At 46.7% G+C, this 144,179-nt stretch overlaps 1 protein-coding gene across 6 annotated transcripts; it reads left to right on the top strand.

Moving 5' to 3' along the window:
* The first annotated feature begins 24,188 nt into the window (after positions 1-24,188).
* NABP2 (nucleic acid binding protein 2) lies at positions 24,189-124,098 on the top strand. 6 transcript variants are annotated; one of them, XR_013610399.1, is made up of 8 exons: positions 62,035-62,144; positions 63,989-64,114; positions 92,016-92,124; positions 95,079-95,217; positions 95,647-95,718; positions 119,073-119,154; positions 119,572-119,752; positions 122,485-124,098. XR_013610399.1 is itself a non-coding variant. In XM_078686215.1 (8 exons), exons 2-8 carry the CDS (start codon positions 64,106-64,108, stop codon positions 122,664-122,666), a joined length of 663 nt encoding a protein of 220 aa, XP_078542341.1. In that variant the 5' UTR covers positions 62,035-62,144; positions 63,989-64,105; the 3' UTR covers positions 122,667-124,098. The 6 variants fall into 6 exon arrangements, 4 of the variants coding, with proteins under 4 accessions (XP_078542344.1, XP_078542341.1, XP_078542340.1 ...); XR_013610398.1 differs by having other exon boundaries at positions 63,989-64,126; positions 122,485-122,613; XM_078686215.1 differs by having other exon boundaries at positions 119,572-119,641.
* Positions 124,099-144,179: the final 20,081 nt, after the last annotated feature.

The following is a 144,179-nucleotide window of genomic DNA, read 5'->3' as shown; positions in this document are numbered from 1 at the left end:
GCTACTCCTCACTTACTTCTTCCCTTGTACTAGACTTAGGTTAGGTACACCGGGGTAGGCGTATTTTAGAAGCACCAGTTGAGTACTGTTAGTCATTATTTTATCACTGTATGTATTTTATATGTTTTAGGCAACTTATGGCTTAGAAACCATATCATGCTTTTACAGTACTACTTTAGAATACTTTTTGTATTATATGCCCTGTACTTTATACCCAGTATTACGATTGTAGCAGTACATTTCTTATGCTTGAGAAAGAAGACTGTTCAATAAATACTTTTTATTGAAAACGCCTGTCTCTCTGTTTTCTCAGCTCCTCTGGTGAAACGAAGCATGCACGATTGACTTAGTAAAATAGCTATCTATTGTTTCCACGGCTCTAGAGATTGATTTCTTATTCTTGGGAAACAAAGTTGTCATGTTTATGCGGTTGTCAGAAACTAATCCCTTCTTGTGAATTCGAGAAAGTTTCTAGTGACCTCTGAGCTAGCTGGCACTCACAATTAAGTTTAATATATTAGGTAGAGACCTTGTCGACCTCAGTCCTACATCTAAACTACAGGATATATTATTCCAATGCGCAGAGCCTATTGGGAATATAGGAACTACACTACAAAATCGGCACATCGCTCTCAGAACCAATGCATCACCTCCAGAGCCCTGCGCTTTGGAATCGTGCATCATCACCGCAGCAGCAGTGTAGACAGATCGACGCATCCCCTTGCCTGCGTGGAGAAATATGGTGCATCGTACTTTGGAACTGGTGCATCACCAACACTGCGTGGAGAAAATCAACGCATCACCTTGACTGCAGGTCTCGACATCAACGCATCGCTCGTTTGCACCCCGCATTTCGCTGGTGTGACCAGGATCAAGATAGTCTGTTTACCGGGCTAGCGTGGCTCATGTCCCCGGCCTGTGCTCCAATGTAGCCAACCTGAACTATTGACTTTGCCCCGGGGCAGCGCAACCAGATAACCTCCGTAGGCGCTTATTGTTTCTAAGCGATAGACACACTTCTATTCTTTGACAATTCATAATTTGATTATGGTCTTGATTTATTTATAAAATTGTCTATTTTTCTAAATCAGTGTGGAGTTTTTTTGTGGTGTTTTCACTGTGTTACAGTTTGATGTGTTGCACACATACTTTACACATTGCCTCTCAAGTTAAGCCTGACTGCTCAGTGCCAAACTATCAGAGGGTAAGCCCAGGTTAATTTCTGCTGTGTTTCTGACTTACACAGACTAGGATTGTTGTTCCTGCTTGGACAGGGTGTCTATTCTGCCAACCAGAATTCCAATTTCTAACATACAGTATATAGTTTTATAAGTAAAACTCAGTACTTAAGTTGCAAAAAAATAAGTGCCAGGGCTTACATAAGGATGTCGTTGCAGCTTGCAGTACACATTGCCCCTGCCATCATGCTAATGAATGATAGTAAAAACATAACTACTAACCATCACACTCCTACAAGTGTGACAATTCGGAGTATTTCAGGTCCCCAAAGCTATAAGACTGCCTTGGGCAGAAGTTAATAGTCATTTTTTTTATGTATATTGAATTAATAATTAACTGTTTCTGTGGTCATCCCTAAATTAGCCGGACAGCGCCACCATGTGGCAGATTGTCGCAATGGCTGGTGCCGAGCACCGGAAACCACTGGTTCAAATTAAGCATTGATAAAACTGCATGTTAGTGGAAACGTTTTAACATTTCAATAGAAAATGTGCTGGCCGTAAATGACAGTGAACTACCACCTCATGCTTTAGTAAACTATTTTTTAAAACTGAGTTTTTAAAGATGAACTGAGAAACATTCCTGCCCCAGCTCTGATGGCCACTAGTAGGCAAGTCTGGGGTCATGTGTACCCTATATGTGAGCTAGATTCTTATGATGCATGAAACAAACGATTACCCTATTAAATCAAACAGGTTTTTTTGTACAGCAGGTATGCTGAACTCACATATTGGAAGGTGAACTCATGTGTGATAATGAAGAAAAAGTTGGCTCTGCAAAATAAAATATTTGCCTAGGACGACATAATGAGACCAGCTTATGGGTCAAGTACATTACAGTTAAGTTGAGTAGCTTATTCAAGTTACTAGACCTGCATTTTTATGATTTCCAAGGCCTGGTATGCTGTTGCATACTGCCCCAAGTGCTTTTTCCTGCCCATCACACATTCTAATGTTGTCTGAACCTTTCCCAATCTCCCTCGCCCCTTCTACCCTGTGTCCACTGCAGACGGATGCTAGTGGAATACTTTATAGGCTATCTTTCTTTGGGGGATTTATCACAGAAGGTGGTTCTGTGATCAAAGAACTCTGATCTCATTAGACCAAATTCTGTAACTTGTATATAGCACTACTGCCACAAGTGTGGTCTCGTAGTGCCTGTTTTAGCTGGAGCAGGGGCATGTATTGATGGGTCATGTTGATAAATTTGACTTAACTCAAAAGATATGGGTGATGTGTGTGAGGACCAAAATGTGCTGGCAGCAGACTTGTTGCAAAATAAAACCAATGGTGTTGAAAGGAGTGCTTCAGAGGAATTCAGGAAGAGTCGACAAAGTGTGTTCCTATTGTCTACAAAAACAAATTCTGTACACTTTAGCTGCTATTTAGAATCTCCTAGACCCACAAAACAACAGCTCTCCCTTCATCAAGCAAAAGTGAATCCCAGTGGACCGCATACTGTCGCAGGGATTCCGTTCTCATACAGAACTGTGCATAGAGACTTGGACCCTCAGTGAATTAGGGTGTGCCAAAACTCACCTTAGTACCCAAAATCCCCTACCAGACTAGCTACAGTGTCTCATTGGTTCTTACAAACTCCCAATGTTTAGACAAACCAGAACATGGACTTAGAACACCTCAGGTAACGTGGAACACTTGAACACTCTTTCGTTATACAATCATTTCAATCCAGAACAAGGAGTAAATGAGGACGTGTGCACATTTGAAATGTTTATTTTCTAATGCAGTGTTCTCAAGCGCAGTATCTTAGCTAATACAAGCAAACATATTATAAGAAACAAAGTAATCAGCATAGTTACTAGTCCATTGAAAACAAAGGGTGAATGCATGTTAAAATGCTAGAGGGAAAAAGGCTAAAAGTCACCTAATTCTCACCCTCCCTTGCTAGTATATTATATTATATCTAAGAAGGTCTCTTTGGGTTTAGCAGGGCGGCCCCATACCTCAGATCCTAGTGGTAAGGGATCACATCATCTTCCACCAGCTCTCTGCATGCGAAGCACCATCAAGTGTGTGTATTCTCTGTGCAGTGCAATATTAAAATGCGCCTAAAGCCAGAACTTGGCCGCAGCTGCATGTATGTTATGTCTAGGAACGTGCGAAGATCAGACCTCACAACAACCACTGTGTCGAGATATCCTTGAAGGCTTCAGCACTCACTGTACAGACACAGCTCACCAAGCAAAGCTGATATCAGAGCAACAACATATTATTCTCGTGTGAAGCAAAACATTCTACTAGGCTCAAAGCTAAAGTAACAAATATGTGTCATGTGCAAAAGCAACAGAAAGGTAAATGGCGTTTAAACTCCTAATAAGCTCATGCTAACTTAACACAGTGTGTAGGCAAAGCATATCTATATGACACCCTCCCTTGATCCGAGCACGGATAAGATAAGATAAGGGGCACATTTCGAAATGCAGAGTTCAATAACAATAGTCAGTTTAAATTTGAGCAAGTAAAACAAAATGAACAATTTTCACCCAAAAAACCAAAATCTTATAATCATGACAGGTCAGTGTTCGCTTTAACCAAAGTCAATAGGTCTGGGGCTCACATTTGTTTTTCATAGCTCGCAATTAAGGTATCGACAGACCTTAGGCTAGCACTCACTGAATATGCAAAATAAGCAGCAACAGCTTCCAAAAGGAAATCACTGTTCTCATTCAAAAATAATTCAGCCATCCAATTCAATAGCGGGAAAGAACATACATGCTCTTCAATTACCAGAGCCTCTAGCACCATCAGAGGACAACTCGGTGGGTTCTCGATGAAGCTGTGTGCCAAGAATTCTTGCGCCGCTGCGAATATATTCCAACGACCCAGTATTCCATGCGTAGCTGCAAAGGCCATAATCCCTCCGTCAGAACAAAGCAACTCATGAGCAACTAAGGGACTCATGAGCTGTTTATAATCCACATCAGGAGACACCGTATTGCAGAGACACAAATCCAGGGCCCAGTCGAAATCGCAACTCAGGCAATGAAAGACAGGCTGGACACATGTAAAATAGGAAAATGGAAACGATAATCCATAAGCTGCACTTAAGGTGGCGAGCGGCAGAGCTCCATAGTATTCAAGCATCCTGTTGCGAAACAGTGCCAGCCGCGACAGCTCGTCTTGGAACACAGGATGTGCATCCATTTTGAAAAAAACAAAATAGCACAAGAACGCCTGCAGCCAACGCCAGTAAAACAGGAATTCCACCAAACAGGCTGGAAAAGATCAAATGGAAGAAAGCAGGAATGACCCCAAATATATTTTGAAATGAAGTCACAAGACCGCTGCTAACTACTTTTAAAAAGTGCGCCAGCCCCGATGTGGAGGATGCATTAAAGATTATGTGAATCAGTTCACCGAAATGCTACGTGAAGGACAAATGTTTCACGAGCAGATGTGAGGGTAACTTCTTTTTGGGACAATAGAGCTCTTATGCGACTCATCTTATTGAACTGCTTTCAAGGTCGGAATCCTCGGCCAGATGGAAACATCCAGCTTCCCATGCGTGGGTGGATACATCACATTTTTACAGCAAACCACACGCTCACTGACGGTAACGACATAAGCGATGCCTTTTATTAACCCACAGCAATCCTCATTGTTTCAAAGTAAATAACTTCCATTTGCCAGTAATGTGAATGTGGGAACGATAGCGGGAACGGGGGTTCCTTTCAAAACACAAGCTAAATTAGGCTCTTCTTGATTACAAGAGCCGTGTAATTGAATGTGTCTACACATTAATGAGTGATCTGGTGTTTCAGTGCATTCTTCACCTTTCAGATGAACTTCCTTGCCCTCTCTAAGACATCTATATGTAAAAGGAAGCGACCAGGCTTCATGGAGATAGGAGCTACCAAGAGGCTCGTATCTACCAATGGCAAAATATTTCATACCATTTTTAAATTCGAAAAGAGCAAACGGTAGAGTTATTAATCCATGGATAAGCCACGTTGCAGTAGTGGCCTCTGCCACAGAAAATGGTAAGGACTCTAATCGTTCAATGTGTAATATGGAAAAAGAAGCATCCTTCTTTGAAAGTAAACGGTGCTTATCAGTCAAATTAAACGGGGCAAATAGAGAAGAAGTATTCATGTAATGCCATGGAACTTTCCCGGCCTTGAGTGTCTGCAGGGTCCAAGCAAACTGCATAACAGAACGCAATTGATTTTGGCCATGGTATAATACAGACACTTCATCTTGTACAATATCAACAACCGATGACACAATATTGTCCAACGTGTAAATGCGGGAAGAAAGTGTGTTAATGCTATTATCTACAACTGCTAACAGTTTTTCTAAATTAGCCTGATCTATAGCCCTAAGGCCGGTAGCCGCCTCAATCTGTGATGTTTTCCAGAGTTCGTTATAAACTGCATATATCCATCTTTTATATCTACCTTTAGCCGGGCCTTTTATGAAATCATTCAAATCAACATCGTCAGTCAGCTTAGATAAATGTAGTTTAACTGACGCCAAGGTAGAATGTTTGAGCCAATTCTGACATAATTTTCCTACTGAATAGGTAGTAACAGAATGGTCACTCTCAAACCGGGGATCAACCCTGACCTGTGTAAAGCCTTCAGCTAAACCCAGAAAACGATGTTGGCACAAGTCAGCACTTCTGTGCCAGAGCAACCAACCATTGGGATCCAAACTGGATATGTTAAAGGACGAATTAAGCAACAGAGTTTGCAATTCTCTGATCGAAAATTTTGTAGTATTACCCCAACCTGAATATTCTTCCAAATCAGGGAAGGAAGGAGCATTTAATTCTTTAGAAGTAGCCAATCCAAAGCATGTTGTCTGCGAAATTGTAGAATTCAAAAACAACATATGATTCGGGATGAGACACGCACGGTGCAAAGCCTCAGTGCCTTGTACCTGCCAACTTTTAGAACCCCAAACTGATTTAAGGTCAACTGTTTCCTTCCACAACTCGTAGCCTCCAACAGCTAGCTGGTCTAGAAAGGACTTCGAGTACAGTAATTTAGTATCGGTAAGTCTAACCTTGGACGTGGACTTTTCTGTCATTTTAAAATAAAATGATGTGGGATTGGACTGATTAAAATCAGTAAAATAAGTGTACTTTTTCAAAAAGGTACTCAAACTGCCTTGTATAGGAGCCGGACAATGTTCCCATTGTGTATAATTTACTGTGCTCCTCCTGGAATTAGTTTTATGTAGGTAGTGGTTACCAAAATGTTGGTAACAAAATAGCTCACCATAATTAGCAGATTCTAAATACAAATCTTCAGCATCAAAGGCAGCATAATATTTCAAATCAGAAAACAATGCTTCAACGGCCTGAACATCCCAATCATCAGAACGTATGTTTTGTTTAACTACATCCCCCATGTTAACTCTAAGCACATTAAGGACATTGATAACCTCAGTGGGGCCATGGATTTGAAATTTAACAGCACCCCATACAATCCCATCCAGGACAGGCCAAGCAGTGATGTTAACAAAAGCCAAGCCTCTCTTCAATCTGTGTACAGTATGCGAGGAGGAATGGGGTGCCAATGTTCCATTGAGATGTCGAATGCAGTTCTCTCTTCGACATAGTGTCCATTGACGATTCGGAAAAAATAAAACACAAAACCAATTGACATAAAAAGGTAAAACGAAAAAAGCACCAGCCAAATATATGTCCAAGAGGGAAACAAAAAATGTTTTTAAACAATCTTGCATAGACTGTAATCCGTGAAGGCTTTCGTGAAGTGTGCGAAACAGTGTCAAATGAAAATCTGGATTCTGTGGCCAAACGAGTTTGTAAATCAGGCCTCGATAAGTCAGTTGGGTAAGTGTAATCAGTTTCATCAAGTTGAGTACCAGGCAATGTACTCAATAAAGGACTAGAAATTGCAGGCATCTCGAGGGCCAAATCAGGCTCAGGATTCGAAGCAGTGGCCATTACAGAATTTCTCACAATCGAAGGACATGAGACTGCCGGTGTCATACTAAGAAGAATCGGCCACTCTGTGTATCTTGACATTGTCAATGGAGATATACCTGTTTTCTTTACGACCTGGGAGTGGTGGTAATATGACTGTTCTTGTGCCCTTCACACCAAGCACTGGAACTGGAGCTCGATAAGAGGGACCAAATTCTTTCTTGTTTTCGATTTTCTCCCAAACCAATTCTCCAACTTGGGGTAGCCAGCCACCTACCGGGATCTGCAACGCATCATCCGAAGTGGAGGGCAAATGTTCCTTTGCAAGACTGTCTCTAGTCTCTTGTAGAGTCTGTAAAACATTGCAATGTTCATCTACGTCAAAGGAGGCAGCAACAGCCACCGAGTCTAGACCGTCAAGGTCCGGTACATACATCTTGATACCAAAGAGCATTTCGTATGGGGTCCGCCCACCCAGAGACCTTCTAGGGAGATTATTAAGAGCACGCTGTACGCCATTGAGGTGGGCCAGCCAGTTCCTGCCAGTGCCTATAACTCGAGCTGTCAATGATTGCTTTAAGTCACGGTTCATTCGTTCCACAACACTATTACCCTCAGGTCTGTATGGAGACGAAAACTTGACTTGGACCCCCAACGAAGCTATGGCATTGTTATACGCCTTAGAGGTGAAAGCAGGACCCTGATCCGAATGGAAGGTACCACAGGCAAAAATCCCTACAAAGACACACAAATCCCTTATGACAGTCCGTGAATCAGCGCTGTGGTGAGGCCAGACCCATACAAAGCGTGTACATGAATCAACTGCTACTAAGATGTACTTATATGCAGTATCAGAAGAAAAAGGACCGCAGTGATCTAAATCAACACAACCTAGTGGTTTATTAGAAATGAACAACTGTGTTTAGGGTGGACGCGCAGCAGTTGAAGGCTTAATCTGCTGGCAAATGTCTCATTGAAGGACATAATCGCGCGTCTGTTTGTACAGTCCCCGCCACCAAAAACGCTGTTGCAACTGAGCCACAGTGGCTGAAGCGCCTGCATGCGCAGATGCAACTCCTTCATGGGCCGCTGTGATCAATGTATTTCTGCGATCCGAGTTGGGAATCAACCTCTCACCAACGTCAGGTATTTTCACATAAGGAACCTTATCAGGACTTAAGTGGTATGAATATTTCGAAGGGAACCCCTTAGGATATTGACCTCCCTTCTCAGTCGCAGCAACAGCTGCCAAGATATCATCATCAATCTTACTTTTGGACCGTGTAACTGCTGCAACTAAATATGTCGATTCTGCTGATTTTGCTGCCTCATCGGCAAGCAAATTGCCAACAGCATGGACTCCAACGCGCTGATGACCAAGAGTATGAATTACAAACACGAGTGGCAACTGCTCTTTAAGCTCAGCTACTCGGACCCAGATCATTTTATTTTTTATTGTGCTACCCTCGGAATCACGAAAAGCATTCTGAATCCAAAAGAACAAGTTCTCATTGTAAGACTGGACACAGTAGTAAGAATCACTTAAATAAGAGTCGTCACACTAGGATCAGCGTACTCTAATGCAAGCATCAGAGCACGAAGCTCTGCCAATTGTGCGGTGCAGTCCCCTAGAGTCTGCGTGTGCACTACTCTGGACTTGAACTCATGGCACCCACCACAATGGCGCATGCGGAAACGTATGCGTGTTTAGACCCATGCACAACCTGCGCCGAACCATCAGTGTATATGATGCAATGGAAATCCTCCAAAGGCCGCAAAGCCAAAGGTGCAGGATGAACAAATTCGTACTGCAAAAACTCCTGCGACTGTAAGGAGGCATCAAAAATAAAGGTGACATCCGGAGATGTCAATGATGCTGCCCATTGTACCCACCGAGGGAGAAAAGCTTTAGAATTAGGTACACTGGCTTTCGTAATTGCTTCTAATGCAGGAAACGGGGTAACAACCAACATGCGTTTTCCCTGTGACAGAGCACGTTCTTTAAGAATCGCCATCTGCACTGCCGTCAAAACTTTCTCCACAGAGGAAAATCGCATTTCAGCCGAAGTGTACAAGTGTGACTTGTAGGCAATAGGTACTGTGTCTCCTTCGTTAAAAGTAAGGTAAGTGAAACCCACCGCCCCAGGGATGATTCTTATCACCAGGTTGGTGTGGTTATCACGAGTCAGTAAATATTTAGCTCCGAGCAGATCAGCCTGCAAAGATTGCAGAATAGCTGAGTGTTCTGGCAACCAGCACGATTTGGTGAAAGTAGGTTGTATCAAAGCATACAAAGGCTTGATACGCTGGGCATATTCAGGAATGTATGTCCTCCCGAAATTCAAAAATCCCAGCAAAGACTGTAATTTTTTCAGAGTGGTCGGAGCGCGCAGTTGTGCGCATTTCTCCAAGAAATGAGGAGCCAATCCTCGGCCTTCATTGTTGAGCTCGTAGCCCAAGACCAACACTGTGTACTCTGCAATGTGCGAGTTTGCAAAGTTGAATTTGTAGCCGAAGTCCGCAAAGCTACAAATTATGCGGTCAACACAACACAGATGCTCCCAAAGTTCGTCGTCTGTGAGATAAATGTCATCCACATACGAGCATGCATCTGGGTCGACTCTCTCTAAGGGAGATACTATGCGGGCAGCAAATACCCCAGGACTATTCTTATAGCCCATTGGTAAAAGTCTGAACTGCTTTTGTTCGCCGCCACATGTAAAACTGGTCCATTGGGAACTTAGACCATCCAAATGATGGGCATAAAAACCGTTGGAAATGTCAAGCGTGGTTTTAAACCGCGCCGTGAGTATTCTGTACTGCACAGGTACGGCAATGCGAGTTCAAATGCTGGTAATCCAATACCAAACAATATGATCCGTCAGGCTTGGTTACAGTAAAAAGAGGGTTATTCATAGGTGACACACATGTTTCAATCACTCCTTGATATTCCAATTGCTCAAGGATTTCCGCAACCAAAGCCTTAGCTTCGCACCTAATGAGATATTGTGGTTGAGGCTGTGGCATAGACCGCAAAGGAATCTCGTGGTGTGGGGAACATTTATCCCAACCACAGTGTGTACGGTACAGAGCCGGCGCAGGAGCTCTAGCCCACTCTTCTGCAAAATTCAGCGCATGCTCCTTCGATACTGTGCAGGCGAAACTAGGGAGAATTACCTCCTCCCCTCTTGGAGCTGCGAGAACAAAAGGTGAGGGCCAGTCAGCCTCCGCTAACAAAATGTCATAGGTAGTTGTAAGAATTTCCCAAAATACCCCTTTTATGGTATGCTGTATGTCACCCTCAATAAACCGGACTATTTCATAAAGTCTATCAGGGGGAGCTACTCTAGTGTCAGCTGTCTCCACAACAACATAACGGTCAGTCGCTGTCACCTTCAGTAGTGGACGCAGGGCCTCCCGCACTATGGTAATCTCCGCTGCGCTGTCCAGCAAGGTCAGAGCCCATGTCTGATTCCGAAGCTGCGTTCTCACTATCTGTGGCATATCTCGCTGTTAAAGCGGCGACTTTCTTTTTCTGAAACTGGGGTCTTTTCGGTGTAGAATCGTCCTGCTTGCCTTTACCGTCTTTCGGGCGGAGCTGGTCGTGTCCTTGCTGGCCACCCCGACCCCTGCCGCCACCTCCACCACCGGTCGATGAGGCCGATGAGTCCTGAAAAGAACGAGGAGAGCGTTGATCAGAAACCTGAAAACGATCAGGTGATTTTATCGTCGCGCGATCGCGCAAGTCATAAATACGTTCTGTGGGCGCAGGCAATGGAGACGCAAGACGAGACTCCTGTCTCTGTTGTTGTTGTTTACCCTGTTTTAGTTTTTTCGGCCAATTTTGTTTTTTGGTCTTGGGCTGTTCGTCAGTTTCTGACTTCTGCCCTTGGGGTTGTTTTTTCTCTTTAGTAGAAAAAGGCTTGAGACCCACACTATTGCGGCCCACGGTTTTATAAGCCGCCACAATAATCCTTGCTAACTGTCGGGGTTTCTCGACATCAGGAATCGCCTGCAAAGCATTGGACACCTGAAAGTTAACCGCATCTCCCTTGACATTCGCAAGTATGAGATCGGAAAGTACATCAAAGGAGCCACATAGGCGCATACCCAATTCAACAGCCGCCTCAGGTCCATCTTCATCCTGAACACGTTTAAGGACCGTCGGGAGGACAGTCATAGACGGAGTGCCATAACACCTTGCATAGACTGCCGCAAATGTTTTTCCCCATGTCTCACAGTCACCAATTTCTGGGGTCAAGTCTTTTGGCATGCTAATTGTCAGAATCCTGTGTTTTTCACCAGGAGTCGTGTTAGGAAATACCGCTTCCAGCTGGTCAAACTTTTCGGCAAGCCAGAAAGGAAAAGCATCCTTATCCTGGGGGCGCTTGCCCATCACAGCGTTGACCATTACAGGACTAAGCTTCATTCCGCCCTGTCCGGCAGGAAGCGCCGCACCACCTGGGGCCCCGCCCGGGAGATTACGGGTTATGTATTGCACTAACGATCTCATCACGCTGATCGCGACTACATGCAGTCGTCTTAACTCAACTACGGAACATGCCCCGTGTTGTGGATGAGGTGTAAATCCAGCCAAAACAGGCCATGTCGCGCCTGGAATGGACAAAGGACCTAACCTCGAAGCTGTCAAAGAGTGGGGTAGGGTGCCATCAAACCAAACGCGGTGCTGCCAAGCATCAATAGGCACTTCCTGAGCCCTATACGGAGCATATTCCTGTGGCACAGCAGTGGGAGTGTAAGTGTTGAACACAGTAGTAATCGCGTTCACAGCTGGGAAGGTCACCTACGAGTAAAAAAATTTGTATGGGTAAGCCACCTCTGCACTCACCACCATTATTACGGCCATGCCATCCACGGGGACATTATAAGTCTGCAAATGATTGCGCACCGCAATGCGACTATGTTGCGGAATGTTCACCGCGGCCATAGTGATACAGAAAAAAAAATAGGTACAAAGTAAACTCTGTAGCACAACTGGGTAGTAATCCAAGGAAACCGTTTTGAAAGATTCAAGCTTGAAAAGACCTATGTAAATATAGGTAGGTTTGTCCGACACCACCGTTAACTGGAAACAATAGCGAAGGGGTTAAGGACCGAATGTTGCACTACTCAAGTGTCATGTAATAAGACCACCAACGGTTGGGCGCCATGTCGCAGGTATTCCGTTCTCATACAGAACTGTGCATAGAGACTTGGAACCTCAGTGAGTTAGGGTGTGCCAAAACTCACCTTAGTACCCAAAATCCCCTACCAGACTAGCTACAGTGTCTCATTGGTTCTTACAAACTCCCAATCTTTAAACAAACCAGAAAATGGACTTAGAACACCTCAGGTAACGTGGAACACTTGAACACTGTTTCGTTATACAATCATTTCAATCCAGAACAAGGAGTAAATGAGGACGCGTGCACATTTGAAATGTTTATTTTCTAATGCAGTGTTCTCAAGCGCAGTATCTTAGCTAAAACAAGCAAACATATTATAAGAAACAAAGTAATCAGCATAGTTACTAGTCCATAGAATACAAAGGGTGAAAGCATGTTAAAATGCTAGAGGGAAAAAGGCTAAAAGTCATCTAATTCTCACCCTCCCTTGCTAGTATATTATATTATATCTAAGAAGGTCTCTTTGGGTTTTAGCAGGGCGGCCCCATACCTCAGATCCTAGTGGTAAGGGATCACATCATCTTCCACCAGCTCTGTGCATGCGAAGCACCATCAAGTGTGTGTATTCTCTGTGCAGTGCAATATTAAAACGCGCCTAAAGCCAGAACTTGGCCGCAGCTGCATGTATGTTATGTCTAGGAACTTGCGAAGATAAGACCTCACAACAACCACTGTGTCGAGATATCCTTGAAGGCTTCAGCACTCACTGTACAGACACAGCTCACCAAGCAAAGCTGATATCAGAGCAACAACATAATATTCTCGTGTGAAGCAAAACATTCTACTAGGCTCAAAGCTAAAGTAACAAATATGTGTCGTGTGCAGAAGCAGCAGAAAGGTAAAATGGCGTTTAAACTCCTAATAAGCTCATGCTAACTTAACACAGTGTGTAGGCAAAGCATATCTATATGACAATACATTGCTAAATATACTCTATCACCTTAAGGCCATGCATAGTCTCTAGCTGTATCTCACCGCTGATTCTGAGCAGGCAAACTTAGATCTAAATGAGCAAACTCTGTGAGTCGGCTGAGCCAGGGCAGTGATGGCCTATAACCAGGGCCATGTGAATTATGGGATTCTACGTCGTTTTCCTCATTATTATAGATATGCTTCATAATTCTTCATCTGCTGCATAAGTTGCAGTTTTTAACAAAATAAATAGTTTCTAGCTCAAATGGATCAAAAGTTACTAAAAACACAGCACCATGTGTGTGGTGCAATGCAGTGGAAGGGTTTTCTCACAGGTTAACTGATCACCTCTCAGTTGCTTCTTATTGTATTTGGGTCTTAAAGTGTACTTATGAGGGGAAACCTTTGCACAGACAGTGTTGACGTGTAAAAATGGTAAAATATTGAAGTAATATGACAAAATGTGCTGCATATTTTGCCTTTTCTTGACACATAATTTAGTCAACCCTGCCTCATAATTTGGTCCACCCTTGTCACATAAATCCAGTGGCCATGTCTATAACCCACCAGCACCCATTGCTGCTGACTGCGCTTTCAGCCTTGAGCGAGCACATAAAGGTAAACACAGCTGGTTCGTGATTGCCTCTGCCCAAACGGGAAGATGTCCATACTCTTGATGCTGTATGTATAGTAAACTTTCATAGTGTTGCTCTCTGCTTCGAAGAATACTGTCCAAGTGACACATGCAGCATTCCGACAGAACAGTAGGTTCCCACCTAGCAAGAGTATTAGTACGTCCAATGCATCATTTCACCAGGGCTTTAAGTTGCCCAGGTCCCAGACCCAGTAGTAATTAAAAACAGACATTGAAACAGGACCCTATCAGGCCCTACATTCATGTCCTTAACTTTACTGGCAAAACACAGTGATCGATGTTTGAGCAATGAATATAAAATACAATAAGATAATCCATGTCAGTGATTTACTGTCTGTTAATATTTCACTTGTTTTTTTCTTAAACCGTCAGCACACTCATGCCATTATTGCTTCACTCCAGAGGGGATATTACATTCCCATTTTTGTCTTACATGCAGAGTTCCCCTTCGCTTCCCCGCTCCCGCTACTATAAGACCCTATTGGCGCCTTGGAAAACGTCTTACCATCCCTCCCAGAACGGGTTTCTTAATAAATGCGCGCTCGCTCATTAAAAATAATGTTGCCTTCCACGAGTTCGTTGAAGAGAGACAGCCAGACTGGGTCTTTGTGACGGAAACCTGGGCCTCGGACTCCTCCGGTCATGACTTACTTCTGGCCATTCCTGATGGCTATTCTCTCCACAGGCAGGACAGATTGCTCCGTAGAGGTGGAGGACTTGCCATCCTCTATAAATCCTCCCTTTCTTGCACCATCAAACCCCTATTGATGCCCCAAGACCGTTTTGAAGCATTATACTTCTGCATTCTGTGTGCCCCATCTGTCTCATTCACCGGGATACTTATATACAGACCGCCTGGTCCTAGAGCTAGTTTTTGTGTAGATCTACTTAGAATCCTTGAACCCTATTTTGGAAAATCTCGTCTCTCTATTTTGGGCGATTTCAATTTCCACCTTGATGAAGTTGGTTCGAAGGACACCTCTACACTAACTGAGTCACTTGAAGCTTGTGACCTCGTTCAGATGGTGAACAGCCCAACACACAAGGCTGGCCATATTCTGGACGGGGTATTTTCCAGTGACTCAAGATTATCTACTGGCCCCCCTTTGCCGCTGGTCTAGTCAGACCATCTTGCAGTGCCGCTAGAACTTGCTCTCCCTGCCTCGGCCACGGCTAACCAGGTCGCCACCACATATGCTCTCAGGAGAAATTATAGAAACATCACCGACGAAGCTCTTGCCCCTTACGTTCGGGCCATAGAGCCCTCCACCTCAAGAGAGGCTGGTGAGGCAGCTCAAGAACTCGCGGACTCCATCATTACTGCAGTTGTGAAGCTTGCCCCCGCCTCTCTCCGCTATGTGGCGAGACAGAAGCCCACTGCTCCCTGGTTCTCTGAACATCTGAGACTTCTGAGGCAGAGCTGTAGGAGTAAGGAGAGAAGCTGGAGGAAATCTTGGGATATGAAGGACCGGGAGGAACACAAGTCCGCTTTGCGGGAATACAAACAGAGAGTGATCAAGGAAAAGCAGGAGTATTTCTCCAATCTTACAAGTTCTCTAACCTCATCTAGAGAACTCTTCAAAATTGCTGATTCGCTGTGCTCTCTCCAACTTCCAGATCCAGTGGTGAGCTCACAAGATCTTTGCAATAACATCTCGGATTTCTTTTATAGTAAAATCGCAGATATCTATACTTCTTTAGAAGCTCAACGCCACTCCCTGGACGATGATGTTCCTCTCACTATAGCCAACCTTGATACTTTGGTTGAAGGCCCCTCCGAATCCTTCACCCAATTTCCAGCACTATCACTGGAAGGACTTAATCTCCTGCTACACAGGACCAAATCCTCTTCCCCAATGGATCCTGTACCGCTAAAAAAGTTAAAGGAGTGTAGAAACAGCATCCTTCCGCCTCTGCTTGAAATCATGAACGGGGCTATGGTCCAGGGTGTATTTCCGCCGGTGTGGAAGAAGGCTATAGTGAAGCCTCTCCTTAAAAAACCGTCCCTGGACACGGGCCTCCTTAAAAAATTTAGGCCGATCTCTTTACTCCCAGCCTCGGCAAAGATGTTAGAAGCGCACCTCAATACACATCTTTCCACCTTCCTTGAGTCTAGTGAGTATCTTGATAGCTCGCAGCACGGATTCAGAAAACATCACAGCACCGAATCCGGTCTCACTGTTGTGGTGGATAATATTCGCCGCAAAGTTGACCTTGGCCAAACCACAGTGCTGGTCCTATTAGACCTCACGGCTGCGTTCGATACCCTGTCTCCCGCCATTTTAACATCTCGGCTTAGGGAGGCAGGGGTCACTGGACCGGCCCTGAGTCTTCTTAGTTCCTTTCTCCATGACAGAGAACAGAGAGTCATGCTTGGAGATTTCCTCTCCCCTGCCAAGTCATTGCAATGTGGGGTGCCACAGGGGTCGGCCCTGAGCCCGACCCTATTTAACATCTACGTGGCCCCCCTTGCTAGACTAGTAAGATCGCAGGGGATGGAGGTGGTGTCTTACGCCGACGACACCCAGATCATGGTGTCGCTGGCCCACTCTGTCAGTACATCCGCATTCAGCTTTAGGTCATGCTTGCAGCGTGTGGCGGAGTGGATGATCCTTAACTCCCTAAAGCTGAATGGCGACAAGACAGAGGTCTTGGTCTTCGGTAAAGACCAACACGTGTGGTCGAGCGAGTGGTGGCCTTCATCTCTCGGCACCTGCCCCACTCCCTCCCAATCGGCCAGAAATCTCGGCGTCATCTTTGACACTTCACTCTCCATGACGCTCCAAGTGAATAGGACAGTGGCCACTTGCTGGGGTGTCATCAAGATCTTAAAAAGAATTCTCCACTATCTCTCCCTCCAGGCGCGCAAACAGTCTGCGATTGCTCTTGTTGGCTCCAGGCTTGATTATTGTAACTCTCTCTATGTGGAGTCCAACAAGGGCCTTATCCATCGACTGCAAACTGTACAGAACGCCGCAGCGCGCTTCGTCCTGGCCCTTCCCATAGCATCATCTGCCACCACTGCTAGGAGAAATCTTCACTGGCTCCCCGTCCAGTTTAGAATCTCCTTTAAGCTCCTATGTCTTACATATAGAGCACTTGTGGCTGGCCCTGCGGACGCACTTGGTACCCTGCTTACCCGCTATGTACCCACGAGATGCCTACGATCGGCCGGGCTACACCAATTGGTAGTGCCCCGCGCTAGGCTGACCAGATGGGGAGCGAGAGCTTTTTCTGTTGCCGCTCCCCAGCTTTGGAACTCCCTTACGGTGGAGATCAAAACCCTTCCCTCCATCGACCTGTTTAAAAAGGCCCTTAAAACTTGGTACTTCATCAGAGCCTACCAATGAGATACTGCTGTCTGACCTGGCTTTTTCCTTTATTTGATGTAGGCGCCTTGACGCCCATTGGGCTAAGTTAGCGCGGTATAAGACGCAATTCATTCAATCTTGCTTTCCTTAAGAGTGTTGGCTTTTTCAAGGATGTTAGTTAGGTTTATGTAATTTTTTAGTGTAGTATATTATTCTTGCATAGTGCATACTTTGAACTGACCCACCTCCAGGTGTAATTGAGAGCTCTGTTAGGGGGCCAAAAAGGTTTTCAGGATATATAGCCATTCATTCAATCGTCGGCCTCTCTGAAGAGCATTCAGAGCCTTGGCCATGTATTCCAGTTGCAGTTGTGATTGTGTGCATATGTGTGTGAACGAGTTGCACAGGTGTCAAAATATTGGCAAGGCAAAAGTATAAGAAAATGCTGTGCTTACAGGTGTGTGGGTGCTTTTTGTTTTTTGGGGGATGGTGAAGTGAAGGAGATACAAGGACGTGCATTCAGAATAGAGTAAAAAGAGGGTGTTGAAGTGGAGCGAGATGCTGTGTAAGATATGCAAATGACTAGATGGGGGGGGAATGGCATGCAAGTCTGCAAAGGTGGGAATCACATTTGAAATGCACAGGTTCTTGTTGTAGCAGAAGAAAAGTTTATTCAGTAGTAAGTACGGACATCACTGGAGTGCATCTCTCCTGTACAAAGTACAGAGCGCCAATGACTGGTATTGGCATTCGTACTTCGTTAGGGAGAACACCATGCATGAGCAGTACCTTTTCAAACATATACATGTTTATCCTAGCGCATGCTGCACTTGAACTAGCGCACGTTCATGCTCTAATGCAACAGAGCATGAACACGTGGCAAGCATAACACTACAGGCATCATAAACATCTTCCCCCTCCGATTAAAGAACATACAAACCACATTGGAACTGTAAACCTGGAAAAGGAAGGCAAATAAAAAGTAACAAAAGAAATGTGGCCGTTCAAACATATAAATGTTAATACATATAAAAATCTCTGAACCTGGAAGGCAAAGAACAATTACGAGAAGATCTGGGAGCAACAGAGTAACCATCCCTGTTGCATTCACCTTGGAAGTATCACATCTGGTTCTGACAGAAACGAACCCTCATGAGAAAAGGAAAGATTAGCTTCAGTCCTGTTAAGAACATTCTCAGGTGACGTGTCCAAATGGAACAGAGAAAAATCCAAATTATCTTCAAGATCAATATTCTTACAAAGAAGAATTTTACAGGTCAGATCAGGTAGCAGTTTGACAATCACTCTCTTATTCCACCACCCCTTCTTATCCAAAAAGAGTGACCCTTTTGCAGTTTTGAAAACTTTTTACAGGAAGAGAGAACTTTGAAAACACCTTTTAAAACCTTGTTAGTATTTTTGATCATGACTCAATCACCAACTTGAAAATCATGCATGGTACCTTTAGTCAAGTAGGGGAATACAAAGCAACTTTTAAAAGTTTTATGTCATGACACTTGCATTGCTACAGAAGTGAAATAAGTAGCATTGTCTGTGACAATTTCTTTTGGAAAACCTTCAGAGCTAAAAGCTCTGTACAAGAATTTGAGCACAGACAAGGTATTAGGCGAGTCACAAAACTCAAACTCAACCTATTTAGAAAAATAGTCTATCAATACAATGATGTATCTCTTGTCAGAAGAAAGTAAATCAAAGGGACCAGCACAATCAAGGGCTAGGTTGGTCCAAGCTTCCTCTGGGACTGGAACAAAAGGCAAAGGTTTTTTTTTAATCATTTTCCAATGTTTGTCAGAGACTAAACAGGTTTGACAGTCACCTATCCAAAGCGAGACATTTTTATCAATGGGGGCCACCAGAAATGTTCTTTTAACTTTCTAGATGTGGCACCTATACCTAATTGGCCTTCATGTGCTGCCTTAAATTTCTTTAAATGAAGGGGGACAGTTGGGACTGATTTATCTCCCCACATGAGAAAGTTATCCACAATAGATAGATCTTTAGAGACTTGAGCAAAAGATCTTAAGGGAGCAGGCAAGGAGCGTTTCCTGGGCCAGCCAGAAATCACCATGTTTTTAACAGCCAGAAGAACTTTGTCCTCCTTGCACGCTTTAAGCCAGTCCGTGAGAGTGAAAAAGGAAGAAGAACCAAACAAGTCCCCAATAGAAGCAACAACACATTTACATCATCAAATTTTGAGTCTGAACAGGTGTCTTTTCAAGGTAGCCTTGACAAACAATCAGCTCAGACATTGCGCCCAACAAGAATATACTTCACTACAAAGTTGTACTCATGTAAACGAGATAAAATGCGTACCAGCCTCACAGAGGCTTTGCCTGTACCATTCCCGTTAAGTAAAATAAGTAAAGGTTTATGATCCAAACACAAATCAAAGTGACCCCAAATGAAAGTTTTAAATGTCCCCACAGCCCAGGTACAAGCAAGGGCCTCTCTCTCAATAGTACTATAATTGACTCAGCAAGCGTTAATGACCTAGAGGCAAAATCAATGGTGTGCTCTCTACCACCAATCCATTGACAACAAACTGCTCCTAAACCAAGTTGACTGGCATCCACTGCGATGGAAAAAGTATGACCAGGATCAAAAGAAGACAGGGCAGGAGCCTCAACAATCAATTCTTTTACCAAAACAAATGCAGATTGTGCTTCTTACGTCCAGATAAAACGTGCATTTTTTTAAGAAGACAACGGAAAGGTTGAAGAATAAGACCATAACCTGCAATAAATCTGGAATATTACTCTGTCATTCCTAAAAATGGCTTAAGAGAATCTTTATCTTTGGGAACAGGAACTTGTGAGATGGCCTGTGTGAGAGATAACTTTGGTTTGATACCTGTCAAAGAAACAGTGTGACCTAAATAATTGATTGAATGTGCGAAAAACTTACATTTATCAGAGCCTGAAGTAACTCCAACATCCTTAAATTTGTCAAGAACTTTTCTTACTGTTGGCATGTGTTCAGCTCTGCTTTTTGAAAACATCAACACATCAACCTGATAAGCCTGGACTGAGCTAATACCCATTAAAACGTGGTCCAAAAATTTTTTAAATACACTGGCCGCAGAGGCCAAGCCAAAGGATAATCTTAAACATTTGTAAGCCCCAAAAGGAATTACAAACGTAGTTAGATCAGAGGAGTCAGAGGAAAGGGGAATTTGGTGGTAGGCTGAACGGAGATCTAAAAGAGTAAAACAATATGGAACCCTGAATGCCAGTTAGAAGGTCTTGTATTTTGGGAAGGGGATGACAGTCCACTAAAATGTTCTTATTGAGGGAGCGTAAATCAGCACACAAGCGGATACTTCCATTCTTTCTGTAACCATCACAATGGGACTGACCCATGCAGATGAATCTGTGGACTCAATGATGCCCTCAAGGACCAACTTATCAAGTACATTTTGAGATCATCCCTGACACTCTGCTCTGGGCTTGTAGGAAACGGCAACTACATTGTTTTTTTTTTTTTAAGGTTTTTATTGAAGAAAAACAAGAGAATATACATAAATCGGGTGTCATACTCATAAAACGATTCATCAATAGGTGAGCAAGTATACAATGCGTAGAAAGCAATTTTACCGACGGATGCAATCATGGCAACGAGACATACTTAAAGGGGAAAAACAAACAGCAATCCGACAAAACAGTAGTGCACGAGGTTAGCCCACCCATGATACAGGATATTAAAGACCAAATTAGACACCCGACAAATAAGAAAATCGATACAGGATAATCGACCCATCTCTTGTGAAAGAAGAAAGGAAGAAGAAAAAAAGGCCATAGAACTAAACTAATATAAAATAATAAACCCCTCCCCGTTCCCCCCACCCTACACCTCTGCAATGGCTACGGCCCATCCCCACTAGCAGCGTGCCTGTCGCCCCGGAACTGGTACCTAAAAGAAGGAAAGAAGAAAGTGGAGGAGGGAATATCAGACATGCCCCCGGTCCTCCTTGCCCCCCGCCAGCAGCAACCCACCCCATAAATCTCCAGGATAAGAAAACACAACAAGTAAAATCAAACGGGGGGGAGCGTGTAAACCCCCCCCCCCTCCCGTGCACTCATGAGGTACAATCCCGTGTCAAATGAAGTCGTTTTCCAAACCCATACGGTAAAAGTCAACCCTGGCCGCTACGATTCTTCATGCGAGCCCTATCCATTCGAACCGCCATCACAACAGGAGTATCAAGAAATAGAAAAGTTTCAAAGTCAACACGGAAGGATTGATACCAGGATTGACGTTCACAAAGTCCAAAAGTCAAACAAATTTCACTGCCCACCAGCAATAAGTCGGCAGAGCATTTGTTATCCACCTGAGAGAAGAGGGGCGAGGTATTAATCCGACAGTCACTGGAGAACTCACACTGAAGTATAGGAATAGTCACATCCGTATCGGGCGACATCGACATAGGGCAAAACACACATCCGATAGTTGCGGGCTCGCTCGCTGCCGTCTGGGGGTCGCAAAAAAATTCAAAGTCCAACTTCCGCACAGGGTCCTCGGTAGCAATCGGAGCTCGTTCCGCAGGTAAAGCATCTCGGTTCACAACCAACACAGGGTCGGAGTCCGGTCTCCGGCAGATGTTATCAGCAGTTACAACCATCCTCTGGACGATGCCGGTGACTCGTATGTGGAGCTCCCCAATGGCGGCCATTATAGTATGTAGCGACGGTGGACATTCAGCCCGCTCCATCGCCCCTCACTAAGCGACCGGGCGGGTCTCTGAACCCCGGAGGTTGACTACTCCGGGGCACCAGGCACAGGCAATGCCGAGGACAACTGTGGGCACTTCCAAAGCACGATCTCAACACCGTCGCCGCCCGCGAGGAACCAAGCCCATCGACCCCGGGAGCTCAGCGGGGCCTCCGGGCAGCGGCTCCCCGACCAGAGCAGTCGATACGTCAAGCCGCCGCAGTTGCGGGATAAGGCTGCCACCAGATCACCATCCAAAACGGACAAGAAAGACACCACTTCGGGAGACCGGAAGCCACCCACGTCCCGCAGCCGATGTTGTTCAACTCCAACCCGGCTGGGTTAGAACTCGAGGCCCCGGCTTCAACTCCGGGTTAGGCCGAAAATGGCGCAGGGCGTATCTTCATCATTTGAGTAGCTAGAAATTCCGGGATCGCACCTTTAGAGTCAGGCACACTTCAGCTGCGTGGGAGTCCGGTGGGAAATCAGGATGGTAGTCAGGATTTATGAGCAACCGGCGGAGGTCGACGGAGCCGGGAGCTTATGCGGCCATCTTGGTTGCTAGCGTAGCTCCTCCCCTCAACTACTACATTGGGTTTTAATTTAATTACATGTTCAAATTTAGAAATGTTCCATTGGTGGGACCAAAAACTTCAGGATAATCCTCAATTATTTTCTTGACAGCATCATCCAAACATTCTGAAATCAAAGAGAGAGAGACATAATTGATTTGCACAGGATTGTCTGAACCAGAAACCAATTTGAGGCCCATTCTAGCCAAGTCTTGCAATCCAACAATATTTTTCCTTTTAATGGCCACATACATTTTAGAGTGAATGTTCCTACCTACCAGGTTAGATCATCAAAGAAAAAAACAAGCATGTCAATTTCTTTGTTCCCATACGCTTTCGGAATAATATCAGTGCTTTCTAAAGATATGAGAGGATGACAATGATTTTTAACTAAAACATCCGAAATAATCGTGGCAGGTGCCCCTGAATCAGCCATCATATCAAGAACGAGATCGCCAACTACCACCTGGCAGGTGGGATCCTTAACCTAACTTTGTGAAAGCATATCGGAGACTGTATCGATAGAGAGAATTACTTTTTCCAAATCATTCTGTAAAGAAACATCAGTGTCACAGGCAAAATGATCATCACAATAATATCTTGAACCGGGCTGATATGAACTATGTTTTTCCCTCTACAGACTAACTGAAAATTACCAATCTTGTTGCATTTGGCACATCTTTTCCTAACTCTGCACATATGGGACTATTACCATGGTGCGTTCTGGAACCACATATGAAACAAAAAGCGTCAGTTTTTCACTGCACCGGTTTGGAGAATTTGTGTTTAACAGTAATAGCATTAAGAGAAGGATCAGTTTGAACAATATTAACGGAATACAGGTTATCATTTGAAATGCATTTTGAAGAAATAATAGCCCTGTCAATGCTTTTAGTCATGTCAATAACCTCCGCTAATGACGGGTCTCTGGAGCTCAGTATGCGTTCCTGTATCTTTCTGTAGTAAGAGCTATGCACAAATTGATCCCTGAGGTAAGTGTCTAAAGAGGGACCAAAGTTGCAGTTGGCAGCTAAGTTTCTCAAAGCTGAAATGTAGTCTTCGACAGATTCATTGACGTCTTGTTTTCTTTTCATAATGTTAAATCTTTCTAAAATCACACTAGGCTGATATAAAAATTTCTTTTTGAGCCGTTGTATGGTGTCTGTGTACACATTCCAACCATCACCAGCTGGAGGTAAAGAAAGTGGGAGGTTGTCAAATATTTGCTGGCCAGCTCTACCTAAACAACTGAAGCGAATGGCCAATTTACATCTGGGTGAATATTATTCAGCATCTGTGGCAACTAAATAATTCTCAAACAAGCGAAACCACATTTTCCAAGTTTCTTTTGGTTTCCCGGGCAAAGGAAGAAAATGAGACAATTGAGCAATGTGTTAGTTGGAAGCCATAGTCTCACACAGAGGAGCAGAACAGTGAGACAACAAATCTCACCAGAGGTATTTTGATGAAGGAAGTGTGAAGGTCTCGATGGGAAGCTCCAGAAGAAAGTGGCAAAAATTATTGTAGCCTCAATGTTAGAGGGTTTGAAGGAAACGAACGGCTGTCCTTGAATAAAGTTGGTTGAAGGTAGTATAGCCTGATCCGATATGGCCGCCGGCGTCAACCACGTGTTGACGTCATCACGTTCATCATGCGACCTGCGCGAGATTGGAATGGGCGGTCTTGAGGCACAGGAGGGTCACGAGGCAGGGAGGCTGATGTCGACAAAGAAGAGGAGAAGGCATGAAATCCTCTTCGGGTAGCAGCGGAGCGCTCCGCATGAGAGTCTTTACGAGGTAAGTCTTGATCCAATCACGAAATGAAGGAAAAGTTCACAAAAATTGTGAAGATCCGGTGTAGCCAATCATCGCCAGATTTAAAGGTGGGAATCACTTTTGAAATGAGGCACAGGTTCTTGTTGTAGCAGAAGAGAAGTTTATTCAGTAGTAAGTACAGACATCACTGGAGTGCGTCTCTCCTCAATGAAGTACAGAGCGCCAATGACTGTTACTGGCATTCGTACTTTGTTAGGGAGAACACCATGCATGGGCAATACCTTTTCAATCATATACATGTTGATCCTAGCACATGCAGTATTGGGACTAGTGCATGTGCCTGCTCTGATGCAACAGAGCATGAACATTCAGCAAGAATGACACAACAAGGATGATTACAATGTCTAACACAGAGTGAACATAACTGGAATGATTGAGACATTCTGAAGACTACTACCCCCTTCACAGGCCTCGGTAATCTTTAATTCACAGTCTCATCATTTCAGACTTGAAACATTTTCATGCTACAACAAAATCATTGTTGTTACCCATTTATCATAAACTTCTGACAAAGCCACTAGTCCTGGCTGGTTTTAGGTGTATATCAGTTGTTAAGTTGTATATCTGGATGTAATAACCAAAAAACACAGAAATGAAGCAAAATACTGGTTAAGTGGCACACTATGAGAATCCCAGAAATTGAATTTAAGCCACGCCATTTATTACATAGACCACTCCCGTTCTAGAGACCCTCCACTTTTATTTTTGCAGATTTATACAGCCTGAACTCGACCCGAAGGTATTGGAACGCTTTACATATGCACCAGTTACATTACACAAGGACACATTCATTTTTTTAGGTCTATGCTTGCATGGCTGCGCACATGCGCAGCTCGCTCGGCGAGATTTTATGTATTTGAGGACTCTCAGTAAAGGGCTTCAAACCCGGTCCCTCTTTCCCATTGGCCGTCATCACCGTTTATGCTAAATGGTGGCCAGCCATCGGAAAATAGCTTTTTGTGACGTGAACTTTCGGCTTTTTCAGACGGCCCACTTGGACAGGCTCGTGCGTCGCAAAAGGTTTCTTATCTTTATGGGGCCATGTATTTCAAACACATGGCCCCATAAAGATAAGAGATCGGCTGCAGCGCGGTCCTCTGGTTTGAAGCATTTGAGACAAGCGCTTACCGAGCTCTGCTGTAAACAGTGCTAAAATCTTTTTCTTATCTCGTCACATCTGAGGTGCGTTCGGAGATCGCAGTCTGGTTTTAGTTCATGCTCTTTAGAAGGATGTTTATTTTGTGATACTGGTGCTGGGAAGATACGCAATTAGGAAGGCATGCGGTGGGAAGCAATAAAGGTTTTTAATGGTAGTAGAAAGAGGCTTGGCGTGGAAGGAACCAATCCAGTTTTGTGCCCAAGGAGTTGATGGAAAGGTCAGCGCCGTCTGTTTGAAGTGGAAACGCTTGAGCTCATAAGGCGAAGGGGGGACTTCACAGTTGTACAAGGCTGGAAGAGAGATGCTGCAGTGGATGGAAATAATGAGACAACACAAGGCTGGGTCTTAACCAGCTAATTCTGCCTGGTGATAGAGAGGGCACCGGGGGTTAAAGGTTATTGACCCGAAGGGTTTACACGCAATTTGGTCAGCTGGAGTTAAGCCTGTGGTTCCTTCCTTATATTGTATTTGTAGAAAATATGTTTAGTTCCTATGTTTGTGCCATCTACACCTTTCTCTATGCGTGTCATGAACACGCGTATCCATCAGAACAGTGTCATCCTTTAAGAAACCGGAGATTAAATTGAATAGTGTTATAACGCCATGTACCCTACCTCTTTGATTTAATTAAAAAAGACATGCTTCTGTACATTACAATTTGAGGTATAAGCAGGTAGCAGGGTTGGTTTAACTCCATCTGCGGAGAATGCAGAAGGTGCGGCTTTGCGTTTGGTCTGGTGACTCTGCACTAATCAGTGATTCCAGTGTGCCCTGGCCCCAGCACTTCACCACAGTCACAAGACTTGTGTGTCAAGGTGCAGGCAGTGGACTAATCAGTGACTCCAGTGTGTCCCGCCCTCAGCGGGTCAATACAGGTACATGCGTGTGTGTCAAGGTGCAGACAGTGCACTGATCAGTGACTCTAGTGCGCCCTACCCCTTGCGGGTAACTACAGGCACACAATATGTGTGTCACGGTGCAGGCAGTGCACTAATCAGTGTTTCCAGTGTGCACGCCTTCCTGCCAGATGCAGTGCGCCCCGCTGCCAGAGGCGCACCACAGGCAGACTGTGTGTGTCAGGGTGCAGGCATTGTAGCGCTGCACAGAAAACTTGAGTCATGTAGCAAAAGCATCTAACGCATGAGAGCTGCAAACATCATTTTTTGGGGGAGGGTGCGAGGCAAAACCGCATGACAAGTTGGAGCAGTTGTCGAATTACATGACTCGTCCAGAATCTTCATTGGTCAGTTGTCGAAGCGTTGGGGAAGAGGAAGTGGCCTTATGGCAAAAGCTGCTGACTTTGAAGCTGGGGTACCGGGTTCGAGCCTCGGTATCGGCTCAGCATTCTGTGATTACCTAGTGTCCCTGCGCCTACCAAGAAATAAATGTGCCCTTGTGTAACATAACAGTTACTCATGTAAAGCGCTCCGAATTCACGCTATATACAACTGCAAAAAAATGAACTGGAATTTGAACCCACGCTTTTAAATTCAAAGGTGCATTGTCTTTATTAAAAAACTTAAACAGGAGACGCAACATCGCTCTTCAATCTGTATGGATACGTTTATTATTTATTTTAATACAGCCTCGATGCAATGACAATAACAAAAATAACAACATGCTAAGGGCTAGTACCTTCACACCGGGAGGCGAGGGGTGTTTACGAGGGCGGTGGATGCAGAAATCTAGAAAGCCGCCCGGCAGAAGAGGTAACTTTGAAACACAAATGTGTGAATGAAAGACTTTGTCAAGACCTGGTGACATTAGTGGGGGTGTGTGAGGTGCAGAGATAAATCATTTACATCCCCCCTTCCACCCAGGCCTCCTTTGGCCCATGAAGTTGTTACCGGAGGAGTCCTCGCACAGGCTGCAGGGGCCAAAGCCCGCCGTGCAATGAGTTTAGCCTGGCGCCGGTGCCACTGGTTCCTCTATAAAGAGGCAGGTGTGTATAGTAAGGCGCAAGGGGACAGACCAGGCAGACACTCGTTGAGGTTTCTGTAATTTCTTTATTGCGAGGAGAGTGCCGATAACTCTACCCTCTGGTAGCGAGGCTCGCTCTCTATCGCGACAACGCGATTGCGCTCCCAGCATTCCCCGTCATCATGTGACGGGGAAACACTAGAGCGCTACTCTACATATCTACCCCCTTTAACAATAATACAATCAAACACAACATAGTGTCCTGGTAATGGAGTTCACAATGATAGATGGTTATACTTTCATGTCGTACTCACGATATCTTTTGGGTAGGACTACAGCTCTCCCAGTGAGGGTGTGTTTCAATGGGGTGCGTGTGCCAACGTCTCTGCTTCCACTCGGTGGGGCATCGTTAGGTGCCTCTGGTGTTTGCCACCACATGTTCGAGCTTCCCGCTTCCTGGTTCTCTCGCTGTACCTGTCATCTTGTGTCTTCTAGATTTTTCTGTGTTCCGGTAGTGATCGTCTCTTCTGCATTGGTGCACATGGTGCATCACTTGGTGCTCCTGTGTGTACCATATGTTCCTCCTCTTCCAGATTCCAGTCGTCTTTCCTTTCTGGTTGTGTTGCTCCCGTCTTGGCCCACTTCAACACTTTGTTGCATCTGGACATTCTGTCTTTGGATCATATCTTTCCGTCACTCAATAGGGCAGATCTACTGTATATTTCTCAAACTTGCAGGGGTGTACTAAACTTGCTGTCACCTTTCCTCCTCAACTGTGCAAGCTTCATTCTAACCCATTCCCCTCTTTCCAGTGACGTTTCTTTGACGTTGTGCCGCCTGTTGTAGTGGTCTGTGTAGATCTTTTGCGCTTTTTCTAGGTTGCTGCGCACTACCGCCGGCGACCATTTGTTCTGCACTGTCTGTTGTTTCCACGCCACATTGTCTCTAGTAAAAGAGTCACGGCCCCTCACTATCTTAAATGGGCTGTATCCTGTCTTGGTGGGAGTGATACGGTAATCCCATACTGTACATTTGAGTTCCATCTCCCAATTCTTCCCTGCGTTGATGGCCACTTGTACTGAGCCCATGATGACTCTGTTAAATCTTTCCACTAGGCCGTTCCCGGCCGGGTGATAAACCGGGGTGTGTTTTGTCCGTATTCCATTCCGTTCCATGATCGCATTCCATTTATCTGACATGAATTGTGGTCCATTGTCACATGTTATGACTCTCAGAATACCTTCTCTCAGAAAAGTGGCGGTGAGGAATGCAAGTATGGTGTCTGTATCCGCTGTTTCACATATCTCGATTTCCGGGCCACTTGGAATACCGGTCTACGAGCATGATGGCATACTTGGGTACACTCTGCGCATCTAGGATAGGTCCCAGGATGTCCACTGCCAATTCGTCCCATGGGTTGACTGGATTGATGAACTTCCCTAAAGGAGGTCGTAGTGTGGTCTGTGTCTTGTCCGCGTTGCTGAATTGCATGCATTCCCTGACATACCTCTCCACCAGGTTGTCTAGTGCGGGCCACCAGTAAGCTTGCTTGACTCTCTGCTTAGTTTTCACTATGCCCAAATGTCCCTCGTGCAGAATCGTGAGTAAGCGCTTTACCAATTGGTCTGGAGGGACTACTTTGTCTCCACGTAGTAGAAATATTTCTTTGTCCCCTACTGATGACTCTTCTCTGACTTCGTAGAATTTCTGATGTTCTGCATCTAGGTGCTTCTTCTCTGGCCACCCTGTGACTATGAACCATTTCACTGCTGTGAGGCAGGCGTCGTCATATGCTGTCCTCCACTCTTTTGCACTTATGACTGCTTCCTGGTCCTCCGCAAACGCTATGGTGTAGTCATCTTCCTCCGTTGGTTTGGGTGCGTCTTCCATGGCAGCTGCTCTGCTGAGGTAGTCAGCAACTTTATTCTTGGCCCCCGGGATGTATTTGACATCATACACGTAGTCCAGCAAATTTAAAGTCATTTTCGCTATGCGAGGTGTGGCACTTGCGTGACCACTAGATGTAAGCACCTTAACTAACGGCTTGTGGTCCCTTCTGAGCAGGAATTTGGAGCTCCAAAGAAATTGGCGGAATCTTTCCATTGCCCAGATAGCCACCAGCATCTCGTTCTCTACCATGCTGAACTTTTCTTTGTTTGGGGCCAGGGCTCGAGACGCAAAGTGAGGTAACGGGTTTTTAGGAACCCGCTGGTGTCAGGGGATAACACCCGAAGACCTCTGAGTTCCCTTGTTCCGGACCACAGAAACAATGAGTCTTCTATCGCAGTCAAAGATCAAGTTTTATTGGTAGCTACCAAGTAACACGTGTCCCAGAAGTACACCACACGGAGAGTAGGTTTTGGGAGACTGTTCGTTTTTACAGAACCAGCCTTCTCCTTATATACAAGATATATGGCTTCAAGCAAGAATTCTTGAGTTTATGGTACGGCAATATACATATTTCTGCAATAATACAAAGAGCGAAGTCATGTAAGCAAGCCCATTTTTTAGATGTCCAGTTCGTTGATAGATTACCCAGTTAGGCCTGGAACTCCCATCAGATATCGATGAAACCTTAATAAAGAAAGGTGTAACCCAGTCATAAACCTGGCCATAAACAAGGAACGTGGACAGGTGCATGTTTGCAGAAAGCATGGTCTGTATGTAGTGAATGGTTCGTGGAATGTTATGCGTAGATGCTATCGCATTCGGCCACTGGGCGAGGAGCTGCCTAAACAGGTTTGGCCGAAGACAGTGGAGTCAGTTGGGACAGGTCAGGGGAAAGTCACGAAAGGTGGACGTGTCTATTTGGATCAAGCTCGACCTTTAATTGACTTATCATGAGGGCAAGATGCAAGATGGATGCCGTTCACAAAATGGAGTTTAAGGGATGGGACGGAAACTGTGATTTAGGGGTGTTGGCAACCCTCGATTGTAACGCAAATACATAGGAATGATGTCCTAATCATTATCGGTTCGTAGACACAAAAATCGTCTCGGTACGTTGAGATTTTGTGACACGGGTATTGGACCTCGATATCGGGAAAACAACGGGGTCCGGATTTTGAGAACCACAGACCCTCCTTTTGCCCTCATATAAGGCAATAACTCATGCTAATCTGAGTCCAAATCGGTATGAAGAAATTCGTGGAGATGTTGCTGTAGCATCATTCTGTTACTCAGCTCGTCCTGCGACACAGGCTTCCGTACACACGAGGTAGCACAGAGGCCACATAGTGCAGGAGCACACTGTATACACAAGCAAAAAATGAACAGAAGTGCCAAGATCATCCCAATGAAGATCAAGGTTTTCCATCCCCAGGCAGTGATCAGTTCCCAGAACCACCCCAGCAGGGACCAATCCCCTCTCTCAATGTGAAGGGAACCAGATATTTCGTGTAATTTGGAGATGGCCTGGTATACTGTCGGTGCGTTATCAGGGATGAAAATGCAACAACTGGATTGGATGACTCTACACACACCACCACGATCGGCGAGTATGATGTCTAAGGCAATTCGGTTCTGAAGGGTAATAAGTCGATCCGACTGAAGCTCTGTTGTCAAATTGCCAAGTGCTCCGGCCGTCGTAGTCACGGCGGATTCAACTATCCTCGCTAACTGACGAATATTCCTGCTGTTCGCCATGGGCCCCCAAAATGGCAGAAAACCTTTTGCGAAGTCAGCGAATTCCTGACCCGCGGTGTCGTCTTTACTCACGACACCTCTAGCTGTCCTTGTCCGATGGTAATCTGCTCGGGCCGTGTAGGTAGGAGGCAGCAGAAATGAAATAAAACATGTACCTGAGAAATCAGGGGGTAACCACGTGTAGGCTTGGTCGTGGCAAACGAAATACGTGCCTTTGGCTGCCAAGAGTATAGGGGAAGTTCGGGAAGCAAATACATATGTTTCCGTGCAAACGCTCTTTCCCAACTGTGCTGTGGGGTTCCTACCAATACCCTGTAAGCATAAGTGACCTCGGTGGGGAACTAGCCAAACTGGGCGAGATTTCTGTGCTGCCTGGCTCTTGACCAGGTAAACCCCATGTTTAGTCACATTCCAACGGGTGTAGGGACTCAGTTCATCTTTGGGCATTGTCAGATATGTGTCGATATCCCTACTCATGTTCCTTATCCCTGCGATTAGTGCCTTGTTACTGGAATCGCTCGCAGCGGAACGGGTCGGGTATGGTTCTAGGGCGAATAAGAACATGGTCTGGAAAGCCCACAGAGAACCATAGTAGCTAAATGGCAAAATGAAGTATGGGATCCCCTTATCGGTTGTGTGTGGCATAAGTCCGCATATCCAACAGTTTGACGTGTTCATTATGGACCGGTGTTGGTGTAGAAGCCGGATGAAAGAGTTGTTTACAAATTCGAGCCTTCGGGCAGACTCGTGTTCAGGTAAAGGGTGAAAGTAGTGTGGAGAAATAGTGGGAGGAGGTGGTGTCTGGGTGTCATTCGAGAAGGTAACTTTAAAAACGAATAGTGTATAACTAGTAAAAAACACAAGTATGCTACATAACATTAAAACACATAGTATCAGGAATCTTCTTCTGGACAGTATCGTGCATAATTGTTTTCTGAAATTCGTGAGCCTGACAGGTCTCTCTACCCTTGGAAACTCCATCCTCTAGTTGCTGCCCGCGGTGGTTGATTGATTCTCCCAGGGAGCGCGCTCTGCTCAGTCCGGGGTAACTCCCGTGGACCAATCAGAACCGTGGACCTAGAACTTCCCAGTTGCACTCCCCAGACTTCAACCGCGACCCTAGCAGCAGAACCGGATGGCGGTTCGAAAAATCAAAAATGAGCTAGTTCCCTTGGGACGAGAGAGCTGAAAATCCAAAAATAGTTCTTAGGGGAAAAAGGAAATTACATTAGATCAAAATTTTATTAGTTCTTTTGTCTAGACCGCAGGTCGTATCGTCGTTTCCCAGGTACGGTGTGATCTTCAAACAGCGTTTCAGGTTCAGTAGTGTCCAATTGCATAGATGGTGACACAAGTCCTTGCAAAATATGATCACTCTCCTTTTCGGTACTAGTTTCTTTCAAACGGGCATCGCTGAAAGGGATGAAGCGAGGTACGGATTCTGTCTCAGAGTCGGCAAGTCCTTTGTTGACCCACCGGTTGTATGGAAGGGGTAGAGGGACTCGGTTGCAGTGGGTCCCATGTACCCAGTTCTTCTTGCCTTCAACCCGAACAGCAGATCTCGTTGAAAGCAACACCAGGTATGGTCCGGTCCACCTCGGCTGTCCGTTGTTGGTGCGCTGGAAATTCCGCACCAAAACCCACGAACCGGGTTCGATGAGGTGACCTGGATCGTCAGAGGCTGGTGGAGAAGAACTGTGAACCTGTTGGTGTAAAACACGCAATTTAGTTGTCAATTCGCACAAATAGTCAAGCAGTACGGGGTGTTCTATCTCGCTTAGTTTCTTGGGTCTTGGCACGCCCCCGACGTTGGCTGGGCGGCCAAACACAATCTCATGGGGGCTAAGTCCTAACCTGGAGTGGACAGTCGTCCTGGTTGACAAAAGTGCTAGAGGCAGGGCGTCAGGCCATTTAAGACCTGTACTGGCTTGGATCTTGGCTAGTTTGAGTTTTAGAGTGCCATTGTAGCACTCTACTAATCCAGCTGATTGGGGGTGATTTGCAGCGTGGAATTTTTGGTGGATGCCTAAACACTCACACACTCTCTTCATCACGCATCCTACGAATTCACTTCCGTTATCACTCCAGACGATTCTAGGCATACCGAACCTAGGGAAGAACTCTCTGACAAGGGCTTTGGCAGTTGATAAGGCGGTATTGTCCTTAAGGGGGTACGCTTCCACCCACCTTGAAAAGGCGCAAACAACAACGAGAACGTATTTCAGATTGTTGCACCTCTCCATGTGGATGAAATCGAGCTGCAAAACCTCGAACGGGTACGTTGGAGGCGCAAAATGACCAGCTGGAGTTGGGGTTCCCCTACCGGGATTGTACTTCAAACATACCATACACTTTTCGACCACATTCTTTGCACATTTTGGGATATTGCTATTCTGCCATACTGGGGCCAATAGTTTACATATTCCTCTCGAACTGATGTGTGCCATTCCGTGAGCCATCGTTACTACTGCAAGTACGTATGCATTAGGTAATAACCATCGCTGGTGTTCCGATAATTCGACCCAACAATCATTCGCATCCAATCTACCTGTGCTTCCTCTCCATTCATTCATCTCGTTCTCAGTGGCCTCGGCTTGTATCGATTTTACGCTTTCAATGGTGTCCTCACACATTCCCACATCAGCAATCCATCTAGCGGGACCCATGACATACATCCGACTCATTGTGTTCCTTGCAGTTCCTTTCGCAACCTCATCTGCAAATGCATTTCCGCGGCCAACATCATCCTGAATCTTTCTGTGTGCACTGCATTTTATAATGGCGACTTGTAGGGGCAAGGTGAGTGACTCAAGGAGTTCATTAACTAGCTGGCCATGTTGTATCTTTGCACCATGGGACGTAAGGAACCCACGTTCACGCCATAATCTCCCAAAACTGTGAGCCACACCAAAGGCATATTGGCTGTCAGTGTACACATTCACTCGCTTTCCTTTCGCCAGCACACATGCTCTAGTAAGCGCTACAAGTTCGGCGGCTTGTGCAGAACCGTGGGAAATGCGTGGAGTCTCTACAATGGTGTGTAATGTCGTTATGGCATATGCTGTAGTCGTATCACCATTCGGCAACTTGAAACATGAACCATCAACCCATAGAGTATCATTGCATTCGGGAAGGGGAGTGTCTTGTAAGTCTACTCTCCCTTTTGTCTCTTCCTCGGTCCTGAAACAGCAGTCATGTTTGTCAATCTTGTCTGTCTCTGTCGGGATGGGTAATAACGTAGCGGGGTTGAGTGTATCACACCTCTTTATATGGATGTGACTTGCTAGCAGGGTAAGTTCGTAACTGGATAGTCGAGCGCTAGTAAGGTGTTGTGTCTTTGTCCTATTTAGCAAAATGTCTACTGCATGTGGAACCATAACGATCAGAGTGTTATTCATGACTAATCCAGCAGACTGTCGAATGCAGACAGCTGCTGCGGCTGTTGCTCTTAGACAACTTGGTAGTGCCTTAGCCACTGGATCCAGAGTTGCCGAAAAATACGCGCATGGGCGCTGTTTGTCCCCAAAGAGTTGCATTAAGACTGATAATGCACAACCTTCTTTTTCGTGGACATACAATGTAAAAGGCTTACTGTAGTTGGGGTTTCCCAACACAGGAGCCGAACACAATGCATTGCGCAACTCACGGAAACTCGTCTGACAATCTTCAGACCAAGGCATAGGATTAGGCGTGTCTTTGCGGAGTAGTGACAGTAAGGGTTTGGCTAGTAGTGAGAAATTCGGTATTCATTGTCTACAGTACGATGTAATGCCCAAAAAAGCTCGAACACCTCTCTGTGTCCTTGGGGCACTTAGTTCTGTGATTGCCTGTATTCTTTCTGGTGTCAGTCTCCTTCCCTCCTTCGACAAGATGTGACCTAGGTAGGTTACTTCTTGTCGGCAAAATTGCAGTTTTGAAAGGGAGACTTTGTGCTTCATGTCACATAGGTGACGTAATAGCGACAACGTAGCTTCCTTGCAAATCTCTTCAGTGTCTGCAGCGATCAGTAGATCGTCTACGTACTGAATCAATGTTGACCCATCTGGCAGTACAATTGTGTCTAGTTGTGTTTTCAGAGCCTGACTGAATATTGATGGGCTTTCGCAGTAGCCTTGAGGAGCGCATTTGAAGCGGAAGCTTCGTCCTCCTAAATTGAAGCCGAAAAGGTCTCTACTCTCTTCGGCGATCGGGACGCTGAAGAAAGCGTTCTTCAGGTCAATCACCAAGAACCAATCTGCTGAAGCTGGAACCATTGTCAATAAAGCAGTAATGTCGGGGACAACTGGAAACTGCGGTATAACTACCTTATTTACTTTTCGGAGGTCAATCACAAACCTATACACAGGGGGCTGTGAAGGATCAGTACGTTTTAAGACCGGTAAAACTGGACTATTACAAATGTTTCCTGTTGTTTCTTCGATAACATCTTTATCGATCAAATCATAAATGATCGTTAATAATGCCTTCTCGCATTCGTTAGATATTTTGTATTGGGGAATACGTGGCAATCTGACGTTGGCTTTCAAAGTTATGACATACGGTGCTATCTCTAAACGACCTACATCGTTGGAACCATTAGCCCACAGTATATCCGGAAGTGATGACAATTCGGTTGGGATACCTTCTTTTGACAAGTACATTGGAGAAATGATTTTTTTCCCTAAAGTCAGCTGTACTCCCGAGGGAGAACAGTACAAAGTCGCGTACAACCTCTTTAGCAAATCCAATCCTAACAAATTTTCACCGCCACCTGTTGTAAGAATGAGGGGTGCTTCTAATTCACAGGGGCCAACAGAAAGGGAAACAGGACTAGAGATCGGGTTTCTAACAGGGGCGCCAGAGAAGCCTACTGAGACATTCATTTCGCCAGACAAAGGTGCGCCAGGAAGTTTTGAGTTCATAATAGAACTTTTTGTAGCACCAGTATCCAGCAGAAATGGCTCTGACACTCCTGAGGTAACTACCTCGACATAAGGTCCATCCTGATCTACTGGAACTGAAACAACTCCCTCTCTTTGTCCATGGCTGTCCTAGCGATCGTTACCCTCATTGTCGTGTTTGGTGTAATAGTCGTCAGCATAGTACTGAGCTGACTTGGACGATGAATTACTCTGTTGATCAAAGCTATTCATGGATTTCTGAGGCGGAAAAGAAGTTATATTCTGAGTGAAATTTCCACGGCCTCTACCTCTAGAGGCATGCTGAACACCTCTTCCCCTTACACCTTGGGCACCGTTTAAACGTCGTGCAAGAGCCTGACAATTACCTTTAAAATGACCCACTTCTTTGCAATACGCACATTGATTCGGGCCATACGTAGGACGCTGATGGGAAAGCTCGTTTCCTTGCGCGTCTCTAGAGTACTGCTGATTCTGTTGATAATTGGGCTGGCTAGCCATACGAGGCGGATAGGCTTGTTGGAGAAGAACTTTACTTTTCAAATCTTTCGTCTTTTTGTCTGCCTTGTCTAACTCGTCTTTACGCCTATTTTCATAGTACTGGGCTGTTGCTAGAATCTGCGCTGACGTAGAGACAGCCCAAGCACTTTCTGAGTCTTTTAGTTTAGCACACAATTCAGGAAGCAAATTGTGTACAAACTTGTCTACAAACAGTCTTTGGCCACCCTCGGTAGCCATATCCTGACCACTATGGTCAGTGAAAGTTTCCTCAAATCTCGTGAAAAAGTCAGACACATTCTCGTCTTTCTTCTGCTTGCACGCGGATAGCTTGTCCCAGTTTACGCGTACTTCAGGCATAATCGTCTTCATGTATGCAATAATTCTACCAGGAAGTTCAGCTATTAACGGCTCAGGCTTGAAACCACCGATTTGTCTAGCATCTGTAGTCGCAATGTTCGCCCATGAGTCACCTAATTCTTGGTCATGATCCGTATGACGTATCTTACTCCATAAAGGATGTGGAACAACGTTCCCAAACAACATGTCTATATCCGCTAAATTCATTAGACATGAGCTTGCAGTTTGGGACAACTCCTTATAATACCCAGTCGGGTTTTTACGGGGATCGGGTAGTGTCTGTTTGAGCGCTAAAACTTCGGATCTTTTCCAGGGGACATGTACCCATACACGCTGGAAATGAGGCAGAACCGGTGGAACTGCGTTTGCATCACCTTCCCTCCAAACCAGAGGAACCTCTCTCATGGGGTACTGTCTCGCTCTTTTCCTACTAGACGTACCACTGTCAGAGGATGACCCAGAATTACCACCCGTACTTCGATGTGATAATAATATCTCAACTGCTTTTTCAACATCGGGACCAACTATCATACCCTCCCCAAATTTAAATCGCACACTACACAACTCTTGCTGGCTGCTCTTCTGACCATTATCTTCCAAATCCTCACACAGGAAAACACACATCTGCTCAAAGACGTATCTTTGCGTTGGTTCATCCCATTGACGGAAGACGTTCATGACAGACTCTACATCATATCTCGCTGTATCCTTAGCCCAATTTCGTGCTAACTTATTCAATGATTCCCTTTCCTGATAATCAGGCATTTGGCTTTGTAATTGTCTTCGTTCCGTGTTAGGGGTCGTTTTAGGCGACCGAAAAAGTGGTGAAGGAAAGTTAGTAACAATGCTGGCCATTTTATGCCAGACGGAAGGTGAAAGTGGAGGAATAACTGGTAGTAGAACAGAGTCACGCAAAGCAGAAACAGAAATGTTCGTAGAACGAGTATCAGAGAGACTAGAAGGTGCGCTAGGCGAAATTTTAGAAGGAACGGTAGGAGAAGTAGACGTGATCGGTGAGCCTTGAGGAGGCTGTGCCAAAGAAACAGGAGCCAGCTGAAGAGTAGCCGGTGGGTGCGGTAAAGGAGCCTGTATTACAGCTACCAAAGGTGCAACTAAAGGTTGCGGAGGTGCTGTGGCATTTGGTGCATAGGGTGGCGGAGAATTTAATAGGTGGGACATTAATGGATCTTTCTCGGATCCTTCCTTTTGACCTTTTCCTCTATTTGGCAGCATCGGGTAACATTTATCTATCGCTAGTTTCTTGCTCCTAAGCATCTGTTCGCTCTCCTGCTCTTCCTCGTTATCTCTGTATGCAACGGCAGCTTGCACGATTGACACACCTCTTTTATTCTTTTTTGCTAATCTTATTTCTTTCTGTTTGGCTTCTTTGCGCCATAGGCGGAAAGAGTTAAACATCGCCGGCCGGGCTTTCTTCTTGAACAATTTGACTTCTAAGTTATCTAATATTTCTTGGTCGAAACTACCATATTGGGGCCATTTTAAAACACCATCCTTGCGGGTGTATTTTATCCATACCTCGTTATATGTTATAGGACCTACGCCGTGCTTTACATAGAGTTCATACGTTGGAGTTCCAATTGGAGGAACCGGACAAGAATCTTCCAATTGGGAGTCCTTACTACAACCAAGACAAAACAAGTTTCCAAGTCTGCTAAAACCAGGCATCTCCGCTCACTAGTCTAGCTTCAAACTTCAAAGGATTATCTATTACGATGTTTCTCGTGAATACACGAGTCCTTCGGCTTTGGGGCTTGCAAGTACCAAATCAAGTCGTATCTCAAGGATACCAAAAACTAAGGACAAACTAAGAACTGGGAGACGCTCCACTTATACTTAACTGAAGTATTTGAAGATCTGTGACGTCGCTAGAAGACTCGTCTATCGTTTCGCTCTACCAAGGATCACTGGGTCCAAAACAAGGCGATAGTCAGGGCAGCAGTCCTTCGTAGCCGTCGGGACGCGGGGAACCTCGCAGCAAAGACCTTCGGAACCACGTCGACATACAGGGGTCGCTGAAGTGGCTGGCCGTCCTCCGGAATTTTCACACGAAGCTCCTCACGAACATCTGGCTTGGACCGTCACCGCTTGATATCGCCCCGAGTTGGGCGCCAACTGAGGTAACGGGTTTTTAGGAACCCGCTGGTGTCAGGGGATAACACCCGAAGACCTCTGAGTTCCCTTGTTCCGGACCACAGAAACAATGAGTCTTCTATCGCAGTCAAAGATCAAGTTTTATTGGTAGCTACCAAGTAACACGTGTCCCAGAAGTACACCACACGGAGAGTAGGTTTTGGGAGACTGTTCGTTTTTACAGAACCAGCCTTCTCCTTATATACAAGATATATGGCTTCAAGCAAGAATTCTTGAGTTTATGGTACGGCAATATACATATTTCTACAATAATACAAAGAGCGAAGTCATGTAAGCAAGCCCATATTTTAGATGTCCAGTTCGTTGATAGATTACCCAGTTAGGCCTGGAACTCCCATCAGATATCGATGAAACCTTAATAAAGAAAGGTGTAACCCAGTCATAAACCTGGCCATAAACAAGGAACGTGGACAGGTGCATGTTTGCAGAAAGCATGGTCTGTATGTAGTGAATGGTTCGTGGAATGTTATGCGTAGATGCTATCGCATTCGGCCACTGGGCGAGGAGCTGCCTAAACAGGTTTGGCCGAAGACAGTGGAGTCAGTGGGGACAGGTCAGGGGAAAGTCCCGAAAGGTGGACGTGTCTATTTGGATCAAGCTCGACCTTTAATTGACTTATCATGAGGGCAAGATGCAAGATGGATGCCGTTCACAAAATGGAGTTTAAGGGATGGGACGGAAACTGTGATTTAGGGGTGTTGGCAACCCTCGATTGTAACGCAAATACATAGGAATGATGTCCTAATCATTATCGGTTCGTAGACACAAAAATCGTCTCGGTACGTTGAGATTTTGTGACACGGGTATTGGACCTCGATATCGGGAAAACAACGGGGTCCGGATTTTGAGAACCACAAAAGCTGACCGTTGTCATTTTGCCTTCCGCAGACTTCTGCATGAGGATTGCCCCCATATCCCTGTCGCTCGCGTCTGTGGTGAGAACTGATTATGCCCTTTGGTCAAATCCGTGTAGAGGCACAGCTTTGCAGATGTCTTCTTTGATTTGTAGAAATTCTTCCTGAGATGCCTCGGACCACGCGAAGGCTGTCTTCTCCTCTAGTAGTTGACGCATATTATGCGTTTTGGTGGCAAAGTGAGGAATGACCTTGCTGTAAAATTCCGCCATTCCTAGGAAGGAACGGACGTCGTCCTTGCTTCTGGGTGTAGGAGCGTCCTTGATTGCCTTTACGTTAGCCTGTTTTGGAGTGACTCCCTTATCACTTATTTCGTGACCCAAGTACGTTACTGAGGTTACCCCAAATTTGCACTCGTCCCATTCTGCGGTGATGCCGTTTTGGGCCAGAGTGCACAGCACTGTGGTGAGCTTGGCATCGTGGACTGCTTTGGTTCTCCCCATGATCAGTATGTCGTCCTTGAAATACTGCACCCCTTCCGTCTCTTTGAAAAGTCTATGCATCAACTTCTGGAACACCGCTGTGGCGGATGCCAGTCCGAATGGCATCCGCTGGAACAGGTAGCACCCAAATGGCGTGCTAAACGAGGTGAGTTTCTTGCACATAGGGTTTAGCGCTATCTGGTGGTATGCTGAGGTCAAGTCTATGGTGGAGAACCTTTTAATGCCTTTCGTTTGGGCCAACATCTCATTTATCCTATGCAACAGGAACTTATCTACTATGATATTTTTGTTGAGTTCCCTCAAGTCTATGCACAGGTGCACCTTTCCGTTGGGCCTCCTGGCTACGACCAGTGGCGCCAGCCATTCTGCGCTTTCAATGGGCTCGATCACCCCATTATCTTACAATTGTTGCAATTCTTGCTGCACTGCGTCTCTACAATTAAAGGGAATGTTCCGCACTTTATGGCTCACCGGTTTGGCTCCCTCCTTGAGGCATATCTTGTGGGTAAACTTTGCCAGTTTGCCGATAGTGCCTCCGAAGACTGCCGGAAAATCTGATTTCCACGTGTTGGCGTCATACGTTCATGCAGGACCTGTCATCAGTACTTGCATCGGGCCTCCAGGGTTTAGTTGGATCCCTAATTCTCCCTGGTCCACCCATCCTAATACCGAGAGTCCCTTCTCTGCCACGTATAGCTTCCCTTCTGCCGTGCAGCCTTTGAATTCAAACCGTAGCGGACGGAATCCCACCATGGGTATAGGTTCTCCTGTGAAGGTGACTGGATGGATGTCCGTTGATAGAAGGTGCGTGCCTATGACTTGTGCGAAGTCTCGGTCCCAAATGCTGCGTTGTATTATAGTGTATGGGGATCCTGAGTCGACGACCATTGATACTTGAATCCCCCCTATGGAAAGTTCGCACAACGGCTTACGTGTTCGAGAGCTGTCTATACCCAAGACTTGGTCATCCATGCACAGCACACTGTCATAATCGTCTTCGCCCCCTCCTTCTTCTGTTTCCGAGTCCTGCGTCACGTACTTTACTAACGTTTTCTGGGGCTTGCATCTGCAGACCTTCTCAAAGTGTCCCATGATCCCACAATAGAGACACTTCGTCCTGAAGGCTGGGCATCATTTGCCACGGGCTGCGGGCGCCCGGCTGCCGCACCTGTAACAACTGTTCTTGTCCTCCCCTTGGGGCCTCGGGTTTGCGGCTGCGTTGGTTGCATATTTCTTGGGTTGCCTCGTGCTCCCTGTGAACTGCGGTTTCCGCTCTTGGGGGATGGCATTTGTCACCTTGCTCACTGTGGCTTTAGTGGCATTATCCTTTTTGTCTGCTTCCGCGCACCGCTTGGAGAGCTCCGCCTTTTTTACCATGGCCCCTATCTCTTTGAGAGGGGTGTCACCGCTGACCCATAGCTTCTCTTGTATGGACGTGTTCACCGAGTGCATGAGGATCTGGTCCCCGTATGAAGTCATCGTGAAGTCCTCCCAATTTGCAGGTGACTGCCAATCTCTTCAGCACTGCGACGTAATCATCTACGGACTCCCCTGCGATCTGTTTCCTTTGAAAGAAATTGAAGCGGTCAATTGCGGTGCACACCACTGGTTGATAGTGGCTGTCCAGGTCTTTTATGGCGTGTTGGAACACATTGTCGTCATCTTGAGGTCTAGTCTTTTTTACCAAGTTCATGTATACTCTGATGCCTTCTGGTCCCAGGTTGTGTAGCAAGATCTTCTTTTTCCTCTTGCTCTGGAAAACGTTGTCTCCTTCGTCCTCCAGCGCAGACAGATAGTTCAAGAAATACTCCTTCCAATCCTCCCATTTCATTGCCGGTTCTGAGGTTCCGTGAATTCTGAACCTGGGTCATAAAGGTCGTGGTTCTGTTACGATTTTGGTAACAGCGAACCGTAAACAGTGAGCTCAGCAAGTATGAGTGTTTTCATCATGTTACACCGATGGATTCACTGTGTATTTGAAGATTTCATTCTGAATCCTTGGGTTCCATTTTGTGCATGGCAGCCATTTTGTAGTTGCCCTCACATAGGCTGATGACTTTAGCTGACTTCTGAATGACCCGAGCGAAGGGACCCTCCTGCCTGAAGCCAAACCTGTTAGGCCAGTTCTTTTCCCAGTAGCTGATCAAGATTAAGCATCAAGGCACAGGACATCATAAACCTTTATTGCACACAACTATGTCTTATCTTACTCACACCTGTCTCTGCTCCTTTCTTTATGACCTGTTTACGATGGGGATGTGCCCGTTTTTATTATGGGTTTGTTCAGCTTGTGTAAGAAGGAATATTGTTTTTTTTTGCATGCTTTCAAAAGCTAGGACTGCCCCTTACTTTTGTGCTGAGTCATGTAACCCTAAAACATATAAGAGGCCTCTGTCCTCTGTATTCCTCAGACTACCTCATTCAGTTGCTACGGCTTCTGTGTGACGTGGCCTCACTTATTAAATTTAATAAAGATGTCTTTTCATATTTCAGCTTCTGTGCCAAGTTCTTTATTGATATTAGTAAGTATTCCCTGAGAATGAAGATTTTGGTTCTTCAAATGGCGCAGCCAACGCGGGGCTCATCAGAGAAGTGGCTTTCTGTGGGAGTGATCTTGTCAGGAGACTGAAATCTACTGAGGAGGACAGAACAGGATTCTACTAAGAAGGTACTCTGTGCACAGGGATTCTGGAGATTCTTTGATTCTGCAGCCCAGTATATTTCTGATCTTCCTGATTTTGATCCTCCACATGATGTCACTCCTGACTGAGAACCTTTTTGGCGTGAGTATTCTTAAAAAGACCGTTAGGTCATGTAGAACTTGACAGTTAGAATTTGGATAACCTTTTGATTAGTAAAAGTAAGAGTTAAGTATAAGTGGGTCGCTCCCAGTCCTTTGTTCCTTAGTTTGGTTCTTAGTTTGTTTTGTCCTTAGTTTTTATTTGAAGATTGCAATTTTCAAAAACCGAGGGTCTTGTATATTTACGAGTGTATCGATAGAGATAGCCCCTTGAAGTTTGAAGCTAGATTAGTGAGCTATAAGATGCCTGATCTTAGCAAATTTGGAGCTTTGTGTTGGCCAACTTTGTATACGTTTGGATTAGCCGGCTTCCCCTTAAGGGAATATCTAAATAGGTTTAGATTTAAAAACATATTTCTTCCTTGGTGATTTTGTATCCCCAGGGAATTAAAATATGACATAATACAAAACAAGGATCCTTTGTTCTGCGCAGTTTTATGAACAAAGATATGCAGAACGATTTTGTGTGGTGTTCTGCTAGCCAAAGCTAGTGAATTGAGTGTATTTTCGCTTCTTGGACATACATCAGTCTGTTGGGCTGTTTTTGCAGTCTTTTGAAACACAATTGAGAAGCGTTTCTTGTAAATATGACTTACAACTAGTATTTGCAAATGGTTTGGTTTAAGTACAGTCTGTGGGCTGTCCTTGGTTTCTGTCCTGAGTATTGATTTGTGGGTTAAATGTGTGTTTAAATGTCTATGTGGTTTTCTCATTAGTGCAACTTTTGTAAGTGAATAGCGATGGCGCTATTCACGAAATGCATGGCGCGCAAAATGTCTAAATGTTTAAAATAATAAAAATAAAAATTCACATACACTAGGAATAAAGAAGCCTCAAAAACGAAAATGGTGTGTTTTGTAGGAAAACAAGCTTATAGTATTTTTTTTTGCTTACAAATATTGCATCAGATATTAACAGGCAAACACTCTTCAGCTGAAGTAAAGTCTTGCTGAACTCAGAAGTATATTATAGAACATTGTGTTTTCGTTTGAAAAAGACTGCCATTTGTGCTCATGTTACAATGCTGAGAGACAAGCTAAATAAACAGGAGTATTTACTTAGCCAGGATTTTGCCCTTAGTTAAACACGGGTGAATACTTGCATTTCAGAATGTTGTTTTCAAAAGGTTCCAAAACTAAGGTTCATTATTTTGTATTACAGGAAGGCATTCCAATTAAGGGTTTTCTCTCTTTAAGCATTTTTGTAAGCATATTCTGGGGTCTGTTGCTACATAAAATTGTCCCTTTTTAAAAAAAAAGATAAAAAGTGGCGCAAACATTTTGTCATGTTTCAAGTTAGGCGTCTGTGCGTAGGCTTGTAAATGAGTGCGTCTAAAATGATAGGCAAGGGATGCAGCTTGATCTTATATGTGGAATTGTCAAAAATAATTGGGTTTATTAATTTTTTTAATTAATTATGAAAAATAATTATTAAAAATAAGTGCTACAAAATTCGTTTTTTACTATTCATGAAGCTTAATGCTCATACTATGACATCCTAGCATTAAAATTTAATTTAGGTTGTGCTATACCGCATAATGAGAACATTAGCATACAAAATTTCACTTAGCGCAGGCGTAAACAACTCATTTTTCTAAGGATTTACGTGAGATATGACTAATGTCTAATCTCTGTAATGTGTAAAGAACATTCTGAGGATGAATAATATGTAAAACAATTATAGGATATTTATTTTTAAGTGCCCCTAATATTAAAGTCGAATTTGGGTAAAATAGACCATTTAAAACAGCATTCTTGCCATTTACAATAGCTTTAAAGCGCTTTCGGCTTCAATAAATGCATACATTTAGGTATAATACAAATTTGCGGGTTGTCCCCATTTGGGTTTACTTTTAAATGGCCCAGTGAGATCCAATTAAAGTTGCTGAAATGAGTACCATTGCAACAAGCATTTGGTCTAAAAACTGGTATGTGTGTTATTAGGTTCTGTGAATCATTCACAGTAAATGTAGTAGGCCTTCTGTCTTTGTCAGCCTCAGAATGAGCAGAAACTGTGGGCTAGGAGAACAGGCTGCTCAAGTTGCGCTAAGATGCTATCTTTAGTTTTCCTGTAAACAATGGAGGAGGCTGTCATGTTGACATTTGTGACCTTTTAAATTCGAGCCTTGTCTCTGTGAAATGCAAAATAACCTTGCTAAACAGGCCTCTGAAAGGTGGAATTTCTGGTTTCTCCATAAGAACATCAATAAAATTAAAGAACTTAATTCCAAAGGGAAATATAAAAAAGGTTTCTTTAAAAGTCCCAACATCATGACATTTGTATTTCTGCTCTAAAAAATAATGTCTGCTAGTCGCTTTTATTTGACAGAAAACGAAGTGTTGCATTAAGTCTTAGACAAAAAAAAAATAAGATGCAGCCTTTTACTAAAATTTTGAGGCCTACATGAATAAGTAAGAACGATTTGCCAATTAAGAATGATTTTTTATCGTGGACACTGTGTCACAAGGCTAACATGGAGTGTCAGTGAAAGGATTTTACTTTTGGAAAGTGAAAAGGGCTTCATGTTGCAAGGTGACTAACAAGATGGTAACAGTCAAGTAATGGAAATTTATTTTTGTGTTTCTTAATGTGTATCATGTTTTGTCTTCAGATTAAAAGTTATAATTGATATTCGTTTGTTATCAGAAATGTCTCTCTTTTGTGTGTTGTGTATGTTTTTTTTTTGCTTCTGCCTACAGACCATTCATGGATTGTTCTGGGTGATTTAAAGCAGACAAGACACGTGAGTTTGGTTGGTTGAAAGGAGATGTGTTTTTGCGTAACTCCTTTGGAAAGAAATATTCATGTGTTTTTTATGTTTGTGTATTTAGTCCTATCATGAATTGTTCTTGCTGGTCCTGTATGTTAGAAAGTTGTATTTGACAGCAGATATCCACTAAATGGTGATCTACTGTCAAAAGGAGGGTGAGGATTTTAAGCCTGACAAATTAAGCAGGCCTAAATATTCTGTTTTGGGCTGCAGGTTCACAGTGCATAAAGTACAGGACGTGCTTGATATACAGCAAGTATATCTGATGGCTTGACATGTGCGTTCTGTACGTTTTTTTGCATGTTTTATGTTTTATGTTGCTGCTTATGATACTATTACAAGTTTACCTGTGTTGTAAAGGGATATACATGACGATGTGTATCCTGCAAACAGTTGGGTAGATTTGCTTTGACACTAAATTTCACAGAAAGACAGACAACACTTCATCAGTGTATGTCAAATTTGGCTTTAATGGTATTTGAAGGAAAATAAAAAGTTATACAGGAAACAAGGTTTCACCTACAGTCACATTACTGCCCCCTTTCCTGTAAGGAACAGGCAGCCCTAAATTTATATATCCTGATTGGACGTAAGGATAAATTATAGATCTGTGACTCTTGTACATGGTGACCTAATTTCTATATTACATTAGTCAGTTTTATTCTGCTTCCTAAGTAGTATATGGCTTTGTACCATAAAAGAAACCAGGTTTCATTTTTCCCTGAAGAAGGAACTGGAACATTAGCTGAGATTACCGTATATGGTGTAGCGGCCAGCGGTAGAGTTAAATTTGTAAACTATTGTGATTTTTTTTGTGTATCACCCATACTTTTGGTATTGTGTCACATGCCTGACTATCACCCAAGCGCATCGTGCCTAGTTATTGGGGATTTTAGCTGTGTCCTAGTCCCATTTCTCTTTTCCGTATTCTTTTCACCAGTCAGCTTTTATTATTATTATTAGTGTATTGTTCAGGTTCACACTTTCAGATTGCAGTTGTGTACCATGGACCCCCATCTTATGTATAATTCCCTTTTGCATAACTAGACTGGTTTCTAAGAATTTTCTTTAGGCCTATTCTGATGTTTTTCCAGTCTGACTGTTAGGGTAGTGATGGACTGATTAACTGACTCAATACTATAGTAAGATAAGCTTTCCACCTCAATAGGAGACACCTTACGTTTTTTTGAATATGACAAATTCAATGCCAATTCTAATTTGGTTTTTAGTTCCTTTTTTCTGCTGCTTTAATTTTTGATGGACCAGATGTATTTTAAATAATGGAAATACCAGGACTCTCTTTTGTATTGCATAGTCCACCTGATGCACAATTATTAAAGGAAGGTATCTACATGTCCCTGATAATATGTATTATGTGATCTCTCTTTTGAGATGTTCTAGATGAGGAATTTAGGAACACCTATATGTAATCATTGAGATAAAATGTGTTTACCCCATTAGACGATGCCACTATGTGTGAGGACATCCATTCAGATAGAATTCCCATGTCACTATCTACCCTTAGATGGTGAAGGATATGCTCTCACACGGAAACCCAATTCAAGAGCCTAGAGGCACTGTTTTGCCTACTGCCTGTGTTTTTGTATTGCCTTTGAGAATGACAGTGTATTTCAATGCAGAATTGTCCCATGGCGTATGGCCACTCCTTTGAAGATTTTCAGGCCACCTGTTTTCAGTCCTTTTGTTATACAATGAACTATTTAAAGCATCGCACTTGCTTCATCAGAAGGCGTTCAACATTAAAAAAAAAGAGGAGCTGGTTTTGCCACAGAACCAGAATTTCAGTGCAAAAGACCGCCTGTCATGTGCTGGTTAACCTCTGACAGTGTGCAGTCCCTTGAGCCCCTTGGCCTGAGTTTTGGCCACACACACACCCCCTTTTTCCTTTGCTCCAACGGAAGTGCAGTGCACCGGAGGATCCAAGATTGGCAAAAGGCACTACATTCTGGTGCCCATGAAAGAGCAGCCTGAGCGTCCTCTGACACTGAATGATGAGTGTTGGAGCCTGAGAATGGTCCCGGGTCTGCACAAGATGATCTGTGCCCATGACCAATGAAGAGCACAATTTCTGTAGTGTCTGCCACAGAGGAGAGATACTGGTGCACTGCCTTGAGACATTGAGACTTTTGAATGAGCTATGAGTGTTTGCCAGGAGGGCACTCCAACGGATCATGAAAGGCCTAAATGAAGAGGCCCATGCAACAACAAAAGAAGATTTGATGAACAATAGAAGCCTGCCAGAGAGGCTTTTTGAACGGACTCTGGGCATAGTTGGTTATACAAATGGTTTCCGTGCGAGTGCATAGAATGGGTGTTAGGAGGCTGATTGTTTTGCTGGCATTGTTTTAAGTACTATTCTGTTTAATAAAAGCAGAATAAAGTCCATTCCCTGTGGAAGAGTATCCCCTTTTCACCTCAGAGCATTAATGAGGGTCACCACTGTTTCACTTGAACATACAATAAATTACTGAAATGCATAGGAAGCCCTAAAAATGTTACTAGATAATTTTAGGATTTGCTTTTTTTTTGCTTAGGGTTGTGAAAAATTATAATTTTGTTTGTAATAGTGGTCACTACTTTCTCCTGTTGTCTATATGTTCTTAATAACGTGTTTTCCAGTGTTTTTTTAAACATGACGTTGTCTTTTATGGGTGGGATTGTTTTTTTTTCTACTCAATTGACATCTGTACCCACCTCCCAACCTATGTCTCTTCCTACTACTACTTCTTTGCATTCTTTCCATATTTTACCTGAACATGGACTAGTTAGGAGGTCAGAGTTTACTGATAATTCCTTTTGTACAGTTTCTGCATCAACACCAGTTAGTAGTGAACATCACTAATTGTTGGGTGTGTGGTCTTATACCACATACTACAGATAGAGGTATTCCCTATTTGGTCCTGCCATATATGGCCTTTGTGCTACTACGTGTGTAAGGAGACCTGTCCCGAGAGAGTTGCTAAGTAATAGGATTATGCTCCAGCAACATCTTGATGATCTGACGAATATAAACCTGGATCCAGATTGATGTGAGTTTAGGTTATTGCCTATGTAAGGGCAAAAGGAGGGCCTGAGGTTCCGTGAATTCTGAACCTGGGTCATAAAGGTCGTGGTTCTGTTACGATTTTGGTAACAGCGAACCGTAAACAGTGAGCTCAGCAAGTATGAGTGTTTTCATCATGTTACACCGATGGATTCACTGTGTATTTGAAGATTTCGTTCTGAATCCTTGGGTTCCATTTTGTGCATGGCAGCCATTTTGTAGTTGCCCTCACATAGGCTGATGACTTTAGCTGACTTCTGAATGACCCGAGCGAAGGGACCCTCCTGCCTGAAGCCAAACCTGTTAGGCCAGTTCTTTTCCCAGTAGCTGATCAAGATTAAGCATCAAGGCACAGGACATCATAAACCTTTATTGCACACAACTATGTCTTATCTTACTCACACCTGTCTCTGCTCCTTTCTTTATGGCCTGTTTACGATGGGGATGTGCCCGTTTTTATTATGGGTTTGTTCAGCTTGTGTAAGAAGGAATATTGTTTTTTTTTGCATGCTTGCAAAAGCTAGGACTGCCCCTTACTTTTGTGCTGAGTCATGTAACCCTAAAACATATAAGAGGCCTCTGTCCTCTGTATTCCTCAGACTACCTCATTCCGTTGCTACAGCTTCTGTGTGACGTGGCCTCACTTATTAAATTTAATAAAGATGTATTTTCATATTTCAGCTTCTGTGCCAAGTTCTTTACTGATATTAGTACGTATTCCCTGAGAATGAAGATTTTGGTTCTTCAGTTCCCCTGGTTTCTGCAGAAAGGGAACTGGGTTTGTGAGGGAGAAAGTTTGGGCACACATGGCGGCTTGCCTCTTTGGTGGTGCATCGTCCGTCCTGGGTGGGGGGGCTCCCTGGTGCGCTTTGTTCGTACTGGCCAGTCGCTCCTGTTTGGGACGTGAGGTCCTCGCCTACGCTGCCTTGTCCTTGGTGCGCCAGGTTCAGGTGTCCTGCGGCTGGGTGTTTATCTTGGAGCGCTGGGGTGTGGGGTGCCTAGTGTGGTTGTAGCTACGCCCACTGCGTCCCTTTGGTGTGCCTCCAGGTGCTTGCGGGGCCCGTGTACTGAGAGCTGAGCTTCACTGCTAGCCACCCTGTGCGGTTGCTCGGCGCGGCGCCTCAAGGTCTATACTGCGCTGGGCGTAGTTGGCTGGAGGGTCTATGCTGCCTTGGGCGTGGCTGGCTGGGCTGCACTCTTCTGGGTTCCTCCTGTATGCCTCACATTAATGGTGGGCTCCCACTCTCCTTTCAGGGTTTGCTTGTCACTGCATGTCAAGCAGTGTGCTGGCTAGGCCCCTCTGCACCCTGTAGGAGTGTGCACTATCTTCCCTCCTCTGTGCCTCCGTGCCTCAGCACCTACTACAATGGGATCACTCTCTAGGTGCAAAGCAGCGCAAGTGGTGATGTGGGCTGGCTGGCCGGCTGCCCTGCGTCTTGCAGGCTCACCTGGTCTCGTGGCGAGGTCGGGCGCACCGCGCCATGTGGCCCTGTAGTTGCAACTCTCTCCCCGCAGGTCCTGGCGTCCCAGCGCGTGTGCACGCCGCGCCTCGGGACGGAATACGAGTGTCCGCCCCCTAGCCTCGTCTCCAATTTATAGTGAGGCTCAAGGGGACAGACCAGGCAGACACTCGTTGAGGTTTCTGTAATTTCTTTATTGCGAGGGGAGTAATGGGAACTCTACCCTCCGGTAGCGCGGCTCGCTCTCTATCGCGACAACGCGATTGCGCTCCAAGCATTCCCCGTCATCATGTGACGGGGAAACATTAGAGCGCTAATGTGAGAAGTTAGCCTGGCATATGATGTCCACTATTCTAGTGGGCACTTTGCACCAGTCTAATCGACCCTTATTGATGGTGGTTGTAAAGTTAACCTTATAGACAAGCTATCCTAGCGGTAGCATGGACCAGCAGTCATAGGCTAAGACTTCAGAGAGCATGTGAAGCAAGCTGTTTTACCAATTATAATCCCTTGAATACCAAATGAAAGGACACAACACAAGGTATTATCAAACATATATGTATTTATTCTAAACACAACCCCTCTGCACTCTTTATGAGGTCAGAGGTCAAAGTACATCACAAGTTACTAAATTAGCATACGATAAGTTGCACAAATACAGTTATGCCCTAGGGGCCTCACAAACCATATACTAAGGAAGTGGTATAAGAACCACGTGAGAGTTAGACAGCAGGCCTAAGGCCTGTAGAATCGCTGGGGCTACACTAAACAACCAAGGGTTAGGAAGAAGGAGGCCCACGGGAGACGTGTGCAGTGTCTAAACACAGTCGCGAGTTACCATTGACTTATAATGGGAAACGAAGAAGTTACAAAGTTACTGTGTAAGGACACTTCCGGATGGACTAGGATGAAACCCTTTTAAACTAGGACACTTCGAGAGTCAAGACCCACGGGAGCACCGGAGTACTCGTGTTACCTCACCCAGGGAAGCCGGGTGCATAGGTGTATTTTCGTGTCGGGGTTTCGTCGTCGTTTTCTATGGAGATCTGCAAAGAAGTGCTGCAGGCGACCAGAGGAAAAGTGTCCCGGTGGATCCAAGGGTGGATTGGTGATGTGAAGAACCTGAAAGCAGAGGGGACAGGGTCTGGGTCACTAGCCAGTGACCAGGAAGGAACCAGGCGATGTCGCGTGCTTGAAGGTGAAGAAGGTGAGCTTGTCTCTTCAGCCAAGAGGTCCAGGAGGCATCGACGATGACCAAGCGCTGGATTCGAGCTGTCCCACGACAGATCTAGTTGACTGCGGTTTCGGTATCCGGATTGGACCCAACAAGCCTTGGTAACCGCAACCCACGCAGGATGTCGAGATTGGCGCTGTTGCAGACCAGCAAGGTCTGTGGCGCTTCTCCTTTGAAGGGAAGCTGGAGCAAGCCTGGAGCAACCAGGAAAGCAGTTTAGTTCAAAAGAAAAGTCTTCAGGGGGCTCACTAGCCAACAGGCAAGGAACCGGGAAGACGCGTTGAGCTGAAATGCAAGAGCAGGCCCCACGCGCCACTCGTGGAGTGTGGAAGACTGAGCTTCGGTGCAAATGGTGCTCGGGTCTAGGGATTCTCGTACCCCAATGCACAACTGCGAGGGTACCTGGGTAGTCGAGCAGTTAGCAAAATGCAGGATGTCCAGGGTGTCTGGTCCCACTTCTCTCGTGTCTGCCACGGGTCTCAGCTTTGCTGTGGATGTGGGTCGGAGTTAGAGAAGTCTGAGAGTCCACTTCCTGTGTCACTGAGTCTTCGGGTTCCGACGGGAGCGTCGACAAAGCAGACTGGCAAATTACTGGTGGTGCCTGTTTGCACAGGGCGGTCACTCCTTGACCACAAGGGAGTTGTCTTCCGTCTTCTAGTCAGAATAGAATGTTGAAGGTCCAAGAGTTCTGTATCAAAGTTTCTTTCCAGGATAATCTAAAGTCCTGGGGACACAGCTCCTATACTTATACTAAGCTAAGGGGCTGGATTACCTGCCTAGGTCCCTCCTATGAATGGACCTGAGAAGGGGGTCGGAACACCCCTTTCCCTTTGTCCAGTTTCGCACCAGAGCTGGGGCTGGAGTGCCCCAGCAACTGGTTTGAACCGGGCTATGCATGGAGCACCTTGTGTGTCCCAGGCAGTGTCTAGATGCATTCACTGAATGCAGCCCTCCCTGCCCCAATACACAAAGCCCCTGTCTGGGGAGGTGCACCTCCCTGGACAGGAAACCTATTGTCCAGGTCGCCCTGGCTGGAGTTTCCCCCAGCACCAGGTGGTCAGACTCATGTCTGTGGCAGCAGCATCCATTTTTAGGTTTCGGCTACCGTCCCACTGCGTAAGCAGTGGGTGGGCGGAGCCGAAATCTTTTGTTAGTAGTATGGGGGCCTGAACACGCCCCTCTTCTCCATTGGCTGGCCTCGTAAATGCTGGCCAGCCATTGGAGGAGAGGAGCGTCACTGAGTCGGGGGCGTTTCCGTGTCTTTTTTTAAGTCACGTCCTCTCCTCTTCCCATTGGCTGGAATTTTACCTTCCAGCCAATGGGAAGGGGAGAGCACGCCCCCGAAACCCTACAGGACGCTGTGCTTTCCGAGCAGCGTCTACCGGAGCCTCTGCCCCCCTGTTTCTTGTTTTTAAACTTACTATTCAACACAAGGAATTGACTTTCCAGTTCCCACAGCCCTTCCTCACCCTCAATCCCCTTATCTTGAATTTCCATTTACAATAACTCATGGGCCAGATAAGACCACCTGAAAGAGTCATCACAATCATGGGCAGAATGTACTGGATGTACCTACGCAGGTAAGAAAATGTAGCATTGCCCCGGTAATGCAGGGCGGAATCGGGCCGTTGCACAAATAGAAAAAGTTAGTTTGTTTGATACTTTTTTTAGAAAAACAAAATGTGCCCGAGTCTGTGACTTGAACTCACGTTAACGCATCGGGGGGGAATGTGTTCACGTTCTCAGCTAAACCATGCAAAGATGCCTTTATGTCGCTTCTATAATCACTAAATGCACCGCTTTCTCAGTGCCCCTCGCATCAAATCACCCAACCAAATACACGCATGTGCTCTGTTTACATATTTAAAGACCAGTCTTGTTGCTTACCTCATCACGTTTTAGATTATTTGTATTACTAACATTAACAGCGCAGCCTCACATGGTCACATGACAGACGTATGCCTAGTTAGTTGCTAAGGACGTCGATCACGTTCATCACGTGGGCACCGTATTAATGACACTTCCTGAGCGACTCTAACTTCACTTCCTCTGGTCACTTCCAGGGCGACGTGGTCATCTTTCCGGGGCGGATATTTATTGTCCTTAACCAATTGTTAGCTTTCGGGCGAGCAAAGCCACCGAACCGCTGCTGGCCCCCCCCCCCCCCCCCGAGCGCTGGCGGAGCTTGGAGCAGGAGGTAGCGCGCGAAACCGCTGGAAAAAGCAAGGCAGCCAATGCCTGCTCTGCGCGGGAGCTCCGACTTAACCCCCAGGCGAACGAACAAAGCGGGAGGCCTGGAGATCCGTTTGGGGGTGGGCCGAGGGGCGGGGACCGGCTTGACAGACGTGTCCTGCGCGTTACCTGCAGGTTGTCCACTCCGACCGGGAGAACAAAACTCAATACAATTCTTCCTGATGTGGTAGGGCTGCGATCAGTCCTCGTTGCACCCCGATCATATCGGTGGTGCATCGAAGACCGCACTGATTGCAGGCCGTGCAGTGCCAGGGAATGTTACTGATCCAGAAGTTCTAGGATCTTGGAGCAGTTGACGAGATCAGTGGAGCTGGATTGGATTGACTGGCTCCCAGGTCAGTACCAGGCCTTATAGGGTGTATTGGCATTAGAAACGATGGGCTCTTTGTCTTCAGGCGGAGCGGTGTATTTTCTCTGCATGTGTGAGGGCCTTTCATGCCGGTTCATTGTTCTGGGCAGGATCGGATCAGAGCCCCGTTTTCAGTGAAATATATTGTTATCATTCGTTTTTGTCTTGAGATTTGGAGAAGGCCAGAAGCTGTTACACTATTCTGTGTTTTTTATTTTTTTTAACGAGGCATTTTTGTGCCCGTTTGTTCAAGTAATCGTTTAGGAATAAATTAGACAACTATAGAATGGAATGCTTTTCGTTTTTGCTGTTTTTAGTTTTTGTGCGGAAGAGAAAATATATGGATTTTGCCAAATTTTTTTGTCATCATTTTAAGGTGTTGTCTACAGGCACTTTTTTGCTGTCAGTGTAAACCCTCTTGGTCTGTTATTCCATGGCTGTCGGTTTCCCTTTAAAAAATATATATGTATTTGTTGGAAGAGTTAAAAGAAAGACATATAACATACATTTATTTCGGCAAGAAGGCCATAGAATCTTAGAAACATTTATAATAGATAGCATAAATACCCCATGGCCAATAAATTAAATACTAAGCCATAATTATTACATTACATATCTTCACACGTTCCAGCGTTTTGCCAAAAGATTGATCTCGCAATCAATACAAGAATGGATATCCTTTTTCTTAGCAAAAGGTTCATTTTTATATCCAACAAATAACCTAAAATTGCAGTCTGAGTGTCTATGGATTGGGGTAATTCTAAAATGCAAAGACAGTTTAAATCTATCTCATTACGAAATGATCGAATACATGGACAGCCCAGATTATATGGGTCCATGTCCTCCCCCTCTTGGTTACATCGGAAACAATTTTCTGAGATCTCTGGGTTTATTTTGTGTAAAATGAAATTATTTTTTACATACATTAAGGGAAATATCAATATTATCTTTAACAAGCCACGTGTTTCACACTTTCTCATGTACTTTCCCCGCTGTCCGTGTGCCCGTGCTTCTTGTTTTATTTGTCTTCAAAAGCTTAACAACGAACCGCTTATTATTGCACCAAATCCGATTTAACACTGCACACATACATTTGGATACATTAGTCGAGTTCACAGACAGCTAGACATTTGTAGTCTCTGGTGAGAAGTTCACACTAAAATTCTCAAGAAAATCCACACTAATGATTCACATGAATAGTAGAACAACACGTTAAATGTTTACTGTTTTGACTCCCACTCTGTACTGCGCTCAACGGACCGGCGGCCATGTTTGAGGAGTTTGCCTTTTGCCCAGATTTTCGTTTATCTTGGGAAATTTAGCCGATCTATTGGAATATGTACGATCACAGGCTGATGGGCTTGTCTGATGGTGTAAGCCTATTCCTACAGGAAATAGGAGTTCAGCCATGGTCTTAAGTGTCATAGTAAGACGTTTTGTTAGAATCCAAGGAAATTGGCCAAAATAGCAACTTCTTATCTGACATCTTTTATCTCCAGTCTCACTTTCAACTTTTGATATATTTGACACCTTATTGTTTACATTTTCTATTGGAAAGCTGCCTGCGTATTTAAGCTCTATTCTGTAATCGGAGAGATCCAAGATTAAAAACCAAGTGTGGAGACCACAAGGTCAGAAGAACACCTCTCTCTATTGGCCGGCTGGCCGATTCTCTGGCTCCATTTCTTACTCTGAATACATAGTATCTTCTACACGTATTTTTAAACCCACCTAGAGGCTCACTGTTCTCAGGGGCACCATTCGTCCTCTGACATCTTTCTCATTTTCCAAGGTTTCAGCGCACTCACCTCATTGCGATCACACCCACATATTACATTTAATAGGTTGAATTAAAACCTGTATTCATGTGAGGGTCAGTTCAACGACATAGCTGGTATGGTATAAATGTGTGGGGCATTTGCGAAATTAGAATCAGCTGTGAAAAAATGTGAGTATGACTCTCTGGAGCCCTAAAGGTGACGCCTGGCTATTTGACCAGATCTACCTGGTTTTCTGCACAGACTGTATAAAACTGTCGGGTCCAATGGGACTTCACATTTTAAAACAAGTGTACTGTTGTACATTACAAATTTAATATTCAAGGCTTTAGAGGCAAACTAAACAGTGACGTACTTGACACTTTCTTTTGCACCTAACCAAATGTGTTGCTTAAAACCTTTTTTACGATTTATCGCTTTTTGTTAAACCCAAAGGAAAGTAAGTTGCGTACTGTTCGAGATAGGACTTTCTAGTAAGGCTCATGCAAATACTCAGTGATTATGTTTTTGTTTGTGTCACACCAAGAAGCCTTGAGGTGGTTGCAGTCAATAAATACATTACATATATATACATATTTAAGAATTCAGGTAGAAGTGTTGTCTGATATTGTTCGGAAAAAACATAAGGAAACAGAGGGGTCAATCAACTGGGGGCCTGAGAACAGATAACATATTATAAGAGTGACTGCAGAGTGCTAGGGAGTGCAGAGTGCTAGGGAGTGCAGAGTGCTAGGGAGTGCAGAGTGCTAGGGAGTGCAGAGTGCTAGGGAGTGCAGAGTGACTGCAGAGTGCTAGGGAGTGCAGAGTGACTGCAGAGTGCTAGGGAGTGCAGAGTGACTGCAGAGTGCTAGGGAGTGCAGAGTGGCTGCAGAGTGCTAGGGAGTGCAGAGTGGCTGCAGAGTGCTAGGGAGTGCAGAGTGGCTGCAGAGTGCTAGGGAGTGCAGAGTGGCTGCAGAGTGCTAGGGAGTGCAGAGTGCTAGGGAGTGCAGAGTGCTAGGGAGTGCAGAGTGCTAGGGAGTGCAGAGTGACTAGGGAGTGCAGAGTGACTAGGCAGTGCAGAGTGACTAGGCAGTGCAGAGTGACTAGGCAGTGCAGAGTGACTAGGCAGTGCAGAGTGCTAGGGAGTGCAGTGACTAGGGGGTGCTAGGGAGTGCAGAGTGACTAGGGACTGCTAGGGAGTGCGAGGGACTGCTAGGGAGTGCGAGGGAGTGCAGAGTGCTAGGGAGTGCAGAGTGCTAGGGAGTGCAGAGTGCTAGGGAGTGCAGAGTGACTGCAGAGTGCTAGGGAGTGCAGAGTGACTGCAGAGTGCTAGGGAGTGCAGAGTGACTGCAGAGTGCTAGGGAGTGCAGAGTGACTGCAGAGTGCTAGGGAGTGCAGAGTGACTGCAGAGTGCTAGGGAGTGCAGAGTGGCTGCAGAGTGCTAGGGAGTGCAGAGTGGCTGCAGAGTGCTAGGGAGTGCAGAGTGGCTGCAGAGTGCTAGGGAGTGCAGAGTGGCTGCAGAGTGCTAGGGAGTGCAGAGTGCTAGGGAGTGCAGAGTGCTAGGGAGGGCAGAGTGCTAGGGAGTGCAGAGTGACTAGGGAGTGCAGAGTGACTAGGCAGTGCAGAGTGACTAGGCAGTGCAGAGTGACTAGGCAGTGCAGAGTGACTAGGCAGTGCAGAGTGACTAGGCAGTGCAGAGTGACTAGGGAGTGCTAGGGAGTGCAGTGACTAGGGGGTGCTAGGGAGTGCAGAGTGACTAGGGACTGCTAGGGAGTGCGAGGGACTGCTAGGGAGTGCGAGGGAGTGCAGAGTGCTAGGGAGTGCAGAGTGCTAGGGAGTGCAGAGTGCTAGGGAGTGCAGAGTGACTGCAGAGTGCTAGGGAGTGCAGAGTGACTGCAGAGTGCTAGGGAGTGCAGAGTGACTGCAGAGTGCTAGGGAGTGCAGAGTGACTGCAGAGTGCTAGGGAGTGCAGAGTGGCTGCAGAGTGCTAGGGAGTGCAGAGTGGCTGCAGAGTGCTAGGGAGTGCAGAGTGGCTGCAGAGTGCTAGGGAGTGCAGAGTGGCTGCAGAGTGCTAGGGAGTGCAGAGTGCTAGGGAGTGCAGAGTGACTAGGGAGTGCAGAGTGACTAGGCAGTGCAGAGTGACTAGGCAGTGCAGAGTGACTAGGCAGTGCAGAGTGACTAGGCAGTGCAGAGTGACTAGGGAGTACTAGGGGGTGCTAGGGAGTGCAGAGTGACTAGGGACTGCTAGGGAGTGCGAGGGACTGCTAGGGAGTGCGAGGGAGTGCAGAGTGCGAGGGAGTGCAGAGTGCGAGGGAGGGCTAGGGAGTGCAAGGGAGTGCAAGGGAGTGCAGAGTGACTAGGGAGTGCAGAGTGACTAGGGAGGGCTAGGGAGTGCAGAGTGACTAGGGAGGGCTAGGGAGTGCACAGTGACTGCAGAGATTAAGCTAATGGCAATGTAAATGACAATGCCATGTATTTATCTGCTTTCAAAACCAACACATAAATACAAATTTTGTCATTTACAATGCCAATAGCTCTAACTTTTCCAAAAGCGAAACCATTGCATTTTAAATGCTTGTTTGATACTGAGGCTCTGTTTAACTTTAACCGGGTAAAGCAGTAACATACATGTCTTTTCCCTCTAGAAGGGTGGAATGCTACCCCTGCCGCCAGAATTGGCAGGGGGGGTAGTATTCCAAAGTGTTTGACACCTTACACGACATGTTTTGATAAAGCCAAACCAAAGTTAGCATTAACCGTGAGGATTATAATGCACTTAAGAATATATGGTATGGCTATATCATAGAACAGCTATAAGGAGATGGTTCCGAAAGCTGCAGAGGGGCTCAGCTCATGCTAGGGCACCCTCTCACATAAAACCAAGCACTCTGCCTTCAGGATTGTCGAGGCCTACCATAGAAATGACTTATAGGTGCATATGAGTCTATATATATGGTAGATATAGGTATACTATATCTAAGTAAGGGGTGATTACACCACCTTACCCAAGCTGAGTGATCAGCCTGTGGTGCCAGTTTGGAGGGCCAGCCAGGGGTGGCATAATACATGCTGCAGCCCCTGGTAGGCCTTGGATGCACTTATGCCCTGGGTACCTATGGTACACTATACAGGGGCTCACAAGGGTGACCCAATACCCAATCAGGTATGTACCTAAAGTAGATGGTATCAATTTAGAGAGAGAACAGCTGGGCTGTGGGTCTAATTAGCAGGCCCACAGCCACATTAAAGTTGAAAAACCAGAGAATCACAGCAAAAAGTGGGGGTGACCATAGGAAGTAGACCCTACTCTCCTACAGCTACTCTACAATGTGTGTCTGGAACAAAGATTCAATTTACGATTGTTTCAAACCCCGCCCCTGCCCCTCCACACACACACACACGCAGATTTCAGCTCTTTGGATTTTTTAGGACTGCGCTGCCTTCAGGTTTTTTGATTCAGGGTGCTGTTAACAGCCTAGTTTCCCACCGCCCCTTCCACAAGAAAAATATATGTGCCCGAAGACAGGGAGTGAGAATAGACAGCCCCCTGGCGTTTGTCTGTGCTATATAATACAGCACTTTATTTATTTATATTGTGCCCCCCACCACCATAAAAGCCTCTTGGCCCTTGAAGAAGAATGTTACTATAAGACCTTGATAGATCTACAAGACTTGACAATCATTATTAATATTTGTATCCTGTACTGTTTCTAAGCGCTACAAATAGCACGTCAGGGTAAACTAAGGCTTTGATTGCCATCTGTGGAGTCCACCATGTATACGCCATCCAGGAGTTTGGGGTCACTTGCCCAAGGGCTCTTACAGATCTTCAAACCAATTAAAAACCGGGAGGAGTTCGAAGGTTCCATGAGTTCCTGGCTCTCACTTCTGTTGAGGCTCACAGGACATCATGTCTAATGCTCCAGCCTTAGAAGCCACTTGGCGCTTCATGGAGGACGGTTGGCTTCTCTTCCTCCCAGTAAAAGCCTCTGACAATGTCCTTTAGATTATCGTCTCCTATGTGATACTGTGCCTTGGCGCCAACCAGATGACTTAGTTTGCTGTGTGATCGTTGTATGATACTAACCAGGAGTGCAACACCCATTGGGCTCACCGTGTCTATCAAAAGCCAGGACACACAGCAAAATTCTAAGCAAAAACACCTTATAATTTAGCAATTTATAATCACTGTCACTTTCACATAATTTGTCAGTCAAACACAGACCCCTCTCAAATAAATGCCACAATCACAAATGCATATAATACAGTTTTTTTTATCAGTATTCTATGGATAACATGTCCTATGTGCTGCACAACACTTCACCCTTCATGAATTGCACTTGACACAAGCACACATATGCCCAGCGCATGCTTTCATTGCGCAAGCACTACACAGCACAACATCTATCTGTCGTGTATTCCACGCAGGCATACATAGCCTCAGCACATTTACTAATCCCACATGTACTACTCAGCACTGCTCTATGACTTAACTGCACCCTCCCCAGACACACATAAATCCAGTGCAGAGTCACTACTCCAGGTTTGCACAGCACTTCACATCTACCTGATGTAGGCCACGTGTGAGTTAAGCACACAATCGCAGAACCTTTAAACAAGCATTTGCAATGCAATAGGTCTCGCATTCACACGAGTTTGAGCTATTGGCATTGTAAATGACAATGCCTTTTATTTATGTGTTTACTTTAAAAAACATTAATAAAAGGCATTGTCATTTGCAATGCCAATAGCTTAAACTCCCGTTTTAGGTCTTGGCTGGCGAACTCTAAATGCCATCTTGGGCTTTATTGCTCAGCCCTTATGCAGAATGAGAGCAGAGCCTTTACGTTTTTAGATTTTATGGATGACAAGCTCAAGTTTTTTCTTTACACTGTCATTTGTACTCCTGTTTCCCAATTGTTAATTAATGACTACATGTATCAGAATGTACAAGACAGACCTGGGCTGAATTAGCTAGACACATATGGCACAGGACATTTAGGAGCTCCGAATGGGCCCTATTTAACCCAGCGAGAGAATGTAATTTGAAGTAATTTATTTCCTAATAGAAAGCTGCACCCAACGTTTTGTTCCAGACATGGTTCACAATTTATTTAGTACTGAAAATTAATGTATCGATTTTATTGAATACCACAAAGGAGCATGCACTGATTTCACCACATAATACAACAAGCACTGAAAATGCAATAGGTCTCGCCTTTGATTAAGTTAAAGCCATTTGCTTTGATAATGGTATTGTATAGCAAAGCAAATGGCTTTAACTTGGTAAAAGGCGAGCCCTATTGCATTGTTATGCTTGTCTTTGGTAGGCACGGGAAGATTAAGTGATTTGCCAAGAATCAGAGGATGTGGAGTCTACCCCGAGGGGCTCGAACCTTGGTTCCCAGTTCCAAAGTCGGCGGTCTAGCCGTGAGCCCACATCCTCTCCTCAACGGATGATGTTCATCTCACTTAAAGTCCTGCATTTAACGAAGAATGTGCTGAAGCCCGAGAAACCTGCGACCCTGTCACTTGGGTTTCATTGAAAGAAAATGCATTTATCTTAAGTTTTGCTTAGCGTGGAGATCATCTGTCGAGGTCGGAGCGCTTTACAACCGGTCAAACAAACGTTACGTAACTGTACGAGTAATGCATCAATAACATACACAGACCTACTGTGCGGGTAACCTTTGACCGGCACCACCACTGATAGGCGGCACTGAAAGCACCATACAAAAGAGCGTGCCCGGTGGTCATTTTAGGGCATACAACACATCCTTGCAAAGCACTACCACCCACTAGCTAGAAAGGACGTGGGGACTAAAGCAATGTTTGTATTGTTTGTATCGCGCAGACTCCACAGCCAATAAGCGCTTTCGGGAATCTGTTAGGCGCACCGTGATTGGCTGATATCCTGCCAATCAAACGTCACTTTACACATTACGAGTCCCGCTACCTGCCAAACGAGTGCTTGATATTTAATGCCAATGGATTGGTTGTTAAACGACCCGGAAGTACTAACATTAGGGCCAAATATCAGCCAATTAAAATATCAATAAAGGAACGTGGGCATTAGGCTGAATTTCCGACGGTCCGCGTAAGTACTTAAGTGTTCGATATATAGGTATGAATCCAACACTTCGTCTGAGTTCTATGTTTGATTTTTTATAGGCATTTATAACAAGAACTTGGCCGAGGGGCGTAGAGAACTTTACAACAGACCACTTTACATTACACATTCACTTTTTAAATATGGTAATGGTTTTATTAGATTTCGAAACCAGTTTTCGGTTCTGGGTATGTCTTTTTCATACAGTACGCAGTCCGCTCTGGACCTTGAACCTGCTGTTAGTTCTCATTCTAGTGCTTGTTGAGGGTTTTTTATCTAACCCTAGCTGTGACTTGTGCACCCAGTCCATGCCGCAGTTTTCGAATCTGAGAGGATGTGGTCTGACGACTAGATTGCGGAATTTGGTGCTGGAAACCAGGGTTCGAACCTCTGGGTCGCGTCCACATCCTGTGATTCTGGGCAAATCACCTTGCCTGAATGTGTCCTTGTGTAATGTAGCTGGTGCTAATGTTAAACGCTATATAAATCTGCATAAAAAAAGAATCCGGCAACCCTGTGATTTTAGATTCGGAGGATACTGTTCCTGCTCATCTTTGTACTTAAAGCCCGACCGGATTTTGGCTGCGATTTCTGCATTCAGGGACATATATTCGGTACTAGATGCGAGCATAGAACTCAGTCCTTAAATCCGGTGTGGATTTCTTACAGGTTATGCAGTCTACACATAGTGCAAGTACCCCATCTGCGTCTTGCATTAGCTGTGAATTCCATATTTCATATCGGCTGTGAGTATAGGAAGTTATCTATGTTCAAGGTCTTTTTTTAGCAATGAGTAAATTTATTTGCAGATTAATTAAAATCGTTGCAAAGTCAAACCAAACAGGAAGGTTAAAAATAGTTGATTAAAACATTGTAAACAAAAAAAAACTTAATTGTAAAACATCATACTGTGCAAAAGAAATGTCCTCATACATTGAGACCGATAGTTCAATAAAGTGCTCAACAGCTAAGTGTGCCCGGTGTATACGGATGTATTTATGCCAACTTCTGGTTAGGAGTCCTCAGAAATTTGCGAACCGGAGAAGGATAGGTTTGTCAGGGTGAAAGTTTAAGGACCAGGGGCCCTTTGATTGATGAGGGTTGTGCATTAGCTTGTAATAAGGTATAGCCGCCTAGGTTGGCTGACTAGTTCGTTACTTTGTCAATTGTGTTCGAACCTGTAGGCGCATTTCCTTATCTATTGTAGCAGAATGTGCTGATAATATTTTGTTCGCTTACAATCAGAACTTGGCGGTCCTGCAGGAAAGCTGGATCGATTTACTATTCGATAATGTCGTCACTGCACTACGGCAGGACCTTATCTTGAGTGCCCGAAAGGGAGGGCAGGGTATTGTAAACAAAAAAAAACTTCCCGAAAGGGAGGGCAGAGTAATTTCTGTCTAAGTTAATTAACTGCAGGGCAGATGCACAGAAGATGTAATAGGCTTTCGTCAAATTGGCCACATAAACGAGAAAGAGAGTTCGGCCAGCTTTGTTTCCAGGCGGGACCTGATCTTTTGAGGGAAAAGTTCCCATGCAAATTAATAGAGAAAGATAAAAATGCTGGATGGTTTAAGAAATATGACACGTAAGGTATGGTTGGGGATCCCAGTTAGTGTAAGATTGTAAAACTGTTCAGCCGTGCTTTTTCCCGGCCATATCTGCTTTATGGAGTGTCCAAGACTTTAGCTTGGCTGCTTTGTTGGCGATTTTAAAAAATACTGTGAAGCCGGTATTTCACTTTCAGGCGTTGGAGAGGTTAAGGGTTGTTAACGCTTGGTGGAGCACAGTTGGCCAGTCTTTGTTATAAATATGCTGGCTTTCCATTTCAGACCAGCACAAGGTAGCCAATGACTCGGCTGGTGCAGCTCTCATCTTCCAGATCAATTTGATTGTTGCAGCCATCCTTACTGGGAGTTGGTGAAAAAGCCCGAATTCCAGGCGCAATTATGCTTAAGGTATGTGTTGTGGTAAGTGAAAGATGCGTTTGAATAGACTGTAATTGATTGAGAGTGGTTACATCTTTGCCCTTGAGGAGTTCCGAACTGTAGGTCAGCGAGGGTAGATAATTGCCCCAATAATTTGCAACAAGTATAGCTGAGACAAGCTCGCCATTTTTAAAAACATTTTTTTAGGTTCAAAGCAAAATATAGCTTGTTCCGAGGAGTCCCTTTGCCAAAACTCTGATCGCGCTACAGGAGTAGCTATCAACTGTTCCAGCCAATTATTCTGCCGGCGTGAGGAGGTGTCAGCTGCGAGGCCGCAGAGGAGGCGAGAGGTGCGGCCCCGGGACTGCGAGGACCAGCATACAACATCCACAGCTGTGTCCTCTTCCCGGGTGAGCCGCGCCCCCTCCCAGTGCCCGCCCCCACCAAAGCACTCTTCACTCCTCGCGGCCCCCGCTTCGCGGGAGCCGCTCGTTCCGAGGAGTCCCTTTGCCAAAACTCTGATCGCGCTACAGGAGTAGCTATCAAGTGTTCCAGCCAATTATTCTGCCGGCGTGAGGAGGTGTCAGCTGCGAGGCCGCAGAGGAGGCGAGAGGTGCGGCCCCGGGACTGCGAGGACCAGCATACAACATCCACAGCTGTGTCCTCTTCCCGGGTGAGCCGCGCCCCCTCCCAGTGCCACGCCCCCTCTCCACCCTAGACTATATCACCAAGCCCAGTGACGCGCACCGCGGGACGCGCGCGGGGCCCACCCCGGGGCTAAGACCGGGCAAAGAGCGGGCCGTTTTAGGCCGTTAAAGGCCGTTCAGAGCCGGGCCGGGCTACCCCCCTAACTCCTAGCTCAAAAAACTTCTCGTAAATATCCCCACTTGTATAAATATGTCTCCAAGGGGAAGCAGAAGTAAGACTGCAGCAAAAAAAGGACAATTAACTGGCCCCATAGACAGTTTCATAACAAAGGCTAACACCTTCATAGATCAGAGTATTTCACTCATAGAACGGAGAGTATCCCAAGACCTCCTGGAGGCCCGACGATCCTCACTGGGTCATCTAGCAACCGCTAGAACGCCAGTTCCTACTAAAGGTCAAAGACATAGTGAGGGCGGGACTAACAACAGGCAGAGCCTCCCAAATATAGTTGATTTATCGGTATCACAACTCGCACAACTCTCAGAATCTCAACTAATAGCTGACTCTGACCTAGAAAAAACTCCTGACTTAGATCTACACCCTACACCTGAAGACGTAAGACAGGCTAGAGGGAGGAGGGAGGGAGCTATAAAAAAGAAAAAGAACCATGTAGCGACAAACAAAACACCAATGAGAAAACCAACTCCATCTACTACAGAGGAAATAGGAAACACACCTAGTACCCCCCTGCTGGGAAACCAGAGTAGGCACACTGTGAGTATACATCATGACGCTTCAGAGGTGTGGCGCCGCGGCCAGGGCGACTGACGCTGGAATCTGGGGACCACGGTTCGATCCCCGGCTCCGGCGGCAGGTTAGCCCAGCACCATGTGACTCTGGGCAATAGCTCGCTTAATCTTCCCGACGGCCCCCCAGCGCCTAGAGACCCTTACGGGTGATTGTGCGCTTTACAAATGTGGACTTTACTTTACTTTTTACCTACCACGAATTTAGTGATAGTATCTGAGGGCTCCCCAATAAATGAAATTGACTGTAATTATAATCTAGACCTGCTGGAAAGAATTGGAAATCTCCTACATAAATCCCTTTCACCCATTCAAGATACCCTGACAAAACTAGAAAAGGCCGTAGTCGAACTCTCAGCGTCGATGAAAGCTAACTCTGCCTCAAATCGTGTACAAGATTCACAAAAAGTACAAAAACCCGGGGCACCAAAACCGGTAAATATAATTCCCGTGGCCCAAGAAAAAAACTCGACACCTGTACCCACCATAGCCCCGAAACCTCCAGCTATAATACCAACTAAGAACAAAGCACTAGACACTTTAGCCTCAACAATCCCATCAGGAAAAAATAGCACCCCCTGTAATGGCACCATCACAGCCACAAAAAACAAACAACCATTAACCAAACAATCCCAAATATATCGACCGAGGGAAAGACAACAACAGGGCGAAACACGACCAGTAACACGACCAGTAACACTTCCACCAGAAGCGAGTCCCTTCGTTGCTATATTGACCGGTGTACCAGAGCTGACGGACCAAAAATACGAACCAAACTGGTCATTAAAAAACAAGATACAACACTGGCTTAGCATAAACTGTCCACCACCACCCCCCTACTGCTCCACTAGAATCCTGATGATTAGAAGAGCCCCTTGGGTTGGCCATGGCAAAAAGACAATACAGGGGGTCTGCGTCCTAATTACTTTTGAGGACCCCAGAATAGTAGAACACATCTGCTCAGGAGAGGATCAAACTCTAAATGGGGGGGTAGGAATAAAACGTCTTTCCTTTTTTTACCCACCCACACTTCAAGATGGTCCCTCGCAAATAGAGGGACCCTGGTACACAGTAGGCCCTCGCTATCGAGGCAGAGAAAGGGATGAATGGAGAGGGCAAGAACAGTGGAGAAAATATAGAGAACCCCCACGCCGGGACGGCTGGAATGGGTTACCACTAACAAATATGTATAGTGGTCTAGAGTGTGTCGACTGACCATCACAGCCAGAAGAACAGACCTCTAAAACTCCAGATATCCCGCCAATTCCAGATAACTCTTTAATCCCTGAAGACCTAGCCATTCCCAGCAATCCACAAACAGACAATACCTTCAAAAATAATCCTCCAACCTTGAGCGTGATCTCCTGGAACATCGCGGGATTACGACCAAAGCTGGAGGATGGGACCATCATGCACCATGTACACAGACATCAAATAGTCTGTCTACAGGAGACATGGTCACAATCAGAACGTCACTTGCAGGGGTATAAGACATATTTTCCCCCTGCACTGGTGGGACAAAAGGGTAGACCAAAGGGAGGACTAAATATTTACGTAGCTAACACCATCCAAAACATAAAAATTAATATCATCGAACTGGAGCCTAATTTCCAGATAATTGGTCTCTCTTTACCCAAAAATGAGTTTGTAGTGCTCATTAATTTTTATAACAACCTCGAGGAAATACAGCTTCAGAGAGTTTTGGCCCACCTTTATGAAAAATTAACCACCCTTAGACAGAAACAAGGAGCAAGGGGTGTATTGTCTATAATATGGGCAGGTGATTTCAATCTACATCATTGTACCCAACCAGAGCAAAAATGTCCTGGTATGGTGACAGAGGAAGGTGAGTCCCTTATCCATTTTTCTCACAATAATGCGGGTGGAATAATGAACGATCTTCTATCAGACCTGGACCTTCAAATAGCAAACGTCCCGGATCATATAACTAGTTCATTAGAACCGACCTATATAGGAAGAGGTTTCAGCACCACGGTTGATTATATTAAAATATCAGCTAGTCTACAACCCAGAGTAAACAGCTTTGAAGTCATACCCAACACCCAAAGTGACCACGCTATTCTTAAAATGGAAATGATTACAAATCATCAACAATCTCTCCCTACGACGATATCTAGTGCACTGACCCAGGATAATATAAACCTGGGCCAATTGAACGGGTACTCAATAAAGTGGGGGAAGATAAACCCAGAGGAAATCACCAAAGACTTGATAAAATCAGTTAACCCCAAATTAAGAAATGTCTAGATACACTGATAGAAGACGAGGAACTCCTTAATAGTTTCGCTCAAATTATGGAAAAAATAAAGTCCCTACTCACAGCAAAACATAAAGCTGGACCACGCCGTTTAAAAGGTTGGTTTAATCAAGAATGCACTCAGGCCCATTCAAAACTCAAAGTAGCACTAAACAAAGATGAAAGGGATCCTCATACCATATCCGCTTTAAGAAAGGAATACCTAACAATCAGAAAAAAGAGAAAAGCGGAATTAAAGCAAGCTCTATGGGATGAACTCCACGTTAGTGCACAGGAAAAAAATAGCCAGGCCTTCTGGAGAGTAATAAGAACCCCTTTTTTGGCTGAAGACACAAATCCAAAAATTGAAGTTGCGATAGACGAGTCAGAATGGGTATCACATTTCTCAAAAATCTTCCAAAAACCATCCTCTGAGCAAGAAACTGAAGATGAGAAATTAAAAGCTCCGCTCTACCCTATTCAAATAGACTTTGAAATCTCCGAGATCCTCCTGGCCCTGAACTCAAGCAAAAATGGAAAAGCACCAGGCCCGGACGGAGTCCCGGCTGACTTCTTCAAGTATAACATAGATCTTTGGGCCCCGATCATTACCAGGGTGTGTACGGCAGCAGCAAAGAAAGGAATCCTGGAGTCCTGGACAAGGTCCGTCATGGTACCGATGTTCAAGAAGGGTAACCGCCAGGACCCTGCTTGCTACCGCCCAATATCTTTGTTGGACTCATTGGGAAAGATGGCAGGCAGGGTGATCCTGGAGCGACTTCAGGACTGGGTGGAGGAGAGAGGCATACTGTCTGAACTACAATTTGGTTTTAGAGAGGGATTTGGAACTGTGGAGCAAGCCCTAAATCTTTCCGTGATCATTGGAAAACATATACACGCCAAAAAAGATAAACTTTATATGATTTACGTGGACTTGTCCGCGGCGTTTGACTGTGTTTCTCACACCAAATTGTGGTCCCTCTTAGCCTAAATGGGGGTAGATCCGCCACTCCTGAATTTTCTAAGGGAAATGTACTCCAAGCCCTCTGCTAGAGTCCGTTTTGGCACAAAGGGAGAGCTGACAGCGTCCTTCAGAGTGGAGCGTGGAGTCAGACAAGGATGTGTCCTGGCGCCCTTCCTTTTCTCCCTCTACACCAACAACTTGGAGGTTGAGCTCTTGAAGGGCGCCCGGGACCTCCCACAGGCAAAACAACGCCCGATTCCCGCTCTACTCTACGCGGACGACGCTGTCCTCCTGGCACGGACTCCCTGTGAACTCCAAAAGACCCGTAACAGGTATTCTCAGTTTATGGGTACCCTAGACCTTCACATAAACGTGAAAAAGACTTTTGTGATGACGGCAGGTGCCGGGAGAAAACATCTGAAAAACATTACCCGTAATAATCAAAAAATAGACTCTGCAACTGAATATTGCTATCTGGGAATTACAATAGACAATAAATTGTCCTGGAAAAAGGCAGTGGAAGCGAGGAAATACTGCTTTAAAAGAGCGCTAGCGGCATTGGTAACGTTTTCTCAAAAACTGGGAAAACGACCGCCCGTGGAACTGTTAGCGATATATAGGGCCAAACGCCTACCGACAGCCCTGTATGGAGCAAGCTTATGGGGTCATACGGATGTTACTTCCTTGCAAACAGCAGAAAATAACTTTTTAAGGTTCCTTCTGATGGCCCCAAAGCGATCCCCAACTTATGCTTGCCACGCTGAACTAGGTGTCCCACATATTGAGGACCTTGCAAAAATTCAACCGCTACTTTTATGGCGCCGTATCTGGACTTCGGAAAGAAATGACCTTACCAAAACGATAGTGGCAGACGCTATGACACTAGATCATGCCCTAAAAATCAAATGGTTAGCCTATATCAGGAACTTTTTCATAGACCTTGGGGCTGAGCAATATTATTTAAATCCCGAAAAAATCAGAGAACTTACAAAGAAACAACTAAAAGCATTAGCCCTGGGACACCTGGAAAACCTGAGATTACAATCTGAAGTAGGCAAACCGTCCGTTCAACACGCGATAATGGTCCAATCTACTTTATCTATTCAGCCCTATCTAAACCTCAATATTGGTACCTTTGACCGCTTCCTACTGACAAGATTTAGACTAAACATGTTTCACAGACTGGTAGCTTTCCCAACAGCAAATGCTTGGTACCCGAATCCACCTTTATGCCCCTGTGACGAAAAGTCAATACAAACTACCTTGCATACTGTCTTGTTTTGCAAGTTTTATCATGAACATCGCAAGGTTTGGTTATTGACTTTATTAAAATCCTGGGGTCTCAGACAATGTCGCCCTGCCATGCTGTGCCTACAGCTTTTGGACACTGAAGCTACTTGTCACCATGTCCTTAATTTTCTGAAGTGTATATATAGACACAGAAAAAATCTTTAAAGTAATTTCCTTAAACAATTAACGTCTTTATAAGTCAGATGCGGAACTTACCTGTTATATGCAATCACTTTGTACCTTTTTAAAACTGTTTTATTATGTATTATCATGCTTTTATGGATTTCTAATTCTGAAATTCCGAATAAAGAAAGATTATTATTATAATATAGCTTGTTGACTAGAGCCCTTTGTTGTGAAAGGTGCTTTTTGAAATGTAATCTTAAGTCAATTTCCACCCCTAAGTATTTGTAGGTGCTGACCTGGTTGATCCTGATCCCTGCTGCTTTCCATTTGAACTTTTTGTTTTTCTGGCCGTTTTTCAATGTTTTGCTGCGATTTAACTTCAAGCCTGATAATTCAGTGAAACTAGGGAGGGCAGTCATTTGGCTGCATAAGACAATATCTTCTGCATACTGCGCACTGGTCTGCTTGTACATTTTGGTGGATCACTCAACTTCGGCAAGGCAGGCATCCATGTCTGCTGTATAAATGTTAAAGAGACGGGGCAAGGACCCATCCTGGTTTTCGGCCTATGAGCAATGAGATCTGGTTACCTTGGTCTGCTTGATTCTGGGGTTCCTAGATATGGCACATGCTTGAGATTCTGGTATAATCAGCTGGGTATTAATCTTTTATCCAAGGGTGTAGTCAATTTTTTGGGGAGGAGGGGGCTGGTTTGGGGAGTGCAGAGTTAGGGTCTAGCCCAAAGCACAAGCAGAGCCATCAAAAGATGGAAATCACGCAATATATACCCAGAAAAAATATCATAAAGACCTTAAAATGAAATGTATGTTTCGGTATTTCTCAGGGTCTCAAGTATACACAATTATTATAATAATAATAATAATATTTATAAAGCGCCTGGTTACACTGACCCAGTGTGTCCCCGCGTTGAGGTAGCAGCTAAGAAAGAGAGTAGCATCTAGAGTAGCTTGGTAGCAGAACAGATTAGACCACAGGAAACAGATGGGTCTTCAGACCTTTCCGAAATATGGATTCAGATTCCTCCAGCCGGAGACTCTGAGGGAAGTGTTCCGCAACTGGACCGCCAGATACCGAAAGGAGTGGACGCCCATCCTTGATCTCATAATCTTGGGGATATGCACCAATCCTCTCCCACTTGATCTAAACAGTCTGGTTGGTACATAGGGAGTGAGAAGGTCGTGCAAAAACACAGGTCCCTTCTTCTGTAAAATCCGGTGGTTCACACACATGGCCTTAAACTTCACTCTCCCTGATGGGAAGCCAGTGCAGGGAGGAAAGCGCTTTTACTGCAGAAGCTCTCCTCGGTAGCATAAGAACTAGTCTCGCAGCTGCATTCTGGATACACTGCAATCTCCGTATGCACTTATCGGTTGCACCCAAATACAGGAGATTGCAGTAATCCAAGCGAGAAGTCACCAAGGCATGCATCATGGTCTTCCTAGATGCCATGGGAAGGGTATCAGGGTCTTCCATAGACCTCGTAGGATACCGAAACAGGCTCCTGCCACCCGCCTAGTGTGGTAATCAAAAGCCAGCTTATTGTCCACCCGTACCTCGAGATTCTTCACTTGTTCGCACTTTGTAGGGCCCAGCGTCTGGGGCCTCCAGGCCATGACCAAACTGACGAAGCCTTGCCTATCACCATTACCTCGGTCTTGGTACCGTTCAGCTTCAGACAATTATTTGCCATCCACCCAGCCAGTTCTTGAAGGCAGGACATAAAGTTAGAGGCAGCGCCAGACCGAGCTTGAGTCAAAGAGACCACAAGCTGGGTGTCGTCAGCATAGGACAGGGCATTATTCCCAAACTTATCCGAGATTTTTGCCAGGGGGGCGACATAAAGATTGAACAAGGTCGGGCTCAGGGTCGAACCCTGAAGCACCCCCTGCGTCAACTTGATGTTCCTAGAATAGTGAGCCCCTTGCATAACTTGAAAGCTACGCTCGGACAGAAAAGATTCCATCCACTTCAAGGCCCCGTCGATGACACCGCCTCTCTTTAAATCCTGCAGCAGGGTATGGTGGGCAACAGTGTCGAAAGCGGCACTACGATCTAACAAAAGTATATAACTGCATTGAAAGACACTTATTGAAAGTAATTTTTTTGAAAAATGAACCATTCATAAATACTCCCATGTCCTGACAATGTTGCAACGAGTAACGCAAAATGTGTCAGTTTGTCATGTTTTCTATTTATTTAGCCTAAGCTCTTAATAAATGTAAAACAATATTATTTTATATTAACCATATATGTAAGGTTTTTGTAGAGCACAGAGTATGTACTGAATTACTTGACTGTGCTCTCACACTGGATGGTTAAGGAAAGTGATACATAGTAAAGAAATGGGCTGTGTATCACACAATTTGTTCAAGTGGCAAATTAGAATGTGAATCCAAGGTTGCATATTGTGCAGTTCAGAGATTGCTTACATCGTTTTCTTTTCCGTTTAACACCAAAGGTCAGTGTTTTGTGCTCAGTTATTAAAGTATTGTTATTCAATAGGTGTTAGTACCGGAGTTAAAAAACAAACCTTTATCACACCTTAAATCAAACTGACATTATACATACGTATATACGTGTGTGTAGTCATAAGATTTAAAGGTGGGATTTTCTGTTTTTAATGTTTATACAGACACTGAAGAACATGGCTGTCTCAATTCACACCGCAACTAACAAGCGTCTCCTTGAAGAGCTGCAACCTAAAGAGCATACTCTGAATGTGCCAAGAGACCATTGTGTTGATTAAGATGTTGAGCCTTTCCTAAAATATTTATTTTTCTAAAGTCGGGCAGTCCAGCATTAACATTAACATAAAATAACATTTCCTGTTTTCCCTTTAGCTGCTAGCTCGCCTGGCTTAGTTTACTTCTCAGTTTACAGCGCTTTAAGAAGACAGATGATATGCTGCAACATAGCTTAAGAGAGACATGTTCTGTCTGCAACAATTTATTCTTCAGTTGCCATCTCAGAATATAGGAGGAGGGTTGATTGTTTGGAGAAGGAAATGTTTGCTATGTCCCCATTCCAAGATCTGGTAGCAACAATATAAATCCCCCTTATGCCTTCACGCTTCCTACGGCTGTGGTTTTATCAGCTTTAGGCTCTGCAAGCAGGTTCTAACTCAGGATTTTCTGTTTAGCAAAATATGTGAGTTCCTAAACTTCTGAAGCTTGTAGCAACTGAAGATTCGGAATTGGGTAATGGCTTTGAGTTATGGGTCTGGTATTTGTTTTATTTCTGGCATAGACTAGGCTATTTTTCCTGTTGACAGTCATGATACAGACTGGCCTTTGAGCCAGGCATGAGTAAGTTCTGGAGGTACTACCATTATGGAGCACATCCAGTTTTAGCGGTGGATTATATAATGTGTTCTTGGCTGTGGGTTCTAGTTTTGTTTGTGAGTTATAGATCTGGTGTCTGTTGTGATTTTTGATACCGGAAGTCAGTACTGGATCTAGATCCAAATTTGGATTCAAAATGTTATACTGGCTGTGGTATTAAGCTGGCTGCCTTTGGCTATTTGCTGCTTGTTCGTTATGGCTCTGGTACAAGATTTAGGCACTACATTTGGTAGTTGCTGTGTGTTCTGGAACTGGCACTGAATTAACGTCAGTGCAGTGTCCTTAGATTATGAATCCTCATACTACTTTTGCATGAGTATAAGCTGAGGGCTGTAGATTAGCTGTGGTTTTTAGGTCGAGGGACTGTAGGCTTGGCCGTAGGCCAAGACCGGAAGTCCGGAGAATTATTGTTACTTAGAGTGGCTGCTTTATCCCGCCTCTCTTTTCGTCTCTCCTCCATTGACTGGCTTCCTAAACGGAGGCCAGCCATTGGAGGAGAGAGCCGTCCCTCCAAAGAAGCTCCGTCTTTTTCGGATTCGGGGGCGTACATTTTGCTGTTCTTTCGCCAGTGACGTCATCCGTCACTCAAAACAACAAATACACACCCCCGAATCCGAAAATGGTCGGAAGCTTGTGGCCGCCATTTTGCTGGTCGAGCAGCGTCTACCAGGACATGAGGTAAGCCTCTGCTCCCCTGTTTGTGCCGTTATCAGCATTGCCATCTGCTGCCTGCTTCTGAGGGTCGTCGCTGACGGGTTGCCCGCGCTCGGCACTGCCTCTCTGCCCCCACCCCTAGGGGGAGGCTGGGGGAAGGGGAGACATGGACGAGCGCTGCACAAATGTCAGCTTGGCTTTCCGGAGTGCGGGGGTATGATAGTTCATTGAAGCCGAGAGTTGAGAGGCCACTCGACCCAACATTATTAAAAATATGTTACTTTCGCTTCTTAGACGTGTCTTTCTTGGACAAATGTCAGAGTCTAAACAGCAGATGTTCAGAACTCCTACGCTGATTTCTGCCTGCCTTCCTGGTGTACCTTCATGGCCCACCCACGTGTCTTCTTTGCCTTCCCAGAAGCAGAATCCTGGAGGCCGCCCCCATTGCCTGTATAAAGCCTCTTTCTAAGCCACTAGGGTCTGCCCACGCCAGCCTCTCCTTTCATGTGTGCCCTCTGTGCAGAGCGCCTTCTCTTCTGTAATGGCCTGGCTGCGCGCGTGCTCGGTCCCTGTGCAGCGCGCCTTCTCTTCTGTAATGGCCCTCTCGCGCGTGCTCTGTCCCTGTGCAGCTCGGCTTGCACTACAGAAGTCACACTGCGCTCGATCCTCCCTCACTAGGCTCCATTGTCGAGCCTGCGCGGCGCACCTTCACACGGGGCCTGTATTCTAGCCTGTAGGGCTGCACCGTGCTTCAAGCATCGGCGCCACCCTGCCATTGGGACGGCATCTCATTGTGTTGGCTTTTATCTAGCGCTTCATACCCCGATGAGGCACAAAACGCATTTGCGGACAGGAAGGGAGTCCATTCGATAGAAGAGTCAGTGAGTCTATCACATGGCCTGCGTGGACAGTATTTTGATGCTGTGCCTGAACACACGAGTTGTGCTCTTGTGTTCTGTCACTGCGGCTTGGCACATAGCGAAGAAAGATGCCTCTTGTGCACCAGGTGCTGGTGGATGGATGGACAGAAAGTGCACACGTGCAGTGCACGGTAGTGGTAGGATGCATGACAAACACTACATTTCATAGGCGCCGTGCTTCTGCAAGCGGACACTAAAATGAACCCCAACCCCCCAAACTCCACTCAGCCCGCTCATACATACAAACACTGGCATCAGTGATAGAGGCGTGGTCCACGTGTTGTGTCCTGTATGCATGAATCAGTCATGTGTGTGCTGTAGCGGGCGGCAGCATCTCATGCTGTGTGCAGACGCTAGTTGAAGTATGGTGTCCTGTTGGGTGATGTACGCTTGCTTTTTCATCGGGCTAACTCCGGGGTGTAGTTTGGCTGTTTGCCTTTTTTGTATTTTTGTGTCATTGGTGTGTGTTATTCAGTTGTGGGATGCTGATCACTTCATCTGCCGGTCGCACGGCTGATCCATCCACGTCATCAGGGGCTCTGTGTTCTGCAGCTACCATGAACCGAATATTTGCATAATAATACTATGTATGGGATCTGAAAGTCTTTATTTTATTGTCGACTGCTTTCTTCTCGGGGTTTCCTTTCACATTAGTACTCTGGTGTTTACCTCCGGCCTTCTCTCACTAACCCTTTCTCGACGGTCTCTAGGGGCGGGACTGCCTGAATGAACTGGGCCTCCTGTAAACACTCGCTGGCTTTTAAACGCCGTCCCTGCCAGCCCGGAGGCTCCTGTGTGTGCACAGCCCCGGGGGAGGCAGGCCCCGCTTCTAGTCACTCCCACATCTGGGGGGAAATAATTGGCGTGGTTACCGTGCCAGACTGAGGGCTGCAGCGAGCCCTTTAACCATGGGATTCAATGCGTTAACCAGGCCCTGCCAAGATCCAAGGCAAGCACCCGCGGTGTGACTGGAAGAAAAACCTACTTCGCTGGACACTCTAAGCACCTGCCCTCACGCGATCACCTAATATATACAGACGGATACTAGCTGACCCCATGCCACATGGACCGCCCTTGGGGTTTCCATCTGCAAACAATTGTAACGTCGAACTTCGGTGCAGTTTGATTAATTGAAGTGGATTAGGAGTACAACTCCCAGAAGGCACTAGGTTGATGATGCACGGTCTGCTATGTGATATCTCAGTGAGATGGATGGAGCAAATGTAAATCTATAATACCATAGAACTAACTTAACTCTATTTCTGTGCTAGTCTTAGACACATGTTCACCTCCTGCCCGCCACCCATTGCAGAACAACGCAGCAGCAAATCTTCAATCCTGGGTCTGCTTGATGCCTGCATAAGATCCTTCCTCCAACTTCTGATCAAATCTCGGGCTCACACTTACTGAACAAATACATAGCTAACGAGGCACCAAACTACCTAACCATTGCAACCTCTCCCCTGTGGCAGATCTGGATAATGTTTAAAACCTCTTCAAAAGTGTCTACAGTGTGGCAGCCTCTACTAGGAAGAAAGTGCATCGCTTCCGAGGGTGGAATTTAAAAGCAAGTGGATAGGGAATCCTTCAGATATTCATATTGGGAGGCCTGTGCGCCAGATAGGTGAGGGAATGACAGACAAGTTCACAATATTGATATATTGAAATGACGAGTCCTTTAATCCCGTCATTTCAAGATGAAATTGGAGCACGCAGTAGCAGAAGCATAATGTACAAAGGTTTTATAATTACAAAGCAGCTAAAAACAACAATATATATTGAAATCTCTTTTAATATAGTGTTATTTTAGTGGTGCACTATTCTCTAAGGAAAGAGTTAATTTGAGTTTTCAGTTTGTAATATAACCAACTTTGTACATTGGGGACTTTTGGATATCTGTAGAACACACTCAATATAACTATAGATTATGCAGACAAGCGATTGCACTATGCACCTTTTTCCTTTGTGATGGCTAGTGGATTTGAGCCTACTCCTACAGGTACTCTTCGGTATGCCGGGTGGCATAATGGACCCACCAGGAGCCATTTTAGGGATTTTCTGACCCCCATAGGCGATGACCTACTCAAAGCACCCCACACACCGCCGCAGCCTCCTTCCCCTGTTCCCGCTAGAGCTCGCACAACTGTCTCTGGAGCCCCCTACAGCCTCGGCACTTCACAGACTGCCACAGCGATCAGTTATCCCCCCTACCCCACACACAGCGCTGCAGTGCCCCCCGGTTGGGCTGAATCCAGGTGCCTCATCTTGACCAATCTGCCGTTTTACTAGGAGAACAGTGCTGAGTTCATTTATTTGTTTTTAAACGTTTAGTTTATTTCTTAGAGCCTTAGAGCGTGTACTTATTTTTTATTTGAGTTTAAGAGCATTGGCTTAAGAAAACGTACCCTCCCGGCAGTATTAATTTGTGTTCGAGGTATTTGTGTAGTGCTTAAACACGGGGTTTCCAAGCATTCGGAGATCATGGCCTGGAAGCTGGTGATAGATGAGTGATGCAGCTGGGTGGCAAAACTGTGTAGATTTTGTACATGTATAGTGCAGGTGCACAGGACGCATCGGAAACACTAGATGCAAATGGGCGCTTGTCCTCAGCATCTAAGTGCTATGAAGGCAAAGGTAGGTAGTGAGGGTTAAGAATAAACTGGTGCCCAAAGCGCATCAGTAGGGGGTAACCAGGCAGGATCTGAAGGGGTGCATAATGGGGCACTTTTTTGGGGCAGTATTAATGGACTATTTTGAAATTTTTACATACGTTACTTCTCTCTGGGTAGAGTTTTCACCTCACTTGTATCAGTGTAATAACTAAATGCAACAATCATCAAATTGAAGGTGACCAGATGACCCTTACGGTAGGCTCGCCATTGCATGGCAACGTGTGGCAGCCTTATTTTTGTTATTAACTTCCCTTCTGTTTGAGATAGAAACAGTTTCTTTGGTTGGCCTCTACATATTATGCAGTAGATGAATAATTATGTGGCAAATACAGTAAATCATTAATTATGCGGAAGGCACAACAGTTGGCAAATCTCACAGTTCATCTGTAGGAGATTACGTTTAATTTCCAAAGATAGGGGCCCCTATGGGACCCCAGCTTCCTGGCACATGTACCAGGTGACTGGGTCCAAGACTATCTGGCCAGAGGTACTCTTGTACCAATACGAACGCCGTTACCTAATATTTTCGTATTGTATGTGCGCCCGGTGTTTGGTCACTCCTGGGTGCAGGCTTGGTCTCGGGTGTCTGTAAAAGAGCTGGCACATTTCTTATTCACCTGCCATTGTCAGGGTGCTCAGGTTAGTGCATGTTTTGAAATGTTGATTTTTTTGGTCTGCGGACATGCACTGCTCACATGGGAAAAATCTGCATGTCTCTAACTTTTTGTGGTTTTTCATTTGTGTTTGTCTTGGGGAGAGCTGCGTTGATTATTTATTTATTTAATTTTTAAATTGCAGGAAGAGTACTTCAGAGGACAGTGTATTCTTTTAACAGCTCTCCCACCATTGTATGTGTTTCAGGAACTTGGCCACTGTGTGGCTCTGTGTGTGTGTGTGTGTGGCTGTGTGTGTGTGTGTGGCTGTGTTTCTCTGTGTGTGTGTTTCTCTGTGTGTGTGTGGCTCTGTGTGTGGCTCTCTGTGTGTGTGTGTGTGTGGGTCTTGCTGTGTGTGTGTGTGTGGGGCTCGCTGTGTGTGTGTGTGTATGGGGCTCGCTGTGTGTGTGTGTTTGGGGCTCGCTGTGTGTGTGTGTTTGGGGCTCGCTGTGTGTGTGTGTGTGTGTGGCTCGCTGTGTGTGTGTGTGGGGCGGGCTCACTGTGTGTGTGTGTGGGGGGGCTCTGTGTGTGTGTGTGTGGCTTGCTGTGTGTGTGGGGGGCTCGCTGTGTGTGTGGCTCTCTGTGTGTGTTTGGGGGCTCTGTGTGTGTGTGTGTGTGTGTGTGTGGGGAGCTCGCTGTGTGTGTGTGGGGCTCGCTGTGTGTGGGGCTCGCTGTGTATGTGTGTGTGGGGCTCGCTGTGTATGTGTGTGGGGGGCTTGCTGTGTATGTGTGTGTGTGTGGGGCTCGCTGTGTATGTGTGTGTGTGTGGGGCTCTGTGTGTGTGGGGCTCGCTGTGTACGTGTGTGTGGGGCTCTGTGTGTGTGTGTCTCTGTGTGGGTGTGTGGGGGCTCTGTGTGTGTGGGGGGGGCTCTGTGTGTGCGTGGCTCTGTGTGTGTGTGTGGGGCTCTGTGTGTGTGTGGGGGGCTCTGTGTGTGTGGGGCTGTGTGTGTGGGGCTGTGTGTGTGGGGCTGTGTGTGTGTGGGGCTGTGTGTGTGTGGGGCTGTGTGTGTGTGGGGCTGTGTGTGTGTGGGGCTGTGTGTGTGTGGCTTGCTGTGTGTGGGGCTCTGTGTGTGTGTGGCTGTGTTTGTGTGTGTGTGTGTGTGTGTGGCTGTGTGTGTGTGGCTGTGTTTGTGTGTGTGGGGGGGCTCTGTGTGTGTGGGGGGCTCTGTGTGTGTGGGGGGCTCTGTGTGTGTGGGGCTGTGTGTGTGTGTGTGTGTGTGTGGCTTGCTGTGTGTGGGGCTCTGTGTGTGTGTGTGTGTGGGGGGGGGGCTCTGTGTGTGTGGGGGGCTCTCTGTGTGTGTTTGTGGGTGTTCTGTGTGTGTGGGGGTGGCTCTCTGTGTGGCTTTCTGTGTGTGTGGCTCTGTGTCCGCGAATACTCTCTACTACTCTCTAATGCTCACCTATTGTCATTGTAAATGACAATACCATTTATTTATGTTTTTTTTAAAAATGAAAAAAAATGTCATGAGCAATGCCAATAGCTCTACCTTTAATAATGCCGAGACCATTGCATTGTAAATGCTTGTTGGGATTTTATTCTGGGTTAAGGATTCTGTGTACGTGTGTGTGTGGGGCTCTGTGTGTGTGTGTCTCTGTGTGGGTGTGTGGGGCTGTGTTTGTGTGGGGCTCTGTGTGTGGGGCTCTGTGTGTGTGGGGGGGGCTCTGTGTGTGTGGGGCTCTGTGTGTGTGTGTGTGGGGCTGTGTGTGTGTGGGGCTGTGTGTGTGTGGGGCTGTGTGTGTGGGGGGCTGTGTGTGTGTGGGGCTGTGTGTGTGTGGGGCTGTGTGTGTGTGGCTTGCTGTGTGTGGGGCTCTGTGTGTGTGTGGCTGTGTTTGTGTGTGTGTGTGTGGCTGTGTGTGTGTGGCTCTGTTTGTGTGTGGGGGGGCTCTGTTTGTGTGGGGGGCTCTGTGTGTGTGGGGGGCTCTGTGTGTGGGGGGGGCTCTGTGTGTGTGTGGGGCTGTGTGTGTGTGGGGCTGTGTGTGTGTGTGTGGCTTGCTGTGTGTGGGGCTCTGTGTGTGTGTGTGGGGGGGCTCTCTGTGTGTGTGGGGGGGCTCTCTGTGTGTGTTTGTGGGTGTTCTGTGTGTGTGGGGGTGGCTCTCTGTGTGGCTTTCTGTGTGTGTGGCTCTGTGTCCGCGAATACTCTCTACTACTCTCTAATGCTCACCTATTGTCATTGTAAATGACAATACCATTTATTTATGTTTTTTTTTAAATGAAAAAAAATGTCATGAGCAATGCCAATAGCTCTACCTTTAATAATGCCGAGACCATTGCATTGTAAATGCTTGTTGGGATTTTATTCTGGGTTAAGGATTCTGATCTATAACCTATTTAGAGATTTTATACTGAACACAGCACATTTAGTAAGTGATATGACAGTATGATTTCAAAGACATCTCCTAAGTAATGCAGAAACTTCAGGTTGTGATTTACGCGTCAGCACTGCTGGCAAACGTTTGATATTTAAGTTAACAAACCCACCCTTTCGACTCCCCTAGAACTGAATTGCTGTAGCTTCTGCTTAACGGTCAAGGTTTCCTCTTGGTGTACTGATGTCTGCTCCACTAGGGTAGGGCATCAACTGCATATCTGGAGCCAGGTACAGGTCGGCATGTTCAAGTAGAATACTGATTTACATTTACAGAGTACATATAGTAATATGCAGGCTAAGTCTTCCCTAGGAACTCTCTGCTTACCTGTATGTAACCAAGGATAATGGTCACATGAATAATAATAATAGAGGATTTTATAAAGCTCCTGGTTACGCCATGTCGGCGTGTCCCCGCGCTTGAGTAAGTGGAAGAGGCACAGCCGTCAAACCTAGAGCAACGTGAAAGCAAACCTATTAGTGTGAGAACAGGTAGGTTTTAAGATCCCTCCTAAACTTCATCTCAGATGATTCCAACCGTAGCTCAGGAGGGAGTTTATTCCAGCTCTGGGCCCCCAGAAGCCGAAAGGACCGACCACCCATCCTGGCCTTCTTAATTTTGGGAATTAACTGCAGGCCAGTCCCACTAGATCTAAGAGGCCGTGCAGGCTTATAGGGGGTAAGTAGGCTCCGCAGGTACACAGGGCCAGTGCCCTGGATAATGCGGTGGCACGTACAAAGAGCCTTGATCATCACTCTCTTCCTAACTGGGAGCCAATGTGGAGTGTTCAAGGCACTTTTGGAGGCCGCACTCCTAGGTTGCATGAGGACCAGCCGTCCGGCTGCATTTTGCATTACCTGAAGTCGTTTTAAACATTTAGCGGTGGCACCCAAATAAAGTGTGTTGCCATAGTCTAGACTGGAAGTGATAAGTGCATGCACTGGCGTCTTCCTGGCCTCTATGGGGAGGAGATCCATACTTTTCCGTAGGCCCTTAAGGACACCAAAACACATCCCCACTACACGTCTGGTGTGAGATTCAAATGTGAGATTAGAATCCACCCATACCCCCAGGTTCTTCGCCTGGGTGCACGGTAAAGGAATGGAACCTAGGCTTGACGGCCACTATTCCGACGAACACACTGATGGACCCCCTCCTACCACAAGCACCTCTGTTTTACTTCCATTAAGTTTCAGGCAGTTGTTTGCCATCCAGGATCCAAGCTCCTGCATGCATGTCCTGAAATTGGAAGCCGCTGAATCCGGTGCCTGTGATAGCGAGATCACCAGTTGGGTGTCGTCGGCGTATGACACCACCCTGAGTCCAAAGCTCTCCACTATTTCCGCCAAAGGGGATACGTAAAGATTAAATAGGGTGGGACTCAGGGCAGATCCCTGAGGCACACCCTGTTCCAATTTAATAGCTTTGGAATAATAGGCGCCCTGTCTGACCTGAAAATTGCACTCCACCATAAAGGATTGTAGCTGAGACACCGCCCTTGTTCAGACACTGCAGCAAGGTGTAATGAGCCACAGTATCAAAAGCGGAACTCAGGTCCAGGAGAATTAGAGCCATTGTTTGCCCCTCATCTACTCCCTGTCTAATGGCCTTTGTGGCCATAAGTAGAGCTGACTCCGTAGAATGTAGAGCCCGGAATCCAAATTGAGGGGGATGCAGGAGACCGGCTTCTTACACATATGCCATAAGCTGTTGATTTACTACCTTCGCTGCTACTTTTGCCAGATACGGCAGCAGCGAGATGGGGCGTACAATTTCCAGTTTGTCAGGACTGATATTAGGTTTCTTCTGTATCGGAAGGACAACAGCCTTTTTCCAGCTATCAGGCTGAAAGATACATCCAGGAGGTGTCTAATATATGGCTCAAGGATGGCAATACTCTCGCCAAGCAATTTAGGTGAGGCTGGGTCTCTGGGCGAGCCAGACTTAATGGTTAGACAGATTTTGCAAAGCATCTCGGGGCGTGGGGGGGGGGTTGTGAAATTGTCCAACCTCCGACTTTCCCCAGCTACTCCGATCTGCTCCACAAATTCTGCTCCCGTCTTAACAGCCCCAGGAAAGGAAGAATAGCGTTTCTCCACTTTCTCCGAAAAAAAGGCTGCAATACGGTCGCATGATTTCACCGAGCCTTCCATTGAAACGACTAACGCTGCCAAGGAGGAGAGCTCCTTATAGATCTTAAATAATTCTTTGGTGGAGTTTCCTGCCGCTCCAATTCTGTCCACATAATACGAGGCCTTGGGCCGTCTAATTAGCCCATGATACTTTTTAAGTTTTTCAAGATATTCCAGTTTGGCCTGGCTAGAAAAACCCTTTCTCCCTTGTCTCTCGAGATGTTTGCACTCTGTCTTGACCAGACGCAAGTCTGGGTTATACCAAGGTGCAGATTTCAGTGCCCTGCACAAAATTTTATTCGGTAGTAGCGGGGCCACACTATCTAATGCGTCCGTTATACGCCTCTCTAAATTGAGGCAAGCATTTTCAATATCAGTGCCCCCAAGAGACCCCCCTAGGGCCAGGGCTTTGTTGAACTCATTCCGTGAGAAACCTGCCCATTTACAGCAAGGGCGGTTCAGCACGGGTTGTTCATGGACTCTGGGCTCTGAATTCTTCACCTGAAAGGGGACCAAAAAGTGGTCGGGCCACGGGACAGGAAGGAAGGGGGGTGGTCACTCCTACTCCCTCCCAATTGGCAAATACGGAATCCAATAAGTGGCCATGCTGTTGGTAGGGGCATCAGATTTCAGACCTAGTTGCAGCGTCTGAAGTTCCTGGCATAGATCAACAGCCCCCCTATTGAGGGGATCCTCCAAATGGATATTGAGGTCACCCAGCAATAAAAAATTGTCATTTCGTAGGGCTAAGTGCTTAATCCCCTCCAGTAAACTAGGCGCAAACCGTGTTTGTGGGCCAGGTGGTCTATAAACCAAGAGCCCCTTCACCGTAAGGTTAGAACTGACCCTAATCGTAAATGAACCCACCTCACTGTCAACTATGGTGGTTGGTTCAAGAGAGCAACGCAGCGGGTGTTTAAAAATGATGGCTATCCCACCTCCTCTACCTGTCACCCTATCAATCCTAGTTAGCGTATACCCAGAAGGTAGTGCCTCGATGATTTCTGGCTCAGAGTCAGAGTCAAACCACGTCTCCGTAAGAAACAATAGATCGAGCTTCCAATCAGTGAGCTATTCAAAAATTTCCAATTTATTCTTGCACAAAGATCTACAATTCAACAAACCACAGAGCAGCCCTGAACTCCCTGGCTGCAACTTTCTTACGGTGTTAAAGCTGAACGAGCAGTTCTTACAACCAACGTCCTGGCTAACCATCAAACTGTGGCTACACGCATTAGCTATCATAGGGCGCAGGTCGTATAATTGTTCTGTATTCCACTGAATTCTTACCCCAGTTAGGCCAGGGGTTCAGGCCCCCGGGCCGCGGACGGTCGCAGACGGGCTTACCTTTGGCGCTCCTTCGGCGCACCCGCTGCGCAGCCAATCACGCATGCGTCTTTTATCCCTGTCCTCCTTAGCCACTAGGCCGCTGACCGCTACTCTGCCCACTGGAAGTGCCTTAGCTCTCCCTTCCACGCCCTCTGCGCAACGGCGCTATTCGCCGCGTCGGACCGGGGCGGGAAGGAGGGAAGATAGAGCACAGAGCGCACAGTGAGCCCCCCCACTCACAGTAGCAGGAGGATCGGCGTATCAGAAGCCCCCAGTACATTTGCTAATTTTTAAAACAAATACAATAAAAATAGAGTGCAATTGAAATTAAAGCATGTCAAGTATCAAGCAGTGTATCAGCAGTTTATGGGCTCTACCGCCGCCCACTCACATGAGTTATGTGGTTGACTGTAAGACCTCTATTCCTTATTCTCAAGCTTCTGTGGTGCACACTAAATGGAAAATCTACAGTACTGAATGACTTAAATCACATTCACATACGTTAGGTGGAAAGCCGCATGACTCCCACAGGGCACCATCTCTAGATCATGCTGTAGTTGAAACCATTATGTAGATGTCCTGGTGCTAGTACCTCACAGGAGAAGTTTCTTTACCTTCAACTTTCTTTCCATGGAATTACACACTATGGCAAGTACATGCTTGAGAAAAAAACAGAAATTGGGGCACGGGAAAGACCCTGTAGTAAAGGTGTAAAAAAAAAAAGTAAGCAGGACAACGCCAAACAGAATTTAGGCAAATAGTCGATGCAGGATCAAGAACTATCAGGTAAAAAAGAGGTGACCTCAAAGGCAAGCTTGTCTATGCATTTAGCCTCCATGTCTGTGTGTTCAGGCATGACTTAACGCAAAAAAACTCTACTGTGCTGCAAGTCAACAAAAGTGGGGTGAGGGAAGGCAAGGAGAATGGCATCGGCTGGTAGATATCTTTGGGAATGTTAGTAGTGAAGTGTTTGCACGCAGGGATTTTACACTGTAAAAGTCGTAAAACTGAAAAAACCCACACCAAAAATGCCACAGCACCTCAACTTGCTTGGGCTAGATGGAACGTTGATGACCTTTTCCTTTAGGTCACATGTCGGGATGCTCGCAAACAACACATAGATAGGTGATAGAGAGAGTAGGCAGTGTGCGCAGATGCATTATCAATTCTAGCGAGTTGAAGGAAAGAGACATCTCCTCAAAGGATAATAATTTTGTGAAACAAATAATCAGAAGGTTGGTTTATAGGAGACCTTAGGAGAACATGGTATAAGAGCACAATAAGGTGGGAATAAGGTATCAGGCCTCGACAAATCTACTCGCCCACTCGCTATGGCGAGTCATATTTAACAGGTTGATCTATATTGAGGGCCTACTCACCACTTCTGGCGAGCTGACAAACAGGAGTTCTGTTCACTCAGAAAGTGAAGATGCATTAAAGATTCCTTTAAATCTAGCTTTCTTCTTGTCACATTTATTCTGCGTTCAGAGACAGAGGACAAAATTCAGTTTATATTTACAGTTACTTTTCTTTCTCAGACTGCAGAGTTCGAGGATTTTGTAAAGAATGAAGAAAAAAGTGGCTCTGCAAAATAATATTTACCTAAGATGATATAATGAGACCAGTTTATGGGTCAAGTACATTACAGTTAGATCGAGTAGATTGTTCAAATTACTAGACCTGCAGATCTGGTAACATTTTAATGATCTTTTCAGGTCTGGATATTGTGCTGATACATTCAAAAGTGAATTATGAAACTAGTAGGATATGCAGTGGGAAAATATGACCCATTTTATTAAAGTAAGAGAATCGCGACTGATTTTTCTGCCATCCAGGACTGAGAGAAGCGTGAGTAAGAGCCTATGTATGACAGCAACTTAGCCTTTTTGTTATCAGTAACATCCTTAATCGTCCTGAGGAAGGTAGGTGTGAAAAAAAGATTACTACCAAATGCTGCCCCAGTATCTTTTTAGGTCTTGGCTGTCGAAAGCAGCGCATGCACTGCTTTCGGCAGTCAAGAGCTTCTTGGAATCAATACAGATTCCGAAGCTCTCGGAGGCCGAGTTAAAGCCCCGCCCATCTTTTTAATTGGCCAGCGTCATCTTCTATGCAAAACGCTGGCTTCTGATAGCAAAGGAGGCTTCTTAGTCCAGCCTTGTTGCCGCCTTGTCTCCTCTTGGCCCCGCCCACCAGGATTCGATCTCTCACTTGCTGCGTAACACACTCTGCTTCCTTAGCTGAGACGCACTATAATTTTCACACAATGCCGACAGCTTGTTGTTGAAGGGCAGTCAAACCGATCCCGAGTAATATGATCCATGTTGTGTAAAGTCGCTGCAGTGCCTCCTCCCCTGAACCACTCCCCCTTTTGTTTACACGCAGCGTGCTTTTTCGGTCACTCCAATGTCCGTGCCTTATCGACCCTCTGTTGTCCAAGCCCCTTCAAAACCGCTAAACCTATTTCCCGGTCTGTAGGCGCCATGGGCGGGTGCGCTGCGCGGCATAGTTTCACTTCTTTCACAGCCAGCAGGCTTTGAGCCTGCCGCTGCAGCACTAAAAATGCAGCAGCCGGCCCAGCTGGCGTAATGCTTCAACCGTGCTGGTGGTGGTGCATGAGCATGATGACTACTGCCTCAGTGGCTGCCTGAAGTCCAGTCGGTCGGAGACTCAGGAGTCAGTGTCTGATCCAGAATGCGGCGGCGGCGCTGCCCGGTACTGTCTGTGGTGCCAGGGCAATCGTCATCCCTGACCAATGAATGAGGTCGGCGCTGACATGACAGAGTAAGTGAAGTGTTTCGTTTTGTCTTCCGGACCGGCAGGCATTTTGGCAACTTGCACCCTGCATGCGGCACCCCCTTTAAACTATGACTCCACGTTCACCCCAACCTGCCTTCTTTCTCTTTTGAAATCCCACTGCACTTTGAAATTGCAGTGCAAAGTTGTTATGACGTGCATCAGTCATTGCAGCATTGTTGGTGGAAGAGTAAACCTTCCTAACTCTGGGTGGGAGTAAAGTATGCTTCCAGACCCGACTGCCCCTACACAACCTAAGCAGCACAGACAGCAGCAGTGCAAAACTGTGTTGAGAAACGCATGTCCTTCTCTACCACCCACACGCTGCCTCTTTTGTTTCTTAAGCCGATTTTATACTCACTAGTCTGTCAAAATAATTGGTTCCGCCGTCTCTGATTCTAATACAGGTATGAGTTGCTGCACGAACCCGAAGTAACAGTGCTTATTTCAGGTAAACTTTTCAACAGTGACTTCATCTATGGCTGTTGTATATGTAGTCATCGATGTCTAGTGTCTAGGTGTACGAGCAAATTGCAGGGTTTCCACCTCCCCATGGAAAGCATTACCTACTGTGTGATTCACTACTTTCGGTTTCCGCTAAGATGGAACCACTGGCTCTTCACTGCACTGCTATCTCTGCAGTGACAAGAGCAGTGCCGGGATTGAAGGTGTGCGGAGTAGGCTGAGTGTGTGGGTCCAGACACCAAGTCCTAGCCTGCCAAACACAGGCGGAGCCTGCCCAGAAACCAGCCCGATTTGGCTTCGGGAATTGTCCCCCTATCCCTCTGCACTGTAGCCCCTATGGCAGCGCCAGGTTGGCTTCCCTACTACATGGGAAACTTGAACGATGGCTCAGCGGAGAAGTACTTGCTTGTGGTGGTAGGAGGTGGCAACTTTGGCAAGTCTGGACTCGCCATTCAGTTTATCCAGGTGGGTGCAAAATATTACTGAGCAGCAAAAACAGCTCATACTGGGTTTGCACTGGTTTTCACTGCTGTTTAAACATAATGCAATATGGTGGCTGCCCTGCTTGGTCAGTTTTGATGTAGGAGTGCACGCCCACTTCTTAATGAACCCTGGCGCAGGGGCTGTGCCTCCTTAAAGCTCACAATTTACAATAGTTTAGAAACATATGCGGATCTGGTACACAGATTCCTGACACAAATCCCAACCGTGAAGAAACTCCCATGAGGCAAACAACCACAAATGAAATGCTAGTTAAGCAGATGCACCACATATTCAAACGATTTTTACCAATGCTTCCTTGACAGATTCTTTTTAAAATTTTACTCGAACAATATTTTTAGAGGAAACGACTGGCCGTCGGTCCTTAATAAGCCTGCTCGCTTCTCGCCGTTCCCAAGTCTCAAGCACAACTGAAAGGGGCAGTCATCCTGAAAAAAACGAATACATTTTCAGTTTTATATACTTCTTTCAATTGTAAAAGTCTGGTTCAATAAAGTTCAAAATGCTACTATAGAGCAATAACACAGACGACATAAACCCAGTCCAGGGAAAGCTCTGCAGTGAGAAATTGTTCCCCTTCCCAAAAGAGCAATAACGCTTTATATGTTTGAACTGACCGTGAAATGGTTTGAATGTTGCCAGCTGGGGAATAATTGGTCTTTTCTATCGTTATTATCATATTCCCCACAAGACCCCTTGGTCTGTGTCAATCCTTCTTGTTTATGACACCTTTGTACTGTCGGCGAATCCAGAATGCGGCCTTTTTTCAATTTCATCTATAGGCTTGTATCTGTTTTCCTTCAGATTACAAGAAAGGAGAATACATTACTTGTGACAAGCTTTGAGAGCAGCATTTTACCAAATAAAGCCTGCTCCAGGACTCCTTATGCCGGAAACCATGTGTTCATGTCGCGGATTCGAATCCTATCCAGTGAGGGGATAAACAAGCATTTACAATGCAACGGTTTCGCCTTTGCAAAAGTTAGAGCTATTGGCATTGTAAATGACAACATTTTTATTTATGTGTTGGTTTTGAAAACAGATAAATAAATGGCATTGTCATTAGCTTAATATCTTGCAAATGCCGTACACACACACCCACAGAACGCCAGGCGAAACCTAAAAAACATTCCTAATTGTGTGCATGCTTGCTTACCTCTACCGGCCATGTTGCAAGTTTGGAAACAAACATTCACAAAAACAACAACTCTATGCCTCATCATAAAAGGCGACAGTAGGCTTTGTTGACTCTTGTACAGTAAGTGGCACAAGGACCCAAACTAACAAACCAGAGCAAACCGGGGCCTAACCCCTCGCTGGTAATCTGGGCCCCAGTCCTGCACTTGCAGACGTTTTATCTGTTACAAAAGATGTATTCGCAATAGTGCTCACATTTAACGCAGTGCTGCTGCTGGTCTTTAAGCTCTGGTGACGCCAGAAATCACTCAACTTTCCCTGTCCCTTCCTTGAGGCCTAATAGCGCGGTTATTCACGGCTGTCAATCTATACCGCTAAATTCTGATCCCCACCGAAGCAAAGGCACCACAATCATAGGTGTGCGCCCCCTGCCCCCACCCACCCCCGCATAAGCTGCACTCCGCTCCGAGACATAACAGCACATAATTGTCGTGTTCTGCTTCAATATTTGGAGACGGGCTTTCTGACAATAAGGTTCTCCAGTTGGGAGGGGTGAAAGGTCACACCTGCTATCATTAAATGTTGTGCTTCAAAAATCATGCACACAAATGCGGGCCTACCAAAGGAATGCGATGCTGTAACCAACACCGCGCAGCTGTTATAACGAGGACTTCTTTATTCCGCCTAATGGGCAACGCTATCCCCCTGAAAACGGCTCCCAAAAATCCCTTCGTTCTGCCCCTCGTGAGGCGCATCGAAGCCCGCCGGCTCTTCCCAGGCTCCATCCACGTGAGCCCGGCCCTCGCCTGCCTTTAGTTCGCGAGTCTTTACTGCAAAACAGTATTTACCTGCTGTGCCACTCAACTTTCAAGGAGCGGTTACAAGGAAAATACTCATCAATTTCCCCCTTCGCAGGCTGTAATTTCAGCATTACGGCTCGAATGCACATGCATTAGTCACACCAGCCCGCTCGACGGGAGCGCGCAGGGACATTCCATGTCTGAGGCTGCTAAAACATTCAGCACTTCAAAGCCTAAAGGTGGGGGTGATTTATTGGAGCAGTGATGGTTAAACATTTACCGGCTTGCACCCCGTGGACAGTAAGATTTATTCTGCTTTAATTGTACAGAAAACATTAAGGCCGACGCTCGTGGAGGGCTGTTCTACGGACTACAGTGCCTTGATGTTTTGCTTCTTAAGCCCGACGTGAACGTACTCACCGTGAGACCGCGGCGGGAGGGAGGAGGCACGGACAGTGGGCGGGCGGGCGGGAGGGAGAAGGCACGGACAACGGGAGGGAGGGCGGGGATAAACAAAGGTTGGACAGCATCGAACATGGACAGTGGGCGGGCAGGCGGAGGCACGGACAGTGGGCGGGCGGGAGGGAGAACTTCGAGAAGGCAGGGACAACAGGACGGCGAGAGGGAGGGTGTGGGGGGTGGGACTTAAAAAAAGACCAAGAAACGCACCCGAATCGCGTTCCGACGGGGAAAGAGTGATTGACAGCCAATCTCTTCCAATGGCTAGCCTCCATTTATGTAGCTAGCCAATGGAAGACAGAGGCAGGACAAAGCCCCATACTGTAGGATCATAAGATTTCGCCTGGGCGGAGCACTGCTTCGCAGTGCTACGGCCAGTCGAAACCTAAAAAGGTAAAAAATGGAAAAAGAAAAAAACACTGTAAAGTAAAAAATAAAATAAGCTACAGAATTAGGTTGCCCGAGAGAGGTAGCAAAGCAGAACATGTGGTTTCAGAGTGCACACATGTCCTACATCACCACAACAGCCACCAAGCACATGCACAGAGATTTTGAAATTAATTCATTTGGGAAGAACAGGCCATCTATATGTCAAGATGAATTTTGATTGTGGTTTGAGCTGCATTCTGGTCGGTAACGCCAACATAAGACTACAAAGTGTTTAAATCTTTGGATTAATTTCAGCCAGAATTACTGTAAGATGTTTCTAAATTTCTGTGGTGAGCTTTTCATCTAGGTGCTGTTGTGGTCATGTGGAAAAACCTTTAAACACTCAAAATATCTGCACCCGCAAAGTTCCACTTTTAATAAAAAAAACGTCCATCTTCTGCTTTCTGGGACCTGCGATCTATGCTGAAAGCGTAAATAATAATAACAGCCTGGCTGCCTGCTGCTTCTTGGGACGTGAGCTCTAAGCTGAAAGTGTAAATATTAATAACACCCCAGCAGCATGCTGCTTTTTGAGACAGGAGTTCCGTGCGGAAAGCGGAAATAATATTAACGACCCGACTGTCGCATGAGCTCTACGCTAACAGCGTCAATAACTAGCATTAAAAATGCAATACATCTCGCTTTTCATTAAGTTAAACCATTTGCTTTGCTATACAATACCATTAGCAAAGCAAATGGCTTTAACTTAATCAAAGGCGAGACCTATTGCATTTTCAATGCTTGTTAAATTGTCCCATCAAGCATTAACTGGGACATAGGGATATTTCCTTGTATGTGGGAGGACAGCTGCAGTAGCTAAGCATGAATAATATGAATGCTAGTGTGTAAGTGGGAGTCATGTGTTTAGTTTAAGAACTTTAAGAAGAAGAGATCACTAGTTTGGGGATATTTTTAAGTTTAAATATCAGTTTTTGCAATAGTAAGGTACTACGATTAAATGTGAAATGACAAAAAAATGTGCGACTTTGGAAAAAGCTGTGAACTATAGTATTCACCACAGAGACTGTCAAAGGTGTCAGGAGGTCAATTCATTAGGAAAGCTTGGCTATACAAAACCTGCAAAACATTATGTAGGAGGTATAGACCTTAAATTCCACATTCCATTTGTGCACAAGTGACATTTTCTTTTTTTTTTTTTACTGTCAGGGGTGCTCTGGAAAGGTGGAGGTCCCCGGGATGGCCACTGACACGTTTGTGAAGGATGTGAAGCCTGGCCTCAAGAACCTCAACGTCCTTTTCATTGTCCTGGAAACTGGTGAGTGCGTACTTACCCAGATGCAAGGCTGCAGCATTCTCAGGGTTTAAATGGTGCAGAGCGTGCCTTTTTGTGGATGCTAAACTACCTTGAGGAGAGTCGTAGCAATGGAGCACTTAAGATTTAAACAGTGGCGAGGTAGCCCAGCAAGTAGTGACCAACACTACCAACTTTCATCCCTTCGAGATAGAAGTTGGCATTTCTACAGCACACATTCTGCCATTAGTATGACCTTGTAGAGCTGAAAAATTTCTCGAGGCTTTTCAGCATGGAATCCCAGAGTTTTCATGGCAGACCGGATTCTGAGCCATCCTGCTGTGATATATTTTGAGTGTTATGTTGTCGTCTCCCTCTTTTTGGGTGACAGTGTCATGTTCAAGAAGCTGTTGTTGGTGTATGATTTTGGTATCCAAGAGGTTTGACGAAGGACATTTTACAGTTGCTTATCCATCTTCTGGCAGATTTTTTTTCTTTTTACTGTCAATTAGAGATAAATATTGTCCATATTTGGTGTTGCTGGCTGTGTGGAGGTTTTGGATATGTGTCTTGGCAAGTGCTGTTGGTAGGAAGTCGAAAGTCAACTATTGGGTACATTAGCTTTATATGGGGTGTTATGTATAACATGTCTGTGGTTTCACAATGGCGAGTGTTTGGAATTCTCCCATAGGGTTTAGCTACACAGTAGGGCCACGTAGTACTGTGCATGTCTGCACTAAAATAAAATAATCCCAGTATGTCAGGGCCAATAATCCAGATGAGCAGACTAGCAGAGACCTATCCAAACTGTCTACTGGTCGACATTTACCCCAGACGTGTTAACTTACAACTGCAAAAGCTATCACAGCTGGTAATTTGAGCAGAGCAGATGCAGCCTTTTTATTTTGCTGTCTGTCCTTATTGGAGAGTGGCAGTTGTGAGTAGTGGTTTTTGCCCAAAGCCCCTCTCATGCCACTGTAGACTCACAATGGCACATGATCTCAGGTCAGATGCAGTTCACGTATTCTGAGAAACGACACAGGATAGGGAGAATCAGAAGCTATAGATTAGGCTTTTGTAATGTTTGATGGCAGCAGACCTGTACCAATGGTTATTGCCTGCTTGCCTTTCCATTGTCTCCAAAAAGCTGTTCACTTTCCAGCGTTGAAGACACATTTTAGAAACCAGAAACAGTAAAATTTGCTGTGCACTCTATATATGGGGTTGATGTATACTATTATATAGGTTAAAGCACCAAAGTCCACACGCTAGTTTTAGGCTCATCACTGCTGAATTTTGATCTTGTTACTTTGTATAAGAATCTTGCCTTGTAATTATTTGTGGGGGGAGGAAGGGCATAAGTGACTTATTCTGCTTTGGTTTTTTTTGTCAAGCAAGAGGTCTGGGATCCAGAGCTTCCCCTCCACCTTATGAAATGGTTCTGGGATAGCTCAGCACTTGCTCTTTGCGGTGCAGTGGCTCCAGCTTTGGTTTCCACCCCGGCCTGGTTGGGGGAGGAGTGATATCTTTGACTTTACCAAGGTCCTTCTCATCTTTCCTTCCAAAGTGAATTATGTGCAGGTCACCTTGGCACCCCAAGTATATTGGACCCATGGAAAGAGGCCCTAAGGCTTAAGTTGACAGACCATATCAACATTGGGATATGGGACTTCTTAACATCTGTTCTTCGTGGAACAAGGTCTCCAGTTGGGTTTTTCTCGGTATGTTTGGGCACATGGTATCTGGGTCTCCGAGCCACCCTTCGTCTGCTGTACAATATCTGCATCCTTGGGACCTTATTGTAAAAAGCTTTGTTGTACTTATGTTATGGTAATCCATGATCCACTTCTAGCAGTGCAGTGTCTGGATCCTTGGGATTACCCTTTAATATTGATGGTGGTGCTGTTTCACATCGAGTGCAGTGACAACATTTTTCATAGGGTGCAACTTGACTGATAGAGCTGACGTTCTCCAGTTATTATATTGCATTGTAACATTAATGGTAATAGAGAGTCTCTCAGTCGCTCATCTGAGGTTCTTGGGCTGTGTAGCCATCTCCTGCAGTTTACAGTGCCCACGCATGCATCGACAAACAGTGAAACCTTTCCTCTCCCTAAGGAGCAGGGCCCACCACTGTGGATTGGGTTTGCGACCTGATCTCTGTGGCTCAGAGAAATCCTCTCATAAATAGTAACGTATAGTATTCAAAATAACAGCCTTGCTTTTATGCATAAATTACCTAGATTTTATTTTCCATTGCCAAAATTCCTTTCGAGCCATTTTTATTCTTGAAAAATTGCAGCTGCAAGCCTTACAGTGGGTTCTAAATCCCATCTGCTATATTGTGATGCATCAGTACTGTGCCCACACAGATTCATTGGTAGTATTGTTCCATTTGTAATTACAAATTCAGACCATGTTAATGCCAACTGGCTCGCTTTTGCTTAGAATCCTGGGAATGTCTTTCTAAATACCTGCCCTTCGACACAGATTACATTTGTAAAAGGAAATTTGCCATGATTTTATTGGCCTTCAAGTTTTGAAATTATTTAAAATATTTTTATTCGCTTCAGTGTTTTCAGTTAATTGTATTGCTTTCAACTGCAAGTGCCTTTCTCAAACAGAAAAACGAAAAAATTGAAAATAATATAGGACGTGGTGGATACGTTGGGCAAAGGGTATTAGGAAGTTGTATAATATGCAAATGAAAAAACATTCTAGCGTGAGATTTAAGCATCCATTTAGTTTCACAAAACAGACAAAATGGGAGAAAACTAGTAAGCCAGCATATTCTAAAAATGTAAAGGGAAATGCATCTTCTACTGAAGAAGGGAAAATGGTATTCCTTTTATATGAACTATGGATTGTTAAGGAAAGGGAAAGGTCCCTAATGTTTTGACTGCAACTGCCTAAAATGTTTATATTCCCTCCTAAACTCGACCACAAGACACCCTCCAGTGACTGTGCATTTTTTACAGGGCGGGTAACAAAAACAAAAGATGGCCACGAGGTGCGGACCTGCAAGGTGGCAGACAAGACCGGCAGCATCAACATCTCAGTGTGGGACGATGTAGGGAACCTCATTCAGCCTGGTGACATCATCCGTCTCACCAAGGGGTAAGGCAGACTGGTGGAGTGCTGATGACCTATCGCTGTTGAAGCTGCAGTATGTCTCTGCGGCACCACCAGGTAGGACCTATATATTTTAAAATCAGCCATCTTCTTTTCTCTATTGGTTGAGAATCACTGTACCTCTGGCTAATACTTGCTTGCCAATAGAGAACCAAAAACCTGACTCTCCAAATATCTGGAACTCAGTACTACAACCTTCTTGTTTTCAGAGCAAGAAAGAAATGTAGTATATAAGATTACAAATGTGACCCGTGTTTGTATGTTCTCCAGAAAAGCCCAATTGGAGTACATTGTTCTAGTTCATACACCAGTGCACTACTTAATGGTAACTGTTTCCTCCATTATTCTGCAGCATTAACGTGGTTTTTATACCATGTAGAAAGTGTTTCACATTTTTTGTTCATTTTTTTCAAGGTATGCGTCAGTGTTTAAGGGCTGCCTAACCCTGTACACAGGACGAGGCGGGGACCTGCAAAAGATTGGCGAGTAAGTCCTCCTCCCTGTTCAACAAGTATGGCACTGAGGCTGAGTTTTGTGCTTTGAATGTGAGGATGCTCATTGGTGCTGGAGAAGAATCAAACCCAGCTATGGCTTCATGCAGAGCAATACATTGAAAAAAAAATCTTTTCACTTCTCACTTGCGGTTGGAAGAATGGAGTTGGTGGATGCATTGATTCAGAAGGGACTCACTGAAGTTTGAATCTTTTTTTTTTTTAGTTTGAAGTTTATGGATTTTTTCCACGATTATTTAAAATCATTGCAAGTCATACATTTGCTGTGCAATAAGAAAGAGAAAAATAAAAACCAATGACCGGTTATGATAAAATATGTCACAGCAACAATTGTCGACTGGTTTAGGTAGAAAACCAATTCTAAAAAACATGATCTAAGAAACCGTCACTGAAATAAGAAGCATGCGGCCAACCCACCAAATCCATAATGGAGTGCAAGAGCTTTTTTCCATCAAATTCATTCTTTTGTGCAGTTATGAGGGGATAGGAAGTGGTGGGGTTTCAGGAAAAGGGAAAACCAAGAAGGGGTCGGCGGTAATGATGCCAAAGCGTAAGGTGTCCTGCTCCCAGGACGCTTATCTCATACTGTTATACTGTGTTATACCAGTAAAACCAAACCCAGCTGCTCACTCTACCCACCGAATCCCACAACACTTGCCTGAAGCCGTGGATGGTTGACAGTCACGGCTGCCTCGTCAGGCACTCCCTCCCATTGGCCATCCCGGCTCCTGACCTCCACTCACCTCCTCTCTCTCCTCTGGCCGAAACTTCCTTTCCTGTGTCTACTTCCTCTCTGCTCCCGATGTCCTCTCTGGCGTCTGTCACCTTGTTCCCTCCTCAGGTTACTCCATCTCTGCTCCCGGCCACCTCTCTGCCATCCTTCGCCTCTCCTTCTCTTGTGGTGCACCCGCCTCCTTGCACAGGTGGGTCGCTCCGTGCGTCTTCCTCTGTGGTTGATAACCCGTTTGACCCGGGAGTACTAGTCCCACAGCTGACGAAGCGACCAGCAAGCAGGGATTTGTTGTGCTCCTGCAACAAGCCCCGAGGCCTCGATGTCGCAATACTCCCCAACCAGGCATGGCCGATCAGGCCATGTAACAACCGCAGAGTGGAAAAGGAAGTCCACGTTGTCCTGCATCTTCCCTGGTAAGTGATGGACCTGAAAGGAGAAGGGTTGTAGAGCAAGAAATCACCTTAGAATGCAGCTGGTTGTGTTCTTGTGTCGCGCCAGCCACACCAAGGGAGTATGATCGGTATAAAGGGTAAAGGTGCGACCCCGTAAATAGTATTGAAAGGCCTGGATGGCCCACTTGATGGCAAGACATTCCTTCTCTTTGGTGGAATAACTGGTTTCATGGGGCATGAGTTTCCTGTAAAAAGGCGACAGGGTGTGGTGAGCAGGAGTCTCCTGTCTGAGACAGTACAACCCCAGTCCCCTGTCTGAAGCATCGGCCTGTAGCACGAAAGGTTTTTGCAACATCTGGGCAGGTCAACACCGGCTCCCCACACAGTAGACCTTTCAGGGTGTTGAAGCTTTTTTGGTTGAGCACAGACCAGTCTTTGAGCATGACTGGCCGTGTTTTCATCAATAGATCAGTCAGGAGGGCTACTACCTCAGAAAAATGAGGGATGAAGCGGCGGTAGTAACCCACCAGACCCAAAACACTTGTTATGGGGTGGTTCAGCTTCTGGATGGCTTCGACCTTATCCACCTGGGGCCGAATCAGGCCCTCCTGTATCTGATACCCCAGATAACGAATTAAGTTTGTAGCCAAGGTGCACTTCTCAGGGTTGGCAGTTAAACCCGCTTTTCGTAGGGTTTCCAAAACTGCTTTGATATGGACCACATGGTGATCCCAGTCCTGGCTGTGAATCAGAATGTCGTCCAAATACGTAGACGCGTATTTGTGGTGGTCCTTCAAAATCAAATCCATCAGGAGCTGGAAGTTAGCTGGGGCTCCATGGAGACCAAAAGGCAAAACTTTGAACTGGTATAACCTTGAGGGGGTGAAGAAGGTGTTTTTTTCGGGTGCTGTTACAGCCAAGGGGATCTGCCAATACCCCTTTGTTAGATCAAGAGTAGTCAGATAGCAGGCTGTTCCCAGGTTTTCAATGAGTTCATGAACTCTAGGCATGGGATAGGTTTCGAATTGAGAAACACTGTTCACTCGCCGGGAGTCAATACAAAACCTAAGTGTCCTATTAGGATTTGGGACCAGCACAACAGGGGAGCACCAAGCGCTGTGTGATGGTTCTATGATGTCATCTCTCAGCATTGCCTCAACCTCCTCCTCTACTGCTTTTTGTCTGGCTTCGGGGATCTTGTAGGGGCAAAGCCTTATGGGTCTCGCACCCTCAGTCCTTATATCGTGTTGGAGAAGACTCGTCTTCCGAGCTGTTTGGAAAACACATCAGGATACTCGGTTATTAGTCCCTCAAGTGTCACCTGTTTTCCATAGAAAGGGTAGGACCCATGGGCACCTGTGGGTCACTGTCCATCGAGTTGTTCAGTGGGAATGAGATAGTCAGTGGTTGGGAATTCGTCTCTAGCATAGCAGAGGTTGTTGTTGTTGGGTCATCCCTTACCACCCACTTCTTTAGTAGGTTCACATGATATATTTGCCCATTCCTACCGGCGTGGGGTATGGCTACCCTATAGGTAATGGGGGTGACATGGACTAGTACGGGAAAAGTACCCTGCCACTTCGCCAGTAGTATCAGAGGAAGGGAGCAGTATCAAGGCCGTTTCACCCACCTGAAAGGTCCTTACTTTTGTGGAACGGTCATAGCTGTCCTTTTGTCTACTTTGGGCGGCTTCCACGTTCTGGCGAACAACGTCCCACAAAGTAGTTACCTTATCCCTTAGGGATGCAGCATAGTTCAGAAGATCTAACCCCTCGTCTTCTTCCTCTTCCCACCTCTCGGCAGCAATATCCTGAAGAGTCCTAGCTCTTCGTCCAAACACGAGTTCAAATGGGCTATATCCTGTTGATGACTGGACATGTGTGCGGATGGCAAACAGCGCCAGGAGCAGGTGCTTGTCCTAGTCTTTTTCTGAATCTGAGATAGTCTTCTTCAGGATGGTCTTAATCGTACGGTTATACTGCTCTACCAGTCCGTCCGTTTGGGGGTGATACACAGACTTACGGATCCGCTATACTCCTAGTACTTTGCAGACCTGGCCCATCAACTTAGGCATAAAGGGAGTGCCCTGGTCTGTCAGGATTTCCAGCTGAAAGCCCTCCCTGCTAAAAAACCCAATCATGGCCTGTGTAACCACTGCAGTTGTCATACTAGTGACTGAAATGACTTTGGGGTAGCGTGTAACATAGTCCACCAGTACCAGTATGTATTGGTAACCCCGTGTGGGCGCGATCAGTGGACCTACCTAGTCCATCCCCACCCTGGAAAAGGGTATGTCTATTACTGCCAAGGGACGTAAGGGGGCCTTTGCCACTTTGGGGGGGTTACTTTTTGACACTGTGTGCAGGCAGCACAGATCCTTCTAATATCAAGAATACCCCTGGCCAGTAAAACTGTTGTAAGAGGTATTCTTCTGTTTTCTCCCTCCCATAATGCCCTCCGCCCGCTTACCCATGAGTTAAGTGTAAGACACGGTCTCTGAACGGGAGTGGGACCAACAAGTGGGAGATGGCTTCTGTGGGGTTTTTAACTTTCCTATACGGTAAGCCCTTCAGTACAATAAAATAGGGTCCTACCTGACAGTCTTCGTCTGTTACTGCCTGAGCCCTTGCGTTGTCTAGGTTGGAGTCCTCTCATTGGGCGGCCCTGAAGCTGCGTTGGTTACACTGGTCTCCACCTGTATCAGAAAGAACAGATGGGAGGGGTTAGACAGCCCATTCAAGTAGGTAACTTTCTTGTTTAATCACTTCTCTCTGCAAGTTTTCTTATCTTTATACCTACCACCCCTCACGTCAACCCCAGCAAAAGGAGCGTCGGTCAGCCAGTCTCCATCATTTCTCATCTCCATTGCAGCAGTTAGCAATTCGGAAAAGTTCCTGTAGTCCGTCCCCACTATCATGTCCTCCACCAGTCGGGGAATCCCTCCCCTCGTATGCTCTCTTTTCTCCCTCCCCATTCGAGGTCCACTACTGCAATGGGGTAGGTTTTCCGATCCCCATGGGCACAAGTTATCTCCACGGTGTCCGTAGGATGCCATTGTTGGGACTTCACCCTCTCACTGCTGATGTCGGAATGGCGGCATCCTGAGCCCACCAATACTTTCATGTGAGTACCGTGTGATAGGAATTTGAACCGTCTCCTGCCCATAGTACCGTCCTCAGGTGTATCCTACTCCCATCGGTTCAGCAGAATTGGGTTTGGAGGGACAGTTGTAGGCAATATGTCCCCATTCCGCACTGTTTTAACACTGAGGGCCTTGTCCAGATTCTCGGTGGAGAGGACGTACCAGGGGTCTTTGATCAACAGGATGCCTAGTTGGGGAGAGTGACAGGATTTTGGGATGACAATCTCCATCGCAAGGCCACCGGTGTAGACATTCTGGGTTGTGAGATCTTAACCTCCGGGACTCTGTGATAGGCTCAGGCCCGTTCGATGGCGTTAGTTGCAGTGAGGTTCAGGTGTTTTTTTACCTATGCCCTGGTGGGATTCGGGAGGCCATCCAAAAATTGTTCCAAGATTGTCTTTTGCATGACTTCCTCCATAGAGGACGTGTTGGGCTGTAACCACCTAGTACCCAGGTCCTGTAACCTGTAATAGAGAGCCCGGGGGTTGTCTTGGGGTGCCCACTTCTCCATCTGAAATTTCAGCCGGTAGTGATCCTGGTCATACCCTAGCTGGTTGAGAATTATTCTTTTGATTTCCTGGTAGGGGGTTTTACCCACGGGATTTGCAGCCAGGTACGCTGTCTGCAGCTCCCCTGACAACAGAGGGGCCACGGGCTGACCCCACCTTTCCACAGGCCACTGGGCGGTAGTGGCCACCCTCTGTGTGGGATTTGTAAAGCGCACAGCTGCCCGTAAGCGTCCCGGCGCTGGAGACCGCTGGGGAACCCATCCTGGCTTTCCCTGTGAGATGGTCCCTTCTGGGTATCACCAAGGTGAAACCAGGCATCCCCAGCGTCTGTGGGGGGCCGTTGTAGAGATGAGGCAAGCTTAATGCCCAGAGTTGCCGAGTGTGATCCCTGGTTAGAGTAGGCGCCGAGGCGAGAATTGTCAAGTCCGCTGACCCTGGTCCACGACCCTGCCGTGTCGGGAATTGAACCCTGGTCCCGGGCCGTTCTCTGCTTCCGGGTCTGCCGCCTCTAACCAGTGAGCCACAAAAAATCCGGATCCTCCCCTATCTGGTGCTTCTGTAGGACGGAGCTGGGTACGTTGGGCTGGACCCTGCGTCTAGCGATGGTGTCGGTTAAACGGCGGATTGCTGCATCCTGTACCACTTGGTTGTTCGCTGTCACCCCAGCCTGGGCTTGTAGGGCCTCCTGCAAATGCTCTTGGTCCTTCTGTGCTTCCGTTGTTTGGCTCTCCACCACCAGTTGGGGGTGCCTCTGGCCCTCGGTCATTTGCTGGATCATGTCCATGAGGGACTCATTGTGTGTCATTGTCTCATCCTGTGGGAAGGGGGGGAATCCCACTTCTGACACCACCTGTTACAGGACAAGACCATGGACAAGTGTTTAGGTGTTTGATGGGCTTTTATTGTGCAGTCAATGGACTACACCACCAGCACTGCCGGTGACCACGCAAGTTATTTTTCTCTTCTAGGCTTCTCCCTGGGTCTTCTGGTCCTTCTTCGCTCCCTCTTGCAGTTCCCTTACTCGCAGAGTAGCTCCTCTGGAGCCAGGAAGCCCTCTGGGAAAACAAAGCCACAAGCATTAAGGTTATGCCCTTATCTAATGTTAATCAAAAGAAGACTAGCTTATGCATTTAGGAATAGAAAAAGGGGGGTAATGACTCGGGTATGTTTTGTCATGAGAGCATCTGGTTGGTATGCTCATGAAGCCCTCACCCACCAACCTAGTTGGTGGCATGCTTCATCATGGGGCCCACCCAGTGACACCTAGCGTGTCCCGGGTGTGCTTCGACGCCTGATTACAGCGGAGCTGGTATGTCGCTGAGTGTGCGGTGATGGATGTTGTGAATGTGACGTTAAAACGGCTTGGCGATGGTCCCAGTACCCGTGGGTGAATTAGACTTTAATACCTGGGCCACCGTCAGCGGTTAAAAATAAGGCTGTGGGATGTTGGTGGCAAGTTACGACCTCCTACATCCATGGTAAGTCAACATGTTTCAGCCAGTGCCTTATAAATAAGCTGGCTTTCTTCAGGACTAAATAAAATAAAGTGTATGTGATTTAAACTAGTGGGTGTGTTATTCAGACTATGTGTATACACGCCCTAAAGTGTTTATCTATGTGTTAGAGGGGGGATTCCCTTCTCTAAACACCTGTACATGTAACAGAAAGGACAAAGACAAAACATACAGGGGGAAAGGAAGAGTCAATTCAATGTACTGCATTGTTTACATCTGAAAGCCGGCTTCATAGCGGTAATTGTGCAGGCTATAGGCGGCTATTGGTGTAATGGTATTGGTGGTACCATTAAGGTGAAGTTCGCACTTGTAGTTCGGGAGTGGAGTGGCTAAAACACGGTAATAACAACCATAGTGCATATCTGTGAAGAAAAGACGCAAGGTTGTTGCTTACGCTAGTTTAAGCAGCATTGTGCTTCATGGTTGTGAAGAGGCAGGGGGTTGACCCTGTAAAGAACAAAGGTATTTGGCCACTATGGTTAGGAGACCTGTAAGGGAGAGAAGGTAGCGCTTACCCGTGGTCGTGATGGTTGTTCAGCTATACTCACAGCTTTTCTGGTTAGGATCCGCTCTGGACCTGTTGTGCCTCCTTCGCATACCGGTGCAGAGTGGCCGGTATCGCCAAGCGTTTTATACCATAGGTAATTGGTTGATTGCTAGCATCTGTGTGAGGGAGGACAGGGTAGACAGACTCAAACTGTTGAGTCATGGTGCTAACGCGGGCGCTCGGCTGCTTTCTGTTGTACACGAGTCGCGTTCGCGCATGCGTGTTGTGACTGGTGACACTGCGCATGCGCGGGCGTAGGTCTCTGCTCTGCGCATGCGCGTTGTAGGAAGCGCGTGTGGGCCTGTCAATGCGCCTGCGCGGGAGCGGGACCCTTGGTTTTATACTTATAGTTGTCCACTGCTGGGGCTAAATAGCGCAATGCATTTTGTTATACACATACACAGTTGCCAAGGGTGTTTCCTTGGCACATGTGTATGAAGTATGTTAGAGTACTAGATGTTAATAAAATGATCATGGGTGCACCGTTATACCAGTAATAAGAACTGTGGGGCTGTATCTCGAAGAGATATTTTACAAAGGGGGACTTCTACTAGGAGATAAATGTTGATATGCTCTTTATAGTCATAGGCATGTCAAAGAATTCCATGGGATGGCGTCATTGAGGCCTTGGGTTGCCGTAGAAAGGCGATATATCCATCGCTGTTCTTTACTGAGTAGTTTTTTGTCGTTGTCAAATGTGCTCTCTGGAATTTGCTCAATGACCGTCCAGCTGAGGTCATTGGGTGTGTGGCAGTGGTTGATGAAGTGATTGGTCAATCTGCTGATATTTTTCTTGCATCTGATGGTACTGCGATGCTCCGTTATTCTGGTCTTGACTTTGCGTGTCGTCATCCCCACATATCGGAGGCCACATGTGCATGTGAGGAGGTATACCACATTGCGTGAGTTACAGTTGGTGTGATTGCGTTGGGTCCAGGTTTTGTTGGGCTCCAGGTCCAGTGTCTTTGTGTGTGTCGTTAGGTGGCACACGCTGCAGTCATTGCAGGGGTAATGTCCCGTGACCTTAGGTAAGCCCCATGCATTCAGGACAGTGTTCGCTGGTTGTTTTTGTGGTGGTCTGGGTCTGGTGCTGACCAATTGGTCTTTAACCCCTTCAGTGCTATTGACAAGGGTAACTCGTCATGGAGTTTCCATTGATTTCAATGGAAATTACATGAAGAAGAGCAAATACCCTTAGCATCCAAGTGGTTAAGATTGTTGCATCGTTTATATGCAAATCTCGGGGTGTCCCACATCCTCTGTCCAGAGTTGATTATTCTCCAATGTTTTTTGACGATCTTTGCTATCTCGTTGGACGCTGAGTTGTAGGTGGTGACACAGGTGATGGGTTGTTCTTTGTCCTCTTTGATAACATTGTCCAGTAAGGCATCACGGTTTTGATTTCTGGCCCGTTTCTGAGTTTTGCGAATGATGGCTTTTGGGTAGCCACGATTTTCCAGTTTGGTGGCCAAGCTCGCAGATTGTTGTTTGTAATCTGTGATACTGGTACAATTTCTACGTATACGAAGAAACTGGCCATATGGCAGGTTCTCTCTGAGTGGGCGGGGGTGAAAGCTCGTGAAATGGAGCAGTGAGTTCCTTGCAGTGGGTTTGTAATAGGTTGTGGTGACCAATGTCCCATCTTTGGCTCTAATATCTATGTCCAGGAATGGGAGCTGTTGATTACTAGCTGTGCTGGTAAACCTAAGATATGGGTCCCTTCCGTTGAGCCAGGACATGAATCTGTCTAAGTCAATCTGGGATCCCTGCCAGATGACTAAAATGTCATCTATGTATCTGTGCCAGTTCAAGATGTGGTGGCTGAAGGGGTTGGTGTCAGTGGCAATATGGGTGCGTTCAAAGTTGTGTACATACAATCCTGCCACGGTAGGGGCGAAGACGCTGCCCATAGAAGTTCCGTTCGTTTGCAAAAAGAAAGTACCTTCATATTCAAAGTAATTCTCTTTGAGAGCCAGGGTTGCACATGCTAGTATGAAGTCCCTCGGAGTCTGATAAGGCCAGGGGGATTCCTGTAGAATATCATGGAGGACAGCCAAAGTCGCGTCCTGGGGGAGACTGGTGTACAGGCTCTCCACATCTAGCCCTACCAAAAGTTGTGTGTCTGTGTTGAACTCCATGTTATTGATTACCTGTAGGAGGTGTTTGGTATCTTTTATATAGGTTGGTGTTCCTTGCACTAGGGGATTCAAGAAGAAATCACAGTACCGTGATAGTGGTTCCAACAGGGAGTTTATGCCTGACACGATAGGTCTGCCTGGAGGGGGGGTCTTTCCCTTGTGGACCTTGGGTACCGTGTAAAAGTAGGGGGTTCTGATGTGTGCAGGACATAAGTAGTCAGCTTCCTGTTTGGAGATGTGTTCGACATCAGCAGCCCTCTTGACTAAGGCATGGATTGTTGTCCGTAGTCCTTCTGTGGGGTCATGGTCTAGTTGACGGTAGTTCCTATTGTCACTCAGTAATCTGCGACACTCTGCGTCGTAGTCAGTTTTGTCCTGTAAGACAATGCCTCCTCCCTTGTCCGCTGGTTTTATGACAATAGCGGGGTTGTTTTGTAGGCGTTGTATGGTTTTCCTATCTTCCCAGGATAAATTGTTGAAGCCGTTGGTGGAGCTGAGTTTCTCTATGTCATTGTATACCGCTTGTTCAAATGTTGTGATTTCTGAGGGGATGGTGGAAGGTGGCGGGACAAATGTAGATTTGATTCTGAGACCCGTGATATTGGGGTTATCGTTGGGTTGATCAGTTTCGAGGGATGGTTTCTCAAAGTAAGATTTCAGTTTTAGTTTTCTGAAAAATGGCGCCAATTCCACATGTAATTTAAATTTGTCGAGTCTGGTGGTGGGGACAAACGACAGGCCTTTCTCCAGGACTGTCAGTTCTTTATTGGACAAGGGGGTGCTTGATAGGTTGAATACCAATGATGGTTGGTCAGTAAGCCTTAGTGCTTGCTGGGTCCCGGTGTTGCCTCTTTCGCCTTCTGGCGTGTGTTCGAACTCACCGGATTCTCTTCTTCTGCCCAATGGACTTGCGGTTGTGGTTGGTATGTTCTTCTTCTGCCCCGTGCTCTTCGGCCCTGTCCTAAAAAAGGAATCTGCGGTATTTGGTTGCCTGCAAATAGGGGCATTGGTCCTGGTGGGTACATTGGTGGGAAGCCGTAGTATGAGTTTGGTTATCTGGGCATGATAACTTGTGGCCATAAATTGTAAGGTGAAAATAATGTAGATGTGAACATAACATCAAGTTTCAATGAATTTTTCACAACTAACAAGAGAGTTGTAAACATAATTGTGATTATGCACTAATAATACAATTCAATGTGACTGAAACCACAGTTGGTGTTGTTTTCATTTTTTGAATTCCACAAGTAAATTGTTTAATGTGACTATTCAGTAACCCAAAAGGGTAGTAGCTACAGTGCGCAGAGGGCAAGCTGTTTAGCTTGTTTCTTTCATGTTCAGTTTTTCCTGACGCAGCATGGGCATTGCGTCCTCCTCTGCAGCACGCTTAGAGAACAGGACAAGGTAGCAATCAATCATTGTAAAAATTGGAGTGCCTCTCCCATTACTAATTTTTACTACCGTCAACTAGACCATGACCCCACAGAAGGACTACGGACAACAATCCATGCCTTAGTCAAGAGGGCTGCTGATGCCGAACACATCTCCAAACAGGAAGCTGACTACTTATGTCCTGCACACATCAGAACCCCCTACTTTTACACGGTACCCAAGGTCCACAAGGGCAAGACCCCCCCTCCAGGCAGACCTATCGTGTCAGGCATAAACTCCCTGTTGGAACCACTATCACGGTACTGTGATTTCTTCTTGAATCCCCTAGTGCAAGGAACACCAACCTATATAAAAGATACCAAACACTTCCTACAGGTAATCAATAACATGGAGTTCAACACAGACACACAACTTTTGGTAGGGCTAGAAGTGGAGAGCCTGTACACCAGTCTCCCCCAGGACGCGACTTTGGCTGTCCTCCATGATATTCTATAGGAATCCCCCTGGCCTTATCAGACTCCGAGGGACTTCATACTAGCATGTGCAACCCTGGCTCTCAAAGAGAATTACTTTGAATATGAAGGTACTTTCTTTTTGCAAACAAACGGAACTTCTATGGGCAGCGTCTTCGCCCCGAGCGTGGCAGGATTGTATGTACACAACTTTGAACGCACCCATATTGCCACTGACACCAACCCCTTCAGCCACCACATCTTGAACTGGCACAGGTACATAGATGACATTTTAGTCAACTGGCAGGGATCCCAGATTGACTTAGACAGATTCATGTCCTGGCTCAACGGAAGGGACCCATATCTTAGGTTTACCAGCACAGCTAGTAATCAACAGCTCCCATTCCTGGACATAGATATTAGAGCCAAAGATGGGACATTGGTCACCACAACCTATTACAAACCCACTGCAAGGAACTCATTGCTCCATTTCACGAGCTTTCACCCCCGCCCACTCAGAGAGAACCTGCCATATGGCCAGTTTCTTCGTATACGTAGAAATGGTACCAGTATCACAGATTACAAACAACAATCTGCGAGCTTGGCCACCAAACTGGAAAATCGTGGCTACCCAAAAGCCATCATTCGCAAAACTCAGAAACGGGCCAGAAATCAAAACCGTGATGCCTTACTGGACAATGTTATCAAAGAGGACAAAGAACAACCCATCACCTGTGTCACCACCTACAACTCAGCGTCCAACGAGATAGCAAAGATCGTCAAAAAACATTGGAGAATAATCAACTCTGGACAGAGGATGTGGGACACCCCGAGATTTGCATATAAACGATGCAACAATCTTAAAGACCAATTGGTCAGCACCAGACCCAGACCACCACAAAAACAACCAGCGAACACTGTCCTGAATGCATGGGGCTTACCTAAGGTCACGGGACATTACCCCTGCAATGACTGCAGCGTGTGCCACCTAACGACACACACAAAGACACTGGACCTGGAGCCCAACAAAACCTGGACCCAACGCAATTACACCAACTGTAACTCACGCAATGTGGTATACCTCCTCACATGCACATGTGGCCTCCGATATGTGGGGATGACGACACGCAAAGTCAAGACCAGAATAACGGAGCATCGCAGTACCATCAGATGCAAGAAAAATATCAGCAGATTGACCAATCACTTCATCAACCACTGCCACACACCCAATGACCTCAGCTGGACGGTCATTGAGCAAATTCCAGAGAGCACATTTGACAACGACAAAAAACTACTCAGTAAAGAACAGCGATGGATATATCGCCTTTCTACGGCAACCCAAGGCCTCAATGACGCCATCCCTTGGAATTCTTTGACATGCCTATGACTATAAAGAGCATATCAACATTTATCTCCTAGTAGAAGTCCCCCTTTGTAAAATATCTCTTCGAGATAGAGCCCCACAGTTCTTATTACTGGTATAACGGTGCACCCATGATCATTTTATTAACATCTAGTACTCTAACAGAATACTTCATACACATGTGCCAAGGAAACACCCTTGGCAACTGTTTAGCGCATTAACAAAATGCATTGCGCTATTTAGCCCCAGCAGTGGACAACTATAAGTATAAAACCAAGGGTCCCGCTCCCGTGCAGGCGCATTGACAGGCCCACACGCGCTTCCTTCAACGCGCATGCGCAGAGCAGAGACCTACGCCCGCGCATGCGCAGTGTCACCAGTCACAACACGCATGCGCAAACGCGACTCGTGTACAACAGAAAGCAGCCGAGCGCCCGCGTTAGCACCATGACTCAACAGTTTGAGTCTGTCTACCCTGTCCTCCCTCACACAGATGCTAGCAATCAACCAATTACCTATGGTATAAAACGCTTGGCGATACCGGCCACTCTGCACCGGTATGCGAAGGAGGCACAACAGGTCCAGAGCGGATCCTAACCAGAAAAGCTGTGAGTATAGCTGAACAACCATCACGACCACGGGTAAGCGCTACCTTCTCTCCCTTACAGGTCTCCTAACCATAGTGGCCAAATACCTTTGTTCTTTACAGGGTCAACCCCCTGCCTCTTCACAACCATGAAGCACAATGCTGCTTAAACTAGCGTAAGCAACAACCTTGCGTCTTTTCTTCACAGATATGCACTATGGTTGTTATTACCGTGTTTTAGCCACTCCACTCCCGAACTACAAGTGCGAACTTCACCTTAATGGTACCACCAATACCATTACACCAATAGCCGCCTATAGCCTGCACAATTACCGCTATGAAGCCGGCTTTCAGATGTAAACAATGCAGTACATTGAATTGACTCTTCCTTTCCCCCTGTATGTTTTGTCTTTGTCCTTTCTGTTACATGTACAGGTGTTTAGAGAAGGGAATCCCCCCTCTAACACATAGATAAACACTTTAGGGCGTGTATACACATAGTCTGAATAACACACCCACTAGTTTAAATCACATACACTTTATTTTATTTAGTCCTGAAGAAAGCCAGCTTATTTATAAGGCACTGGCTGAAACATGTTGACTTACCATGGATGTAGGAGGTCGTAACTTGCCACCAACATCCCACAGCCTTATTTTTAACCGCTGACGGTGGCCCAGGTATTAAAGTCTAATTCACCCACGGGTACTGGGACCATCGCCAAGCTGTTTTAACGTCACATTCACAACATCCATCACCGCACACTCAGCGACATACCAGCTCCGCTGTAATCAGGCGTCGAAGCACACCCGGGACACGCTAGGTGTCACTGGGTGGGCCCGATGATGAAGCATGCCACCAACTAGGTTGGTGGGTGAGGGCTTCATGAGCATACCAACCAGATGCTCTCATGACAAAACATACCTGAGTCATTACCCCCCTTTTTCTATTCCTAAATGCATAAGCTAGTCTTCTTTTGATTAACATTATATAAACCCCGGGGATAGGGACTAGCTTTCTGGTCCTCTCTCTCTCTCTTGATACGTAGTTATGCCCTTATCTATACATGTCACATCTTTCTGTGCAGTTATGAGGGGGTAGGAAGTGGGGGGGGGGGGGGTCAGGAAAAGGGAAAACCAAAAAGGGGCCTGCGGTAGTGATGCCAAAGCGTAAGGCGTCCTGCTCCCAGGACTCTTATCTCATACTGTGTTGCACCCTGCTAGACCTGTGTTATACCCGCAAAACCAAACCCAGCTGCTCACTCTACCCACCGAATACCACAACACTTGCCTGAAACCGTGGCTCTTTGACAGAGCCACGGCCGATTCGTCCGGCACGCCCTCGCGTTGGCCGTCCCGGCTCCGACCTCCACTCGCCTCCTCTTTCCTCTGGCAGAAACTTCATTTCCTGCGTCTGCGTCCTCTCTGCTCCCGACATCCTCTCTGGCATCCGTCACCTCGCTCTCTCCTCGGGTTGCTCCGTCTCCGCTCCCGGCCTCCTCTCTGCCGTCCGTCGCCTCTCCTTCTCTCATGGTGCGCCCACCTCCTTGCACCAGTGGGTCACTCTGGGCTTCTTCCTCTGGGGTTGATAACCCCGGTTCACCCCTTTGACCCGGAAGTACTGGTCCCACCGCTGACAAGGCAACCAGCAAGCAGGGATTTTTTGTGCCCCTGGGGCTCCTGCCATAAGCCCCCGAGGCCTCGATGTCACAGCGACCCACTAACTCCGTAACAACATCATTGTGGCAGCCTTCATAAATTATGAAAATTCTTGCGGACAATTGACATGACTCCCCTTTCAGACATTCTTCAACTTCAATTTTGCAGGATCTAATATTGAATTGCCTGAAGATAGGTACAAGCCGGTAACGTCTGGGGTGGGACAGAAAGTAGCATAGGCAGAGGATACGGGAGAGAGTCTTCTTCGTGGGGTGACAACCCCTGCATAAAACATCCTGACCACCTGTTAACCGGCCATTTTTGTACGCTTTCAGTGGAATCGGGCCAAGTTTTGTCTTAACTTGAAGTTTAGATGGGCAAGATAAATATGTTGGAAAAGTTCACTATTAAATGAGCTTTCATTTTTGAGCGTTGGGGTTAAGAATCACCTTGACCTGACATAAGCCTGGCTTGTTTTATCAGTACTTTTTATAATTGTTTTTCAGTAATAAGGCAGCTTGAATATGCTCTTTGGCTACTAGCCGATTAATCGCCGCCTAGTAAAAATTGTGCATTTCTGAAGAGTTATCTTGAATAATACCCCACAGAAGCTGCTTGATTTACCCATGCTTAGCTGATGGTAGCTTGGCGCAAAGAGAAAGAAAACATGGATACAGAACATAATCTTGATGAACCAATTTGAACTCAAGGCAAATCTGGGCCTGGCCCCTACAAGCAGGTAGCTGAAATAAACGTCTTTAGCACTGGCATTGCACCAGTTCCAACCAGCTTTATAGGCGATTTTTGTAGACAAACGAGCCATACGTGAGGGTGGGCATAAGTGTGCAGTCAATAACTTTGCAAATGGCAGAGAGAGCCGGGCCCAAAAGATATTTAATGAGGCGTTGAAAGGCAAAAATATAAGCATTTGCTGTTGTAGCCAGTGCCTCAATTTGCACAGATGGAAGTCTTTTGAATTTCTGGCCGTTAATTAACCAAGCCCCGTGTTTGATGTTCCTTTTTAGGTCTCACCTGTGCCAGCGCGCATGCGCTGCTCTGCGAGACTTTTTGTAAGGGGGCTTCAAAATCTGACCACACTCTTGTGCGTGTGGTTTGTTTTTGGTCAGAGGCTATTGGCCTTTGTGTGCGTCTTTCTAAGAAAGAGAGCACGCAATTGGGCAAAGGCAGGTGCATGTCCCGCTTTTGGTCCACCCACGGCCTATTGCTTGTGGTTACCCGCACAGGCACCATAAGTTCTGAATTATCAAGCCTAGACACGGGCGCAATAATTGAAAACAGATCACTCGCTGTGGCACATGCGCACCACTCGCGTGCTTGTTAACCCTGCAGCAGAGTTGTGAATTTCTCTTGGCAGCTGAATGCGTCCAGCGCCACTTTAAATATATTGGGTTTCGGTGAATGTGGCACGCGCTCTGTCAGTGAGTGAGGAATCAGACACTTTGTTGGATTGAAGAGGGGTCTGCGGGGTCACGGTGGGCCGCCTGCAACGAACATGGTGATTCCAGCAATGTCCTGTTCTCCGCAGAGGCCCCAATTCCAGCTTCCTGACAGGGCTTCTGCGTTCAATGGAAGCACCCTGCCTCCAGGATGTCACGGAGGTCAAGTGACACCAAGTATTTGCTGTGATCACTAGGGTCCCCAGGCACCTTTGTTCCTCGTGTTATAGTTGACCTCTTGGGTGAGGGAGCTGGTTTAAGACACTCTGGTGTGGACGGTTAGGCAGGTCACTTGGGGGACACATGCTTAGTTACAAAAGAGCCATTGAAGTTGAAATAGAAACCTTGTCAGACCTCAGACGGCGGTGGTGGGAAATGGAACAGGCCAGTCTCGGGCAGTTAATGCTGGGCGATGAACTGGAGCCGTGCAGTGACGTAACGTTACTTCAGGCCCCCCCTGAACAGTACATGGAGGAGCCCCCTCTCCTGTTAAGTCATGAGCTCACAGGCCTGGGTACTGTACTGCTGGGGCTCTGCGGGGGCCTATGTTACACCACTGGAGCCGTAGACCTATTAGAGGGCGGGAGAAAGGAAGCGAGGCTGTTGGCCTGCCAGCTGTGGCACATCATCTTCCAGTTTCAGCCCCTTGCCTCTTGGCGCTTCCGGTGTTCGCTGCCTAAATTCCGTGTTGCCTTCCCATGGCTGACGCTCAAGACAACTGTGAATTTTCTCAGTTTATGAGTACGGGAATGAGGAATGCCCATGAGCCTCTTGGGCATCCCTCATTCTTTTTAGCTTGTTGCCTTGTTCTTACAAATTTTCTCTCCTACTCTTATTGGCTGTAAATAATTGTGATTGTTGAAGCACAAGAGCTGATTACACAGCTGCATTTTTACTTCATCATTTGTCCGAGCTCAGACACTGGATGCATAACATAACGTGGATAAGGGAGGTTTGGCCGTTGTGACTGTTTTCTAACTACGGGGAGAGAAGTTGGCCTAACGGCTATGGCGGTCGAACTCGAATCTGGGGAACTGGGTTCGAGTCTTGGCAATGAAGCTGACCATCCTGTGATTCTGGGCAAATCACTTTCTCCCTGTGCCTAACAAAACAAGCATTGGCATAGCCAATAGGTCTCGCCTTTAGGACCTTATAAATGTTTAGCCATGCAACACTTGATGTTGTTGCACCAAGGATATTGTGCTGAATAACTAAACACTTATAAGGTCCTAAAGGCGAGACCTATTGGCTATGCCAATGCTTGTTCAAAAAGCTAGAATCTTGGTTTTTAGGTCTTGCCTGAGTCAGCGCGCATGCGTACGTGTGGTCTGATTTTTGTCACAGGCTATTGGCCTTTGCGTGCGTCTTTCTAGGAAAGACAGCACGCAATTGGGCAAAGGCGGGTACATGTCCCGCCTTTGCTCCGCCCACGGCCTAATGCTTGCGGTTACCCGCACAGGCAGCATCTGTTTTGAATTATCGTGCGAAGACACGGGCGCGATAATTGAAAACAGATCACTCGCTGTGGCGCACGCGCACCACTCGCGTGCTTTTAGGACGTCTGTGGCCCTGTTTGTTGTGCAGCATCTACAAAAAGGTGAGTCCTATTTGCATTGCTGATGCGGGCGCACCACTCGTTTTCATATTTCTGGAATGTCTGGAGGAGTTGGAGAAACCAGCGCCAATAACCGGAAGAGCAGCAAGTCCGTGAGGTGAGCTGCTGGTGGTGTGTGCTGTGTTTGGCTGCAGTGTTCATCATCTGGAGTGTCGGTGTGAGGTTCCATGTCAGGCTTTTCGGCCAACAACATGATGCATTATAGGATTTGTAGTTTTGCTTTTAACGTTGCAGGAGCTCAAAATCCATTTGCCTCTTGGTTTTTCTCACTTCTCCCTGCATATCAGTTGTTAGCAGCTTCATCACTGACAAACTGTGTGACTTTGGGCTTTGTTCTGGCCCTCTCGCTCACGTACCCAAGTACAGCTGTTAGCAGCAGGTGGAGTTAGCAGCTGTGCTCGTTCATTAGTTCACTGTCACAATCTTGGTCATAGGTCAGGAACTGTCGATAGATAGGTTAGCAACCAGTTTTGCCATTCCTTCGTGTCTCTACTTTTATATGTGCGCAAAACGTAACATGAAATGTGAGGTGTTTGTTAGCAGTGTTCGCTCAGTTTAGACACTTTGCCCTCTGCTTTGTGTGTCTTTTCATTGTACTGTCTCTCTGGGTTCATGTCAGCAGAGTCACCCAGGTACCAGCACTCCTGGGTGTCTGCGCCGCTCCAGTTTCTGTGACGATGATTCCTTTCCCAGTGTCTCAGACCCTTGTGTCCAGCTCTCTCCCCCAGTGTCTCGGACTTCCTTGTGTCCAGCTCTCTCTCCTAGTGTCCAAAACTCCCTTCTGTCCAGCTCTGTCTCCTAGTGTCCCAAACTCCCTTCTGTCCGTCTCTCTCCCCCAGTGTCTGAGACTCCCTTCTGTCCGTCTCTCCCCCCCAGTGTCTGAGACTCCCTTCTGTCCGGCTCTCTGTCCTAGTGTCTGAGACTCCCTTCTGTCCGGCTCTCTGTCCTAGTGTCTGAGACTCCCTTCTGTCTGGCTCTCTGTCCCAGTGTGTGATACTCCCTTCTGTCTGTCTCTCTCCCCCAGTGTCTCAGACTCCCTTCTGTCCTTCTCTCTCCCACAGTGTTTGAGACTCCCTTCTGCCCGTCTCTCTCCTCCAGTGTCTCAGACTCCCTTCTGTCCGGCTCTCTCCCCCAGTGTCTGAGACTCCCTTCTGTCCATCTCCCTCCCCCAGTGTCTGAGACTCCCTTCTGTCCGTCTCTCTCCCCCAGTGTCTCAGACTTCCTTCTATCCGTCTCTCTTCCCCAGTGTCTCAGACTTCCTTCTGTCCGTCTCTCTCCCCCAGTGTCTCAGACTTCCTTCTATCCGTCTCTCTTCCCCAGTGTCTGAGACTCCCTTCTGCCCGTCTCTCTCCCCCAGTGTCTCAGACTCCCTTCTGTCCGGCTCTCTGTCCCAGTGTGTGAGACTCCCTTCTGTCCGTCTCCCTCCCCCAGTGTCTCAGACTTCCTTCTATCCATCTCTCTTCCCCAGTGTCTGAGACTCCCTTCTGTCCGTCTCTCTCCCCCAGTGTCTGAGACTCCCTTCTGTCCGTCTCTCTCCCCCAGTGTCTCAGACTTCCTTCTATCCGTCTCTCTTCCCCAGTGTCTCAGACTTCCTTCTATCCGTCTCTCTTCCCCAGTGTCTCAGACTCCCTTCTGTCCGGCTCTCTGTCCCAGTGTGTGAGACTCCCTTCTGTCCGTCTCCCTCCCCCAGTGTCTGAGACTCCCTTCTATCCGTCTCTCTTCCCCAGTGTCTGAGACTCCCTTCTGTCCGTCTCTCTTCCCCAGTGTCTGAGACTCCCTTCTGTCCGTCTCTCTCCCCCAGTGTCTGAGACTCCCTTCTGTCCGTCTCTCTCCCCCAGTGTCTGAGACTCCCTTCTGCCCGTCTCTCTCCCCCAGTGTCTGAGACTCCCTTCTGTCCGGCTCTCTGTCCTAGTGTCTGAGACTCCCTTCTGTCCGTCTCCCTCCCCCAGTGTCTGAGACTCCCTTCTATCCGTCTCTCTTCCCCAGTGTCTGAGACTCCCTTCTGTCCGTCTCTCTTCCCCAGTGTCTGAGACTCCCTTCTGTCCGTCTCTCTCCCCCAGTGTCTGAGACTCCCTTCTGTCCGTCTCTCTCCCCCAGTGTCTCAGACTTCCTTCTATCCGTCTCTCTTCCCCAGTGTCTGAGACTCCCTTCTGCCCGTCTCTCTCCCCCAGTGTCTGAGACTCCCTTCTGTCCGTCTCTCTCCCCCAGTGTCTGAGACTCCCTTCTGTCCGTCTCTCTCCCCCAGTGTCTCAGACTTCCTTCTATCCGGCTCTCTGTCCCAGTGTGTGAGACTCCCTTCTGTCCGTCTCTCTTCCCCAGTGTCTGAGACTCCCTTCTGTCCGTCTCTCTTCCCCAGTGTCTGAGACTCCCTTCTGTCCGTCTCTCTCCCCCAGTGTCTGAGACTCCCTTCTGTCCGTCTCTCTCCCCCAGTGTCTCAGACTTCCTTCTATCCGTCTCTCTTCCCCAGTGTCTGAGACTCCCTTCTGCCCGTCTCTCTCCCCCAGTGTCTGAGACTCCCTTCTGTCCGTCTCTCTCCCCCAGTGTCTGAGACTCCCTTCTGTCCGTCTCTCTCCCCCAGTGTCTCAGACTTCCTTCTATCCGTCTCTCTTCCCCAGTGTCTGAGACTCCCTCCTGTCCGGCTCTCTGTCCCAGTGTGTGAGACTCCCTTCTGTCCGTCTCTCTCCCCCAGTGTCTGAGACTCCCTTCTGTCCGTCTCTCTCCCCCAGTGTCTCAGACTTCCTTCTATCCGTCTCTCTTCCCCAGTGTCTGAGACTCCCTTCTGTCCGTCTCTCTTCCCCAGTGTCTGAGACTCCCTTCTGTCCGTCTCTCTCCCCCAGTGTCTCAGACTTCCTTCTATCCGTCTCTCTTCCCCAGTGTCTGAGACTCCCTTCTGTCCGTCTCTCTCCCCCAGTGTCTCAGACTTCCTTCTATCCGTCTCTCTTCCCCAGTGTCTGAGACTCCCTTCTGTCCATCTCCCTCCCCCAGTGTCTGAGACTCCCTTCTGTCCGTCTCTCTCCCCCAGTGTCTCAGACTTCCTTCTATCCGTCTCTCTTCCCCAGTGTCTGAGACTCCCTTCTGTCCGTCTCTCTCCCCCAGTGTCTCAGACTTCCTTCTGTCTGGCTCTCTCCCCCAGTGTCTGAGACTCCCTTCTGTCCATCTCCCTCCCCCAGTGTCTGAGACTCCCTTCTGTCCGTCTCTCTCCCCCAGTGTCTGAGACTCCCTTCTGTCCGTCTCTCTTCCCCAGTGTCTGAGACTCCCTTCTGTCCGTCTCTCTTCCCCAGTGTCTGAGACTCCCTTCTGTCCGTCTCTCTCCCCCAGTGTCTGAGACTCCCTTCTGTCCGTCTCTCTCCCCCAGTGTCTCAGACTTCCTTCTATCTGGCTCTCTCCTCCAGTGTCTGAGACTCCCTTCTGTCCGTCTCTCTCCCCCAGTGTCTGAGACTCCCTTCTGTCCGTCTCTCTCCCCCAGTGTCTGAGACTCCCTTCTGTCCGTCTCTCTCCCCCAGTGTCTCAGACTTCCTTCTATCTGGCTCTCTCCTCCAGTGTCTGGGACTCCCTTCTGTCCATTTCTCTCCCAGTGTCTAAGACTCCCTTGTGTCCGGCTCTCTCTCCCAGTGTCTGAGACTCCCTTGTGTCCAGCTCTGTCTCTGTGTCCCAGACTCCCTTGTGTACGGCACGCATTCTTCCAGCGCTTATTTTGTTCATGTCTCAGTTCTGAGTCTTCCTTCCTTTTTCCCTTCAAACCAGCGAGATGGCTTTAAAAAAGAACGGGCCAGGTCTTTGCTCTCCTCGGCAGGTTGGGGGCTGCTTTAGAAGTTATTTTAAGCCTGGTAGGAGAGCACATTTAATAATGAACTGGGTACTATGGTTCTGTCCGGCTGTAGGGCAGCGCACTGTTCTCGGCCTGTTGATAGCTGCTGTTCATTGTAGAAATGGTGAGATGTGATCAGCTTTTACCAAACATGCATAAATCCGGTTTCTCTCCGCAGCCTGGAAATGGCCCTTTGTTGTAGCTGGAGCCATCTTTGTCTGTTTTTTGTTTTTTTTTAGACCTGCACTGATTTGTGCTGCATGGCTAAACACTTATAAGGTCCCAAGGCGAGACCTATTGGCTATGCCAATGCTTGTTGCTTTATTGATGTTGAAGTTATTCATTTTGCATCTGCCAAGCTGGTCAAGGATCTCTTTGGCTTTAAACTGCCCTTTACACATGGCAGTGGCCGATATAAAGCACTGCACTCAAAGTCAAAATATGCTTTATTCGATGTTTGTAAAAATATAAAATCATAAAAGCCACAGTTAAAAGCACTGCACTCACTTCGCCTGGCTCAAGTGCAGGCTGGTAGAAAAGGATGGTAGAGTGGCCTCACACACCTCCCACCTCCACGGCAAAGTCCTCAATGTGCTCCTAGGTAAAATACTTGTTCGCTCCTGCAACTGACTTCCTTCAACTTCCTTCTGCTGTCAACCGATGTTTTGGCAGACCTCGAGCGGGGATTGGGGAAAGCAGACCGACAAAGCGGCGATGTAAGCGGCGGTATGGAGAGTGGAGAATGGAGTGATATGGAACGAGTAAGGCGGTGTGGGTGCAAGCCACAGCAGCTACTAAGCTGGCTGTTTCTGCACCCCTACAGCACTCAGCCAGGCTCATAGTGTCTGAACCGCTGCTGTCCTTTGTGCCTGGTGGTCTATAAAAAAAACCTGCGCTACCGGCTGCATACCCGGTCGCTATGCAGCTGCCGCTGCAAGGCTTTCACCTGCTTCTCACTCTGCTTTCTTCCTCCTCACTCACCTGACCGCCTGCCGCCGCAACCATTGCAGCCCAATTCTAAATAGCGCTTCTCCTCTGGCTGCCTCCAATCCCAGCTGCCTGACCTTTTCACACCTTGGTTTCCAGTGTGAACTAGGTGTGTGCAAAATGGGAGTAATTTGCTTTTGCGTAATTATATGAAAGTACAGACAAATTATTCAGAATGTAAATCTGTTACTTCTTGCTGTATTTAAGCACGAATTGCCTCCTTGCGACAATTTTTGTCGCAAGGATGCATTGACACAGCACCGTGACCAACAGCCACGCGCAACCGGTTTTTCAGATGCATTTGCAGTAAACTTTAACATCACATTGCCCCATTCTGCAGTTGGCACATAATTACGCGAAGTGGCGTAATGTTGAAATTTTAGGAATTTCTCGTAAGAAGCGTAATGAAAAATTTCCAAAATTACATGAATTACACTGGAGCAATCTAAATTTTGTCCAGGCCTAGTCTGAACCTGCTGCAGGTTGGATGCAGCGTTCCTTTGGACCACTTATTAGGGGGTCTGTGTCGATATCTCCTCTAACCTATTTGACATCCTCAGAAGGCAGGCCTCGGATTCTAGTTATCTTCACCCCTTGTGTGGAACAGTCATTGCATTGGTTGTGCCTTGCAACAAAGTGGGCCCTGAGATTGTGTGCAAGGCTGGCAAAACTTGTTTTAGATTTACACATAATTTAAGGACAGAAACACACGTTGAAAGGTGCTGGCACCCACCAAACAATCTGTGTGAACGTTTACATGTTGTGGTCTGCCCCTGTGCCATAGATGCTTGGGTGGGAATTGACAGGAAGGGGGTTCTGTACAGGAGGTACTGCATGAATATTCTGGGGAGACAATAAGAGAACCATTGCCAGACATTAAATGAGAAGAGTCTTTTACTTCCCAAGTTTGCCCTGTGTTTGATTTTGTACTGCATAACTAGGGCAGTAGCTGCTTTCTGTCGTCTTCCTGCTACAGTTCTTATTCCCCATCACCACAAATATTCAGGCTCATGTGGTGCTCTGAATTTCCTTTCCAGATTCTGCATGCTGTACTCCGAGGTGCCAAACTTCAGTGAGCCCAACCCAGAATATGCGAATCAGCAGAATCAAAATAAATCGGTGAGCAGTGGCCTAGAAAATCGAGGAATGATTGCGGGTGGGGCAGTGCTGGAACAGAATGGGCATTGAATCGAAGTAGTATTGAATAGTGTGTGTGCAGGACAGCAAAAGAGGTTATCTGTACACACAGCGGGTGACTAGTGCAGGACTGCACGGTAGGATTTTCATGAAGCTGGACTGGAAGCTACTGGAACCAAATAGGAGGATGGCTGCAAGCAGTCATTGTTTTGGGTGGTAAACCAGTGGAGAGGATAGAGGATCATACGATGTGTAAGTGTTGGGGGATGGCACACACTGGGTGCAGAAATTGCAAGGCTCAAAAGGTTTGGAAGAGAGTACTGGGGCATAAGCTAGATACATTGGTGATCATGTTGCTGTCTTTTCTGATTTCTTTTTTTTTCTTCTCAACCCCCCAAGGGCCCATCACAGAACGAGGGAGCGACGTCCAGTGCCAGTGCAGCTAGTGCCAGCTCGTCAGCACCTCCAGGTACAGAGCTTTTTCTACCACTGCCCGCCTTAACCCCTACCGTCATCAGCTGACGAAGAGAAGCAGTTACCCTCCCTACAGCAACTGCCGTTGCGCCAAGCTGTGCCTCAGGTGAAATGCTACAATTGGCACTTGCTGCTCTGATCCCCATTCCAGAGTGTGCGGGGAGAAAGGGTTTCTGTTAAGACTGATGCAGGCCTTTACGCTGCACTGGACACATGAGTCGGATAATTCCTGCGCGTGGCTGCCTTTGGCCTGGTCATGTGTGAATTTTATATTGTTTGCATTAGATCCTGAAAGTTTTCAGCTTGAGTGGAGTGATCGTCACTAAAAGGTTCTTAATTTAAAAAAAAAAGTGATGGAGGAAAATGCTGAATTAATATGATCCACTTAGCTTTCGAAATGTCGTCTTGCAAACAAGTCATTTAATTGCAGATTGACTTTTTCTAAACCTGTTTACCACGACCCAAGTGGTAAGTAAAGTATTTTGCAAGTGACAAATTCCCTTTGAAGTTCCAGAATTTTGCTAGAGCATTTGAGGGTACACTGTCGATTTCTGGTCTTTTTTTGTGTGTCTGTTTCTGAGCCCAGATAAGAAATCCAATCATCTTGGAAATGCAACGTTCAGAGTTATCATTTCTGTATAATTTTATTAATTATGTATTTATATAGGCAATAATTGTCTTTCTCGAAAATAACATAATTAAAACGTTTTGCATGGATGACTTGCTTTAAACACGCTTAATAAATAAGCCAGGTCTACTGCCTTTATAATAACTTCTCATAGTAAACAGGCCAGAACGATGACCTCTGGCATAACATTTCCCCGCGCACCAATCAAGCCTATAGATGTTATCATTGGGTTGTCACCATAAACAACTCGGGCCAACTGAGTCGAGTGTAAGCTTTGCACAAGATGACCATTAGGCATAGAGCCATGAAATTGCAAATGCAAAATACTATCTCACCTAACTGGGCGTAACAAGGCTTCTCACAGTACAAGTCTTCTATCCCTTGTTCGGGTGAATAACAAATAAAAATTTGAGGTAAGAAAAACCTGCCCACAGTTTTTAGCACAGAGTAATCCCAGCCTATCCTTTAAAAGCCTATTGTCTTTAAGACATACTTTTTGCAATTAGTAGGTCAGGCCTACTGCCATTTCATAATGTTTCATAAAAAAACAGATCAACCCTATGAAATCTGGAATGACTTTTCCCAATGAACGGATTAACCCTTTACCATTGGCTTTACAACTTACCCTATACTGGCCTATTTAAGCACACACACTGGCAACCATCATGCATAAAGTAATACAATTACAAATATGTAGAAAAATACAGCTTGCAAAACAACATAAAATGCTTCTTAATGGGGACTAACTAGAATCATCACAGTGAAAACCTCTGTGGTTTGTGCAGAGAAGGTGGCCAACGCCAACATCCTTACCAAATACAGTAAACTGTGAGATTACATGTAACACAATACCTGTCTGTAACAGTGCAATGACAACCAACTGTTAAATGTTTACTTGCTTTGACAAATACTTTCACAATTAAGACTCACTGCCTTTGGCATAATGTTCCATAAAGAGCAGACCGGATCTTTGACACTGGACATAAAGTAGACCTATAGGTTGTCACCATAACTACAGTTTTGAGCAGAGGTATTCCACAAGCCAACCACCAGACACAGTGCTAAAATAAGAAAGGTATACAAAATTACAGTGACTAAGCAATATACTATCACTCTGAGGGCCTAACAAGGATTATAACAGAGCAAACGGTCTATATCCACTGCCTACTATGGCAATTGGTGAAATTCCATGTAACAAAATAGCTGTCTGTATGCTTTAGTATGGAGTAATAAAAAACTACATTTAAATGCCTATTGACTTTAACATATGCTTTTCACAATACATATGTCAGGCCTAGTGCCTTTCTAATAACAAACATATCAGCATATTAGCCATGATCATTGGCCTGCCAACATATTCAACTCAGTCCTGCTGTAGTGAGTATAAGAATTACCCACAAGACAAAAAGTGCAATACAAGCAGTTTTTGTAGAGGAAGCACACAAATTTGGTCCAATCATATCTTGTACTGAGGTGAACCATCATGTAGGTGGAGCCTAAGCCCCTAGCTCAGTAGGACTCTCAAATTGTTTTTATTGATCAAATAAGGTCAGGTGACACAGCACTGAGCCAGACCTAAAAATCCATGTACATTAGTGTAGCTCACACAAACCTCCACTCTGAGGTCTAAATTAATAATGAAATGGGTGTATGCTGGGGCTGCAACACATTCCTCATCACTGCCCTCTTCCCAGCTGTGCTGCAACCAGCGAAAAACAAACATTGGAAGTTCAGGTTCAGGCAGCCATACTGCTCCTGGCTCGGGGAACTGGATAAATAAACCCAGCTTCATGGAGGGGAAGCATTTTTAACATGTACTCCTGGCTATCATTATGTGATTAGAGTCAAACAAAGCCCCTCCCTCTCTGTGGTACTCCTGAAAGCTCTCTTGTAGGTTGATTATATTACGTCTGGCGGCAGCTGTGCTGCCAAGCTAGACCTAAAACTGTTCCTACTTTGAACAAAGATATAAGAGCATGAAAAAAAGGGTTTCTCGGAAACCGTCACTAAATAAAGTTTCAATAGAGCTATGTTTTCTATATATTCGGGCTTAATTCATTATAATTCTGTTCTTTCATACTTTCACAAGATGGAGAATGTGAGTTTTAAAGGACTTAGCTTGGTTTAATTACATCTCATTTAGAGGTACCTCGGTGATTAGTCGTTTGTTAGCACCATTTGCTTGATTGTATTTATCCTTTTATCCTCAGCTACAAGTAACCAGAATGGAAATGGAGTAAGCCTTACTGGCCCTGGTGGCCCTGCGCAAGGCTCCAACCCACCTGGCGGCAGGATCACGCGCAGCCAACCGAACAATTCACCCACTGGAAGTGCCTCGACCACGAACCCACTCAGCAACGGCAAGGAGACACGCAGGACCAGCAAGCGATAGAGGCTTCCCCCCCGACGACAGGTGGCCATTACTCCATCACCTCTCTCACTTCGGCACTGAGCCCTGGAGCACCCCTGAGATTTCTACATGAGGTCCTAAAATGAGGATCCGGGAAGCTGGGGGTCATTTAGGAGTGAGTTTCATGTGGGAGTGCTGAATGGTTTGAAGAGGCCAGAACCACTATCAGCTGACATTGCCAACTGAGCAGACTTTAAAACGCTTTCAGGTTTTGGGACGGGTTGCGAGTTGTGCTGGGGGGCAGAATGGGTTTGGGGTTCTGTCACGTCCCACCTCAATCTGTGGTCCAGTAAAGGATGGGAGGCCTCAGGGTTACGAAGAACTGATCTCTTGTGCCACAGGAAACTTTGATAAGCTCTGGTATACCTTGAACATGTGTTTACCCTGCATGGTCTACAGCTTGGCACAAAGTGTGTCAGAGAGGTCTTATCAACATGATACAATGTCATGCATATATGTGGATTTTTTTTAACTATGTGAGACAAGCTGTCTATACTAATTGGGAAGGGGATGCTATATCAAGGTCTGGCAAATTCTCGCTGCCAATCATTGCCTGGCCATACATTGTGCCTTCAAGAGGTTCACTTTCATAAGTCTATGCTGCTACATCCACCCCTTCATAGAATCTCCCATAATCCTCTGCTGCTATTGACCATTTGAGATCCCACAATCATCTACTATGTTCTCGAGAATCATGGAAATGGCCATAACCTCTGCTGCCATAGTGCACCCCATAGATTCTCTCTGTTCTGTTGCCCTTTAAATAGACCTGAATGAAGATTCCCCTACTTAGGTCCTTGGAATTCGCTCTCTGGTGGGTTTACCGCTAGGGGTTTTCAGTTTTGATGCCCGTTCAGTAAGTTACCCATCGTTTGACATGGTAAAAGCATTGGGAGAATATTTCATGCTCTGCACAAAGTCTTTTTTGTTAAAAATCAAAGAAGACCCAGTGTTGCATTGAACGTACGTACTAAAGCTTGTGGGCTGAGTTGGCAAAATGAGGAAGAGGGACAAACGAAAGTAGGAGCAGGGACTGCATAGATTTTTAATACTAAGTAATACGGCCTTGACAAAAATTCAATTTGCTTTCTGTACCCTAATATAGATAGTATGCGTATAGCTGGTGCCTTTTGTGAGAGAAGCTGTGAGCACTCAGAAAGGAATCCTCAGCAACTACATGGAGGAATAAGAAATTGGCGATGGAGTGTGTTAGGGCATTCTGTTCCTTTCTTCTTTCTCCCTTCAAATAATCATTCAGTGCCACAGGAGTCTATAGTTGGCGCATGGCAAAAATAATGTTCGTACTGATTTTATTGAACATATTTGTATGTGTTCGTTTTTTAAGTTTTGGATGGGGTGGGGCACAGGAATGTCTAGTACATGATTTTGTGAATAAAACCTTTGCCCCTCCCTCTCTTGGTGTCCATTATTGGTTGTCCCTAGGTCCAAAAAGGGAAGAGAGACTTCTAAACCACAGACTGAAGGTCTCTTAATCAGATATTTCCAGTGCTACTTCTGAGGTTCCGTGAATCCTGAACCCGTTTCATAAAAAGTCATGGTTTCGTTACGAATTTGGTATTAGCGGACCGTAACCAGTTAGTACGGCAAGCATGAGTGTTTTCGTTACACCAATGGATTCACTACATATTTAGGGATTCGTTCTGAACCCTTGGGTTCCATTTTGTATACGGCAGCCATTTTGTGGTTGCCCTCACATAGGCCGATGATTTCGGCCGAACGAGTCTTTAGCACACGTACACTTTAGCTGACTTCCGAATGACCCGAGCGAACGACCCTCTTGCCTGAAGCCAAACTTGCTAGACCAGTTCCTTTCCCAGTAGCTGATCGAGATTGAGGATCAAGGCACAGAAGATCATAAACCCTTTATTGCACACAACTATGTCTTATCTTACTCACACCTGTCTCTGCTTCTTACTCCTCTGGCTGTTTACGATGGGGAGGTGCCTGATTTTATGGTGGGTTTCGATCGACCTGTCTGATGAAGAAGGTTGGGTTCGACCAATGATCGAACGTGGGCTGGGCAACTGAAAAGTGGGTTTTACCGTCATGCGATACCTCTGATCTGGAAGCATGTGATTGGACAGTTTGTAAATGTAAAGTATTTGTCTGGAATGTGATTTTTGGCATAAAAAGGATGGCTTGCTTTGTAAAAATTGAGCGGTCTCCTGAGAACTCATCCGTGTTGACTTCTAGGACTTCTGTTACTGGCTGCAGCCAATAAATTCGATTGTTGACGTCACCAAGAAGATTCCGTGTCTCTGTGTGTCGAAGACAGGTGAACTCGGAGACTTTGGGCGTGTCCCCTGACGCCGCCGGGTCTTAAATAACCCGGTTCTTCATTTGGGGCCCAACGTGGGGCGACTTCAGCGGTACCGGTCCAAGCCTGAAGATCGTGAGAAGCTTCGTGTGGAAATTCTGGAGGAAGGCCTGCCACTTCATCGACCCCTGTATGTCGTCGTGGTCCGAAAGTCTTTGCTGCGAGGTTTCCCGCTTTCTGACGGCTACGAGGGACTGCTGCCCTGACTGTCGCCCTGTTTTGGAGCCTTTGATGATTTGTAGAGCGAGACGATAGACGGATCTTCTGGCGACGTCATCGATACTTCAGTTAAGTATTAGTGGAGCGTCTCCCAGTCCTTAGTTTTGTTTTTGGGTATCCCTTGGGATCTTTGATTTGGAACTCGTTGATCTTTGATTTGGGACTTGCAAGCTCCAAAGCCGAGGGACTTGTGTATTCACGAGACTATCGTATTCGATATTCCCTTGAAGTTTGAAGCTAGACTAGAGAGCGAAGATGCCTGGTCTTAGCAGACTTGGAAGAATATTTAGTTGTGGTCGTAATAGGGATTCCCGATTGGAGGACTCTTGTCCGGTTCCTCCGATTGGAACTCCAACCTATGAACTCTATGTGAAACATGGCGTGGGCCCCATCACGTATAACGAAGTATGGATTAGGTACACAAGAAAGGACGGTGTCCTTAAATGGCCCCAATATGGTAGTTTTGACACAGAAGTTTTAGATAATGTAGAAGTTAGACTTTTTAAGAAGAAAGCCCGGCCGGCGATGTTTGACTCTTTCCGCCTATGGCGAAAGGAAGCCAAACAGAAAGAAATTAAATTAGCGAAGAAGAATAAAAGAGAAAAGGGTATCTCGATAATGCAAGCTGCTATACAGTTTAAAGATAATGAAGAACAAGCGAGTGAGCAGTTGCACAGGCAATGTAAAATGGCGATCGATAAATGCTACCCAGTTTTGCTGCCTCTTCAGCAAGATGCGATGAAGGATCTTGTGAAAGATCCTTTGATGTCGCATTTGTTGAATTCGCCACCCCCTTATGCTCAAAATGCTACAGCACCTCCGCAACCTTTAGTTGCGTAACCTCCGGGTGTTTTGCCTCTTGCTGTTGCACAACCGCCAGCTCCTCTTCAATCAATCAATCAATCAATCAATCAATCAATCATGCCATTTGTATAGCGCACTACTCACCCGGGAGGGTCTCAAGGCGCTTGGGGGGAGGGGTATGCTACTGCTCGAACAGCCAGGTCTTGAGTTGTTTCCTGAAGGCGAGATGGTCCTGGGTCAGCCGAAGGTGGATGGGGAGGGAGTTCCAAGTCTTGGCAGCCAGGTAACAGAAAGATCTTCCTCCGGCGGTGGCTCTTCGGATGCGTGGTACGGCTGCGAGGGCGAGGCTGGTGGACCGTAGCTGGCGGGTGGGCGTGTAGAAGGTCAGGCGGTCGTTGAGGTACTTGGCTCCTACTCCTCTGGTGCAGTCTTCTCAAGGGCTGCCGACTTTGCTACCTGCTCCGCCTTTACTTCCTGCGACTTTTTCGCCTGTTCTCGCTGCCTCCTCTGCTACTGCTCCTACATTGACCTTTTCTCAGTCCGCTTTATCTCCTGTCCTGTCAACTTCTCCTTCTGTTCGACAGAGAATGACTGATACTGTCACTACTCTTTTGTCTCCTTTCTTTGGGTCATTTAGTATGACCCCCGTTTCAGAGCGTAAGCAGTTGCGTAGTCAACTACCTGATTCCCGAGAGAGGGAAGTATTGGATCATTTAGCGCATAAATGGGTCACTCGTCCTTTAAGATATGATTTAGAGTCTGTTATGGATGTCTTCCGTCAATGGGAAGCGCCGAAGCAGAGATATGTCTTTGATAAGATGTGCATGTTCCTCCGTGAGGAATGGGAAGATGGTGATCTGGAACTAACCCCGCATAAGTTATCCAATGTGCAATCCGAGCTTGCGAAAGGCACGATTGTGGGTCCCGACGTTGAAAGAGCGGTAGCGACGCTGCTTTCGTTCAGGAACGAGTCTCCTTTCCGGTCGTTGTTTGAGCCGACCCGTCTGTTAGGAGGAAAGTGAGACAGTATCCCATGAGAGAAGTTCCTCCTGTATGGAAGGACGCTGTTGCGGCTGATGTCGCTAATCAAGTTGATGCCGTACCGGCTCATTTTCAACGTGTTTGGGTGCATGTGCCGTGGAAACGAGCTGAAGTTTTGGCCCTTAAGCAGACTTTTCCTGACCCCCGTAAAAATCCTGCAGGGTATTATAAGGAATTATCACAGACTGCAGACTCGTGCATCATGAATCTAGCGGATATAGACATGTTATTTGGTAATGTGGTCCCGCAGCCTTTATGGGGTTTGATTCGTCATACTGATCATGCGCCGGAGTTAGGTGATACATGGGCTAATATTGGTGCTGCGGATGCGCGACAAGTTGGTGGTGCTAAACCTGAGCCTTTAGTCGCAGAACTTCCTGGTAAGATCATTACTTACATGAAAACGTTAATGCCTGCTATGAGAGTAAATTGGGACAAATTGTCTGCGTGTAAGCAGAAGAAGGATGAAACCGTATCCGATTTCTTCACTAGGTTTGAAGAAACGTTTATTGACCATAGTGGTCAAGACATGAGTACCGAGGGTGGTCAACGGTTGTTTGTTGATAAGTTTGTGCATAATTTACTTCCCGAATTATTTACCAAGTTAAAGGATTCAGAGAGTTCTTGGGCTGTTTCCTCGTCAGCACAGATATTGGCTACTGCACAATATTACGAGAATAGGGATAAGGATGAGAAGGATAGAGCAGATAAAAAGACTAAAGATTTGAAGACGAAGGTTCTTTTACAGCAAGCGTACCCGCCTCGTAATAACCAACGTGAATATCAGCAACCTCAGCAGTTTCAGCGGAACTCGCAAAGGTTTGAGCCTTCTCAACCGCGTTTTCCTGTAGGCCCTAATCAATGTGCATACTGCAAAGAAGAGGGTCATTTTAAACATAGTTGTCCTGTTTTGTTACAACGTATGAATGGCGTTTCTGGCACAAGAGGTCGGGGTGTTCCGCAAGCTTCTAGAGGTAGGGGACGTGGAGGTTTCCCCCAGAACGCGCGTTCCTTCCCTCAGCAGAATTCAATGAATTGTTTCGATCAGCAGAATAGTACGTCTGGTAGGACGACTCAGTACTATGCTGATGACTACTATGTCGAAGGTGAGAATGTGGATGGTGATGATTGCTAGGACAGCCACGGACAAAGAAAGGGAGTTGTTTCAGTTCCAGTAGATCAGAGTGGACCTTATGTTGAAGTGATTACATCAGGTGTGTCAGAGCCTTTTCTGTTGGATACTGGTGCTACAAAGAGTTCTATTATGCACTCTAGACTCCCTGGTGCACCTTTGTCTGGCTTAACGAATGTTTCAGTAGGTTTTTCTAGCGCCCCGGTTAGAAACCCGATTTCTAACCCTTTGTCCCTTTCTGTTGGACCTCGTGAATTCGAAGCACCCCTTATTCTAACGACAGGTTGTGGTGAGAACTTGCTGGGATTGGATCTGTTGAAAGATTGCATGCGACATTGTATTGTTCTCCTTCGGGAGTACAACTTATATTGGGTAAGAAAGTGGTCTCTCCGATGTATTTGTCGAGGGATAAACTTCCGAAAGAATTGTCTTCTCTTCCTGATACTATTTGGGCTGCTTGTCCTAATGATGTGGGTCTTTTAGAGATACCACCATATGTTGTGACGCTGAAAGCGAACGTTAAAATGCCACGCATTCCTCAGTATAGGATCTCTAGTGATGGTGAAAGAGCATTGCTAGCGATTATCCATGATCTAATTGAGAAAGATGTAATTGAAGAAACGAGAGGTAATGTTTGCAACAGCCCTGTTTTGCCTGTCTTGAAACGCACTGACTCTTCTCAGCCACCTGTTTATAGGTTTGTGATCGATCTTAGAGAGGTGAATAAGATAGTTGTGCCACAATTTCCTGTTGTTCCAGATATCAATGCCTTATTGAAAATAATTCCAGCTTCGGCCACGTGGTTTTCGGTGATTGATTTGAAGAATGCTTTCTTCAGCATCCCGATTGCTGAGGAGAGTAGGGATATCTTTGGCTTCTCTTTAGGAGGCCAAAGCTTCCGGTTTAAGAGAGCTCCTCAAGGCTACTGCGAGAGTCCTTCTATATATAGTCAAGCTTTAAAAACACAGCTTGATATGATTGCTTTACCTGATGGTGCTGCTCTTCTCCAGTACGTTGACGATTTGTTAGTCGCTGTCGATACTGAAGAGATTTGTAAGGAAGCTACCTTGTCATTGTTGCGTCATTTGTCTGACTTCCATCATAAGGTGTCTCTTTCGAAGTTACAGTATTGTCGACAAGAAGTGACCTATTTAGGTCATCTCTTATCGAAGGAGGGAAGAAGATTGACCCCAGAACGAATTCAAGCGATTGCGAACATGAATGTGCCTATTAGACAGAGGGAAGTGCGTGCTTTCTTGGGTATTACGTCATATTGCAGACAATGGATACCGAATTTTTCTTTGATGGCCAAACCTCTGGTGGCATTAACTTGTAAAGATACACCGAATCCACTCCCGTGGTCTGACGACTGTCAGAAAAGTTTTTCTGAATTACGCGATGCATTGTGTTCGGCTCCTGTGTTGGGTACTGCCGACTACAGTAAGCCTTTTACGCTTTATGTCCACGAGAGAGAGGGATGTGCGTTGTCAGTGTTGACGCAATCTTTTGGGGACAAGCAACGTCCATGCGCGTATTTCTCGTCGACCTTGGATCCGGTAGCTAGAGCGTTGCCGAGTTGCTTGAGAGCCACAGCGGCAGCAGCTGTTTCTATTCGACAGTCTGCTGGCTTGGTGATGAATAATACGTTGATTGTAATGGTGCCACATGCAGTGGATACTTTGTTAAACAGGACTAAGACACTGCACTTAACTAGTGCTCGATTGTCAGGTTATGAGTTGACACTTTTAGCGAGTCATGTGCACATAAAGAGATGCAATACGTTGAATCCAGCGACGTTGTTGCCGATTTCAGTAGATACAGATGATTCTGAACAGCATGATTATTTTCTCAGGACAGAAGAGAAAACAAAAGGGAGAGTAGATCTTACGGACACTCCTCTTGTGAAGTGTGATGGTACCTTATGGGTGGATGGTTCATGCTTCAAGCTTCCGAATGGTGATACGACTACGGCATATGCTGTTACGACTTTGCATACAATTGTTGAAGCTGCACGTATCCCACATAATTCAGCTCAAGCAGCCGAGTTGATTGCACTTACGAGAGCGTGTGTGTTATCGAAAGGAAAGAGAGTGACCATATATACCTGTCACGTTGGTAACCAAATATTCCACGGGAGCGAAGAAGAATCCCCACACCTCCAAGGCACAGAAGCAAGAACGCGGAATGAGACACACACTCTTGTCTACTGTCCCCTAAAAGTATGAGGGAATTTACCCTAGGAGTGTCCACCACTCTCCTCATACGAGGGGGGGTTTAGGCAGGGTACAGCAGGAATAGTCGTAGGTGGATGTCCAGGCTAGAAAACAAAATATGCAGGACACATAGATCATTCCTTCACTAACATTTAACAATCATTGACATGCGTGATCATACAAGTGTGCTTACCCCAATTGTAGTTCAGGCAGGCTCTCTCGAGTAGTCTAGAAATGGTAGCCAATATGAGGAGCCACGAGTCGTGGGGCGTAGACTTCTCGAGGGACACACACCAGACCAAAGTAAAAATACAAAAAACAAAAATGGGAACTGTGAGGAGCACCGGCCGGCTGCTGTGGGCTGAAACAGCGGAGCAGTGCACACCCACACGAGGTGAGACACCCGGCCCTCAAGGGAAACAAGGGCGGAGCGCTCACTCTCTCAGGAAGGGATTGAACAAACAAAGAAACTCACCAGGTATTGCATTCATACAAGCGAGTGGAAAACAAGATGCGAGCAAAAGAACGCCCGCTCAATGCGTGAGGAAAGCAAGGGAGGTCGCGAGAAACTCTCGCGTAGAATATCAGGAAAACGCCGAAGTTCGGCAAAGCACACTCTCACTCATGAACACCCATCCAGGAATAGAAGGGACCAAGGATAACGGTGCAGGAGCAGAGTAAGGTCCAAAGGCACACGTAGACTCAGCAAGACGCCTCCAAACCTCGCGCCAGGAATCAGGAAGTGAAAGGTGGGGGCGTGGTACCGGAACAGTAAGCCAAGCAAAGGCTACGTTCTGCCGTGCCTCTTTTCACTAGTTAGGGAGCGTCTCTAAAGAGTCTGTTGATGAGAATAGGGTCCGGGTTAGGGAGCGTCTCAAAAGAGTCTGTTGGTGGGAATAGGGGCTGGGTAACGAGCACCGCAGCACAACCCCGCATGTCAATGCTATCGAGTCCTAACAATACCGACAGCCAGTATGCGTTTGGTGTGGCTCACAGTTTTGGACGCTTGTGGAAGGAACGTGGGTTCCTCACGTCTCATGGAACGAAGATTCAGAATGGTTAGTTGGTGAATGAGCTTCTTGAGTCACTTACCTTGCCGTTGCAAGTTGCGATTGTGAAATGCAGTGCACACAAGAAGGTTACCGATGACGTTGGTCGCGGTAATGCGTTTGCCGATGAAGTTGCAAAAAAAGTGGCGAGGGATGTGATGAGTCGAATGTATGTTTCAGGCCCTGCAAGATGGATTGGTGATGTTGGAATGTGTGAGGATACGATAGAAAGTGTGAAGTCTATCCAAGCTGAAGCTACAGAGAAAGAGTTGAGCATATGGAGAGAGAGTACGGGTAAATTGGATGCAAATGGTTGTTGGGTTGAGTTGTCAGAGCATCAGCGATGGTTGTTACCCGATGCGTACGTGCTTGCAGTGGTTACGATGGCGCATGGAATGGCTCATATCAGTGTGAAAGGGATTTGTAAGTTGTTGGCTCCAGTATGGCAGAATGCTGGAATTCCTAAGTGTGCAGAAAATGTGGTCAAGAATTGTATGGTCTGTCTGATGTACAATCCTGGCAAGGGAACCCCAACCCCAGCTGGTCATTTTGCGCCTCCGACGTATCCGTTTGAGGTTTTACAATTAGATTTCATTCACATGGAGAGATGCAACAACCCGAAATACGTACTCGTGGTTGTTTGTGCTTTTTCGAGATGGGTAGAAGCATATCCCCTAAAAGATAACACTGCCTTCTCCACAGCTAAAGCCCTTGTTAAGGAGTTCTTCCCTAGGTTTTGTTTGCCGAGAATGGTCTGGAGTGACAATGGGAGTGAATTTGTGGGTCAAGTGATGAAGAGAGTGTGCGAAGGGTTAGGTATCCAACAGAAGTTCCACCCTGCAAATCACTCACAATCAGCTGGACTAGTAGAGTGCTATAATGGCACTCTTAAGTTAAAACTTGCCAAGATACAGGCGAGCTCTGGTCTTAAGTGGCCTGACGCGTTGCCATTAGCACTTTTGTCAACTAGGATGACTGTACATTCTCCAGTGGGACTTAGTCCCTATGAAATAATTTTTGGTCGCCCGGCAAACGTATGGGGAGTGCCGAGGCAGACGAAATTCAGCGAGATTGAACACCCTGTATTGCTTGACTATCTGTATAATTTGACGGCTAAATTGCGTGTCTTACACCAACAGGTCCATGATACACTGCCTCAGGTTTCTGACGATCCAGGACATGTCATCGATCCTGGCTCTTGGGTGCTAATCAAGAACTTTCAGAGGACAAAGAACGATCAGCCTCGCTGGATTGATCCCTACTTGGTACTCTTATCAACGCGATCTGCAGTGCGAGTGCAAGGAAAGAAGAACTGGGTCCACGGCGTACATTGTAAGAGGGTTCCTTTGCCTCTGCCGTACGACCGGTGGGTCCAGGAGGGCATTCCTGATTCGGAAACTGATACTGTGCCACGTTTTCTACCTTTTAGCGATGCACGTTTAATTGGGACAAGTTCTGAGCGAGAAAGCGACGATCTTCAGCAAGAAGCTGTGCCACCGTCAATTCGACTGGACACTACTGAGCCTGAACTCTTATTTCGCGACCAGACAGTACCTGATAAAAGCCGTTATAATTTGCGACCAAGAGTCATGGGACAAATAAAATGACGAAATTTTCCTTTTTTGCTATTTTTGAAATTCAGCTCTCCCATCTGAGAAACTGTTTTGACAGATTTTTGTTTTTCGAACCGCCATCCGGGTTCAGCTGTAGGGTCGCGGTGTAAAGTCTTGGGAGGGCAAGCCGAAGACACAAGGTCAACGGTTCTGGTTGGTCCTAGGGCGTTCCCTGGACTGACAGGCGCATTCCTTAGCACGGAACACCCAACAGCCGCGAACAGCACGGTTAGAGGATGGAGTTTTTCAAGATGGAGAGACCTGTTCAGGAAATAAGTCTAAAAGCAAAATGTGTCGAATAATGAGTAGAAAATGTTTTTTAATATTATGTCTTTTTATGTTGCTTAGCTTGATGATGTTTTTAATGGGATATATTATATTCTCTTTTCAAGTGACGTTTGCACCCACTACACAACACACACCTTCTTCTACTGTTTCTTCGCATTCTTTTCATCCTCTGCCTGAACATGGATCCATTAGAAGATTGGAATTCGCTAATAACTCATTTGTTCAGCTTCTGCACCAACACCAATTAGTAGTGAACACGACTAACTGTTGGGTGTGTGGTCTTATGCCTCATACTACTGATAAAGGTATTCCTTACCTGGTCCTGCCATTCAGCTACAATGGTTCTGTGTGGGCATATAGAACGATGTTCATTTATGCCCGTGAAGTTTACCCCCTACGTTCCGTGAAAGATAATCCAAATAATAGTGCTCTAGTTAAGGGTATAGTCGATATGATTAGAGGAGTTAGTTCCTATGAGACAATACCGAAAGATGAGACACTAGCGTATATTGGATGGAACGTTACTAGATATAGAGCTAGTCTGAGTGAGAACCAGCGAGCGAAAAGATCCTCTCCGATTTGGATTGTACCCCATCAGGGTCATTACTGTCTGCAAGGAAATGGCAAGAATCCGAGAGCTCAGTTAGGGAAGAGTGTTTGCACGGAGACGTATGTTTTTGCGTCCCAGACTTCCCCACCGTTTCTAGCAGCTAAGGGTACCTATTTTGTCTGTTACGATAAAGCGTACACATGGTTGCCCCCTGATTTCTCGGGCACATGTTTTGTCTTGTTCCTGTTGCCTCCCACCTACACGGCTGCGGCAGATTACCACAAGACGAGAATTGTTAGAGGTGTCTTCAGTGAGGAAGATACTGCAGGACAAGAATTAGGAGACTTCTTGAAGGGTTTTCTGCCGTTTTGGGGACCGATGGTTAACAGCAGGAACAAACGGCAATTGACGAGAGTGGTTGAGTCCACCGTAGTTGAAACTGCCGGTGCCCTTAGTAACTTGACTACGGAGCTCCAGTCGGATCGTCTTATGACACTCCAGAATAGAGTTGCGTTAGACGTCATACTTGCAGATCGAGGTGGGGTATGTAAAGTGATCCAATCGAGCTGCTGTGTTTTCATTCCAGACAATGCTCCGACAGTGTACCAGGCCATTTCCAAGTTACATAAGATCTCCGACTCTATACACGTGGATAAGGGAGATTGGTCGTTAATGGGATGGTTCTGGGAACTGTTGTCCACCTGGGGATGGAAGATTCTGATGGTCATTGGGATAGTCTTAGTGATTCTTTTCCTGTTCTGTCTTTGTGTACAGTGCGCTCCTGCTGTATGTGGCCTTTGTGCTACTACGTGTGCAAGGAGCCCTGTCCCAAGAGAGGTACTAAGTAATAGGATTATGCTCCAGCAACATCTTGATGATCTGATGAATATAGATCTAGACTCAGATTGACGTGAGTGTAGGTTATTGCCTATGTAAGGGCAAAAGGAGGGTCTGAGGTTCCGTGAATCCTGAACCCGTTTCATAGAAAGTCATGGTTTCGTTACGAATTTGGTATTGGCGGACCGTAACCAGTTAGTACGGCAAGCATGAGTGTTTTCGTTTCGTTACACCAATGGATTCACTACGTATTTAGGGATTCGTTCTGAACCCTTGGGTTCCATTTTGTATACGGCAGCCATTTTGTGGTTGCCCTCACATAGGCCGATGATTTCGGCCGAACGAGTCTTTAGCACACGTACACTTTAGATGACTTCTGAATGACCCGAGCGAACGACCCTCTTGCCTGAAGCCAAACTTGCTAGACCAGTTCCTTTCCCAGTAGCTGATGGAGATTGAGGATCAAGGCACAGGAGATCATAAACCCTTTATTGCACACAACTATGTCTTATCTTACTCACACCTGTCTCTGCTTCTTACTCCTCTGGCTGTTTACGATGGGGAGGTGCCCGATTTTATGGTGGGTTTCGATCGACCTGTCTGATGAAGAATGTTGGGTTCGACCAATGATGGAACGTGGGCTGGGCAACTGAAAAGTGGGTTTTACCGTCATGCGATACCTCTGATCTGGAAGCATGTGATTGGACAGTTTGTAAATGTAAAGTATTTGTCTGGAATGTGATTTTTAGCATAAAAAGGATGGCTTGCTTTGTAAAAATTGAGCAGTCTCCTGAGAACTCATCCCGTGTTGACTTCTAGGACTTCTGTTACTGGCTGCAGCCATAAATTCGATTGTTGACGTCACCAAGAAGATTCCGTGTCTCTGTGTGTCGAAGACAGGTGAACTCGGAGACTTTGGGCGTGTCCCCTGACGCCGCCGGGTCTTAAATAACCCGGTTCTTCACTGCAAATGAGCGTGCTTCTACATTTCACGGTTTGCTCCACGGAGTTCTTTTAGGAGAGCTTCTAATCACAAAGAAGGGCATTGGAAATACAGTCAAAATCTGGCTGTGTTGTGCAGTGAACTTGTACGCCCAGCACACCAAGAATTCCTAAGTAGCATAGGCAATCCTTGAAGAACAGTAGAGATATGGAGACAAGCCCAGCCAAAATGGGTCATCTGCTTTCCAGCTTGCATCCAGTGAGTCGTTTTACAGGATATTAAGTGCCCATGTGGCATCCTTGCATCTCTCTTTTCCTAAGAATGCACAAAGTTTAAATTGCCCCATCCCTTGTTTATTCCCCAAGTTACCCATCCTAAAACATGCAAAGCACTCGGGCTCTGAAAAGATGATTCATACTCGCTCTACTCCAGCAAAAACACCCATCTGAAACGTCCATATTTACAATCAGCACAAAGGCCTCTGCCGCACATCCGTTTGCACTCCACGTTTGGAATAGTCTGTTGATTCTGTAAGGCGCTCCAGCTGTCTCAGTTTGGTAAAAGTCCGAGTTGTCCTTGTGTGCTGTCAGACAGAGTAAAAACAGCTGGTGAAGGGCCAACGGGAGCACTCTTCCTTCTGTCCTAGGGGTGTAACTTCCCTGATGAACTATGGGTTAATGCATAGTTGGTTGCTGTTGGTTTGACCAATCTTTGTCCTTGAGTTGGATAGTTGGAAACTCCATTCTACTGTACTCCACGGGGTGAGGTGTAGTGCCCCTGTCTAAATGCCACCAGGTCACCTCTTGTGCATCCTTTTGTGTGTGTTTGCGTGTGTTAAACTTCGTTTCCATATGCCCTCGATTGCAGCGTGTATGGGGTAAATGCTGATGCAATGCTACCTCTCTCTTCTGTGTCCACTGTGCTATGGTTATAATGACTGTCGTTTATACATGGCCCTCAACAAATTTCAGATGTGTCCATGTGCGTCTATTTCTCCACATTCTGTCTCGAGCTATTGTCTTTCTGCTGTCTGCAATCCTCCAGCTGTGGCTAATACTGGTTCATGGCTGCCACTTTGGGAGAAGTACTAGTCCGGCTTTGCACCAAACTGAATTTTCAAAAGAAGTGCTGTTACTGATTAGAGCAGGATCCCAGTCCAGCCTAACCTTCCCTGGCCCATAGAACTTGCCTTGCTGCCCCTCATAAGGTGTCCCTGTGTGTAACCCACTCCAGTTCACAAAGAAGCAGTATGACTTTCTGGTTGAAGGACTGCCTGGATTCTGAAGAGCTGCCAGAAGTGACAAAAATGGGATTATAAAGCTAAGTTTAGTTGTAGAAGTGGTGATCGCTTTCTGAAAATGAGAAAAAGAAGGTCTGTGGACACGAAGGGCCAGTTCACTGACCCTTTTTACATGAAGATCCTAGTATTAAAAAAAAAAAAGGTTACAGTAGACAGATATTTTGTCTGAGTAATAGATATGTGTATCCTCTGGATATGGATAGTAGGTGGTCCCTGAAAAGGTATCAGAGGGCCAGAAATATGGGAACGTTTGTTTAAATGAAAATAAGTGAGACTTTTATATTGCAAGTTTACCTAGTCAGTCTTTTAATTTCAAATGTGTTTTATTGATTTTAATAGCAACAGTAGACACTACAGTACGACAGAAGTGCATCAGGCATAGAAGGTAATCGGTATAGATAAGCACGTCTTCTCTACAAAGCAAGCAGCAGGCTAGAGTCAGGTGCCATAACAGAAGTATAGTGCCAAAGCTGCAAATATCAAGCGTAGTGAGATAGCAAAATTGTAGGAGCAAAACCAGAACTCCCCCCCCCCCCCCCCGGTCCCAACCTCCCTCCACCCTTCCCACCCCACCCAGTGTGCCGAACTCGTAAAACCATCAGTGGTGCATTCACAAAGTAAGTATCGCAGCTATCCATGGGGTCATGAAGGATCTTGTGTAGGCTCTGTGAGTCGTAGTAAGCGAAGGTACCTGGGGCATGTGATCTCGTTATATTCTTTGGACATGAGGGAGAGCAACGTGAGCCAGACCTTCCGATATGCAGTCTTGGAGTGTGTAAGCGTGGCTTGGATACGTTCCATCCCCAAGGTGAACCAGATTTTGTGTAGCCATCCCGTGTGAGTAGGTCTGGTGGTCGAACCCCAGAGGGACAGAATATGTTGTGTTGCAGCTTGCATGGCGATTCCCATTTGACGACCTCTGGGGGACTTTAGGGGAAATGTGAGTGCGTTGGGTAGGCCTAAAATGGTGTAGGCTGGGAACCTGGGGACTTCAGTATCAAAGGTAGAATCAATGTCGTCCAAGACCGACTTCCAATAGTCCTGGATTTCACAGCACTCCCAGAGAAGGTGAGTCAATGTGCCCCTTTCCCCACAACCCCTCCAGCACAGCGCGCTACGTGTCGGGTTGCTCTTGTGTAGCCGGACCGGAGTGAGGTGCCAGTACATGGCCAACTTCGTCGCCGCTTCCCTACCTGCGGTGTTGCGAGTGGTATGAGAGGATCTATCATATACGGAACTCCATTCCTTCGGTGATAGAGTTCTCCCCAGTTCCGCCTCCCACCGTTTCTGGCCTGCTGTCTTGCCCGAGACGGCTGGGGGAGTGAGCATTTTGTAGAGGTACGAGATAAGATGTCTATCTGAGTCTTTTGTCAGCAACCACCTCTCAAATTCCGTCATGGGCCTGCCGACTAGGGGGACAATGTCTGGGTGCGTGAGCCAATGTAGAAGTTGGAAGGATTTAAATAGGTGGGGGGAGACAACACCATAGCCCTGAGTTATATCCGAGAGGGGAAGAAAGCCCTGTACGTCAAAAAGATGGCCGCTGATAGGCAGCTGACATCTCGCCATTGTGGAAATGCATGAGGGTCAGTGCGGAAATTCCGGGTTGTTCAAGAGAGAGGTAAGAGGGGAGGGGAAGGTTGTCAATCCCCTCTTGACAGCAACCGCGTCCCAGACCTGCATGATGGTGCAAGTGATGGGAGATTGCAAGAGGTAGCGCGGCCGATGTTGCCGGGGGAGGAACGGAATTTTCCAGATGGATGTCTGGGCCATCGCCCTGTCTTGAAATAACCATCTTTTCTCGGATTCTGGCCTGTACCATTCCACCAGGTATCGGAGTTGTGAGGCCTGGAAGTACTGCAAGAGGTTGGGGATCCCGAGGCCCCCTTCGTCCGTAGGCCTGTATGCTAGTCGTTTATGTAGGCGAGCTTGTTTACCTTCCCAGATAAAATGGTGGAAGGCGGCTTGTAGTCGCGCGATGGTGCCAGCTGGAGGGAACACCGGGAGGGTCTGAAAAATGTATACAATTTTGGGTAGAGCCGACATCTTCACTGCCGCCACACGGCCCAACAGGGAAAGGGGCTGTTTGGACCAACGGGTGAGATCGGTTTGAATTTGGGAGGTGAGGGCTGCATAGTTGAGAGCGACTGTCGACTCCGTGGAGGAGGTAAGAGTGACGCCCAAGTACGGGAGCTGTGCAGCAGACAATAGACCTCCACCGTAGATGGGTGTATCCGCCTGTGATTGGGCATTTTTGCCCAGTGGCAGTATGAGGGATTTCCCCCGGTTGATTTTGAAGCCAGAGACCGCTCCAAAGGATTCTAGCTCTGCCAGGAAGGCGGGAACAGAGTGGATCGGACGATCCAGAGCGGCTATGATGTCGTCGGCATAAAGGCCGATCACATGAGGCTCCCGGCCAAAGGTAATACCATGGATGTCAGGGTTGTCGCAAATCTTTTGCGCAGGGGCTCTACATACAGGGCGAACAGGAGAGGCGAGAGGGGGCATCCCTGCCTCGTGCCGCGCTGGATCTCAAAAGGGTCCGAACGTAGGCCACCAAGGCGGACCCGAGCCTGAGGGCGGTGGTAGCAGCTCGCGATCCATGACTGAAAGCGGTCCCCTAACCGAAAGCGTTGTAGGACTCGTTGTAGGTAAGTCCAGTTGACCCGGTCGAACGCTTTCTCAGCGTCAATAGCTAGTAGTGCTGAGTCCGAACTCTGGAAATGAGCCTTGTCAATCAAATGGAGTATTCATTTAGTATTATCGCTGTATTGGCGATTCGGAACGAAGCCCGATTTGTCGGGTTCCAAAATCCCGGGCAGACATGGGCCAAGACACGCCGCTAGGACGCTTGTAAAGAGTTTTAGGTCCAGATTGAGTAAAGATATAGGTCGGAACGCAGAGCAGTGTGTGGGCTTTTTACCCGGTTTGGGTAGCACCGCGATCTCAGCTGCAAGCATATCTGGCGGGATGGAACTCGGGCCCTCAAAGGAAGTGAAGAGCCGGGTGAGGACAGGAGCCTAGAGCTGGCTGTAGGTTTTGTAAAACCCAGCCGAGAAGCCGTCAGGCCCCGGGGATTTGAGAGGGCGAAGGCGGGAGATAGCAGCGAGTACCTCGTCCAGGCGGATAGGGGCATCCAGGGCGTCCGCGTTAGCTTGAGACAACTCCGTGATTCCCGCCGAACCCAAGTAGGCGTCAACGTCTGCCGACGATACAGAGTCAGCTTTGTACAAGGTGGCGTAGAAGGTTCGGAACGCCTCCGTAATCTGGGTCTCCCCAGTGATATCAAACCAGAGACATCCGTAAGACTGGAAATTTTGGAGCGTTGGGTTTTCGCCCTCAGGGCGCTAGCGAGTAAGCGGCCAGTTTTGTACCCTCCAACGTAGTAGGTATGACGGAGGCGAAGAGCGGCGAATTCCGCTCTATCTGTATCCAGGCTAGCTAGCTGGGCTCTGGCGGTCTTTAGCTGTCGCCAGACCCGCGGAGCGCCGGTGCGACTATGAACCCGCTCCAGTTCAGAGACCTGAGCAGTGAGTTAATCTCTTTTTGCTTTGCGGGCCTTGGTTTCTGCCGCCGCAATCGCAATAAGTGTGCCGCGGGCCACTGCTTTCAAGGCTCCCCAAAGGGCCGATACCGATATATCGGGGGTATCATTAATAGCCAGATACTCAGTGAGGCGCGCGTGAAGCTGCTTGGTGACGTCCGGCCGTTGCAAGAGGGTTTCGCGCAATCGCCACGCTCCGGGGGGTCGGGAGGATCTTGGGACCCGGAGTGTCAACTCAACTGCATCATGGTCAGATAGAGCCCAGGGACAATGTTCACATCTCCGAGGGTGGCAAGTAGTTCAGAGGAACCCAAGTAATGATCCAACCTGGCATATGTGCGATGTACGTGGGAGTAAAACGTGAAATGCGATATGTTGGGATGTGTAGCCCGCCTTAGATCTACCAGATCCCTCTCCTGTAGCCACTCTTTACCGGCGGCCGTAATGGCGCCAGTGTCCCCATAGCGGTGCCCCGACCTATCTATGTTTGTGTCCATCACGAGATTGAGGTCCCCTCCAATGAGCAAGAGGGAAGTGGAAGATTGGAGTGATTCGGAAATGGCACCCTTTAAAAAGGCTTCCTGTCCTGAATTTGGGGCGTAGAGGGAAACGATCGTGAAGCGCTGGCCCCGCACAACAAAGGTGTATGCTAACAGTCTGCCCTTGATCTCCCCCAACCTATCTCCCACGCTACCCTGGAAGCGCCTGGACACCAGAATGGCCACCCCTGCTTTTTTCGCTGGGTGAGATGAAAAACTGCTGGGGGAAGGCACGTGAGCGCATCCTGTGCTAGTCTTTAGGGAGGAGGTGGGTTTCCTGTAATAAACAAATGTCGGCCCCGGAGTTCTCTAGGTACGAAATTACAGCCCTCCGCTTAACAGGGTTGTTCAAGCCCTTCACATTGAGGGTTAAGACCTTCATCTGGAGTGCATCAGAGGGTGTCAGGTGATCTGTGCGCTACATGGATGCAATCCCACTTTCGGATCCGATGAAGATGCAGTGAGCATCCCTGCCCCGTAAAAACCCCCGGCACACTGGGTCCCTCCCGGGAACCTACTCCCAACTCCCGCCCCAACTGCCCCCAACAGGCCCTCTCCGTCCCCCAACCCCAACTCCACCCCGGCAGGCTCTCCCCTCCTTCCACCCCCCCTCCTGAAACTCGAACTCCCAGACCTAAAGGGTCAACCTCTCCCTCCCACCACCCACCTCCCAACATCCAAACCAGAAGAACGCATAGTCCCAGTCCTGTCAGTTCACGCAGGGCCGTGGTAAAGTATCTTACAGGGGTCGTGTTCAGCGGCAACCAACGTGGCCCCTGCTCATCCCCCCCAGCCTATGAGCATGTTCTATGCAAGGAGTGACCCTCCCACAGAGTGTAGAAATCATTCTGGGGGCGATGTTTCTTTGGCCACCTCTGCGACGGCCGTTGCTCTTTCTTGCGTGATGATGTGGGCTTCGGGTTTCAGGCGATGTGCAGGGGATTGCCTACGTCTCACTGTCTGCCAACCTCCATTAGAGGGACCCAGCGACGATCGCACCAATGGTGTGTCCTCTTCCGTCTCAACCCCCAAAAGAGCACAGGTGTCCTTGAGCGAGCGCATCTGCTGCAATGTTCCATTCCACTTAAATATCAGGCGGAACGGGTGTCCCCAGGTATAAGGAATCTCCTGTTGTCGTAGAAAGTCTGTCGCTACTTTGAATGACTTCCGCTTTTGTAGTGTGATGGCAGAGAGGTCCTGATATAGGGTGACAGGGTGATCTCGAAACCGAAGAGGCTGTGCCCGCCTGGCCTCCCGAAGAATCCGTTCTTTGAGTGGGAAGTCAGGGAGAAAGGCCAAGATGTCTGGAGGCGGGGCGGCAGCGCGTCTGGGGAGGCCCACTCTATGTGCCCTGTCGATCCGAATGGGGAAGTCAGCCGGCTCCCCCAAGATGCTCCGGAAGAGGTCTTGCAGGTAGCTAGTAATGTCTGACCCTTCCGTTTTCTGAGGGACCCCCCGGACCTGTATGTTGTTGCGACGGGACCTGTTTTCCAGGTCCTCCGCGTGGGCTTGGAGGTCAAGTTGTTGATCCGTGAGTCTTAGGATTTCCTGTTGGAGCTGTTCGATCTCGTTGCTCCTAGTCTGGTCAGCTTCTTCAATGGCGACCACCCGTTCACCAAGGCCCTCACCCCTCTCCTGAGCTCCCTGACCTCACCAGCCACGTCCTGCTTCAAGGATTTGAAGTCCTCTCGGAGGGAGTTGAACAAGGTTTCCAGAAAGGACCTGGTGATTGGGGTGTTGTCTCCAGAAGGTGCCGGCGGTGTCCTTGCGGCGTCGGGGGAGGGCGGCTCCTTGCCCGCCTTGGGTAGGGTTTTTGCCAGCAGCTCTGGAAGTGTCTGTGTGGCTTTCTTCCCTCGTAGGGCTGCCATGTCGCGTCCGGCTGCTGGGCTGCACCGTCACACCAGCCGCGAGTCACCTCCGGGGGATGTATCTAGGCCCGCGGAGCCCAGGTGTGTCCACAGTTTATGGCGCTGACTCGGGGGCCTCCGTTAGGAAGCAGGGCGGCAGATCGCCGGTTCAAGCACGGCCGACACCTCACCACCTCTTTCCCGGTCAGGGAGTAGCAATTGCAGTGTGGGGGAACGAGCCACATCGCCACTCCGTCGGACGCGGTCAGGCCCAACACCGGGGGCTCGACTATGCCCCCCGGGTCACTCGTCTTAACTACCCCAGGCCGCTCTCCTCACCTCAATCTCCACCGTCTCCCAGGCTGCTGCTCCCGCCGTGCCCGGCGGCTTCAGGGGTCCTGTGAGAGCCGGATGGTGGCCCCGGCATGCTGGAGATTCCCCTGCTTCCAACCACGGGCGGTCCTCAGTAGCTCAGTGTATGGCTCCGACTCCCTCCTCGCACGTAGATGTCGAAGGCCTATGGCCAGCAGGGTCCACCAAGCCTGACGTCGGGGGCCCGAGCCTGCCCCCCAATCTTCCAGCTCGCTCTGGCCTAGCGCGGCGTCGCTCACCTCCACAGGGGTCTCAGGGTGTCATCCGCCCCCACGGGCGCCGCTTTCCGACCTTGTGGGCGTGTCGGCTCCGATATGCCAGGGGGCGCGCCCAGCGGCCCTTTGTAGTCCCCAAGCCGGGACCTCGATTTGGGAGCTACCCGGCAGGGTCGTCCTCCTGCTGCCCAAGTGCTGTGGGAGTAGCCGCCCCCGCCACTCGTTGGCCGTTTTGCCCAGCGTTCACCGGTCCACAGGCAGGGACCCCAGGTGTCTCGTCGGGGGGGGGCGAACGTGCCCTCCCCGGTTCCGCGCAGGCCAGAAGCCGGGGCCTCAATTTCGGTGTCTTCCCGCCGACCGGGTCTCTAGTCACCAGGCGCGCACGGCCAGCCTCCCTCACCGCTCGTGTCTGCTTAGTTCAGGGGCCCCCGGGGAGCAGGCCAAGCCCCTGGGCGACCTATCGGGAAGGATAGGGTCGCCGCAATCACTTCGCGGGACCTGCCGCCATTTCTCTCTCCCCACGGCCCGGGGAAATGCTCGCGGCCAGGAAGGGCTCCGGATGCTCGCCGGTTCGATCTCCGGCCCGGATCTTCGAGCGACAAGCGCTTGAGCAATGCAGATGGGTTCCCAGGTGCTCGGAGGGTCGATAGC

The sequence above is a fragment of the Lissotriton helveticus genome, chromosome 1_1 (assembly GCF_964261635.1).
Source record: "Lissotriton helveticus chromosome 1_1, aLisHel1.1, whole genome shotgun sequence".
Lineage (NCBI taxonomy): Eukaryota > Metazoa > Chordata > Amphibia > Caudata > Salamandridae > Lissotriton > Lissotriton helveticus.
The sequence above is the reverse complement of the archived record's forward strand: the minus strand, read 5'-3'. Positions and strand labels throughout refer to the sequence as shown.

Bases quoted from the DNA above. Each gene is read 5' to 3' on its own strand.
- NABP2 (XM_078686214.1), top strand. From the start codon at position 64,106: ATGCTTAAGGTATGTGTTGTG. The intron at 64,127-92,015 runs GTAAGTGAAAGA...TTTTACTGTCAG, and splicing joins TGCTTAAGGTATGTGTTGTG to GGGTGCTCTGGAAAGGTGGA. The intron at 119,642-122,484 runs GTACAGAGCTTT...TTTTATCCTCAG, and splicing joins CAGCTCGTCAGCACCTCCAG to CTACAAGTAACCAGAATGGA.